Raw genomic sequence first — 117,094 nt, forward strand, 5'->3', positions numbered from 1 at the left:
AACTGAAGACAATTTAGCTTTGAGTTTTGTCTTATCCATATCACTTTGCACACTTTTTCTTTTGTTGAGAAGACAAAATTCTGTTAGTTCACCAAGCTTAAAGCTTATGGAGGTTATTTGATGACTCAACTCTTCAACCTTATTTTCTAGATTCTTTTCCTTACATGCATATTTTCTTTTTTCCTTCTTTTTCCTGAATTTTTCTCAAGTTAAAGCAATATGGTCTTATATAATCAAGAATACCACAATGATGACAAATAGGAACAAACTAACATTCAAAATTACCCCGATTAAGCTTTTTTGACATTGATCTTTCATGAGAAACTGTCGAAATGTTAGATTTTGACATGGCTTTCTTTGGAGCATCCTTACCTTGGCTTCCTTTAACAAAGATAATACCTTTTGATGAAACGACAGCGGATGATGAGGCTTGAAGTTCTTTGTTCTGGGAAGTCATGTACCCTAAACTCATGAGATCACAGCTAGATTTTTGAAAGCTCAACATCTCATCTAATTTCTGAGTTGCAGTTTTTTTCTTGCATTCTTGAAATTTTTCTAATTCCTTCTCAAGTACTCCTCTTTGAGTGTTCAATCTTGACACTTCAACTTCAAAAATTTTTAATGTCTTGGACAGAATATTGTTTTTATTCTCCACAGCTGTGAGCTTGTTGTACATCTTCTTATTTAGTTTTTTCAGCTTGACCACCTCTTTACATAAATCATTATAGGCTTCCTGTAAACTCAGATCATGATCAACGTCTACAAGAGTTACATTCGAGTCACTGTCATCGTCATCACTTTAACATTTTGTTAGCACAATTTCAAGAAAATCATCAACAGTAGTGGTAAAAGCCATAAAAGGGTTTTAATCATCAAACGATGAACTAAAATTTTTAGATTCTGAACTGTCACTAAGTGTGACATTCAGTGTTTCTCCCTTATTTTTCTTAAAGTTGGGCAGTCTTCTCTAATGAGACCATAGCTGCAGCACTCATGACATTGTACCTTGTATTTTTTTTTTTCAAATTCTTCTTTATTCCATTTTTCTTTATAACTTTTCTTTGGAGGAAATTCTTTATCTCGTTTATGCTTTCCACTAGCTTTCTTGTTAAACAAAAATTTTCTGAATTTCCTTACAATGAGATCTATATCCTCATCGTTCAGATTTTCTTCATCAGAAAAATTATCTCAATCTTCTTTCACAGTTTTGAAAGTAATGGACTTACATTTTCTTGTTTGAGGAAGAGATGACTCATATGTTTGTAAGACGCCGACTAGTTCTTCAACCTTAATAGGATCCAAATCCTTGTTTTTTCTCAATAGCTGTAACTTTTGGGCGAAATCTTTTAGGCAAGGATTTAAAATCTTTCTCACGACTCTTGAATCTTTGGCCTTCTCGCCGAGATTAAACCTGAAATTCACAATGTCATTAACTTTAGCATATAAGTCATTAAAACTCTCATTTTCCTGCATCTTAATCTCTTCAAATTTTTAGGTTAGCAACTGTGATTTTGAATTTTTACAATCCTTGTTCTCTCATGTGTAACCTCCAAGATATCTCACGCTTCTTTAACAATCTCACACATTGAGATTCTTTTAAATTTGTTGGGAGATACAGACATGAAAATAGCGTTAAGTCTTTTGTTATTCCAATTGCAGTTAATGATCTCATCTCTTATCCATGCAGCAATGACGGTCTCGGGTTTAGTCCATCCTCGCTCAACTACATACCACACACGCTCATCCAACGACTTGACGAAAGACGTCATACAAACTTTCTAATATGCATAGGTTTTCCAATCAAAATGTGGCGGGACATATAATGACATGGTCAATTGGGGAACCGATCATTTTCGAATGAGTGAACTACTCTCTGATGCCATTTGAAATTATCTAAGTACCCCTATATTGTATTATCATGTTCTCCCAATTCAATCAACAAATTGGTTAGTGAACAAATAATGAAATAATTTGATAATCAATGAAATACATAAAGTAAATAAAGTGCGTAACATCAAATTTGGTTATGAAGGGAAACCCTTTGAAAAACTCCTCAAAGGTAAAACCCTACGGGACAGCAAAATCTAGAAAAGTCAATTTTATTCATTTGAAAATCATGTACAAGTAAATCTCAATTGCAAAACCTTTCCTAATTGACTCTCTTACTTGACAAGACAAACGATTCATTTGTCTCTACCGCAGTAGCAGTCAGAACCTCTGACGATTTATAAAAATTAACTTTTCTCCTAGAACTCCAGTGACTGAATTACGATCAGTCAATCTCCAACACGGAGTACAATCACAGTTTTTGAACCAAGAAATTTTCTCACTAAAATATGCACTGGAAAGTGATCTAGAAAATATTCAGAACTAAATCTCTACAGATCCTAACCAGTAGGATCCCTTAAATAAACAATCTAAAAATCAATTTGAATTGCAGTAGGATTTTGCTAACGGAACAAATCTAATAGGAGTTTGAGTCACAGTAGAACTCTGTTGACGGATTCTGCTAACACCTGATAGCTATCTTCTCAGCATTGGAAGCTTCACATTCATACTCTTCTCTGGATAAGATTTATCTCTTGAAAAATGACTTCTACACTTTTGACCTATCTAAAACACTTCCTAACAACCTCTAGATAAAATCAAAATAACCATAGATAAAGTTAAAGTGTTATACATTCATCGCAATTACAAAACCAAAAATAAGATAAACCCTATCATCTTATTCACTTAGTAATATTCAAACTTATCAACTTAGTCACTTAGTTCTAGCCAAACTTTTGCATCTATAAAAATACAATACAATTTGTTAAGTACCCATAAAAGTAGTCTCATAAGTGCAAACTAAATAAATAAAACAATCGTACTAGCATTCTTTGTACAGAAATAGATCCAAAAATATATATGTATAATGTAAATCAATTGCTTGGAGGCCTGAACTGTTGCATAAGTATCTGCATTTAGAGTTACATTTCTCTCCTGAACTATTTTTGTTGTTGTTCTTCTGTTTCATGTGCATCTCCATGTCTACTTGTTTCGTCAATTGAGCTTCTAAATTATGCTGCCTTGTACTCAATTTCTCGATCTTAGAATTCGCTTACTCTAACACTCTAAAGGTGTTGGAGGTATACCCAAATGATGAAAAAGAATTAGAAGGCTTTATATAGTGACCCAAACCCCTCAAATATCTTGAATGTGGACCCATAACTTGTGTAAAAATTTTAACATCACTTGTTGAGGAATTTTGATCCAACGCAGATTCAGGACGTAAGGCAACCATTTTTTCCTACACACAAAAGAAATAATTAATATCAGCACAAATATTCAAATATTTTTAATTAAAACAGATAATAATACTTATATAATTTTCATGGACATCGGGATGAGTCAACTCTCCATTACGATCAGTATATGATGCATTATATTATAAAAGACATTTGTTGAGATATAAAGTCATTATAATACATCTAAATAACAAATTAGTTACAATAAAAAAATATAAAATAGCATTACCAAACTCTTAGGCCTCGTTTGTTTTCAGAAAACATCTCATCTCATCTCTCTCATTTCACCTAATCATTACAACTTTCCCAACTTCCAATACAAAATAAAATAAACAATTTAACTTTTTCAAATCCCAAAACAAAAATAATATTAAAACATATATTCTAACAATATTTTATTCAACTTTTTAACTTTAATCTCATCTCATCTCATCTCATCTCCGAAAACAAACGAGCCCTTAGAGAGGCGATGAAAAGATCTTGGCCCTACATGATAATGAATCTTCAACTTCAATCTGTTTATTTTGTTTATAGAACTTCACTTCTACATAAAAGTTGTAAATATTAGGAAGCGAAAATTATAAATAGAACATGTAAAACAATTCATTTAATTTATATGATGGATTCTCAAATATGTCACAAAGTTTTTCTCAATCAAAAGGTCGGACATCCTTAAAGGGATGTTAGCATATCTCTTCCTAGTTCTTGAACTTATTACAATGGTCATACCACATCGCCTTATATTTACAGAATGCATTACACATAAACTCATCGACAGTCTTACTCTTCTCTCTCCGGCCAAAATTTAATTCGAAATCATCCTTGAAAAAATATTTACACAAAGAAATTATCACTTGCATATTCTATATTTTGCATACATATTAAATAATATTATAAATTAATTATTTAAACATTACCAAACAACACTTCTTGATAAGTTCTTTCACATCTTGGGAGGCTTTTTGCCATGAACTCGTAGCCAAGTATTCATAAATTCGTGTAAGAACACATACATGTGATGCCAAGCCGATGGTTGTCCTTCACTTTCGGTATGTTCGTTAGGAATGTTAACCTTAATCTTACTTACTTTATAATATTTTTCTAACATTACGCCTCTAGTAGTGCCTCGATCTTTATGAGATTGTACTGTTAACTCTAAATAATATAATATTCGTTGTAGAAACAAAATACATGATGGTTAGAAATGATGTAAAATGATGTAATATGTATGAATTACCTTAATTGAAACAAAATAACTATAAGATTTTTACCTTCTTCTGTAGAGTTAATCTCTAGTAGTGAGTCAGAATGAGAGCTAGGAACAGATAGAGATGGGACGTGAACTTTCTTCTTCTTTGGTGACATAATTTCAAAGTACTGATACATTCATTACATAAAAGATTTGTCATAAAGTGTCATGTGAACACAAAACTGATCAATCATCTGTATCAGTTTCATTTGACCATTCACCATCATCATCTATAGATACTTCAGATGACTCACGTTGACTAGTCCTGCAAGTCGAGCCAAACGTGGTAAATGAATGGCTAAATAAATTATGACGTCGAAAAATGACGGTGAGTAAATACTCTCCAGCTTACACAATATTTTAGCAATTTTTCATTACATACGATCCAAAGTATCTACATTCAACGTTCTAGCACATAAGTTTTTAAAAAATGCATCAAACTCAATCAAAGCCATGCGCGCATCTTTCGTCAAGTACCAATGGATACCATAGGTAAGATACGTTGTAAAAATACATGACAATAATGACTTTTTAATCCAAATAATTTTCCAGTCATTTGTTCGCACACACCTTGTTAGATTCGAGGCATAACCTTCCGGTAATTAATCTTCATTAACCACTCACAAAATGTAGCCATTTTGTTTCTTGACAATGTATACCACCCAATTGGCATGTAGACAGACGAACCACTTTGTTGCAAGTGCATTTCTGGTCTTATTCTCAACTGTTTCAGATTCTTCTGAGTTTAATGTATTTTTTCCAACGTGGACTCGCATATATTTTTTTCAATATGCATAACATCGAGACTATGCTGCAATTTTAAGTCGATTAGTATGTGAATTCGAAAAATGTACTCTTCTTTGTCCAATTCAACTCATTCGCAGTTCGTTTTCTCTTCCGTTATTTTTTACCAAATTCATTACAATCAATATCTACTAATTGTACAAATACATATTGGCCAAACAAATATGGTGGAAAGTGCCCCCATTCAATAGTGCCATCAAACGTCCCAAAATTTTCATGACATCTATGGTCACAGGTAAGTATCAACAATGACCCATAAAGTATAGTTTCCTTACATACATAAGACATTCAGAGTGGGTATATTTGTTACAAGTCAGACATGTCATTTCCCCCTTAGTACTCCAACTTGACAAATTTCTATAAGTGAAAAAATCATTTATTGTCCATAACACAGCAACATGCATCTTGAACGACTTTTCTGTTAATGAATCAAATTTTAAGACCTCATTTTCCCACAAATCTTTCAATTCTGTAATCAATAATCAATGGATGTAAGTATAAGTTTATATCATTTTTTAGTAATCTCAAACCTGGAATGAGCAAACTTGTGAGATCCCAAGTTTGCTTTTGTGTGTGTTTATTTGGTGAAGTTAGAGCCCAAATTGTGTGAAGTGGGTTCTTTTATTTTGTGTGAGTTTGGCTGATTTTAGTGTGATATGGGTGCACAATTTGGGCCCAGCCTTTACCCCACAAAACTATGTCGTTTTGGTATGAGAAAACCCTAGAAAATTTATCTCCATCTTTTCTTCCCTAGGCACCGCACACTCTCCCTTTCTTTCATTTTTCTTCTTCTTCTTCTTCCTCCTCCCTCCTACAACGCATGAGTTATCGCCGCCCATGCCGCTTTTATGCCATCGACATGCGTCTTTCGAACTCTAGCCACCACCCTTGTTTGCCGCCACCTCCCCTTCTACCAATCTGCACCTCCCACTCTGCCAACTCGTGTGCCACTCGGCCTTGTCACTTGCTTGCCACCACTGCACACCAACCGTTGCATGCCACGCGTGCAATGCTTGGCTTCCTCCCACCCTCCCACACAACCAATTGCAGCCATGATTGCATTCCCCGAGCCCCACTCCACGACCTATAAATAGGCAAGGCCCCTTCCTCTTCGAAGCACATGCCCTTCCTCCTCCTCTCAATTTCGTCCCTCCTCGTCGGATCTCTCAAACCATACCTCTCTAGCTCTCTTTTCCTTCAATTAGAGAATTTTTCTCCAAGCTCCACCATGCACCATTGTGAATCACCACTCTCAGTCGTGTTCTAGTGGTCGTTCGACCACCCCCTTACCTTCCCCTTCCCATTTTCGACCTTTTCCTCCCTTGATTTCACCCAACTCGAGAGCTAAGGCTCACTTTAGGCACTGCTTCGTCGTGCTCCACCGCCCTTTACCAGCAAAAATTACCTCCTACACCCTCTGTCACCTTTTAATTTTTTTTTTCTAGTCGTAAATCCCCTTTAATCTGTCCAAATCCCCCCAATGATCATACACCACCACTGCCACTGCCATGCTCCGCCCCTCTAGATGCTACAATAGTAAGCATGTTTGCCACTTACCTTGTATATTATTTTTGGGATGCATGCAGATTTGACTAACAGTTTTTCATCTATACAGCGACACGCGCAGACTCGCGGGATACTTTAAGTTAGCGCGCTTGATCATCCAGAAATTGTTCTTCCGTATTGTAAGTAAAACCATAGACTGACCTTTGAAATATTGACATTGGAAAATAGTTAAACTGTGTTTTATTGCAGTCTAGTTGGGATTGGTTAAGCGGTTGAGGGCCTTGTGGAGCAATGGGATATAATACTGTTGTTGGTGTTGGAATCGATGGCTAAGGGCTGGGTGAAATGTTGGGAATCGCGTGTAGTTGTGACCTTGTGATTCTGTGTATTATTCTATCATTGGTTGATGTATATATTGTCATGCCATCCAATAATTGTTTGTTCACGCATCTACATTTTTTAATTGTCATTGTTTCTCTTCATCATATTAACTGTGCTCTGCTCTATGTATGTGTTGTAAAATTTGGAAACTGTGTTTTTGGTGTCAAAAGATTAAAAACATGTTTTGTGGGTGTATGTCGTATCACGATCCCAAGCCGAGATGAGAATTATCTTAGTGGAGCTCCTCTGGTTACTCAGGAGCGTGTAAAACTGAGTGATGTCTACTAGGTTGTCGTCGGACAATAATGGGCTTGGACGAGACGATAACGCGCTTGTACCGACTTTGTAGCCTCTCTACTGGTAACGTTCGTGCTGGGCACTGAGTTGGGCATCACTCGTTATGAAGTCACACGCACGGTTGTTACCCGTGATGTGACAAAAGGAGCTAGAGTGTGCGGATGGTCCCTAAGGGAGACCGTGGTGCACACCGTAATAAATGAATGGCAACTATGTACAAGTGTGATTTTGGCGCGAGTGGCTATAATTGAAACAATGTTGGTAAATGTTACAAAAAGGGAGTATTTTGGGATAATCTCTCATGGTTATTGTGCGTGTTTGTTTGATATGTTTCTATATTGAAAATTCCTGGTTGTTAATCTGTGGATTTACTTGCTGAGATTGCAAGATCTCATTGTGGTCACCGTGTTCTCACCAATGGTTATGGAACCGTAGACTTTGATGTAAAGGACGTGTTTGAGCATGAGGGACCAATCCCACCTGAAGAGTGATGACCTAGGGTTTATTTCCGTTGTGGTTGATGGGCTTTTATTTTATTTTTACTCAATATGATAACTATAATAACCTTATGGAGGACTTCTTGTTGGTTGTATTTTAATTTTTTCTAGTACTTAGATTTTGGAGTGCCTTATTATTCTTTCACTGTGTTTATAAACTATACACATATTGCATGTCTGCACACACTTGCACTTGGTGTTAGGGTGTGTGACCCAAGTGGCCATCACCCCGGTGTTGCGACTCTTACCAAATCACATATGGGGTCGAGGGCACCACAGTTGGATTTCCGACACCTAATGTAAAACCCCATTAGAAGCTCGAAGTTGACCTGGTAGCAGATAATCTAGGGGTGTGGGCTCCCTTACCATGTCAATCTCATCCGTACTTGCCCCTGCAACTCCACCGACTCTCCCATCTACTCCTCAGCAAAGAAGGACCTGCAATCATCCTGAAGGAAGCCCTGTGTCGGCACTAAAGATCTGCAATCCTCCTAAAGGCCCTACATTGTCACCCCCAACCTCTGTACATAGCTCTCAAGTCTATTTCTCCTATGGAAAATTCTTTGTCAGAAACCCACTGTCAGCATTGTTTGTCCATGCTATGTTGGAGATCCTCGCTTAGTGGTGAGGGGACGTTGGATAACATTTCTAGTTCAGCTACTATCAATCTTTATCCACACCTCGACACACAGAATGCGTGAGAATCCCCTTGAGAGCCCTTCGCTAGTGAGGGAACCACCTGAGAATTCACCATCGGTGTTGTCTGTCTGTTCTATGCCAGAGATCCGGCACTCAGCGGTGAGGGAACATCGGAAACCATTTTTGGTTCCACTGCCTTCGACGCCTTCACTATCGACTTCGCCATCGAAGCCTCCATCGGGGGTTTCTCTATCAGACTTAAGTCTGTCGGAGCCTTCTCTGATGAGGTTGCTTGGTTCCTGCCAGTGGAGAGCCTTGCATCACACGGGTTAGGCTTGGTCCCAACCTTTTTTTTCTCCGCACAGGTGGGTCCCAAGTGTCTTCTTGACGCTGTATTACCCCATGGGTTGAGGCCTAAATGGGCGGCCCAGTCTTTGTTCAGCCTTCAGCTACCCTTCGACTTACAGCAGCCCTACGGATCCATTTGCCTCCAAGCCCATACGATTAACACTATATGTATTAGGACTAGGGGTGTAATTTCGAACCTGAAAACCGGTCCTGACCGGACTGGACCGGTTCTATCATATGCATACATGTTAGTTGCACTAATATGTTTTTATCTCGTGGTTGTTTGGTTTATACTTACCTGCGGTACCGTTCTATGGTAACGCAGATTTTGATACAGAGGAGGATGAGGGTGAGGCTGAGGAGTCGGCTCTGCCCGAGGAGTGATTGGGATCACTCGTATTCTGGTTTAAGACTTGTATATATTTTTATTTGGGATGACTGTATAACTTTTTTTAAAGATAATTTGTTTTGAATATTTGTATTTAAAATTCTGGTACTTAGTAGACTTATGTATATTATCCGCTGCGTTGTTTATTGTACACTGTTGCATATGCACATACTTGACACTATCTTTGAGATGTGTGACCGTGTTGTCACCATCCTGGCATCTCGATTCCCGTGTCTCCTTACATAGGGGTCGGGGACACCACAGGTGGTCTCAAAACCGGTCCGGACCGGACCGGTTTTACCGGTTTTGAACCGATCCAGTCCGGGACCGATTCTTATAATGTAAAAACCGGCCGGTTCCGGTTTTGAAATTTTCCGGACTAGACCGGTCCGGTTTATTAAAAATATATATAAAAATAATAATAATTATATTATTGTATATATAAGTTTTATACAAAATATTATATATATATATATTAATAATTAATATATATATAGGTTTTATATATTATGTAGAATTATAAATTTTTATGTCAAATTTTTATATATATAATATATAAAATTATATATGTGAAATAATATCATATATGAAATAATTTGTTATTATAATTTATAAATTATTACATAAAATGTTAATACTAAATCACTAAAAGTTTACAACTAATACTAATAATCTAATATAGACTAATGACTATAGTTATACTTATAATTAATACTAAAAGTTTATAACTAATACTAATATTAAATATATAGTTTATAACTAATACTTATATATAACTTATAACTTATAACTATACCAATAGTCTAATATTAATACTATTATATAGTCTAATACATTATTTAGCTATACTAATATATAAGTCTATAACTAATAGTTATAGACTATTTAACTAATACAATAATACTAATAGTCTAATATAAAGTATAAATTATAGTTATACTTATAATTAATACTAAAAGTTTTTACTAAAAGTTTATAACTAATACTAATATATAACTATACTAATTGGCTAATATTAATACTATTATATAGTCTAATATATTATATAGCTATATTAATATACAAGTCTATAACTATTTAACTAATAGTCTAATACTAATAGTTTAATATAGACTATAGACTAAGACTATAGTTATACTTATACTAATATAGTTATACTAAATCACTATAACTAGTACTAATATATAACTATACTAATATGCTAATATTAATATTATTATATTTTCTAATATATTATATAGCTATACTAATATATAAGTCTATAACTATTTAACTAATATTGATAGTTTAATATAGACTATAGTTATAGTTATACTAATATAGTTATACTAAATCACCATAACTAATACTAATATATAACTATACTAATAGGCTAATATTAATACTATTAGACTAGTCTAGTATATTATATAGCTATACTAATATATAAGTCTATAGCTATTTAACTAATACTAATAGTTTAATGTAGACTATAGTTATAGTTATACTAATATAGTTATACTAAATCGTTATAACTAATACTATTATACTAATATATAACCTATAACTATACCAATAGTCTAATATTAATACTATTATATAGTCTAATATATTATTTAGCTATGCTAATATATAAGTATATAACTAGTAGTTATAGACTATTTAACTATTTAACTAATAGTAATAGTCTAATGTAGACTATAAATTATAGTTATACTTATTATTAATACTAAAAGTTTTTACTAAAAGTTTATAACTAATACTAATATTAAATATATATTTTATAACTAATATAAATATATAACTATACTAATAGTCTGATATAGACTATAATTATATTTATACTAATATATTATATAGCTTTACTAATATACAAGTCTATAACTATGTAACTAATATTAATAGTTTAATATATTATATAGTTATAATTATACTAATATATAAGTCTATAACTATTTAATTAATACTAATAGTTTAATATAGACTATAGACTATAGTTATAGTTATACTAATATAGTTATACTAAATCACTATAACTAATACTAATATATAACTATAGTAATATGCTAATTTTAATACTATTAGACTATGGTATAATTTTAATACTATTAGACTATGGTATATTAAATGTATTATTAACTCTTTAAAGAAAATTTCATTAACTAGAGAAATTAATTTCTTAACAAAAAATAGAATTAGAAGAAAGGAAAACCAAATAAATTTCTTAAAACAAGAATTAAAATATAAAAGAATTCGAGAACAGTTAAAAGAACCATTATTAACCCAAAAAATTGATAATTTCAAAATTACAATTGAAAATGAAATATGTGCTAACCTACCCAATGCCTTCTGGAATAGAAAACAATACATAGTAGAATTACCCTATGAAAAAGAATTTTCTGAGAAAAACATTCCAACCAAGGCTAGACCTATCCAAATGAATAACGAATTACTAGAATATTGTAAAAAAAAAAAATTAATGATTTAAAAACAAAAGGATTAATAAGGAAAAATAAATCATCATGGAGTTGTGCTGCCTTTTATGTCCAAAAACAGGCAGAATTAGAAAGAGTAGTTCCTCGTTTAGTAATAAATTATAAACCTTTAAATAAGGTATTACAATGGATTAGATACCCAATTCCTAATAAAAAAGATTTATTATCCCGATTATATAATGCTACAATATTTTCAAAATTCGACATGAAAAACGGGTTTTGGCAAATCCAAATCGCTGAAAAAGATCGATATAAAACAGCTTTCACAGTCTCCTTTGAACATTTTGAATGGAATGTTATGCCCTTTGGATTAAAAAATGCCCCTAGTGAATTTCAAAATAATATGAACGAAATCTTTACTCCATTCACTTATTTTTCAATAGTGTATATAGATGATGTATTAATATTTTCTTCATCTATTGAACAACATTGGAAACATTTAAATATTTTTGTTCAAGTTATCAAACAAAATGGATTAGTTGTCTCCTCATAAAAAATAAAACTATTCCAAGAAAAAATTAGATTCCTTGGACATGAAATTTATCAAGGAACTATTACACTAATTAGTAGAGCAATAGAATTTGCTGATAAATTTCCAGATGAAATAAAAGAAAAAAATCAATTACAGAGATTTCTAGGAAGTCTCAACTATGTTGCAGATTTTTACCAATCTCTCAGACCATTATGTAAACCATTATTTAAAAGATTAAAAAAGAATCCACCTCCTTGGACAGAAAAACATACTAGTATTATAAAACAGATTAAAGCTCATATTAAGAAATTACCATGCTTAGGGCTTCCATCTCCTCATACTTTTAAAATTGTTGAAACAGATGCCTCTGATATAGGATACGGAGGAATTATGAAACAAAAATTATCATCCAACTCAGAACAGATAGTTCGATTCCATTCAGGATGTTGGAATCCTACTCAAAAGAATTATAGTACTATTAGAAAAGAAATTTTAGCTATTGTATTATGTATTTCTAAGTTTCAAGATGATTTGTTGAATCCAAAATTTTTGCTTAGAATAGATTGCAAATCAGCCAAGGAAGTTTTAATTAAAGATGTGAAAAACCTGGCTGCCAAGCAAATATTTGCCAGATGGCAAGCTATATTAAGTATTTTTTATTTTGATATTGAGCATATTAAAGGAGAATCTAATTCTCTTCCTGATTTTCTATCCCGAGAATTCTTACAGGGAAAATCATGTCATCTTCAAAGTCCAAATCCTCATACGCACGGCCGCTATCTCCTCCCTATCCTTCACCTTATCCTTCTGCAACTCCAAGACCTTATACGGTATTGGGGTCATTACCACAAAATATTAGACCCTCTTACAATCCATTTTCACCATTAGCCTCTCCAAAATTACCCACCTATTCCAAAGCTGTTTCTCCTCCTTCTCCTTCCCAAATTATTAATCCTTCATTATTATCTCAACCTTCTTCATCTCCTATTATTATCAAATCTCATTGGCATCCAGTCTTTCCTATTGAATCTGAAATTCAACATCTGTCTGACCCTCATAAATTACTTGATGCCTTTCTCCTACCAGACTGGCATTATGTTCCACAAAACATTAAGAAAACCCAGCATTTTTATGAATTTATATTAGTAGATACTGACTCAATTATTCTCTCAGAAATTCCTTGTTCCCTTCAAACTCAACCTTCTCTACCAGCGTCTCTAATTATTGCTTTTCATAAAGTCACTATCAAGCAAGTTCTCGCCCTGGAACAATGGGGAAAAAATCCCTACTTAACAAGAAAATTCTCTCATCCCTATGATCTTCCTTATTATGATTATTACGATTACCAGCAAGCATGGACAAAAATGTTTTTAAAACAAAACAAAAATTTGCGTCATTCATGGTTCCTTCATTTTGATAAACTACAAGAAATTAAAACATTCCAGAAATGGTTCTCACTATAGTGGGAATATTATGGACCCGAACCTCTTCTCCTTCCTCTTCCCCTTCAGGAAAGTCTCCAAAATTTCATTTCACAGAATGACAGCCCACCAGCATTAAACCATTGCTCACCCCTCTTGCTCTTCTTTCTCAAAACAAAATTAAATTGGATTATGAAATGAGAATACGTTATCAAACCTCATCCCTCTCTCAAAACCATTATGTTCCTAGCCCGTCAAGTTTCCATCAAATGGTGAGAAAAATACAATTATGATCATGTACTGAAGATGTTTTCAAAAGTTACCAAAGCTCCGGAAGTCCTAGTCCAGCGAAGCAGATTTCAAGCACAATTGGCATCCATTACAAACAAAAAGGATTTGAAAAAATTAGCTGAAGTAATGTCACAAATATCAAATAGTGACGATGAAGAAGAAGCACAACCCAGATTAACTCCACCACAGCAATCCGCATTATCACCAGCCCATCAGGCCTCTCCTTCTCAACAGGCCCCTTAATTTCAAGGTAACCAAGCTGCATCTCCTTATCAAGATTATTCACCTTACCATCCGGTACAACTGATGGATTCTCAAGACCCGTTTGAACTGGAATTAGCAAATTATGATCCTCAGAATTTGTGACTCCATAAAATTATTATCTGACTAACCAGCATGACATGAAAATATTATCCCTCTAAAAAGTTATTCGTGACATATTATTGCCCAGCAAAGCGATAAATAATTCTATACAAGATTACGTGTTCTGTACTATGTTTGTTTTTAGCGTCGGCTGACACTGTTCTTGTCTTTAATGTCGGCCAGTACTGTGTTTATCTTTAGCGTCGGCTAATACTGTTCTTATAATGGCCGGTACTGTTCATGTATTATTAAAGTTACTGTTTTAGTGTCTATATAAAGAAGTTCACGAGGCAAGAAGGGCATTCAGAATTCTAATCTGATATCCCTTCCTCTCTCGCCCAAACCTCTGCAGTCCAAGTCCTGTCCTCCTCTCTTTGTAAATCTTCAATCGTCCTCCCTCATGTCTTCAGCTCCCAACTCCTTTGAGAATTAATCTCCTTGTAAGTATTATATTCTTAATGAAGAAGTTTATTTCATATCTCTTTTCTTTAATTTTTATTTCCTCATGCATATGGTCGGTCATACCGCCTGCCTACTTTGCTATCAAGCATATGGCCTGTCTTACCGCCTTTAATTCTTATTAATACATTATTATTTTGATACCTTATTATTCTACCTGGGTTATACGCCTTTGGTATCAGAGCCATTGGTGATAGTATTGTTATCACTATTTTATTTTGTTGCTATTGATGTTTTTATCTTATTTTTCTTGATATTTACGATGGATTTTTATTATGCTCATAGTACTGGATTTCGCGATTTGTATGAGTTAAAATGCACAGAATATAATTTAAGAATGGAACTACAAATCTTGATGGATAATATAAAAGATCTTAAAAGACAACAACAATTAATGAGGCAAAATTATACATTAATGATGACTAAATATCATGTATATCAAAGTAGGCAGTCTGCGATAGAATACTATGAAGCTGATTGCACTTTCCTTAGAAAAGAAATTAATGCCATAAGAAACCATCTGAAGATACTTGCTTTATAAAAATAAAAAAAATAAAAAAATAAAAAAAAATAAGGGAATCATTGATACAAATTTTACAAAGATAACCCATAACTAGAGAAAAAAATGTATATTGGGAAGCTTGTGTTGGTAAGCCAAGAAAAACCAATGGTCAGCCCATTCAAGCCAAAGGGCTCTAAGAGTGGTCCCGGTGGTGTTCCCTCAAGTTCTTAATCTACTTATTTCTCTTTGGAAATAGGAAATTTTTGTTGAAAATCTGTATCAATGAATTCTTTATTCAAACCTAATGAATCTACCACTAGCATCCCTATAGAATCTGATAATATTAATCAAGAAGACTATAGTATATTAGATATAGAAAGAAATCTACAAGATTAGACAATTCCCGATGTTCCAAAAAACCAAATATACAAAATATCTACTTTTTCTTCTAAATTTTCATTCCTTACAAATTATACAATTAAAACAGTAGAGAAAACTATTAGTTTAAATAATGATTATGAATCATTACAACTCTTAACAAAAAATGTTATTGATCAACACAAAAAGCAAAATTATTCTTTTATTCATATTGGACTAGTACAAGTAGCTATAAAGCCACTCACTCGAAACGGCTTAAATACCTCAGTATTGCTTTGTTTAAGAGACGGAAGACATTATAACTTTCATGATTCATTACTTGGAATGGTAGAATCCAGCTTGTTCCAAGGACCGGTCTATTTTAACTGTTATCTCAATTATTCTTTATCATTATTTGATGGTAACATTTTACACGCCTTAATACTAAATATTAAAATAAACGGCTATCAAATGATGAAAGGGTCACATGCTTTAACAATCGTTTACAGGATCCATTATAAATTAATGAAAACAACATTAGAACCACAAGCTCTAATTACTAGCCCTAAAGGATATACATTATTATTACAATCTAGCACACAAAATTCTAGTATACATATTCCTAAACAAATCAATTGGAATCAAGTCACACTTCCTAATGAATGGCAATTAGAAAATATCACCCCAACACCCAAGATAGAAAATAATTCTAAAGATAATCTCGAATATATAGATCAAAAAACGGATGGGACGGTTCAAATAGCTTTTCAGCCTTTCAGAAGATCTTTCTCACATTATTCCTCTCCAGCACCCTCCAGTTATCATACACCCAGATTTATTCTTACATCAATTTCTAGAAATAAATCCCAAAATTGTGACACCAGATCTTTTGATACTAGATCCCAAAATCTTGACACCCAGATTCGAGGGATCATTCCTGAAAACATTATTGATACACCAGTATATGCTATTAGCCATCCTGATAGAGCATCTACCTCCCATAATCCTGAAAAAGAACCCTCTTCTCCGACGTATTCTCAAGTAGTTGGAGATGATGCCCAAATATATACCCTGAATAAAGAAGAATTTAAAATTAACAAAAAATATCTCAAACAAGATTATATGAAAAAAGAAAATAATCACAAAAGAATAACATTTTTCTCAACCTTTACAAAAATAGAAAGAGATTATATTCAAGAAAAATATTACGAAGAGTTAGAAAAAATACAGACCAATATTCATTTATTTACATGGTTTGAGATATATAAATCAAACCAATTATCTACCATAAACAGGACTACGAATCAATGGATTAAAGGAGAAAATAACCAAATTATTTATGAAGAATATCCCCATTTTGAAGCCATCAAGTACAATCAAAGGAATACTCAAATTCTGGCTACACCAATAAAAAAACATAATATTGCAAATATTGAAAAGAACCTTGATAATATAATACAACAAAACAATTATACTAATTTATATTTAAAAATCATGGGTAAGCAATTAGAAAGGATTGAAATCCAAATATCTCCTATAAAACCCACTATTAAAGAAATAGAAGAAACTCCCTTATTTGTTCCCCACGAAATTCCATCCCATTTAAAATCTATCTTTTCCAAAAACAAAAGTGATTTATTGGAACAGATCTCTAGTAAATTAGAAAAATTAACTATTAATAACACTGCTACCACCTCAAAACAACCACATATTAATGTATTAAGCAAAATAGACTCACCCGTAATATCTGACTCTGAAATTAGTAATATTGAAAACCAATTTAAAAATCTAGATTTACAGATAAACAAGATTAGAGGAGATCATGTTAATAACTTTTCAGCTAGAGATTCAAAACAACATGTCTCTATTACTCGTAATTGGTATCCCAGACCTACTCCACCAGATATGCAATTCGAGGAAAGAGAACATATAGTAAGATCAGCCTTCGCACCAGATGTATTATACGAATGGAATATAGACGGATTATCTGAATATGAAATACTAAATCATTTTCAAGAAATGATTATGGTAGCCAACGTTTATAAAAGTAACAGAAAAACTGATCATCAGGTAGCACACATTATTGTTACAGGATTTACTGGCCAACTAAAGGGTTGGTGGGATCATTATCTTTCATATGATGAAAGGTCACGTATATTAACAGCCTATAAAAATGATGAAAATATGCAAATAATTAAAACAGAAAATGATTTACCCCTAGAAGATGCTGTCAATACATTAATATATGCACTAACTAAACACTTTGTTAGTGATCCCGTTCAATTTAAAGAAAGAACTAGTGATTTATTGATTAATCTTAAATGCCCTCAATTATCTGATTTTCGTTGGTATAAAGATGTATTTCTAACTAAAGTTATGATCAGAAATGATTGTCAACAGCCATACTGGAAGGAAAAGTTCATAGCCGGACTTCCATATTACTTCGTCCAAAAGGTACGAGAATCATTATTAAGATCAGACGGTACTATTGATTTTCATAATGTTACATATGGTGATATAATAAGTAAGATTAACAGAACTGGATTAACTATGTGCAATGATTTAAGATTAAAAAAGCAAATGGAGAAAGAAAAGAAGTTTGCTAGAAAAGAATTAGGTACTTTTTGTGAACAATTTAGTTATACTCCTTTATTAGCCCCCTCAAGAAGACACAAAAAGGAAAAAAGAGTTTATAACAATTATTTCAATAAAAAATAAAAATACAGAAAACCTTATAAAAAGACAAAAGACAAACAAATATATAATAAGCCACTAAAAAATCATAAAAAGACTAATAAAAAGAAAAAATAGATTGTTTGTTATAAATGCGGAAAAATAGGACATTACAAATCAAACTGTAAAGTCAAACAACAAATTAATGAATTAGATATATCCGAAACACTAAAAGACAAATTAATGGACATTTTTATAATAAATTCAAGTGAAGATGAGGTTAGTTCTTCAGAAGAAGAAGAAATTTATCAATTAAAAGAATCAAGCTTTTCAGAACAATCTTCCGATAGTGAATTAGAAGAAGATGAAGTACATATTTGTAATTGTCTAAGTAAGGATAATTGTATTTGTAACAAAACCATTAATGTACTTTCAAAACAAGAAGACATTATACTAGAATTAATAGACAAAATCAACAACACTCAAGAAAGAAAAGATTATTTAGAAAAATTAAAAGATACATTTAATAATCAAAATACTACAATAACTTCATCATCAACACCTTACAATTTTTCAGAAATAATAAGTAGATTTAAAACTGACAAACAGAAAATTACGATTCAAGATATACAACAGAAAATCAATGAGATAAAACAGGAAATTAAAAATTTAAAAACATCCAATCTTAAATTAGAAGTTTCAAACGAACAACTATTACAAGAAATTATATTATTAAAAATAGAGAAAAATGGGAAAAACCTTCATGAAGAAAAACATAATATTGAACAGGAAGAATGTTCAACATTAGATGAAACGGACAATTTCATTAATATTCTTAATAAGATAAATTTTCAAAAATGGTATGTTGAAGTAACAGTTTCAATTAATCAAAAATTCTCTTTTACTACAATTGCCCTATTAGATACAGGAGCAGACTTAAATTGTATACAAGAGGGATTAATACCTTCTAAATATTTTGAAAAAACAAGAGAAACATTATCCCAAGCCAATGGAACAAAATTGAATATAAATTATAAATTATCCAATACACATATATGTAATAATAGACTTTGCTTTAAAACAACGTTCATCTTAGTAAAAAATATTAATACCAAAGTAATCTTAGGAAATCCCTTTCTTGCACTACTTTACTATTTCTCTGTAACAGAAGAAGGAATTTCTACTAAAATACTTGGACAAGAGATACAATTTAAATTCATATTTCCCCCGGTACCAAAAGAAATTAACTCTTTAAAGAAAATTTCATTAACCAGAGGGCTCGAATGGGCTGACCATCGGTTTTTCTTGGCTTACCAACACAAGTTTCCCAATATACATTTTTCTCTCTAGTTATGGGTTATCTTTGTAAAATTTGTATCAATGATTCCCTTACCTTTTTTTTTTTTTTTTTTTTATAAAGCAAGTATCTTCAGATGGATTCTTATGGTATTAATTTCTTTTCTAAGGAAAGTGCAGTCAGCTTCATAGTATTCTATCGCAGACTGCCTACTTTGATATACATGATATTTAGTCATCATTAATGTATAATTTTACCTCATTAATTGTTGTTGTCTTTTAAGATCTTTTATATTATCCATCAAGATTTGTAGTTCCATTCTTAAATTATATTCTGTGCATTTTAACTCATACAAATCGGGAAATCCAGTACTATGAGCATAATAAAAATCCATCGTAAATATCAGGAAAAATAAGATAGAAATATCAATAGCAACAAAATAAAATAGTGATAACAATATTTTAATACTATTAGACTATGGTATATTAAATGTATTACAAATATATATATATATGATATAGTCTAATATATAAAATATTTGACTATAGTATATTAAATGTATTACAAATATATATATATAGTTATATTAAATCAGTATAATCTATTAAATGTATTACAAATATGAAATATATATAAATTTTAATTATCATTTAAAATAAAAACACATTGAAAAGAATTAAATTTGAATTAAATAGGAAAGGGCCAAAGGAAACGGCGCCGTTTTCATCTATTTGAAAACCCTAAATGTGTCTATCTGAAAACTTCATCTCCTTCCGCCTTCGTGAATCCGTGATTCACTGATTTCACTTTCCCCTGCAGCCCCGCTCGTCTCTCACTTCACTAATTTCACTTTCCCCCGCAGCTCTCTTCGTCTCTCTACTCGTCTCTCACTCTCAACTCTTCCGCCTCTCAGCCGCTCGTCTCTCACTTCTCAACCCTCTGCTCTCGCAGCCTCGCCCCTCGCCTCTCGCAGCTCGCCCTCTCCGTCTCTCATCCCGTCTCTCACTCTCAACTCTCCCGCCTCTCACTCTCTCGTCTCTCAACTCTTTCGTTGTCGCTCTCAATCTCTCCTCTCTTCTCTCAACTCTCTTGGCCCCTATCTCAGTCTCTTTGGCGATCTGCCCCCGGCCCCCCACGGTAAGTATTTTTTTTTTTTTGAAATTACATACTAGCCTACTATGATTTTTGTGATTGGGTTTTGTGATTTCATCTATTTGTGATTGGGTTTTGTGATATTGAGATTTTTGTGAATATGTGATTGCCGATTGGATTGATTGGGTTTTGTGATTGGGTTTTGTGAATCCATAATTGTCAATATGGCTGCTGCTAAGATCACTATTTTCATTTCTAAATTTGCCTTTACATCTATCATCCAGGTCTAGCTCTTTTTGTGAATCCGTAATGCTTGATGCATAAGAGATGCAAGCAGCTAGGCTATACGAGAGGTGAATGTGTGTGTGTGTGTGCGTGCGTGTGTGTGTATATATATAACTGGTTCTTCATCTAGTTTTTACCACAGAAATAACTTATCTTATTTTTTTCGATTAGGTTATGGCCTCTTAGCTGATGTTTTGGTAATACTTCTCTTATCCAAGCATGCATGCAATTATAATTTGTATAGAGTTAGTGATTAACTAATTGCCATAGACAAATTTTTTTTATAAACAATTTTTTAATGACAAACTGTGAAACTTACATTTAAAAAACACTGAAAAATCTGACCGAAAACTGGTAAAACCAGAAGTACCGGTTTAGGAGGGTAACCGGTGCGTAATCGGTTTTGGAAAATACAAAACCGGTACATACTGGTTCGGTCCTAGATTTTGTCTAAAACCGGACCGGTTACACCTCTAATTAGGACCAATTGCCTCCAAGCCCAGGCCTAAGTAATAATGCTCCTCAACGCACCGTATTAGTAAATCTACCTTCTCCTGTAGTGCATTTAGGTGGGATTTTACATTTGAAAGTGTTCTGTGCACGTCATCCTCTGCCAGACCAGCATGGTGCCTGCCACCACCTCTTTTCCGTTGTGTACTTGTTGTACCAACTATATGAGGAAGTTTTCTAGTCCCGTAGCCGTTGCAAGGTCTTACGATGACTCCTTTTTTAGCTACCATCGCACCCTTAACTACATCCTTGTTCCGCTCATAGAACTGCAACGGTGCCACTGTCTGCCCCAAGGCCTCCCTATATGATCGAGTTTGCAGTTGATCCATCACTGCCACTAGCCCCAAAGCTACCCCATCTTTGGGACACCACTTTATTTCTTCCATGTTCTGCAAATTCCCACATTGCCTCCGCCATCTTCCTCCATCCTCGACCCTCCCTCTCTTCTGGTATAAAAATAAAGTTGCGTCTACCACCACCATCGTACTCCACTAAAGCCATGTAGCGGCCACTAGCATTGGAACACCTCTGCACAATGAAGCTTCTATTCCCCTCCCTTGTTGTAGTGTAAAAATCATTCTTTTCACGCTTCAAACAGTCCTCCATTGTTTTGGCAAGCCACTGCACTGTGGTCATCCCCACCCTTATCTCTTGCACTACCTTCTAGCTCATCTTAGTGACAAACATGGAGCTTCCATCCTTCGACAACAAAAAAAAAATTGATTCTATGACTAAATGTTTTAGGGAACCCATTGTCACTCAACTAAATGTTTTAGGGAACCCATTGTCACTCAAATCACACCTAAATCTCTAATATTCAAACCTTAATCTCGCCATTAATACCTCCATCCATCGTTGAAATGTATCTCGATTGTATGGAAAGAGAAAAAACTTTTGACTAGCAAGTTCGAAATATAATACCAAAATGCACCATTCCAAACAAAATCAACCAATTCTTTTAGCAAAAACATATTAAAGAGCCACTTACCTCGATTACTAATAAAAAAAATCACACGATATACTTTCGTCAACGGTCACCCAGAACTTATTTCAAGATCATTACAATATGATAACTTCTACACTAAAAATGATCTCGTTTAACTCTAAAATTTTACCTATTAATTCTTAATAATATGAATTTAGACTTGTCCTAAAAGATTATCCTCCAAAATTAACAAACTCCAAATTTCTAGATTGCAAATATGCTTTTGGACAGCACATATACCAGCATCTATTCCCCTATTATTTCAACGTAATTAAGGTCTAACTTAACCATATAACACTGACATAAACATGGATTAATTCTAGCTAACATCCATCCATAATACTTGAATATCAAATTCATCTTCAACACACCTTAATAACATAATAAGTATATTCTCAATAATTCAAAACACCAAAACTTAAATAAATATTATACTCAAAATTCATTAAATATACTACTTATGAGGCAAAAGAATATACCTAATATTGTCGTCGGTAGTGATAAAACAGCAAAGAGCAATAACTATGGGCCTAATGGAGGTTATTACGTTGCAAGGACAAAAATTGAGAGGAAAACAGAGAATATGGATAGAAATAAATTACCAGAGAGAGAGAGTAGAAGGGGGGAATTTAGGTCACGGGAAGAGAAGGGGGGAAGAAAAGGGAAAGGGGCTGGCCTTTTGGGTGGTCTAGGCAGTTATTACAATTATATCTCAAACTATCAAAACTAGAACATTTTATTCATAAATTAGCAAAAACATCACAATACTCCTGATTCATTAAGATTTGACTATTAAAATTATAAAATCTTACCTATCTTTCATTCATCTTAATGTCCATTTTTTTATAAAATACTATTTTGTTAAGTTTGTAGTCTAATGGAAAAATTACTTGTTGATTTTTATAAATAGAGATTGAAATGTAAATCTTCCCATGTTATTGGAAGGTACAAATTTTATTTATTCTTTATTTTTTCTTAATGATTTAAGAACATGAATCTTTTTTTTAATTGTCATTGCAAAATATTTTTGAACATCCTAATCCTCTTTCTTTCTTCCATGGAAGTTTCCACCTCTAACTAAGCAAACGAAATGAAATCTTGGATTTTATATATATCTACTTTATTATAATAAGTGGATATCTAACTAAAAATAGTAACTTTTGTTATTTTTTCGTTATTTTTTCTTATTTTTCTGTTAAGTCCGTTAAGTCTTGTTTTACTAAAAGACTTTTAAAACCTTGACCATTTGACGTTTAGTTCCCTTGTAGAATTTAATGAAAGATCTTATTTTACTAAAAGGTCTTTAAAATCGTTGACCATTTGACGTGTAGCTCCCTTGTAGAATTTAATGAAATATCATGTTTTACCAAAAGACCCTTAATATTAAATTAATAATATTTTATTATTATATAGAGAGTAAATATATAATCTAATATAGATGCAGACCAATGCTCATACTTTACTGAAATTTAGATTTTTTTTTAATCTTTATTTTTTGTCTTTTTTTAACCTTATATTTTCTTTTCTCAGACAAATACGCTACTGATTTTTTCATTTTTTTTATTTAAATCATTATGTCAGGTGCACCTTGGGGCTAAAGCACTCGGGGCCGTTCCCTAGTGTGTGTGTGTGTATATATATATATATATATATATATATGAGTGGGGCTAGGGCCACAAATATTTCTACACATTTTTTTTATAAGTACCAACATGGACCTAGTCTTAAAGATCTTTTGTAAGTTCCAAATTGACCAATTACAAGATCAAGAGTTAAGAAGATCAAGGAAACAATGCAATGATTGGTGCAATCCACTTGAAATGAAGCTAGCAAGAGCCCAACACACAAGATGGGCTTTAAAGAAGAAGAACCAGTTTTGATCCACTTGATACAAGCTGTGGAAGATATGACTTAAAGTTATTGTTCGGGCCTATTATTATTGAAAGCTTTCAATTTGTTTAAATCATTTAAATGATTTCTTTTATTAGTTTAAAATAATTATGCTTGAGGATTTTTGGCCCATATATGTTTTATGAACTAGGGTTTCAAGAGAAGCTTTTAAGGATAGTTTATAGATTGTTTTAATTTGCAGCTAGAGTTTCTATGGGAATGTCTTATATTTCGCCCAAGGGTATTTTGGAAAATAATTTTATGTTAACCAAGTATTTTTTGGGGATTGAGATATGTAAGTTAGCCACGATACTATTCACTTATGGATATTTTTGAAATATGGAGATTTATTTTGTCTAGGTTTTTAATTAGGTTTTGGTTTAAATAATCTTTGTAGCCTCATTTTATGAGTTGATGAAATTTGATTAATTTTTTCATTATTAGTTGAGTTTATCTTCTCTTGTTCTTAAATGAACTTTTGAACTTATCAAAGACAAATCACAACATTTGTGGTGTTCATCCTTATAATTTAGGTTCTTAAGACAAGTTTTTCAACGGGTCTAGATTTTCATATAATCAATGGGTCTAAATTTTTTAGTGGCTTGATTTTGGCTTTCTTAGGTGAATTTTCAAGTTGATTGACGATTCAATGGATTCTATTCTCACGGGTTCATATCATTTTTTCTACCGAATAGTGTAATTTTTTTTTCTATCTTTTTCGAACATTTTTTAAACCCATTTAAATATTTTTAAAAATAAAAAAAATACAAAATCATTAAAAAATTCTTTTTTAATCATTAAGTAAAAAAACAATTAAAAAAATATCGGTTCAAAAGAGGTGTACACTTTTTGGGTGATACTATCATTTTTCTCTATATATATAGACATACATAAAGACTATACGTTGTAATCAAGGACAATTATTAGATAAGATGCATAATATATTATATTCTTATCTTATCATGATGTCATATTATTAAAATTAGAAAAATAATAATATGACTCCTAAATATGCCCGATAAATGTTCTTACTCATATATTTTTATTTATTTATTTATTTATTTTTAATGGTTAATGATATTTAAAAAATGCTTAAAAAGGAAAAGGAAAATAAATAAAAATCATTTGCATTAGTTAGCATATCCAAATGTGCACCTTAACACTGTCCTTACAATTCAAGATGCCACATAATAAGGGGAAGTATAATTTAATGTTAGTCTTTGGCTTATTGTTAGTGTATCTTGCATGCTTGGATTTTTGTCTCAAGTATTGGATTGTTACCACAGTTTTCCTCCGTCATAAGTGAGGATTTTTAATAAAATTGAGATGAGGTTACTCGTAGATATGTGACCTTTCTCTTTTTGAATAAAAAAGGAAAGTACCGTATATTCCTACCCTAAAACTACCTAATAATTACTTGCTCAAGAACAACATAAAGATTATCTTTTCCTCGAATATTATGGAAAAATACAATTCTATTATAATTTTATTTTAAATGAATATTATTTTAAAAGAGATAGAGCCGACTCTTTTAAAGATAGAGACTCCTCATTCTCTCTAGAAATCACCACCAAATCAAAATATGTGCAGAGGAGGATGCCCTCCTCCCTTATCCCACCTCTCTCCTTCATCTCTCATTCGTCCCTCCTTCATCTCCTATTTAGTTTTCTTCTTTCTTTTTCTTTTTTTGGTTGTTTTTTCAGGACTAAGTATGGCGGAAGGCTGATCTACTGCTCTCCGGTGCCCCACGACATCACGTGCGGTTTTTCTAGATCCAGGGTCACCAGTTACTTCAGACCTGACTGACTGCCATACTCCTAGGGTGGTGCGTGGCTCTCGCGTGCCATCACAGTCACTTTGTTTATTTTTTTCCTCTAAGGGTGAAAATGTGGTTCTATATATTTCCAAGATGTAATTCGTTTTTTCTCATATATCTTTAATTTCTGTTATGTCTTTTGTTTTAGAAAAATAAAAATAAAAAACACAGTCTCTTGGACTTTCATCCATAGAGTGTGTCTCTTGGACTTTTATTCATAGAGTGTGTCATTTATTCCGTCTTGGACAGAGTATGTAGTTTGTAAACTCTGTCTTGAACAGAGTTTGTGCTGTCTCTCAGACAGTAGTCTGTAGAGGTTTGCAGCATGGACTAGACCATGTCAGTCATAGTTGTGTACTGAGAGCTATTAATGTTGTAGTTGACTTGTTATATATGTTTCAGGTCAAATTTATAATGTCCGTTATTAATGAATGCAATATGTTTTATAAACAAAATTATTATTTTAAAAATATCATTAAAATATTATTATTTTATAGATAAAACAAAATTTAAAAATATTTGCAAAAAAAAAAAAGTTATATTAACTAGGGGCGTAAAAAAAAAGGGTGAACCGGACCGGATCGGGCCTAACCGGTGGGTTTGGTCTGGTACCAAGTTTAGTTCGGTTCGATACCAGTTTTCTTAAAATTGATCAAAATCGATCCGATTCTAATTTTTCTTTTTTTAAAATCGGATTGGACCGAACCGGACCGGTTCATATATATATTATAATTTTTTATATAGTATATAATTTTTATATATAATTATATATAAAATAATTTTATATTATATGATAAATTACTAATTAATATAATATTAAATTTTAAAATCTTATATCACTATAGTCTATTATATTAATAATTATACTAATACTATATAATACGTATTAATAGTTATACTAATATTATATCACTATATATTGTAATATATTATAAAATATCACTATAATTTATAATATAATTATAATATAAAATAGTAATAACAATACTATCACCAATGGCTCTGATACCAAAGGCGTGTCCCAGGTATAAAATAATAAGGTATTAGTAGAATATAATGTATTATTAAGAAGAATTAAAGGCGGTAAGACCGGCCATATGCATGATAGCAAAGTAGGCAGGCGGTATAACCGACCATATGCATGAGGAAAATTAAAGAAAAGAGATATGAAATAAACTTCTTCATTAAAAATATAATACTTACAAGGAGATTAATTCTCAAAGGAGTTGGGAGCTGAAGACATGAGGGAAGGATGATTGAAGATTTACAAAGAGAGGAGGACAGGACTTGGACTGGAGAGGTTTGGGCGAGAGAGGAAGGGATATCAGACTAGAATTCTGAATGCCCTTCTTGCCTCGTGAACCCCCCTTATATAGACACTAAAACAGTAACTTTAATAATACATGAATAGTACCGACCGTTATAATAACAGTATTAGCCGACGCTAAAGACAAACACAGTACCAGCCGACATTAAAGACAAGAACAGTGTCAGCCGACGCTAAAAACAAACATAGTACATAACACGTAATCTAGTACAGAATTATTTGTCGCTTTGCTGGGCAATAATCTGTCGCGAATAACTTTTTAGAGGGATAATATCTGCATGTCATGCTGGTTAGTCAGATAATAATTTTTTTTGTAGTCACAAATTCTGAGGATCATAATTTGCTAATTCCAGTTCAAACGGGTCTTGAGAATCCATCAGTTGTACCGGATGGTAAGGTGAATAATTTTGAGAAGGAGATGCAGCTTGGTTGCCTTGAAATTGAGAGGCCTGTTGAGAAGGAGAGGCCTGATGGGCTAGTGATAATGCGGGTTGCTGTGGTGGAGTTAATCTGGGTTGTGCTTCTTCTTCATCGTCACTGTCTGATATTTGTGACATTACTTCAGCTAATTTTTTCAAATCCTTTTTGTTTGTAATGGATGCCAATTGTGCTTGGAATCTGCTTCGCTGGACTAGGACTTCCGGAGCTTTGGTAACTTTTGAAAACATCTTCAGTACATGATCATAATTGTATTTTTCCCACCATTTGATGGAAACTTGACGGGCTAGGAACATAATGGTTTTGAGAGAGGGATGAGGTTTGATAACATATTCTCATTTCATAATCCAATTTAATTTTGTTTTGAGAAAGAAGAGCAAGAGGGGTGAGCAATGGTTTAATGCTGGCTGTCATTCTGTGAGATGAAATTTTGGAGACTTTCCTGAAGGGGAAGAGGAAGGAGAAGAGGTTCAGGTCCATAGTATTCCCACCATAGTGAGAACCATTTCGGGAGTGTTTTAATTTCCTGTAGTTTATCAAAATGAAGGAACCATGAATGACGCAAATTTTTGTTTTGTTTTAAAAACATTTTTGTCCATGCTTGCTGGTAATCGTAATAATCATAATAAGGAGGATCATAGGGATGAGAGAATTTTCTTGTCAAGTAGGGATTTTTTCCCCATTGTTCCAGGGTGAGAACTTGCTTAATAGTGACTTTATGAAAGGCAATAATTGGAGACGCTGGTGGAGAAGGTTGAGTTTGAAGGGAACAAGGAATTTCTGAGAGAATAATTGAGTCAGTATCTACTAATATAAATTCATAAAAATGCTGGGTTTTCTTAATGTTTTGTGGAACATAATGCCAGTCAGGTAGGAGAAAGGCATCAAGTAATTTCTGAGGGTCAGACAGATGTTGTATTTCAGATTCAATAGGAAAGACCGGATGCCAATGAGATTTGATAATAATAGGAGATGAAGAAGGTTGAGATAATAATGGAGGATTAATAATTTGGGAATGAGAAGGAGGAGAAACAGCTTTAGAATAGGTTGGTAATTTTGGAGAGGCTAATGGTGAAAATGGATTGTAAGAGGGTCTAATATTTTATGGTAATGATCCCAATACCGTATAAGGTCTTGGAGTTGCAGAAGGACAAGGTGAAGGATAGGGAGGAGATGGTGGCCGTGCGTATGAAGATTTGGACTTTATTTTGGACTTTGAAGATGACATGATTTTCCCTGTAAGAATTCTCGGGATAGAAAATCAGGAAGAGAATTAGATTCTCCTTTAATATGCTCAATATCAAAATCAAAAATACTTAATATAGCTTGCCATCTGGTAAATATTTGTTTGGCAGCCAGGTTTTTCACATCTTTAATTAAAACTTCCTTGGCTGATTTGCAATCTATTCTAAGCAAAAACTTTTGATTCAACAAATCATCTTGAAATTTAGAAATACATAATACAATAGCTAAAATTTCTTTTTTAATAGTACTATAATTCTTTTGAGTAGGATTCCAACATCCTGAATGAAATCGAACTATTTGTTCCGAGTTGGATGATAATTTTTGTTTCATAATTCCTCCGTAACCTATATCAGAGGCATCTGTTTCAACAATTTTAAAAGTATGAGGAGATGGAAGCCCTAAGCATGGTAATTTCTTAATATGAGCTTTAATCTGTTTTATAATACTAGTATGTTTTTCTGTCCAAGGAGGTGGATTCTTTTTTAATCTTTTAAATAATGGTTTGCATAATGGTCTGAGAGATTGGTAAAAATCTGCAACATAGTTGAGACTTCCTAGAAATCTCTGTAATTGATTTTTATCTTTTATTTCATCTGGAAATTTATCAGCAAATTCTATTGCTCTACTAATTGGTGTAATAGTTCCTTAATAAATTTCATGTCCAAGGAATCTAATTTTCTCTTGGAATAGTTTTATTTTTGATGAGGAGACAACTAATCCATTTTGTTTGATAACTTGAACAAAGATATTTAAATGTTTCCAATGTTGTTCAATAGATGAAGAAAATATTAATACATCATCTATATATACTATTGAAAAATAAGTGAATGGAGTAAAGATTTCGTTCATAATATTTTCAAATTCACTAGGGGCGTTTTTTAATCCAAAGGGCATAACATTCCATTCAAAATGTCCAAAGGGGACTGTGAAAGCTGTTTTATACCGATCTTTTTTAGCGATTTGGATTTGCCAAAACCCACTTTTCATGTCGAATTTTGAAAATATTGTAGCATTATATAATCGGGATAATAAATCTTTTTTATTAGGAATTGGGTATCTAATCCATTGTAATACCTTATTTAAAGGTTTATAATTTATTACTAAACGAGGAACTCCTCTTTCTAATTCTGCCTGTTTTTGGACATAAAAGGCAGCACAACTCCATGGTGATTTTCTTTTCCTTATTAATCCTTTTGTTTTTAAATCATTAATTTCTTTTTTACAATATTCTAGTAATTCGTTATTCATTTGGATAGGTCTAGCCTTAGTTGGAATGTTTTTCTCAGAAAATTCTTTTTCATAGGGTAATTCAACTATGTGTTGTTTTCTATTCCAGAAGGCATTGGGTAGGTTAGCACATATTTCATTTTCAATTGTAATTTTGAAATTATCAATTTTTTGGGTTAATAATGGGTCTTTTAACTGTTCTCGAATTCTTTTATATTTTAATTCTTGTTTTAAGAAGTTTATTTGGTTTTCCTTTCTTCTAATTTTATTTTTTGTTAAGAAATTAATTTCTCTGGTTAATGAAATTTTCTTTAAAGAGTTAATTTCTTTTGGTACTGGGGGAAATATGAACTTAAATTGTATTTCTTGTCCAAGTATTTTAGTAGAGATTCCTTCTTCTGTTACAGAGAAAGGGTAAAGTAGTGCAAGAAAGGGATTTCCTAAGATTATTTTGGTATTAATATTTTTTACTAAGATGAATGTTGTTTTAAAGCAAAGTCCATTATTACATATATGTGCATTGAATAATTTATAATTTATATTTAATTTTGTTCCATTGGCTTGGGATAATGTTTCTCTTGTTTTTTCAAAATATTTAGAAGGTATTAATCCCTCTTGTATACAATTTAAGTCTGCTCCTGTATCTAATAGAGCAATTGTAGTAAAAGAGAATTCTTGATTAATTGAAACTGTTACTTCAACATACCATTTTTGAAAATTTATCTTATTAAGAATATTAATGAAATTGTCCGTTTCATCTATTGTTGAACATTCTCCTTGTTCAATATTATGTTTTTCTTCATGGAAGTTTTTCCCATTTTTCTCTATTTTTAATAATATAATTTCTTGTAATAGTTGTTCGTTTGAAACTTCTAATTTAAGATTGGATGTTTTTTAAATTTCTAATTTCCTGTTTTATCTCATTGATTTCTTGTTGTATATCTTGAATCGTAATTTTCTGTTTGTCAGTTTTAAATCTACTTATTATTTCTGAAAAATTGTAAGGTGTTGAGGATGAAGTTATTGCAGTATTTTGATTATTAAATGTATCTTTTAATTTTTCTAAATAATCTTTTCTTTCTTGAGGGTTGTTGATTTTGTCTATTAATTCTAATATAATGTCTTCTTGTTTTGAAAGTACATTAATTTTTTTGTTACAAATACAATTATCCTTACTTAGACAATTACAGATATGTACTTCATCTTCTTCTAATTCACTATCGGAAGATTGTTCTGAAAATCTTGATTCTTTTAATTGATAAATTTCTTATTCTTCTGAAGAACTAACCTCATCTTCACTTGATTTTATTATAAAAATGTCTATTAATTTATCTTTTAATGTTTCGGGTATATCTAATTCATTAATTTGTTGTTTAACTTTACAGTTTGATTTGTAATGTCCTATTTTTCTGCATTTATAACAAACAATCTGCTTTTTCTTTTTATTAGTCTTTTTAGGATTTTTTAGTGGCTTATTATATATTTGTTTTTCTTTTGTCTTTTTATAAGGTTTTCTGTATTTTCGTTTTTTATTGGAATAATTGTTATAAACTCTTTTTCCCTTTTTGTGTCTTCTTGAGGGGGCTAATAAAGGAGTGTAACCAAATTGTTCACAAAAAGTACCTAATTCTTTTCTAGCAAACTTCTTTTCTTTCTCCATTTGCTTTTTTAATCTTAAATCATTGCACATAGTTAATCCAGTTTTATTAATCTTACTTATTATATCACCATATGTAAGATTATGAAAATCAATAGTACCGTCTGATCTTAATAATGATTCTCGTACCTTTTGGACGAAGTAATATGGAAGTCCGGCTATGAACTTTTCCTTCCAGTATGGCTGTTGACAATCATTTCTGATCATAACTTTAGTTAGAAATACATCTTTATACCAAAGGAAATCAGATAATTGAGGGCATTTAAGATTAATCAATAAATCACTAGTTCTTTCTTTAAATTGAATGGGATCACCTACAAAGTGTTTAGTTAATGCATATATTAATGTATTGACAGCATCTTCTAGGGGTAAATCATTTTCCGTTTTAATTATTTTCATATTTTCATCATATTTATAGGCTGTTAATATACGTGACCTTTCATCATATGAAAGATAATGATCCCACCAACCCTTTAGTTGGCCAGTAAATCCTGTAACAATAATGTGTGCTACCTGATGATCAGTTTTTCTGTTACTTTTATAGACGTTGGCTACCATAATCATTTCTTGAAAATGATTTAGTATTTCGTATTCAGATAATCCGTCTATATTCCATTCGTATAATACATCTGGTGCGAAGGCTGATCTTACTATATGTTCTCTTTCCTCGAATTGCATATCCGGTGGAGTAGGTCTGGGATACCAATTACGAGTAATAGAGACATGATGTTTTGAATCTCTAGCCGAAAAGTTATTAACATGATCTCCTCTAATCTTGTTTATCTGTAAATCTAGATTTTTAAATTGGTTTTCAATATTACTAATTTCAGAGTCAGATATTACGGGTGAGTCTATTTTGCTTAATACATTAATATGTGGTTGTTTTGAGGTGGTGGCAGTGTTGCTAATAGTTAATTTTTCTAATTTACTAGATATCTGTTCCAATAAATCATTTTTGTTTTTGGAAAATATTGATTTTAAATGGGATGGAATTTCGTGGGGAACAAATAAGGGAGTTTCTTCTATTTCTTTAATAGTGGGTTTTATAGGAGATATTTGGGTTTCAATCCTTTCTAATTGCTTACCCATGATTTTTAAATATAAATTAGTATAATTGTTTTGTTGTATTATATTATCAAGGTTTTTTTCAGTATTTGCAATATTATGTTTTTTTATTGGTGTAGCCAGAATTTGAGTATTCCTTTGATTGTACTTGATGGCTTCAAAATGGGGATATTCTTCATAAATAATTTGGTTATTTTCTCCTTTAATCCATTGATTAGTAGTCCTGTTTATGGTAGATAATTGGTTTGATTTATATATCTCAAACCATGTAAAGAAAGGAATATTGATCTGTATTTTCTCTAAATCTTCGTAATATCTTTCTTGAATATAATCTCTTTCTATTTTTGTAAAGGTTGAGAAAAATATTATTCTTTTGTGACTATTTTCTTTTTTCATATAATCTTGTTTGAGATATTCTTTGTTAATTTTAAATTCTTCTTTATTCAGGGTATATATTTGGGCATCATCTCCAACTACTTGAGAATACGTTGGAGAATAGGGTTCTTTTTCAGGATTTTGGGAGGTAGATGCTCTATCAGGATTCCTAATAGCATATACTGGTGTATCAATAATGTTTCCAGGAATGATCCCTCTAATCTGGGTGTCAAGATTTTGGGATCTAGTATCAAAAGATCTGGTGTCAAAATTTTGAGATTTATTTCTAGAAATTGATGTAAGAATAGATCTGGGTGTATGATAACTGGAAGGTGCTGGAGAGGAATAATGTGAGAAAGATCTTCTGAAAGGCTGAAAAGCTATTTGAACCGTCCCATCCGTTTTTTGATCTATATATTCGAGATTATCTTTAGAATTATTTTCTATTTTGGGTGTTGGAGTGATATTTTCTAATTGCCATTCATTAGGAAGTGTGACTTGATTCCAATTGATTTGTTTAGGAATATGTATACTAGAATTTTGTGTGCTAGATTGTAATAATAATGTATATCCTTTAGGGCTAGTAATTAAAGCTTGTGGTTCTAATGTTGTTTTCATTAATTTATAATGAATCCTGTAAACTACTGTTAAAGCATGTGACCCTTTCATCATTTGATAGCCATTTGTTTTAATATTTAGTATTAAGGCGTGTAAAATGTTACCATCAAATAATGATAAAGAATAATTGGGATAACAGTTAAAATAGAGCGGTCCTTGGAACAAGCTGGATTCTACCATTCCAAGTAATGAATCATGAAAGTTATAATGTCTTCCGTCTCTTAGACAAAGCAATACTGAGGTATTTAAGCCGTTTCGAGTGAGTAGTTTTATAGCTACTTGTACTAATCCAATATGAATAAAAGAATAATTTTGCTTTTTGTGTTGATCAATAGCCTTTTTTGTTAAGAGATGTAATGATTCATAGTCATTATTTAAACTAATAGTTTTCTCTACTGTTTTAATTGTGTAATTTGTAAGGAATGAAAATTTAGAAGAAAAAGTTGAGATTTTATATATTTGATTGTTTGGAACATCGGGAATTGTCCAATCTTGTAGATTTCTTTCTATATCTAATATACTATAGTCTTCTTGATTAATATTATCAGATTCTATAGGGATGCTAGTGGTAGATTCATTAGGTTTGAATAAAGAATTCATTGATTCAGATTTTCAACAAAAATTTCTTATTTCCAAAGAGAAATAAGTAGATTAAGAACTTGAGGGAACACCACCGGGACCACCCTGAGAGCCCTCTGGCTTAAATGGGCTGACCATCGGTTTTTCTTGGCTTACCAACACAAGCTTCCCAATATACATTTTTCTCTCTAGTTATGGGTTATATTTGTAAAATTTGTATCAATGATTCCTTTACTCTTTTTTTTTTTTTTTTTTTTTTTTTTTTTTTTTTTATAAAGCAAGTATTTTTAGATGGTTTCTTATGGCATTAATTTCTTTTCTAAGGAAAGTACAGTCAGCTTCATAGTATTCTATTGCAGACTGCCTACTTTGATATACATGGTATTTAGTCATCATTAATGTATAATTTTGCTTCATTAATTGTTGTTGTCTTTTAAAATCTTTTATATTATCCATCAGGATTTGTAGATCCATTCTTAAATTATATAATACGTATTAATAGTTATACTAATATTATATCACTATATATTGTAATATATTATAAAATATCACTATAATTTATAATATAATTATAATATATATTATAATATACTATAATATACTAATATAGTATATTAAAATTAAAAAATTGGATCAGAAGTGATAAAATTAGAAGTATTGATTTAAAGAAGTAACTGATGAGAATTAATTCTTAAAAATATAAAACCGGTGTGCAGAAATTCGGTCTCAAATTTTATTCAAAACCAAATCCATTACTCAAATTTGTTTGGACCATTTAAATGATAATTATAGTTGGAAGTCAAATGGTCGCAGTCTTCTCTGCACAACACGCGGTCTTGGATGCCGCCTCCTCAGGTCTCCTTCCTGTCCCCTCTGCCCACTCCTGCTCCTACTTTTTCTTGCCTGCAACTTCGCCGGCGAATCTTTCTTTCTACTCTCCGAACCCATTCTTCTTCTTCCTCTTCTTCGTCTCCGGCTTCTGTTTGGACTTCCGCTTCGAATCCGAGCCCAAAAGTCGTGGTGACCAGAGAACGTGGGAAGAACGGCAAGCTCATCCAAGCTCTGGTATTTTTTTCCCTCTCTCGCGCATTCTAAATTTATCTCCGATTTTCTTGTGCTTTCTTGATTATTCGTTTCTCTTTGATTTCTGGGTTTCGGAATGGCTCCTCTTTTGGCTTCTATAGCTTTTTCTTTTCGATCATATGAATTAATGTGGTAGTCTCGTTCGCTTTTTCTTTAGCTCTCCGGATCCATTTTCAATATTTTTGTACTTTTTTTTAATGTGTCTTGAGGTTTGATTTGTCACGTTAGTTGTTTGATTGTTTGTGGAAAAGAACACGGCATTTTCGGCCTTGTACTCGTTTTATCTATCTAAAACGTTCTTGCCTTGCTCATGAACATCATTAATAAAGAATGTGAACATCATTAATAAAGAATGTGACTTTCATGAGTTCCTTGTATCGCACATAGACGATGCTCTTATATATATCCCTATTCTCGGGCCTTTGTCTATTTCATGCTTAATAAAATTTTGTTTATCGATAAAAAAAATAAAGAATGTGACGTTCTTGGTGAGGCTCCACATATTTTGATGAAATAAAGAACGCAAGAAACGAGATGCGTTGAAGCTCTTGCACAAGCTGGATGTACAATTTAAACCGATATTAAATTCCAAAAGAACCATTTTTTATCATTTTAAAATAATATTCCCCACCCTACTTTATTCCACTGCATGACTACGGGGAGAAAGCAAAGGGAAGATTTATAGGATGTATCAAAATTTTGCGTCTTATTATCGCTACTAATCTATTCTCTATAAATCTGAATTATTTGGAATGGTGGGAAATTTTCGTATTTTATCCACACTTTCTTTCCATTTGCATTTACTAATATGCTGATGTGATTGAAAGTTACCATTCCAAATAGATAATATCATACTGATTCCCTGCTAAATAAATCGAATATTTACATAAAACTAGGCGTTTTTGATAATGGCTCTATGATTTTTGGTGATGAAGTGGAAAATGATTTGACTAGTTGATAGTTATCAAAGAAAAAAAATATTACACTATCTGAAAATAATGAAGCAAGTGAAAACTACTCCTCCCCTTCAAAAAACAGTGAAGAAGACAACTGATTTTCCACTTTATTAATCTTCCATATTTTAAATTCAATAGAATCCAAACCATACTGTTGCATCCGTACAACTACTAATGCTGGTATTTTTTTTTAGTCTTCAAATGCCACTCATTAACAAACGTTAATCTGTTGCATATGTCAAGCCACCAAGTCGAAATGAATGCAGCTCCTGGTATTTCATCTCTCTCCATTAATGCATTGGATACTATCATTGCATGCATATCTCGTCTTTGGTCCACTAAACTATCACTTTTCTCCGGAACTCTAAATACTAGTTATCAGAACTACAAGGATAATTTTGGATATACGATATCTAAATCTTCCCATTACCATGAATTTAATATATACCAGCATGATGTTCCCTAGTTAATTCTCTCATGTTGTGTTTACCATGTTCTTTGCAAAAGATTACCTCCAATGTTTTTGTGTGCTCACTCATCTGTTTTCAGTGCACACATTCCTTGGATTGTCCAGAATGAAAAAAAAAAAAAAAAAAAAAAGTAATGGTGGGATCCTCAATGCATGGGTGGCCAAATTTATTTTGGAAACAGTCTTAAATATATTTTAGAATTAAGACTTCATATATTATGTTGGGTGCAGGCTGAACATGGGATTGACTGTCTAGAACTTCCCCTTATTCAGCATACACGGGGTCCTGATATGGATATGCTATGTTCTGCCAAATTTATTTTGGAAACAGTCTCAAATATATTTTAGAATTAAGACTTCATATATTATGTTGGGTGCAGGCTGAACATGGGATTGACTGTCTAGAACTTCCCCTTATTCAGCATACACGGGGTCCTGATATGGATATGCTATGTTCTGTATTAAGTGGTAAGTTCATGATCTTTGTGGTTTAACTCATGCTGGTGTGGGATGATTTTTATAGTGTCAAGTGTTAGGGATTCCATCCTACTAGGGATATTATATATATATATATATATATTAGATTATAATTAAGGCAATCTTATTCGAGAAGTGTTAGGTACACAAAGAGATCTCAGAAAAGTAAAGTTCACAATATATATGTGGTTAGATGTGATATGTTAGATCTTCTTTACAAGAAAAAAAGCTTTACAATCTAATCTACAACAAAAAGTTGCATTAGTTATCAACCATCATCATAATTGTGCGTCGTATTATTGCTATTATTAATCAACATTTTCTTTGTCCTGCTTACACATATAACAATCAATCCACTATTAAAATATTTCTGTTCCTCAGAGGAGATTTTTCTAGTTGTGTTAGAGTTAAGATGGGTGATAGATCTAAGCCAAAATTTTGGCACAATAAATTGTGTGGCGATCAGCCTCTAAAGAAAACTTTCCCAACATTGTCCAGCATCTCTCGTGGCAAGTGTCAGTAGCAAAACCTTTGCAGATCTTTGATAATGGACTCCAATGAAATGTTACTTTTTTATTAGATCGGCACATGATTGGGAGGTGAAGTTGATGTCTTCATTCTCCATTATTTTGTACTCTTATCAGGTTGATAGGAGGTGGTTCAGACAATTTGTTGGATCCCTTCTAAAAGCCAGACCTTCAAGGTCAAGTCTTTCTATCATGCTCTCTTCCCCCAAGCTGGCGCTCCTTTCCCTTGGGGAGCATTTGGAGAAATAAGGCGCCATCAAGGGTAGAATTCTTTGTACGTATGGCAGCCTTAGGAGTTAGTAAAAAGCTCGACTTGAGCTTTTTACACTGCTCAAGCTCAAACCAAGTAGTATATTGTTACTAAATTCTGGCTGAGACTCAACTTGAGTAAAGTGCTCACTTTTTGAAATTTCTAGTTTATAATAATTAAAAATTAAAATAATGTTTTAAAACATAAAAATAGAAATATTTGATTAATTAATCATAATGGACAATCATTTTTTTTTTTTTTTTATCCGTAAACAAATTTTTATTGATCAACAGAGAGACAAAAATGCCCAAGTATACGGGACATATACATGAGCAAGTTTATGTCTAGTTTAGAGATACAAGGAAATCATGAAGACCTGCCTTGAAAATCAATTACAATCGACCAATGGAGGAAAGTACTGAAATAATGTACAATCAACTATGAAATTGAAAAATAAACACACTTTTTATAATCACAATTATGGTTCATCACTTACTAGCAATGCATCCTGTGTAATTGGGCTATGCCTATTTCAATGCATAAAATCTTTTACTTGTGAAAAGAAAAAAAAAACGATGCATAGGGGATATAGTACTTAATAACTACTATATGTACTTTTAAAAAAAAATACTATATGTAAGCATAAATACATGTATTAGAAATTAGTATATTTATAAAAACTATACTTATACAAGATTATATGATAAGCTGTAAGTTAGAAATAATATAATATCTATATATATATCATACATACATATCATACGTATTGAAAATACCATATATTTTTATGCATTGTTAACACACACACACACACACACACACAATATTAACGTTTCAGAAAAAATTAACCAGTCAAGCCTAACTTTGTACGAGCTTATTCACGAACATCCTAACTTTGTACGAGCTTATTCATGAACATTAATTGAATCAAGTGAGTTTTATATGAGTTTGTATCGCTTAATAATCAAACCTAATTTTCTGTTCACAAGTGGATTATTTAGTAATTGAATCGAGACCAATTCGAGCTTAACTGAGGCAAATTTGAGTTGATTGTCTAGTAGCCTTGTTTACTTCAATCCCCTTCCCACATACCGCCGTATTTGACTACCGCACTGATCTCCACAAAAATCTCTCTGTGGCATAGCACCACATTTACCCAAAAAAGCTTGGTTAAACAATAACAAGTTTCCAGCCGCCAAACCATCTGAGGAAATCAGTGCAAGTCCTAAACCACTTGACTAGGTGGTACTTAAACTCATCCTAACTATGCCTCATTAGAAATCCTGTTGAAGTTTCTCGAGACAATGTCCTATAGGTGTGGGGAAGAGAGCAGTAGTATGTGGGCTAATTAGATATAATACTTTTAATTAGAGTGATCCACTTGCCCTTAGATAAAGAAATGTCTCCATCCCATCAAATGACACTCCATCTTCTCTGTGACATCCTCCCAAAGGGGATGCCCTTGTAAGGCACCCCAAAGATAAGGGAGACCTAGCTATTTCAGAGGTAAAGGAGACACTTGCAGCCAAAGATATGGGCCAACCCTTCAACATCACCCATTATTCCAACCAGCAATAACTTGAACTTGACCAAATTAATTTTAATTCTTGAGGCGGCTTCAAAAATTAGAAAGGAGATTGGACATCACAAACTTCTCATTATTCCTACACCTCATTGAGAAACTCGATAAGAGCCTCCTATTGACAAATATCATTTATATTCAGTGCCTCCATCACCAGCACAAAAAGTAGAATCGTGTTTTTTCTAGGGTAGGAATTAGCCACCCGATAGAAAAACTTTTTTGGGAGGGATCATAACATGGATCGTAGCTTTTTTAACAGTCACACTACGGTTTTGATCAGTGGAATGCTCTGTTTGTGCCCATCATATGCTAAAGAGATACAGTTAGTCAAAGATTTGGTGTAGGTCAATACTTCAACTACCTTGGTCTACTTTGTTCTTTCATTTCGTATTAACCATACTTTTTTTATGGCAGCAGATACAACCTTTGACTGGATTGTCATAACTTCCCCTGAGTCAGCGCTGGTCTTTTTGGAGGCATGGAAGTAAGGGTTAGAACTTGTTAACTGTACTCGAGTACCTTTTATATAAGTATTTTTTTGTACAAAATGTTTTGTAAGATTACTTATCAAAAAATGTTTTGTAAGATTGCTTGAGTTGTTGTCTATGCTTTAAAATTTAAGCATGTCTCTTCTATACTTAATAAAATGAATGCCTTTTCTGCCTTCTCAATTTGCTTGTCATCCTTAATCCTTGGACGCATATGTCATATTTGTTTACTAAATTTTTATCTCTTATATTTATATATGCAGTGATTGGTTTTCTGTAGTCTTTAACTTAATTTGCTCGATGTGTCAAAACTCTTTTTGGTGTCTTTGAGTGGAAAGTACACTTTCCTAGTTTTTCTCAGAAGGGGCTGGCTAGATTTTGCTCTAATTGCTTCCTTATTCTTCTAGATTTTGAGGAGATTCAGGATGGTAAGTGATATTTCAAGTTTGAAAATACCTAGCTGAAATCAAAAGACTTTTGAGTTTTACTTTAGTGCAAAAATTCAAAGCTTTGAAATTTATTTATGAGTTTGGAGTGATGCGGTGTTTGGGGATTTTGGAAAACAAAAGAGAAGAATATTCTTTTTGAACACTTAAAGGGCCTTGATGTGATTGTGGAAGATAGACCATTGCACGATGAAGCAAGATTGAGGAAGAGAATGCTTATCAGTGACCTTGTAAGGACTCTTGTGGGGGAGATATGTTTTGACATGACCCAGATCCCGAAATGCAATGATAAGGTTAGGGTGGGGTATAATCGGGTTTGGGTCAATTCGGAGAAACCTGAACCCAAATGGGTCAACATGACTTGACCTGATTGATAGCCCTATGATAAATGCATGAAGTACTTTCATCGGGTAAGTAATTCAATTAGAAATAATAATTCCCTTAGTTCCAATACCTCAACAATTAGGGATCACATGTTATAGTTCTATTAGAATTAATATATTTAACAAATTGTTTCTTCCAATACTTTCTTTTTTGCCCCTTGAGGAGGCTAAGGCTTTATGGTTGGAAAGACCCTTAGAGAAGAGTGAGGTGTGGGAGGTAGTAAAAACACTACAATCGATAGATTGAATTTCTGGTCAAATTTTGTGTAATTAATAGTAAGAAGGATGCCAGGAATTTTATTTCCAAATTGCCTCTATGTAATGTTTTAGAGAAGTTTTTATGATTGAGAGTAATATAGTTTTTTTTTATTTGTTTGCATTAGGGTTCGTTCAATAAAGGATCATATATTTTAGTTAATTATTATTGTTTAGTATTATTATACAATCTCATTCTTTTTCTGATGATATATTGAGGAAGGACTCTCTTATCTAGAATTTTGATTATTGGAAATAGATGGTTTTTCCTTGGCTTTTTTCCAAGCTTGTTGGGATGTGCTAAAGGAAGACATCACATGGGTGTTTCATGAGTTCCATTTGAAAGACTATTTTGGGAAGAGCCTTAATGCAAGAGTCATTACTCTTTCTAGTCGCATACCCTTATGATGCATGGGAAAAATTGTGAAGTTTTTAATTGTATCCTATTTTTAATTTTTTTTATAACTTGATTGTATGAAGTTGTTTAAACATGATTTCACATCATTTTGATTACTTATTTCAACGAAATAGATATAAATGAAAGATGACAAACTATTATAGACAAAAGAAGACAATGTTACAAATAAAAGAAGATTTTTTACCTTTAAATTTCCATGACATTTCCGGCTGAGGTCAAGCTGTTGGCACAAGGAGGTATGGTAGAGTAAGTTCTTTCTTCGTCTTTTGAATTGTTTTTAACTTATGGTCATTTAACATGTGAATGAATGACATGGCTCAACCAAAAGAGGACGAAATGTTATGAATCAAAGAATAAAAAGCATTTATAACTTTTAAAATTCCATGTCCTTTTAAATTATTTAAATTTATGATTGATGATTTTGGAAAGTAGAAACTGAGGGGACTTTTGTGAGAATGGTCTTTTATGTATTGCAGGGTCATTACTTATAAAAAACAAAATGTATTGAAGGGTCATCTAAATAAAAATTAAATTAGAATTTTTTTTTTCAGAAATTAAGATTGTTTGAATGATAGAAATTAAAATTATTCAATAATTATGACAGAATTGGTTAAAAATGTGAGGTGGCACAATAAAAACAAAAGATATTGCTTTGAAAAAGACTTTGGGGTATGTATGCATTAAGCTCCTTTTCATATTCACTCATAGGGTGAGTTAAATACCTGCTTTCATTAACTGAACATGGTGGATATGGGAAGATTTTGACATTGAATGGGCTGGAGAATGGTGATTGAAGAGGGTAAAAAATTAAAATATTAAAATGGTAAAAAAATTAAAAAAAGAGGATGGTGAGGTGGCACAATATATTACAAAGATAATGCCTCAGCGTTTAGATATGTAATAGATTCCAGTGAAGCAAGGACTAGTTGATATAAAGGATTTCTGACCTAATATTCGGGTGGGCAAGGTTTGCAAAATTATGGCGAAAGTTCTAGCAAACATATTAAAACCGATGTTGTTAAAGGCCATATATAACACTTGGAATGCCGGTATCAATGGAAGGCAAATTCTTGACCTAGATCTTATTGCCAGTAAGTGCCTTGATAATAAATTGCATTTGATGGTGTGCCTATAGCAAATGATGGAATAGGTACTCTATTCATGATAAGTTAATGTAAAATTCCTCGGAGTCAAATACTACCTTAACAAATACTAGTATATTATTGAGAAAGCGAGAGGTTGAGAGCGCCGAGTCTTCATCTTTGGTGCTTTGCTTGCTCTTCTTCGTCCTCGATTGATCTACTTCTTCGTCGTTTCCTTAAATCTAAGGTAAAAGTGGAGTAGTGTTTGTTTGTGTACAGAAGATGAAATCTCCATAGATTTGATTTCAAGAAAGAGTGTTTTGAGGAGACCTCCTGCCATTGTCATAGACAAGGCCGACGAGCTTCAGTGACTCCTCTAAGGGCACTCTGGCATTGGTCCTCCCTCTAGCGACCGGGATTTTCTCAGGAAACCTTCCTTTGTTTTCGTCGGCGCAGATCTGGTACTTTCTTTACTTTGGGACCCCCGCCACCGTCATAGACAAGATTGACGGGATCCGACGACTCCTCTGAGGGCACTCTGGCGTCGGTCCTCCCACCGACCATTGTGATTCCCTTAGGAAACCTTCTTTTGGTTTCATCGGCACATATCTGGTACCTTCCTTACATTGGGACCCCTGCCACCACTGCATACAAGATCGACGGGCTCCAGCAACTCCTCTAAGGGCACTCCGGCATCGGTCCTCCCTCTGGTGTATCAAAAACATCAACTCTACAATTTATTCCCATATAATGATGCAAGACGTGGAATCATCTCAAATGGAAGGTGAAATGGTGTTTAAGGTTGAATAGAAAACTTTCTTTTTTTACGAAAGAGGAAGGAAATAGCTTTCGCATGTCTGAATGTAGCAAAAGGATGGCTAAGTTGCTAAGGGGATAGAGGATTGCTTAGAAATCCTCTATAGGAGACAAAGGGTGTTAGGTGACATTGGGAGAAGTGGAGGGTAAGCACGCTCATGTGTTGCATGGTGGAATGGGTGCCTCTACCGAATGTTTGAGTGTGGGAGAGGTGGAGGGGTTTTGTGGGCTGTTAGAGCTCAATTGACGGGAGTTATGGAGAATGTGAGAGATCTGATGATTAAAGTGGATAAGGGGCTGGACCTGGTCATGATGGGTTTGGGTGGTGGGCCAAAAACGGACCGGGGTGGGGGGGGGGGGTTTGAAGGCCTCAAGTTCGCAGGCACAGGACACCTTGACACCGTAACAGATAGGGTTGTCAGACGCTGGCACCACTGTTTACGGCGATTTCACTTAGGTTATCACAAGTTGCTGTATGACTGCCCTTAATCACCAGTTTCAAATGGGGTTGGTATTGTTTTCCAGGAATCACTTTCAATTGAAGATGGGGTCCTTCCAAGGTTTTGAGTACTTTGGAAGAAGCGGACGAGTCTGTTTCAAAAGATGAAAAATGGGGGGTTTGAAGGCCTCAAGTTCGCCGGCACAAGACACCTTGACACCGTAAGAGATAGGGTCCTCAGACGCTGGCACCACTGTTTACGTCGATTTCACTTAGGTTATCACAAGTTGCTGTATGACTGCCCTTAATCACCAATTTCAAATGGGGTTGGTATTGTTTTCCAGGATTCACTTTCAATTGAAGATGGGGTCCTTCCAAGGTTTTGAGTACTTTGGAAGAAGCGGACGAGTTTGTTTCAAAAGATGAAAAATGTGTAATAGAAGGTAGTGCTTCACCACTTGTTTTGAAAGGTGGGGATGAGCCTAGCCTTATCTATTCTATGCCTCTTGAGGGAGCAGTAGGGTTTGTGTTCTCGTCAATGGAACAATGGCACCTATGCCGGAGGTGAAGGATCCTTCAATGGTGACAGCAACAATGGACAATAACGATATAGCTGCTGAGGAGATTTGGGATTTGAATGCAGGAGATGGTAGGGAGGAAATCATTGGTTTGTCGTTGGTGCCTTGTGAGGAAGACTGTTTAGGGTCGAGAGTGCAGTTGGGAGCTGTGTCTGGGGAAAATATTGTTCTCTTGGTATCTCTTCCTCTGATAAACAATATACCAGTTCATCATTGGATTTGATTCTGCATAAGGTTAACGAAATTCAACAGTGTGTGGGGCTTTCATATGAGGGATGTGACGACCAATTTGCATCACTACTCACTGCGATTGAGGCGGGCCACTCGCTTGAAACCAAATCAAGATTTAAGAAAAGTAGGGAGTTAAAATGTCTTTCTTGGACAATCAAGTACAACACTAAGGGTGGTAGTTCGAGTCGAGGGAAGACTAAAGGAAGGGCATTATGAAGCCGTCCTCGTAGAGGGAGTTTCGGGTTGGGGTTGCAGAGGTGTGTTTTGTTCCCATTCAGGCTTGGTGTATTTTGGATAGATTTCTAATTTTCACTGGCTTATCAGTCATTAGGGGCTCTCTTGTGTGGACTAGGTGTTTCTTGTATACGCCTAGTGTACTTGTTTACTCCTATTGATATTAATATATATAATATTTTTACTTACAAAAAAAAGTGCCTTGATAATAGACTGAAAATGGGAGAACGTGAAGCGCTTTGTAAATTGGACATTGAAAAGGCTTATGATAATGTGACATGGGGATTCTTGATATTTTCTAGAAAGGTGCAGAGAGAAATGGTGTGCTTGAATCGCTTTGTGAATCTTTTCTTTCTGTCCTTGGTTTTGGTGAATGTGCCCTTATGGGTTTCTTCAGCAGCAGTTGAGAGTTGCGACAAGGGGATCCCTTATCCCTTTTGCTCTTTGTTATTGTCATGGAGGCATTGAGTGGATGATCCCTGCTACGGTAGTACAGGACTTAGCATCTCTTATCTGCTGTTTGTAGATGACACTTAAGTATTTTGTGAGGCCAAACAAGACCATCTCAACTACTTGCGCTACTTATTTCTATGTTTGTTTGTTGCAGAAGGCGAGTTAGAGATATGAAACTTAATTCTCTTTAACTGAGTCCTTTTGGAAAAATGGATGGGGCATTATGACTGTAAAAGAGAGAGCTTCTGGCAGGTGTTGGTAGATGTGAAGTGTGGAAGTTTGAATGGTGTTAACCAACCCCTTTCCCTGGGAAGCTCATTTGGAAAAATAGGGCTCCCCTTAAATTTTTCACTTGGACAGCAGCTTTAGGGGTAGTTCATTATCTTGGACAATGTGAGGAAGAAGGATGTTGTAGAGGTCAGTTGGTACTGCATAAGCATGTTGGGTATGGTTGGGGAGGGGGGGGGGGGGGATGGTCAGTGAATCATCTTTTTTTGTACCGTATGGTTGCTAGCCTTCTATGGAACGTGTTATTTGGTCTCTTTTGGTTTGATTGGGCTATGTTTTTTCGCTTGGCAGATCTCTTAGCGTGTAGCAAGCACAGTTTTTAGCCTTTATTGCTAATTTGGATGATAAACCTGTCATGCTTATTGTGGTGTCTTTAGAGAGAGAGAAATGAACGCAGTTTCAATATTTATCAAAAAAATAAATGAACGCAGTTTCAAGGATTGTTAGAATTCCCCCAATACTGTTGTTTTTTGGTATTTCTACTTTTCAAGACTTTTTAGTATTTTTTCCTTTTGCTAGATAGGTAGATCTCTTGTATAGGTCTTGTATATGGGGGCATCACTCTCTCATCTCATTAAAATTTACTTACAAGAAAAAATCTTTATTACGCTATTGTTGCTTTTCCATGCACACATGCACCTTTGCACACCCCCACAGACATATTTTTTGGTAACTAGATGGAATGCTCAAGACTTTACATTATGAATCCCGTCCATAGGATGCTGGATGCAATATAGCTTTTCATAAAGTAGGGTGTGTGTCTCACAAAATAAGGGTGTCTCAAAGATATCTTCTGTGAGCTACAATTTTCCTTCTTCTTCTTCTTTCCTTTTCTTCCTCAAAACTTCACAAAATTGATAGACTTGATCTTAATTTAAAATCTTAGGGCAGCTGGGAACCCAAATGTCAATGTTGGTGTTGTGGGAGCTGGTACGGAGAGCATTTTTGAGGATGTAATGCAGTTCTCCAAGCGATCACTGAATGTTGCGTTTGTACCGTCACAAGGTATTTATTCATGTCGTATATGCAGGCTTGCACCTAAATTTAAACATACATTTTGTTGCCTGGTTTTCCTCATTTGGTGACTCGAGCCAGGAATAATTAGAATGAGGGAACACATAAGAATCCCATTGGTGAACGGTAGGGGGTATTATTGTATATTAATATTAATAATCAGCCAATTGATTCCACTTACTCTTAGTGGGGTATGCTTAGTTACGTTTACCATTAGTTCTTGACTTCATCCCCTCCCCCTGCCCCATCCAAAAAAAAAAAAGATATATTAGAGTAACGAGTTTCTTTTGGGTCTGCATCAATAGGTAGTACTAACTTGATTTACTGTTGATAATATTTTTGCCATTGGTAATTAATTGTTCAATAAAATGATTACTGTGGGGTTTGCTTTGTTACATTTAGCTTTAGTTCTTCACTCCATCCTCCCCCCCCCGCTGAAAAAAAAAAGAAATCCCATATTTTTTAATAAGTAAGAAGAAATTTTATTGATACAGAGATAGGCATAGCCCAAGTATACATGAGGTAGGTGATTTCTATAAGACAGTTTCTTTTGACTCTACATCAACGGTTAGTACTAACTTGATTTAGGGGTTGTTTGGGAATAGAGATGGTTTCATCTCATCTCATCTCAAAATTTCTCATCTCATTTCCTTCCCAAACGTCAATCAAATATAAAAATTTTTCAATTTCAAATCTTCAACCTTTTCATCTAATCATTGCGTAATCATTATAACTTTCTCAAACGTCCAAACAAAACATAAAAAACAATTGAACTTTTTCAAATTCGAAAACAAAAATAATATTAAAAATTATATTCTAACAATATTTTATCTTTATAATATTTTTATTCAATTTTTTCTCTCATTTTCCAAAACCCAATAAAACATCTTAACACAAACCATTTTACTACTATTCACAGATTTCTCATCTCATCTCATTCCCTAAGCATCCACTTACTCTTTATAATATTTTTTTGAGAAGTAAAAATATTATATAGATCAAAAGGAGTAACCAAGTACACTGAATGTATACAAGAAAACACCTTGCCCATATTAGAAGCCCCTAATGACCCAAAAAGCCCTTGAAAAGCAACTCAAAATACACCAAGACCGATCCCAACCCCTTGTTTCCTGTAGAACTAAGGCTTCGTTTGGTTACACAGTTAAGATGAGATGTTTTGTTGAAAGTTGAACAAAATATTGTTAAAATATAATTTTTTTTAATATAATTTTTATTTTAGGATTTGAAAAAGTTGAATTATTTATTATATTTTGTGTGGGAGTTTGGGAAAGTTGTAACAATGAAATGAGATGAGATATTTTGTATATCCAAACCGGGCCTAAAACTCTACCCAAAAACCCAACCCCAACCCCTTGTTTCCTGTCCAATGCCATCCCTTTATACTTCCCTCTAGTTGAGTTATTACCCTTAGCGTCGTAGTTGATTTTGCCCAAGAAAGATGTTGTAACTCCCTGATTTTCTTAAAACTTGATTTGGTTTCAAGCGCGCGACTTGCCTCAATTGCAGTGATTAGTTCTTTAAATTGGTCTTCACATCCTCCATATGAAATTCCCATGAACTGCTAAATTTCGTTAATTTTAGGCAGAATCCAATCCTCTATTGGAGGAAGAGAGACCGGGGGAGCAACATTATCCGCAGACATAGTATCCAACTACACTCCCGACTCTAGACATTCATCTACACAAAGCACCAATGCCAAACCCATTGGTTCTCCAGTAACTCCATTGGTTCTTTCCAATTGTATCAGGGTCCCCATTGGAGATTCTGGGGTGACAACAAGTCCCTTAACCTCTAGGGTGATAGCGGATCCTACATCTCTTTCAGATCTCGGTAGTACACCATTTTCCTTCAACTCCGATGAGGGAGACAGATTTTTCGGGAACCAAGGGTGTATTATCGACTATCAGTCTATTCTGTGTTACATGAGGCGATTCCGTTCTTGATGTCTCTACGCCGATAGCTGATGTAGATCTCGCTTCAAATAACCCAAATTTCCTTTTGACTCGCCGTACTCTCTTGAATCTGAATATAGGGATAGGGCCGAATTCGATTTTCCGTTTTCTTTTATCTGAGTTTAAAGGATTCGGGCCTATCTTGTTTCTTACAACCCTGTTGCTTCCAGCTGAAAGCAGTTCTATTTTCATAGACAAGAAAGTTATCGCTGCCTTCAACTCGACAAGTTGGGTTTCCATCTCTTTTAAAGAAATGTGCATCTCGACAAGCTGGTTCTGCGGCGTGATTTGCAGACCCCCCTCACTCTGAACCCCCGAAGCATGACCCATCTTTAGAGTTGCCACATAAGATCGCCTTGCCACAGAGGATGTACTTGCATCTTTATGATTCACCTCCAAGTTCTCCCTCTTTGCTACGCCACCTACATGTCTGCTACAGCCCCCCTGCCACTGAGTTGGACGCGACTCCTTGACAGAGCCATGTCTGGCAGCACCTCTTTGTCCTTCCAAGCCGTCACTCTCAAAGGAAAAATCATGCAGCACCTCCCTGCCCCCCCCCCCCCCAAGTAATGAAAATAAAATTATTCCTCCTACCACCACCATGCCCCTCCACTGCCATATAACGTCCTTGAGCATTTGAGCAGCGCCAAAATGAACAAACAACACGTTCAATAAAAAAATATTGATTCTTTTTTTTCTTATGATACAACAATCAAAATCTGGATTCGCGAATTTTTCGAACAAAACATCAATCCGCCTTTGAGTTCGATGAAACTGCGACGACCTTCCTGGACAGTGGAGAAAAAATCCTGTTTCTCATCCTTTGTGCACACAGCCATGGCCTTAGCCAGCCACTGTACTGTTGTTGAACCTAGAACCAACTTAGAAATCACCCTTCGACTCCTTTCAGTAATGACCAACATGCTCCCCTCCTTCACTAGTGTAAAGGATTTAGATTCTATGACTAACTTCATAGGAGAACCCATACTGGGCATGACAATTGTGACACAATCAGAAAAACAGATCAGAACCCAGTCGTCATCTCAGGGATATAAAAGACACCACAGGAGGGCCCTCACAAAGTTGTCGGAGCCCTCGACCTTGTCTGGGCCTGTGGAGTCACTCGCTGATTGTCGACGTCGTCTCCGAGAAACAGAGTGAAAACTTGAGAAAAAACTAGGTCGCTGTGCCAAGACCTACGCCGGACGGCCCTCAGCGAGTTCGTCGGGGCTTGTCAACCTTGTCTGAGCCGGTGGTGAGGTGTCACTCGCTGGTAGTAGACGTCGTCTCTGAGAATGAACTTGCGAAAAAAAATAAGGTCTTCGGTGCCAGGACCTATGCCGGATGGCCCTTAGCAAGGTCGCTGAGGCCCTGGCAACCTTGTCTATGCCGGTGGTGATGGGTCACTTGCTGGTCTTAGGTGGTTGCACGGTGGCAGCTTGTCTTCTCTCTCGTAGGAACCTAGGGTTTTCTCTCTATTTTCTTGTTGGCCGTATCTGCAACTAATCTGTTTATAATATTTTGGCCATTGGTAATTAATTGTTTGGTAAAATAACCCCTACGGATTGGCTCAAGTGGTAAAGCCTTTGGGCTTGGGGGTATGCTCCCCCTAGGTCTAAGGTTCAAATCCCCTTGGATGCAAACAATCTCTAGGGGCCATCGGATTGGAGGATTTTTCCCCTTGAATTACCCGAGATGCACTTGCGGAAAATTTCTTGCCGAGGGCCTGTGCACTCCTGGGATTAGTCGAGACCTGTTCTTGACACCCGGTGCCAATAAAAAAAAATAAAAAATTGTTTGGTAAAATGATTATTTGCCTCCTTTACTATGCTGAATTTTAATTTGTAAATGATATCACTCCAGCAACGGGTAAGGTTCTGGCTTCTGAGCTTCCAAAGAATGGGATAAAGTGCAGTGTGTTATATCCTGCTTCTGCAAAAGCTAGCAATGACATTGGTATGTAAATATTTTATATGCTTTTCTTTACATTAAGCACTTATTAGCACTTACCTGTCAAAAAATAATTGTGCACTTATTATCACTGAAAGTTGTCCATTAAATATCATTATCTATTAGATATTTTCTTGGACTGCTTGCATAATCAATCTGGCTGGTTTTATGGTATACATGTAAAGTATTAAGTTAGCTGGGATGTAGCATTTGATCAAGCTGCTGATGGGTGCAATGAGTTAGATGTGGCTTTTAGTAATTTACATTAAAGTGGCTGGGATTGGATAATGCTAAACAGAAATTGGTATCCAAAATTGAGCATGAACTAAAAACTCAGAACCTGCTGAATACTGTTAACAAGACATAAATGCTGTTAAGATATTTGATGAGGAGTTGTGGGAATGCTTGAGCTGTTTGCAAAAGCTATTTCAGGTCAAATTGTGAAGAAAATATGCATTCAACTGTGAAAGGTTCTGTTAAGAGTAAAGGGTAGAAACATAGGCAGCAATTGGAAAAACAAATTAACAGTTTAAAGCCTGTGGTTGCAGCTGAATGTATTTAGAATTAACATCTTCAGAAAAGCATACATGCTGATTCAATTGGTGTTACTTTTAAAAACCTTCGTTACATCCTCAATAAGCTAAATTTTTTTAGTAATCTTTAACCTTCTTGTTGATGATGTATTTCATGATTTATTGGCAACATTGGGGGTATTTTTCTCTCTTTTCGACCATTCTCACTCAGCCTAATATGTATTTGAACTAACAATAGTCAAATTGGTGAGTTCATGTATTTGAATGCTTAATTGATCCTTATGATCAGATCTCAACTATCAAATAATTTCTACATGAAGTTTGATTTTCTGCAGTTTGGTAATTGTGACCTTCTCATATTGGGGAAGACTTTTCTGTCTCATATGGGAGGAACATGTATTTTCCCAAGCTTGGTAATTTGTAGTCTCACAAATCATAATTTAGTAGCCAGCATCATTCTTGAATTGATCATCCTTGACTTTATATTTGACTAGGGGTGTGCCAATTAATAACTATTATGCTGTTTTACAGAGGAAGGCTTGTCTAATCGTGGATTTGAGGTCACAAGGCTAAATACATATACAACGGTAAGGTATTTACTAGTGCAGTTAGTCGGTCTTTGATTTGATCTGGTCATGCAGTAAATTTTATATTGGCATCTTGCATCCAAAAGAAAATTCTATTGACATATAAAAACAGACTTGCGTCTTATCATCAGCTTCTTGTGATTACTTGTCCACAAAATCCTTTTTGTCTATTGATGCTTTCTGATAATATATGCTTACTGTAGAGTATAATGCTCAAAATCTGCTTCATATGTGTTGCCAGCATTGAACCTGTATTTGCCTATATCCTGTTACACATGCTAAAATGGACTTGTCATATATCAGCCTTTACTCGTGGGAGTCCTAATTTGCTTCTGATTGCTGATCATTTAACTATATGGGACACTGGGACTGCAGTTTGATGGATAACAATTGTTGCATTGTTCTCTTACATTCACCTGTATTAGCCTTGAGTTAATGAATTTGGACCTGGTTATGTCTTTTCTGCCACTGCAGAAACTTCATATTGTCATCATTATTTGTCATGAATCTGGTTTATTAATTATCCCATTAGCCTGAAACACTGGCCTCGGCTCCTTTATGTGTTGTTTGGAGGATATCCTTTTACCAGTTGTACTTATTTTCTTGTGATTCTTGAGGAATCCATGGGAAGATTACATTTTAAGGGATTTAGTGCCTTATGATTTGAAGACTTAGCTCATTTCCCAATCTAAAGGAGCTAGTGTGGCCATAAACGAAATTTACTTTTTCTATGGTTAGTCTTCATGCTAGTATAATTGAATAAATGGGCCCTGCCTCCCTTATCATACCCATTTCTTGTCAAGTGTGAAACTGTAAATTTTGATGTTACCTGTGGACTGTAGTTCTGTGTAGTTGGTTGCAATTTGGGGTAACTGAGAACTAATTCAATTGCAAGAATTATGATAGCCATTGGGCTAATTATTTCGGTTAGCCCCTGATTTGAAATGATTTCATCCAGGTACCAGTCCGGCACATCGACCAAATGCTTTTAATGCAGGCACTTTCTACTCCTATTGTTGCAGTTGCTTCACCTTCTGCCATTCGGTGTGTAATTGTCTGGCTTTGATTTTTATATAACATTTTTGTTAGTTTCCTTAATAATTTGGAGAGGTCTGACATTTATTTGACTTGTGTTGCTTGTCATTGGTGCTCTGTTTTTTTAACCTCCAATTAGGAGGTTTTGGTTTACAGTTTTCTGCACTTGCCAAATTAACCATTGCAGTTTAAGTCAACTTTACGGTTATTCTGAGTGTCAATGGAGCACCTTTTACCACCTAAATGCAGTTTAAGTCAACTTTATGGTTATACATAGTGTCAATGGAGCACCTTACTTTTTTTCTTTCTTTCTTCTTTGGGCTACTTGATTGACCCACAGTTTAATGAAGAAGTTTTAACTTCATTCATAAATCTACAATGCAACAGTGCCTGGGTCAAACTTATTTCTAAGTCGATGTGGTGCAACCATTCAGTTGCCTGTATTGGAGAGACAACTGCTTTGGCTGCAAAAAGATTAGGCCTGCAAAATGTGTACTACCCCGCACAACCAGGCCTTGAAGGGTTTGTTTTCTTTACCTACTTTTTGGAAGATCTACATTAATGTCAGGATCTCTTTGATTCTAAAGTTACTGTGTTACAAAACTTTTATGCTTCGAGTATTGCTGAACTAGCTTGTGTCATGGTTGCATTATATGAACCTGGAGAAGTCACGATTTTGTATATGTTACTTGTTACAAACTATTGTTTCTTTTGTATGTCACATCAAATATGCTTAATTGGAACTATTAAGACAGAATATCTTTCATAAGATTATACTGCTGTTTGTGCCTATTTTTTTTTTTTTTCACAAAACTTTTATGCTCGAGTATTGCTGAACTAGCTTGCTGGTTCTATTATATGAACCTGGAGAAGTCACGATTTTGTATATGTTACTTGTTACAAACTATTGTTTCTTTTGAATGTCACATCAAAGATGCTTTATTGGAACTATTAAGACAGAATATCTATCACAAGATTATACTGCTGTTTGTGCCTATTTTTATTTATTTATTTATTTAATGGCTATTTTTCCTTCAATTGTGATTTGGCTGTTAAGGCTAGTGTTTCTGTAACTTAGACATTTAGAGTTTCTTTAGCCAATTATATCAAAATAGTGGCTATTTGTAAAGCTATTGACGAGGAAGATAATCTATTATGTGATGAAGGTTTGAGGATGGATTCTGGATTTTTTCTGCTATTAAGTAGAAGAAAATTGCCTTGAAAATATAAACCGACAACAGTGGAGATTACACATGCTGCCGAATATGGGAACACTGTATTAGTTCTTCCTGTTAAAAATCGAAGGACGATAGCATGTGAAAAACTTTAATAAATATGGAGATGTAACACGATATTTGTGACATGTATTTATGGTATTAGTTTATTAGATTTCTGCAACAACTTTTGAGAAAACTGTAGCTAGGAATTTGAAGCAACCTCTTCTTGCTGAATGGGATTTTCTGTTTGGCTTTATGCAAGCTATTATTTATGTTCTAGGTTGGACAGTTAATTGAGAATCTGTTTTGATGAATATAAATATTCCGATTGAGTTAGTTTCACAGGTCTGAGTTAGTGAGGTGACTCGCAGGTGGGTTGATGGCATCCTTGAAGCCTTGGGTGCACATAATCATTTCTAGAAGGCCATTTTATCAAGGTTTTTTTTTTATTATTATTGTTCTTTTATATATTTTTAGATGTAAGTATAGTCTTTTCCTCCCTTTTTCCTCTCTTATTTTCCTTAAAAAATCAATTGACTCGTTTCTTTCTAGTTCCCCGCCAGAGCTTAGCAAGCTGAAGAGTAATCAACAAGTTGAGATAATGGCAGCAACCCATTGGTGCAAAAGTCTGTAGCTTATTCAAACTTTTGCAAGCAGCATAGCAGATGGTACAAGATCTTTGACATGCTGAAGACACTGTATCTCATTGGCAAAGCTTTCTTTTGAATTTAATCAAGAGGATATCTGGATGATCTCCCAATGAAGAAAGCTTTCCATTTTCATTTTAAAGCGAACACCAGGTGCACAACTCTCTCGACAATGAATTTGTTTCTATACTGCACAAAACTTTAACCGAGTTTATATTGTCTTAGGATAAAGTGGTAACTATTATCTTTGTCCACAAATTGTGCTGTATCATACCTTTCTGCATTTAAATTTTTGGACACAAGCTATCAGAAAAGAAGCCTTTTATGCTCACGATCATATGCTTTATTCTGTGACTGGCTTTAGTTTTGCTGTCCACAAACTTGAATGTCAATTGTGGTCCCATAGATGGCCTTTCTTTACAAGAACTCAACTGGAATCTTTCTAGGTTTTTCTGGATTACTTAAAAGAAAAAGAAAATCGCTCTACATGGTTGGATCTTGGTAGATTTTGGCTGGAATTGAAGAAAAACAAATGCCTAAACACTGGCAATATTTTTGACATTTCTTGTTATGCAAGGACAAAAGAATATTTGATTGATACAATAACCTTTGGGTTAAATTGCAGCTTCATCCTCCCATAAGAATGTGGTAGTGAGTGAGCTCACAGTTCCATGTCTCATATACTAATTTAAAAAATAAAAATAAAAATAAAAATAATAAATCTACATAAGGTGGTATCTGAAAATGAAGTTTGATCTTTTTAATAAATCTGATTGCAGGGGTGGGGTATATAATTGGTCTTTCTTCCATTATTTTTAATGAAGTATTGTTTAATTGTTTAAGAGGCCTTATAAGTTGTTGCTGAACGTTTGGAATATGGAAAACTTTACTTGCATAAGTACCTAAAGATGCTGCTGCAGAAAAGATGCATCATTAAGAATTAGTTTATAGTTGAAAGAACTAGTCGTTGCTCATCTAATTTTGATAGGTTTGAGCATTTAGGCTTTACATTTTGAGATGTTGGTGATATATCTTGGTGGCTTGTAGAGTGAGGTTGAATGCAGTTTTGGTGTTGCAATTGCATACCTGTTTTACACGCTAAAATATCAGAGGTTGATGGGGAGTGGTTTACATTATTTTTGTAAGAGGTCTTGGCTGAGTTTGATTCCGAAGAAATGGTTTTTCTTAATTTTTGGGAGCCAACAGCTAATTTAGTGCAGTAGAATCTACAAAGCATATACTTTGAAATCATCCCCATACCAGCAGTCAAGAAATGAGAGGTGTCTCGGTAATTTAGCTGATTCTATGTGTAAGAGAAGCTCAATTGTCTGCAGTTGCTGATGTAGTCTTGCTTTGCTTATTTTTGTAAATGTTTTGTTTAGAAAAACTCCTTATTCTCGAACATTTCTGGTGTTTTTTGGTTTTATATGAATGGTATATAAAGAAAATCCTATGCTCCGCTCCTTTGCCCCCAAAGATAAAAAGAAACATAGTATTCTATGAATAGTATCTTATTTTGAGATTCTATTCTCTGGTAGGAAATGATGGGTGTTGCAGAGACCCTTTTAGCTAGCTTATGTTACATAAAAATGGATATTTGTGCTATAAGACAATTACTGTATTTTGGAGGACCGCTTTCTCAGGAGGGAGGAGGGAGTTTCCCTTGAAGGAAAGATGAGATCATGGTTAGTGCTCGTCCTGGTTGGTAGCTTGGAACTGTATGCCCAGCTCCCCTGACGGTAGTGAATGTCACTCCTTTGTACCCAATAACATATCCTCCAACCTGCCATAATCACCATGTGCAAAATCTTTAGCCTTTTTATATGGTGTGTGATATAGAGTTGCAAATGACCAAGACATATTTACCTCACCACCAGAATACCACGGGCGCCAGTCGGTGTCGACCCTTAGCTTTAGTTTGTTTATTGCATACCTAGAGGAGGTTACTGGAACTCGTGCATCTGTGTCCCCACTGCAGGTTCATTTAACAGAATGTTTAAGGTGCTAGCTTTGCAGTTAGGGCTGTAAATGAACCAATCCGTACCATTGCTCGTCCGATACTCGCTCGGTTAAACTAGAACCGAGCTCGACTTGTGAAGAAAAAGCTCGATCGTAAAAGCAGAAATCCGCTCGATTAATAAATGATACATACTCGATTAAACTCAACTCGACTCTGCTAAAGCTTGTTAGAGCTCGCTCGTTCATGCTCGACTTGGCTTGTTAGCGCAACTCAATTACAGCTCGTCCATAAATCATTGAATATATATAATTTATTTCTATATATTAGTATTCTTAAAGCATATTAAATTTAATAACACAAGCATAGTTGCCTTTATGATTAAATATGTAGTATGTAACCCAATTACTTATGCCTAGTCATTTATACCTATATATTGAATAGAGTTCATAATTATATGTTAGTTAATTAAGTACTTAAGTAAGTAATTATAGTATTTTTTTTATAATGTGCAATAGTTAGTATATAGGACTTGGTAGTTTCATTATATACTATAATGTATAACTGTATAAGAAATGTATTCATAAAGATGTTATAATTTTATAGTTCAATATAGTTTATATATTAATTGTAAAAAATTCATTTAATATTTTGTTTTGTAATTTGGTATTTTTAATTATTCAATTCATTCAAAAAATAAATATAAGAGTACAAACAAAACTTGAGTAATAACTCAACTCGGCTCAGACTCGTTAAAGAGTACAAATAAAGATCGATAAATAACTCGACTCGGCTCGAGTTCATGTTTGATTAGCTCGAACTTGGCTCGGCGAGCTCTTAGCTCGAGCTCGAACTCGAACTCGAGTTATTTGAGTCTAGCTCGACTCGGCTCAGATCAATTACAGCCTTATTAGCAGTTGGTTGCTTTATTTTCTTTGGTACAATACATGAGAATATTATTTGCTCTATATTTTTAACTTGCCTACTGCTTTGGTTCATTTATGAATAGAGAAATTCTAAGTGGGTTTTCTTTGGAATAAGAATTCGTAGAGGGATTTACTAGAAAGCTCATTTAAAGATGAGGGCTTACCTGTATATCAATAAACTAACTCCACTTGATATGAGCCGCTTGATAATGGGTAGAATTGTGGTCGGCCTGTCCTTCCATCCAAGGAAACTGCAGGTAGTGCAGAAGCAAAATTTTTTAGGTTACACCGGGTGATACTTTTAGTCCAAGACAGTTTGTTTCTTTTATTTGCATTCATGCCTTGAAACAGAACCATCATTGCCAATGTTTACATTCAATAGGTAAAAATACTTGTATAGATAAAGTCACGCATACCTGCAAGCTGCCCATTTTGTAGTTTTTGCATGAAGAGCTGTTTGCACCTTGGCAAGATTTAGGTATGTTTTGACATATTGGTCGGAGCAAGGATCAAAATTCTTGACCTATTTTGCAAAGATCAAATATCATGGTATGCAGAAACCACTTTATTTCTCATGTTTTTAAAATGTTGTGAACCAATTTTATTTCCTTTGGACCCTCCTTTGGTTAGTAATGCAACTCTAGATGCACAACCCCATCCACTAGAACTGGTAAATATGAGTAACTCAGTGCGGACTCGAATCTGTAACTCATTCTAAGCCCCTTCTTTTTGACAACCCTGAGGGGTAATTATTTTAAATTAACTCAATAGGTAGTGTCAATTGTGACCAAACTTAGTGATATTATTCTATTGAGATATGATGTTAGTTGTAAGAAACTACTAGTTTTATGAGACTTACACTTGATCCGGAGTTGGGTGCAGATCCATTGCATAAAGGAGCATATATGTTATATATATCGAGCCCACCGACCTCTTGGTCTCCTAGGCTTTGATATTGCTCACACTTGCTGGAAAAATCACCAGTATCGAAATCGCAATATCTGTGAATTCCGGCATTGGTGTCGTCGGAGTTCAAAGCATGTGTCCAGAAATAATCATATATGCCCAATGTACCTGTGTTATCATCTATCCAAGCGTTCCCAATCTGCAATCCATTCAAATATTGCAGAGAAGCCTTGGTGAGTCTTTTATGCTTGGACTACGACATTCGATGCTAGATAGACATACAAACTGACGTGATATTGTCATGTGAGTATCAAGTTATATATCCTTGTAGTACTAATGTAGTAGATGTAACAAAACTAACTCTATATGCATCGAGTCAATCATCTTGACATATGTCATAAACCCAAGGTAAAACTTCACAAGTTACTCACTGCAATCCCTTTGAGGTTGATTAGTGTTTGATTTGTGATCTTATTCTTTGAGAGAATGGTATAAGCAAGCTGAGGCACGTAATGACCAGCATAGCTTTCTCCAGCTATAAAGAAGTCTCTGTTCTTATACTGGGGAAATCTCTCAAGCCAGTTTAGAAGAAAAGTGTAGGAGTCCTTTGCGGTGCTTTTGTCGCCGGCATTGCTGTAGTCGGCGGAAGTGTTTGAATATGAAAACCCAACTCCAGCTGGGGATTCCAGAAAGATAACATTTGCCACTGCTAATTCAGAGGGGGCATTAGTCGTAATTCCTAGTTCAGAATCCTATGAATGAAGATTTGAGAGAGAATAGTGTGTGCTTTTAGGTGGAAAGTGGAAACAGAATGAATTTGCTCACCTTTGTTCCATGCATAAGGATTTTGGTAAAGTGTGTTCCCATTTCTATGGACTCTGAAAGGTCCCAGTTCTTCCATGGCTCCATATCCGAGAGAAGAGCATCCTGGGCCTGCATATATTGATTTTCTCGTAACTACTGCATGTGAATTATAAATGAAAATGGCAGCTAGATGCTGGTAATTTTGGCTTTCTCTAGTTAATTGCAAAATTGGTTTCTGGCTTTCAAGTTTTGGATAAGAGGAAAGAAAAAGCTTTATGAATTCTTGATTTTTGCATTAAATTAATCTCCTCATCCATCTCATGTTAAAATTTTATTATGAGAAAATTCTCTTGACATTTCACTTTCATTGTTATTTCATTACAAACATTAATAAAATTCATAAATTGACCTGACTACATGGTTGGCTACCAATATGAGTGAGGCTATCTTAGGAGTGACCAATCAAAGCTATCCACGGGGCGGCCACCGGTAGGACAGCTCGATTTGGACTGCCCAAGCGGATCCTAGTGGTGGCAACCAATGGTCGACTTTCTTTCTTTTTTTTTTTGTTTTTTTTTTTCATGAAAATTGAGACAAATGATTTGATGGATTTTTTTATTATTATTATTATAGTCAAAATTATGTTAATGTTTAAAATATAAATACGTTTAAATTGAAGATAAAATGTTTTCAAAACAATCGCATAAATCATCATAAAGCAAGCCAAATTTAATCTTAAAAAATATTGGACAGTGGCCAAATCCATCAAAGAGCATTTATAATAAACATTTATAATAAGTTATACAATTATATATTAAATATGAGACATTTATTTAAATAATAATTGTTAAAAAATTAATAAAAAAAAAGGTTATATGATGAATGTCACATCATTTGGGTAAGAGAATAATAAACATTTAATAATAAGTTATACAATTATATATTAAATATGAGACATTTATTTAAATAATAATTGTTAAAAAATTAATAAAAAAAAAGGTTATATGATGAATGTCACATCATTTGGGTAAGAGAATAATAGCACTCAATGTGACATTTATCGCAGTAGTAATCATTTGTTTGGGAGCTTTCGGTGAAAAGCATTAATATTGGTGACAAAAAGAGAATATGTTGGAAGTGAAATCCTTCTCCACTTTTTTTGCATTTTCTGGCTATAATTGCTTGGTGATTGAAGGAAGATTCTGATAACCAAATGAGTGAGAGTTCTATTCATTCCACTTTACTTTCTCTCTCTGCAGAGGCTGATTTCGGTGGGGATCATCTTTGCGGGTGGCTGTTTGTGTCATTTTTTAAAGTACATGGATAATGTCATAGTCTTCGTTGCAATGAAATAATTTTGAAGTATATATATTGAGATTGTGGGGAATGATGGGATAAGGCGATTATGACTTATGAATATTCTTTTACCATTTTAGAATGAGTGGTTTGGATTCAAAGATAAGTTGAGATGATTTGTGAATTGTATTATATTTTGTATAAGAATTTAGAAAAGTTGTAATGATGAGATGAGATGAGTCGAGGTAAGTTTTGAATTCAAACGAGTTAAAATAAAAAAAAAAATCAATTTACGTCATTTTTTGTACTATTTTTTTTTTATCTTAAACTATATAATCTCCCGTCATACATGCTATCATAGTATATTTTAAGTAATTCTATATGGCTATCACTTAAATAGATAATCACCTAAAATTTATCATATCATCTTGCCTCAATTGGGATGATAAAAAATAAGATACAGAACATTTCTCTTTTATATTTTGCATCTAAACTTTTTCTATTTTTCATTTTAAAGCTCAAAATTAGAAGATAATGTTATTTATTTTTAGCAATTGCATGGTAGAATGTTCTATATGGTTCAACGGCTGTATTTAGTGATGCAAAGGGTTCTATTTCTATCCTATTTCTATCTTAATAAAATCATTTTCTGCTTTAGACTGATGATCAGGACTAAAATTGATCAGAAAAGTTGTAAAGAGGGAAAAGGTCTGGAGAATTAATTACTGCATATACAGATTGCTCGTCCGAGAGAATATCCAGCAATAGCATCTAATATCATTTCCTAAGGTCCTTTTCCTTCAATACATCATGTACAGATCATGATGATATATCACACGTAACATATTTGCAGAGACCATGTATTGTGGTTTGTTTTCGATATTTGCTCTGTATATAGGCTATGACGTTTCAGGAAAACGATATAATTTACTATTTTAAATAAAAATTAGTTTTGAAAATTTGGTATTCATGATCTTTGATGAATTACCGTACTTATATATCAGTTTATTGCAAAATCGATTGTAAAAGAGTTGTAAGCGTATCGCTATCGGGTGATCTATACACAGTAGTTGATAAGAAATGATGCATCTGGATATGTATAAGCTTACCTCCATTTAACCATAGGACGAGAGGTTTTGTTGCAGAGTTTTGAGAGGACTCCACAAAGTAATAGAACAGTGCTCTCCCAGCTTTAGGATCCACCGTTACATAGCCTGCATACTGATCAAAATCTACTCCTCCTGGTTGTCCTGGCAAGGCCTCAATCTTGTCAGCTTGCATCAACCCGTCTTGGAGTCCAACGCACTCCGGCGAAAAATTTCCGGCATCATCATCATCTAATCCATCCCAGAAGTCAGTATGAGGATTTTGGGATTTCCGAGCTTTGATCAACTTGTAAAGGTTGTCTACCTGGCTGCTGCCATTGCTGGAGATGGGAAAAACTAAATGGTGGAAGGAAAGGAGCAGAAGAGAGCTGCAGAGAAGTGAAAGCCTCATCTTCTGATCTTGTTGCTTGAATACAATTACTTGGATCTTTAAAGGGTTTATTTTCTTTATATATATAGGCAAAGTGAAAGACTATGGAAGCTGAGAATATGGACAAGATACCATTCTTTAGGGCAGGGGGGCCATTAATTTCTTGGCAACATATTGGCTTCTAAATCGCACATTTAATGTGAATTAGGCAAAGCTTTGATTTGACTTTCGCTTGAACTTTGAGGAACAATATCCATAGCTTGAGCATTTTGTGTTCAAGCTTCGTACTCGTGAGATTGTCTTTTTTCTAATTCTTTTGACTCATTATAAGAAATGAGTATTGAAGTATTAATGGGAAGTATATATACATTAATGTTGGTATCCCTTTATTGCATCTATCTAGTTTTAATTGTGCAAATTAAGCTGAATTTTCATGACAATTAACCCATAAAAAAAAAAAGACCAAAAGCCTGTGACCTGATTGACATAACCTCTAACCTCCAAAATTGAAATCTAGAGTTTGAAACCCCCCTCCCCCAACTCAAAAAAAAAAAAAAAACAAAAAATAAAAAAAAATCATGTATTATATGAAGGAAATGAGAGTCATTTAGATTATAGAAGAATCATATATACTAATGATTAATGAATCGAAAGAAATGAATAACATTTTTTTAGTTAATCTAAAAGTAGAAATGATTCGAGGTTATGAAACAGAAGATCAAATCTATTTGCAAATCTGATCATTGATAAATCCAACATATAACTGATATTTTGATTTTTTTTTTTTTTTTTTCTACAAGTGTATTGTATCTCAAAATAAGTGATTAATTGAAACAAACACTATCCCTTCAAATCCCTAAATAATATTATTTTTATGGGCCTCCTATATATATAGGTGTTTTATTTATTTGTCTTGTTACATTTTGATAATGCATGTACTGTTACATATGCTTGGAAGTCAACATGAATTTGTGAAACACTAACAGTCTTCAATTGGTATTTACAGTTTAGAATAGCCATATATATATAAAAGAGAAATTGATTCAACTCATGAGATCTTAACAAATTTTTCCAGTTTTCATGGGTAGAAGAGTGAGTTCATTTTCATTTTCTACATATTAATTACCTCATGTAAAACCCTGCATGTTCGATCACCACAAAATTAAAATCGAAATCCCCACAAAAGCAAACAAGAAATCTAAGCCCATGGACTTCAAAAAATCAAATCTTTTAGCTCAGCTCAGCTCCGTTGTGGATTAACAATTTGGGAAGTACCATATATAGATTCAAGGTCCTAGCCCAAAAGCTACATACACCAAGAATATGGCCGGCACATCACTGGTTCTCCATGATAGATAATGACATGTTTTTACAATAAAAAAATTTAATTGTAAACGATTCTGCGTACTAATATGTACATATATTTAATATGATTGGTCAGAAAATATATTTTATTGAAAACAGTACTAATTTGAATTTAGAATACGAAGGCAAAAACATTAGTACGCAGATTGGTACGTAAACTTACTTGTACATTAGCAAAACTCTTTTACAATTGAATGCATGATCGATGTTTTTACAGTATTTTTGAGAAATAGTACTGCAGATTAATCTAAGGGCTCATTTGGACGATGAGATGAGATGAGATAGTTTTATATAAATTGAATAAAATATTATTAGAATATTATTTATTATTACTATTGTTTTGAGATTTGAAAAAGTTGAATTGTTTATTATATTTTGTGTGAGAATTTAGAAAAGTTATAATGATGAGATGAGATGAGATCGTTTCTCCATCTAAACAAGCCCTAAAAGATAGGAAAATAAAGAGAATTTAGTGTACTATATACACATGCATGGATGTCACGCATTATAAAAAATATTGGCCAATAACGAGTTAATTTAGAAAAAAACTACAGCCCAGGACATGCTTAAAAAAAAAAAAAAAAAAAAGAGGGTTTCTAGCTCATGGTTATAAGTTTAACTGTAATATTTACTCATGTGATTGCATGTTTAGAGAAGAGATGGATCCAGTAAAAACTAAAAGCACTTCCGAAGGAATTAATACTACGTGCGTTGAACACAAAGATACGATCGATCGAAGACGATTTTCTGGCCGGTGGGAAAAGCTAGCTGGCAAAAACAAAGATACAAGAATCGACAACGATTTTCTGTCGGCTTGTCGATCGATCTAAGCTTAATTTGTAATTGTTCTTTTCTGTGGACGTGTCTCATTGCCTGTCTTTACTAAAGGAGTTTTTGGACTGATCTTCTCCATCCCCCACCTTTTTGAGAAGCCAAATCATCATCTTGGTAGATCTGTAATTCTTCGAGAATCATCATGTCATGATCATCTATCTGTAAGTGGTAGATTTCAGTATTGTTATATGTGTATGGAATAGGTTAATTTGACACTACACGGTCAAGTACTTGATTTTTTAATTAGCTATTTTTTTGTTACTAATAACTCTTTTTTACTTATGCATGGTCCCCTCTTTTTTTTTCAGTGTCATGTATATGTAAATGCATGGTTAATCTAAACTCGACTTCGGGCCCGTTCAGATACAAAGGTGAGATGAAATCGCCATCAATTTCACCTCATCTCATCTAATTTTAACTAATAATCTCATTACTATTCTGCTATTTACAAATCATCTCTACTCATTTCATCTCACTATCTAAACGGACGCAAGCGCGGTGCTCGAATGATGGCGGTTTGTAAGTCTATATATATATATATATAAACACACCAATTATTATATAATCTATTACAATTACATTAAGAGTAATGCTACATACAGTCATAGAGTGCGCAAGCGCCTTGCAATCTTTTTGAAAAAAAACTGGGGTCCACTATTAAAAATTTATTTATTTATGTGGATCTCATATTTATTTATTTCAAAAGGATTATGCAATACTTACATATTCTACAACTATAAATATAATTTCTCTTTTTTTTAACTGTAAAGAGTCGTACGTACATGAATGTAAAAATGTATTAGTGGGTTCCGCTATATATTATGGTATAAATCAATAACACATATATATATTGCAAGTGGGTAACTCTTGACAAAAGTTTGGTCAAAGATTAATGCTGCTTGTATTGATCAACAAATTATTTATTTTGGAGTCATTAATTAGAAAAGGTATAGAGCTATATAGCTGGCGAACTTATTGTCATTGTCTTATGGTCAGCTAACCAGGGACACAAAAATATTCTGCCCTACTCAAAAAATATTGTACCCAAAAAGGTTCTTGCTTTCCTTTTTTTCATTGTACCAACCATTTACTTTTTAAAATTTCTTCTCATAAGTCACTATTTATTACTTTATATCTCATATCCTATAAAAAATACCCACATATTTTATGAAAAAAAAACTATAAATATCAGATATATGAGTGAATAGTAGCCGATCCATTCCTCTTTACTTTTACATACCTATAAAAAAGAGTGAATATTTTAAGTAGAGAAGTCGTATTTACAATGTTAAGATTTGTACTCTTAGGTATATTTACTTCGAAAAATGTGATAAATTTGATATTCACGTGAAAAATTTATTTTTTAATAGTAGATATTATTTTTTTAAAGAAGTAGTGCGTAAAACTTGTAAGTTCTAAAACTATATATTGGCTATAGCATTCCTCTTCTACATATATCCAACCATTATTCTCATTTCAGTGTATTTTCGGGTAGTGCTACTCAGCATATCAAAAGTGAAAAAAAATGTATCGAATCTTTTTTTTTCTTTCATTCTTTCATTAATTATTATTGATTTAAAATCCAAAAAAAAAAACTTTAAGGTAACATTTGTAATTATCATGCTAAGTAGACTTTAATTAATTTTGTGTATTTCTACAAATTAATGACCCAAAAGGGTACTGAATGATCAAGCTTCAGGATCGACTAATTGGAACCTGCTGATCAATGCATGCACATCATGTGCAGCTGCTTTTTTAATTTTTACCAGCTCTAAGTGTAAAAGCGAGAGACTTTTCAGGACGTAGTTGCTTTTGCCCTTTTTTCAGGTTTGCATGCACCAAAGTTGCAATGTTTCCATTTTCTATTTTGGCCAGAGACCCCCCACATGATAAAGTGATGCAGTAGGCATCAGAAACCCGTGTTCCATCATCTTTGACGTACAATGCATCATTATTTGTTTAAATTGTTGGAATTTTTATAGATTTTTTGGACGTGATCATATACATGTTGTGTGTATATATACATATATATATATATATATATGTTAGCATGCTGATCGATGCATTGATGTAGGATCTACGTTCATTAATTCTAGTTCTTTTTATCCTTTTACTACTTCTATTGTTTATCGCATTCATTAACCAGAATAAAGAGATTATCAGTGTCTATTATGAGGATCGAGGTCTTCTGAAGTTCTTGTTCCGATTTGAAGATCTCAAGTGTTAGAAATATATAGACACACAAAGTGTGCCATACAACGTCTCTCTTCTATATGTTTAGAATTCTAATTTCAAAGTTCCCAATTAGGTTGATAAATGAGATATCAATCTACCCCAAACACACACACACACATATTTTATATATATATATATATATATATATATATATACACATACTGTCTCCCAACTCTCATCATTTACTTCACCATGCATGGGACTTTTCATTGCTATTTGATCATCATGCTAGGGTCTGTTAGACGAAGCATAAATGGATGTGATTCATCTCGTTGATTTCATTGTATTGATGTATCAATATATATACAAAAGAAAGGGAATAAAAAATGAATAAGTTTGTTACATATAACCGTAGAGAATAACAGAATTTACAATACTCTACGGTTCCTTTCTAGTTTGCACACCATGTGTTTGTGATAAATTTTCCTCATGTGTAGCTAAGTCCGAAACAGAGTTATGTATCTTAATACGCCCCTTCGAGTCCAACGGTGTATCTACAACATTGAGACTCGACTTGAACCGAAGAAATTTGTCAGAAACCAGTGGTTTTGTTAAGACATCCGTAATTTGATCTTTGGAGCTAATGAATGAAACTTTAAGTGTGCTAGCAGCCACCCAATCTCTAACAAAATGAAAGTCAATATCCATAAGTTTTGTTCTTGAGTGATAGATAGGGTTAGCTGAGAGGTATGTCGCCCTTAGATTGTCACACCATAAAGTAGAAGCTTGAGAAAGCTTGATGCCAAGTTCACACAACACAGTCTGTAACCAAATTAGTTCAGCTGCTGAGGAAGCTATCGACTTGTACTCAGCTTTCGTTGAAGACCTAGCAACAGTTTATTTTTATTTTTTTTTTAGCTCCAAGAGATGACGTGTTTGCTGAGGTAGATGCAAAACCCTCCCGTGGAATGGCGATCATCTAGACAACCCCCCCAATCGGCATCCAAGTAACCTTGGAGGGTAAGACTTGATTTGGATGCAAAGAACAGACCATCATTTATGGTGGCTTTCAAATATCTGAGGATGCGCTTCATGGCACTCCAATGAGGGGCTTTGGGGAATGCATGAATTGGCAAACTTTGTTGACAAAGTAAGAGATGTCTAGTCTTGTCACCGAGAGGAATTACAAACCTCCCACAATGCTGCGATATATTATATCATCCTCAAAATCTGGAGTATCAGATTTGGACAATTTTAGGGAAGCAGCCATTGGTGAGGACATGGGTTTAGCATGAAGCATATTGCTTCGGTTGAGGAGATGTCTGATGTATTTTCTTTGGGATAAAACAAGTACATCAGTGGTGTAATCAACTTCAATACCCAAAAAGAAAGACAGAAAGCCTAGATCCTTTACTGGAAAGATAAGTCCTAAATTATGAATGAGATCAGTGATAGCTGGCTGTTTTGAAAATGTTATGACTATATCATCCACATATATACGCAAATACATGAGTGTCATTGCAATTGATAATAAACAAAGATGGGTCTGCTTTAGAGACAATAAAACCATAATCAAGGAGCCAGGAACTTAACTGAGCAAACCACGCTCGTGGTGCTTACTTAAGCCCATAGATAGCTTTCTCAAGCTTGCAGACGTGGGAAGGCGGAGAAGGATCCATAAATCCTTGCGGTTGCTGCATATTGACAACAATAGTGAGCACACCATGTAAAAAGACATTTTCAATGTTAATTTGATGCAAAGACCAGCCACGGGAGACAGTGATGGATAGAATTAACCGAATGGTGGAAGGTTTCACTACTGGGTTGAAGGTGTCAAGGAAATCAACACCTGGTTGTTGATGAAAACCTTTGGCAACGAGACGTGCGTTCCATCTCTCAAAAGAACCAATGGCTAGGGTTTTAGTGTGAAAAACCCAACGGCATCCTAGCACATTCGTGTGAGGTACAAGAGATACCAGAGTTCATGTTTGATTTCAGATGAAAGCCTCGTATTCCTTAGTCATGGGCTCCTTCCATTTTGTGTGTTTGACAGCCTTGGAAAAGCTTGATAGATCATCCAGTACACCTGCAGAGATAGTGAGACAATTTCGAGTAGGATACAGCATAGTTCCATCAATAAAACTTTGGGGAAGAAAGGAATTGGTGTGAGATCGAGTGATGATAAGGGAGCAAGGTGGGATAAGACACGGGTTGGGGACATTCGAAATAGGGGAAGGAGAAGATTCGGGAAAAGGGTCAGAGGAAGGGGATGATGTTTGTGAGAGTATTGGGTTGGAAGGAGATTGAGTTGGGTCGTGGTTGATGGAAGAGAGTGGTCTACGGGTGCTTGGATGTGGGCCTAAGATGGAGCAAGGAAAAATGGGTAAGTAGGCCGTCTGGGAGGGAGATGAATCAGATTGTGGTTTGGCCGAGTTTTGGACAGAGGGAATGAATTGTCGTTGAATATTACATCACGAGAAATGTACATGCGATTAGTGTTTAGGTCAAGACACTTGTAGCCTTTATGGGCTGGGCTATAACCTAAGAAGAGACATGACATGGACCGAAAATTCAATTTGTGAGAGGAATATGGTCAGAGATTGGGCCAACATTCATACCCAAAGACTTAGGCCTGGTTTGTATTCGCAAGTCATCTCAACTCATTTCAACTCATCTCAACTCATCTCACTACTATTCATTATTATTCATCAACTTTAACTCACAAATCTCACTACTATTCATAACTCATCTCACTACTATTCACAACCCATCTCAACTTATCTTCGAATCCAAAGGATACCTTAAAGAAATTTGTAATCGAGTTCTTGATGATAGACTAAAAAGTAGGGTGATTTGTTATTTAGGACCGGAGTGGGTAAGAGATTAATTAGGAAAACCATAGTTTCAAAGGCCTCAGCCAAGTAAGAAAATGGAAGTGATGAGTGGGCTAGGAGGGCAAGGCTTGTTTCTACAATATGGTGATGCTTTCGTTCTATGAGACAGTTTTGTTGGTGAGTATGAGGGCATGAAAACCTATGAGTAATGCCGAGTTGTTTGCACAGGGGGGGTTAGAGGTTGAAATTCACCTCCCCCATCAGTTTATAAGGTGATGAGCTTGGTATTAAATAGTCTTTCAATGAATGGTAAAAACGTTGAGAAAATTTGGAAAACATCTTATTTTAACTTGATAGGAAAGATCAAAGTAAAACGTGTAAAAGAGTCTATAAATGAAAGATAGTATTTATAGCCATTTATTGAGACATGGTGGGCTGGACCCCATAGGTCAGTGCATAACAGTTGTAATGGCCGAGTATAATGGGCCTGTTTTGAAGGAAAGGGAAACTGATGACATTTTGCTAAGGGACATTCGGAGCACTAGAAAACAAAGTCTGTGGGAGATATTGGCAAACACTTGGACCACAGAACACAAGAGACCTAGCTTATGGAAAGGTGCCCACGTCTTCAGTGCCATTGATCCATGGAGGTTCGTTCACCAATATGAGTTGATGGAGACGATGAAATGGTTGTAGCAGAAGGAAAATGGTAGAGTCCATCACGGGTTGGACTGGTGAGGAGGATTTTCCCGATGACCTTGTCCTTCACATAGAAATGAGTGGAGTGAAATTCAAAATAACATGAGTTATCGACATAGAATTGAAGAACTGATACAAAATTTTTCATGATGGACGGAACATGCAAGATATTCTTGAGAAGAAAGGTAGATGAGTTTAAGGAGAGGGAGGTATCACCGGATTTTTCGATTGGAAGACCATTGTTGTCACCTACTCTTATGGTCTCACCACCTGCATATGCTTCAGATGATAGATTCAAGTTAGAGAAATCATTAGTCAGATGATGTGTGGCTGCAAAATCGGGGTACCAAAACGATTCAGAAGGCTAAGTCTGAGCTGTATGGTTTGCAAAGAAGTTGTTGGGAGCTTCATATTGGTACGAGTGGTTTAATCGATGTCGACATTGAAGTGCGACGTGTCCAACCCTGTTGCAAACTTGACAAGTTGGGCATTGAGCATTGTATTGCTGAGATGAATTTAAGGGATAGAGAAGTCTGCCACAGCGACCATTATAAGGGTAACATCCCCTACTACGCCCTTGTCGTCCTCCTAGATTGGGTCCACAACCACGCTAATCTCTTGTAGAAGATGTATAGTTTGCAGATGGTTTTAGAGAAGAATTAATGGGTTGGTTTGTATGAATAAGTCGAGATTCATGGATAAGAAGGAGTTGATAGAATTCATGGAAGGAAACAGGGTTGGTTCTAGTAGTGATGGAGGTAATGAACAGCTTGTAAGAGGGACCAAGTCCATTTAATAGATAGATAACAAGGTCCTTATTTGATAAAGGACTACCAGTAGTAGCAAGGGAGTCTGCAAGGAAACGAACCTTGCCAAAATAATCAGATATTGACTGGTCATCTCGGGAAATATTAGTGAGTTGAAAATGAATTTGAAAATCGTTGGCATGAGACTGAGATGAGAACATGGACGAGAGGGAGGTCCATAGTTGGTGAGCAGTTTAGGAGGAGAGGCCATGACCTAGAATAGAGTACGAAAGGGGCGAAAAGAGGATGCTAAGATCTATACGCCTCCAAGAATGAAAATCAGGGTTGGGTTTTGGGTTAGACTGGGAAGAATCGAGAAGGAACTCTGATGGAGGTTTGGACGAAGGATAAGAGATCCTGCCCACGTAGGTAGGCAGAGATTTGAACGTTCCATAAGAGATAATTATTAGTGAAAAGTTTTGTAGTTACTATGTGAGAAAAAGAAGAAGTAGCAGAAGAGTGAAGGGAAGGAGAAGAAGACGGATTGACCGCCATTGATGTAGAATCAAAAGGACTATTGGTCTATTGGCTCTGATGCCATGTTAGACGAAGCATAAATGGATGGAATTCATCTCGTTGATTTCATTATATTGATGTATCAATAATATACAAAAGAACGGGAATAAAAAAGAAATAAGCTTGTTACATATAACCATAGAGAATAACAGAATTTATAATACTTTACGGTTCCTTTTTAGTCTATACAACATGTGTTTGTGATAAATTCTCCTCATGTATAGCTGAGTCCGAAATAGAATTATGTATCTTAATAGGGTCCACGTACAACTTTTTAACATTTTTTGAGCAATTCATCAATTATATATAGTATAATTATTTACATCAGCTTATAGCTGCAGGACATCTCATATGTTGAGTTTTAAAAAAATTAAAAATAAAATAAAAACAGAGCCGCACTTTTATATATATATATATATAAATGGCACCCTCTACTACGGCAAACACTGATTGAGAAACCATGCACGGATGTAAATCATTTCTTGATCTACTTAAAAAGTACTGAAGTTAATTGGATGTGACAAGAGGAGCATGCGAACATGTGTATATGTGGTACTATGGAAATTAGAAAGGAAGAAAAAGAAAGAGAGAGAAGATCAGAAAAGATGGCAACCGTCGACAAGCTTTAGCTTGCTAGCCTTTAGCCAACTTTAGCAAAAAGGGTAATGAAATGATTGTAGTAGACTAGTAGTGGCATGCATGATGAGATCTACTTGGCTTCCTTAGCACAAGGATCCACACTGAAAAGCAGTAGTATTAGATTATAAACGATGATATTAGGCTTTTGAAATCCTTAAAAGGTCATATAAATTTTGCACTTTACAAAAGATCACATACATGGAATATCATGAATAAATGCTTTGGAACTAATTATTTTGTATTTTAGTCGGATGTTTTAGATTTTTGATGTCTGAATTTTGACTTTTTATGATTATTTATATCTCATATATCTAGTTGTAATTTTAATTTTCGTTCGTCATAAATGAAAGTATTTAACAAAATTAGATACGTCCTCTTCTTAAAATATTAAAAAAAAAACTTTTGAAGTAATGATTAGATAATTTTTACAAAATACATTTCAAAATACAAATACATAGTATTATGATCATTCTATATATCATAATATGTAATTAATGTGATAAATTCAAATTGCATGCCCTACGTGCCAGGAATGACTCGTGGGGTATATGGTCTGTAGGCCAAGAACCCTTTTCACCATGATCAGAAGAACCTTTTGTGAGTGGTCGAGAAGTAGTACTACTTAACAATATTATCAAAGAACAAGCTGATTCCAGCCCAGCCGATTGGTTTATACATTGAGAGGGGTCACATTCATGAGTCACCACCCATTAATGATTCCTTTGGTTGCTCTACAGAGCTACAGCTTATTCAATTTTTTCTGAATTTTTGAACTCAACGTGGACCTACCTAAACTTTCTTGCATCCCTTAATACGTTTCTATTTTCGTCTGCCCTAACCCCACAAAAATGACTCTCTCTCTCTCTCTCTCTCTCTCTCTATCTCAAAATCAATACAGATTTTTATATGGGTATGGACGAGTACTACCTTGTTCTGTAGACTGTAGTGGAAAATAATTGAGTTGCATGCAGTTTGCAGATCTGGCCATAAAATAAGAAATTTATACATCTAATTATCTCATAAAATTGATTTTATAAAGAAAGATTGTTCATTCTTTATAAACATATCTAAAACGTCTTGTCTATAAATAATGTGAAATTATTCTTCAACAAAGAAGACATAATGCATGACCTTAATTTTATTGATCATGGAGTATACATATTCGGGAATATTAATACTAGAGCTGCTAAAGTTTTTACAGCATTATTATAAATTTACAAAATGATCATGTTACTCATGTATATGTTACCAATTAAAAAATCAAAATTAAAAAATTAAATTAATAATTATATTTACAGTATTGACCATGACGAGTCACGGTCGACGTTGGTAAGATTTTTTTTAGTAAAATTTGTGAAAATATGCGAGTGGTACTGCCAATTATATCTTCCCTATATCATTCATACATGTTGGAAAATCTAATCTCACACACTATATTCACAAATTGACACGTGTTGAAAGGGCAAGCTAGCATGAAAATGAGTTGTTTTTTTTTTTTTTGTTTAACAATATGCGAATATGAAGGAAAGGACAGGCCACCCACAACCGGGCGATCATGTCATGTCAAGTGATAGCTAGACAGACGGACAGATAATGACTTCATTGTATAACCTAATGCCTTGATTTTTAAGTTAATTGTTCAGCTAGCTAGATTAAGGGTATTTTTGTCCTTTGGTGATGAAAATGAAAAACATAATCAGCTAGATCATTTTATGGCAATTATGTGGAGGTTTCACAGAGTTTATTAGTCAATATATCAAGTGCATATTCACCCATACACATATATATATATATCTTCTATATATATAAGTGGCTATTTAACGGAGCTTAACGGAAATTCTTGTTTTCTGTTAAGTGACTATCAAACGGTGTTAAAACGTAGCAATCCGCGTTTTTATGGTCCATTCGAAAATGTCTTTCTCAAACCCAGCCTTCTCTAGAAAGTGCCTTCTCTGGAAACCAGACATCTCTCTCTAAAAACTCGCTCGCCCGAACGGGGGAAGGAGAGCTTCGGCTCCTTCTTCCTCTTCCTCTCCTCCTTCTTCTCACAGGCCCTTCGTCGTCTCCGGTGGTCTCGTTTGTTTGTTTTTTTTTTTTCACGTTTTTTGCCAAATAAAGGAGTAGCCGTTTCGAGCTTCTCCGGTGACCATCTTCCGACACGCGTACCACCGGGAGAAGCCTCACCTGCCGATCTTGCGGTCAATAGAATTGGGAGTCAATCGGAGCGGCGCGTTGTGCCGACGCGCTGTTAAAGGAAACTCGTGGGGTTCTCAAACCACCGCGTTTGTTGCTTCTTGATTTGAAGATCTATTTTGAAATTTTTATTCGCTTCTTCTGTTTGTTGTATTTTTCTTGCATTGTATTGTTCTTTCTCTCAACGAGACGGTGTGAATCCGAAAGCCAAGTTTGGATTTTTTTTTTCTTTTTGTTTTTCTGTTCGTTGTGGGTTCCGTTTTTTTTTCCTTGCAGTTCTTCTTGAAGGAGCTAGCAGCAGCTCTCTGTCGATTTCTGCATAGCCGCCGTGCTGTCACCGTAAGAAAGATCCATCGAGCTGCCAACCACCGTCTGCAACAGATCCAGCCTCTGGTTCCTTGCTTTTCCATTTGAGCTTCTTGTTGTTGTTGGTATCTCTTAACTTTCTCAATTTGTTTAAATATGAAGTTGCTTATATGATTTCATATTTGTCTTTTGTATTTATATTTGCATCTTTTTATTATTTGTGTTTATGATTTTCTAATATATTTGGTTTATCTAGCGGATTTTTTGTTCGTGGGATTGATATAGGGAGTTTTTAAAGTATTGTGTAAGGACTTTTTGCAGAATCCTTGAATAGGGATTACTTTTCTTGCACTCAACAGATGCACATGAAGAATTTCAATCTTAATGCTCTTATAGGAATGTGGGAAAATTTTAGCAAAGTATAGCAATCCAGATTGTTGAACCTGGAAAATTTTGAGAAAACCAATATTTCAATAATAGTGCACCTCATTATATGGTCCTGCTCATGTGTAAAGCAAAGCAAAATGAGACTAACTTTAAAGTTGGACCCACTTGATAATCAGTTTTCACTAGCAGGATTTTTTGATCTCTTGCGGTTGTGTATATTGCCTTTGTATGTTAAGAAGTTAATCTCCAAAATTGGAAGTACTTTGGTTTGTGATTCCGCAATGGGATTATGATGTTTTCTTTCCATGATATTGAATCTTTTTTACTTGCAGGAGATAGTTTCAATATACCCTATTTTATCACCACCAAATCTTCTGGTTCTCTTCATGTAACATCAAACTATTCAAAGCTGGAGTCTATTGTCCAGCTTATCTCAATGTTTACGATCTGACGTCGATTAATGGCTACGCATACTGGCTCGGCCTTGGGGTCTACCATTTCGGCGTGCAAGGTGAGATTTTTTTTATAGCATGGGCTATATTATATTTATCTGTTTATTTTCCTTTTTTAAATCATGAGTCGTTTATTTATTTTAAACGTTTTTTAGGGTTTTCGGTGCTAAGATAGTAAAGGAAGATGAATGAGAGAAACGAAAAGCTAGGTTTTTAACGGCTAATTGAACTTGGGGCTGTCATAAGATGCCTATTATTCCATGTTTTGTTGCATTTTTCTTCTTGGGTTCAAGTTCAGATCTGTAGTCTGTTTGTTTAGGAGCTGAGTGATGGAAACCCAGATTTTTTTTTCTTCTGGATGCTTAGAAATTGATGAATTTACCGTGGAGATTTTTATTAATATGCATGCGTCTTTAGTTTTTTTTTTTTTTTGTAGAATCGAGTAAGGAGTGATATATTCCAAAGAAAAGTAATTGTGTTGTATGCATGATTATTTCTTTGTTTGGAAAGTGAGGAAAAGAAAAACTTTAATTAAATAAATATATCTAACTATGTGGCTTTATTTGGGTTGGCTCGAGTTTCTTAATATTCTAGCAAACAAGAAAATTATGGATGAAACTATTTTGTGACCCTTAATTTTCGGCAGCCAAATAAATGGTAAATGAGGGAATTAAATTCTGTAGTAGATATGCTTTTTTGTTTTTTTCTAATCCTGTAGTAGATATCCTTATTTGTTAACTCCATCAAATCCTAAGCAGTTCTAGATTTTTACTTTTTCGATGGTTGTGGGATTTTCTTGTTAATTTTGGTACAGTTCATGATGTTGAATATGCATTTGGAGCACACGATCATGGAACTTCAGGGGTTTTTGAAGTGGAACCTAAGCGTTGTCCTGGTTTCACATTCAGGAAATCGATATTGATAGGAAGAACTGATCTAGGTCCCAAGGAGGTCCATGCCTTTATGGAGAAATTAGCTGAAGGGTACTGTGGAAACACTTACTATCTTATCACGAAAAACTGCAACCATTTCTACAATGACGTGTGTACCAAATTGATAAGAAAACCCATTCCTAGGTGGGTCAACAGACTAGCCCGACTTGGTAAGAAACTGACCATAAGATTGCATTTTTTTATATTTTTGTTGTTGTTGTTTTTATGTATGAACCGTTTACTTACTTGTTAGAATATTGTATAATGCTTTTTTTCTTTTTAAATCTAGAACTTTAACAATGTAGATTTTTTGTTGACAAAGGTGGCAAAACACCACATTTTTCGCCAGAATTGACGCCATTGCTCAAACTCCACCTTTCTGCAACTGCCGTTAGTGCTGCAACTGCCAAGGTGGCAAAGTCATTGATGCAACAATTGGAATAGACCCTTTGAAGTATTACTGCTGCTTGCATAACAAAAGACCTTCAAATTCATAAACACAGCTTTCTTCCTTTTGAACGTGAACATTTTTTGGATGTATATATTACTATGGTTGATGCATATATTACTTTATTTTGAGATGTATAGTTGAGATATATGATTAGCTAATTTTATTTTGGCATGTATATTACTACGATTGATGTGTGTTACTTTATTTTGGCATGTATATTATTTTATTATTAAGTTATTTTCTCTCAATTTCTTATTACATGTTTTTACAAGAAATTTCTATTTTTAAAAATATTTTTCATGTTTTTGCAACTAGGCACACGTGCATTGCACGTGTTTGCCCTTACTAGTATATATACACGTATGTATTTAGGGTCGAGCGAAATAATTGAAGAAAATTTTATAATAAAAAAAAATCAAGGATATATGGTTAAATACTCAACTGCAAATCACAAATGGTACTATCTCATATTGATTGGAAATGAAAAGTTCTTATTTTTTTATAATAATTATAATGAGAGTCTAATTATATTATTAATTAATCATTTTAGAGTATAAATTCAAATGTAATTTGAATCTCTCTTAAAACGCTACACAAATTCTCAACATGAATCTAATTGCGAAAGTAAAAACTCTCGCAAACTAACAAATAACACTCCAACATGTTTTTTGCCCCATCGACATTTATGCAACTATTTTGTTTCAATTTTGTCATTCTTATATTGATATGTTGGTTTAGGGCATCTTGTTCAACACCCTAAGAAAAATATTTATTCGTGGTTGGGTATTTGCGACGAAAATAATGAAAATTAGTCTATTTACATTGCAATTAATGCCTAGAAACGAATAAAAAAAATTTCTAGTTACCTTCAATAGACCTATAAGGACTTGGAAGGAGAATATATATTAGGTGGTCCATTTACGATGTTTAAGCTCTCTCTTATGAATATATAATAATCAATTCAGAAACCAAACAAAAGAAGAAAGTAGAACTGAACGACGTTTGACCCTTACAATATTTTTATTATAAGACTATATTTTTATTGAATTTAAGTTTGATCATCAAGATAATTGCAGTCTGTAATCTATCGATCTTGAATGGTTTTTTTTTTTCGAAAATGCTATTTGTAATACCTATAAGGATTTGTAAGTATTGCGCACTTCATTTGAAAAAGAGCAATATATATTATTAAAAAATTAATTTTTTTATGTGAATCTTATATTTATCTACTTTTTCGATAGGAGTAGTGTACGGTACTTACTTACTCTATAACTGTAAATATTATTTCTTACAAATATCATTTCTCGTGGTTATGATTTATATATACACACATAACAACACGTACTGACATATCAGCTATTTATTATTGTTAACTTTTTTTTTAGTATTATTTTATGTGTTCATCTTAATTTTATCGGTTTGCGAGTAATAGAGAATGTTAATCCAATGGTACTCATCACTTACTTATAAAAAAAAATGATCAAACACCCACTGCATGCACGTGGTTGCACCTTCTCCTATTTATGGGAGGATATGGGAGTGAAAGGAGGGCGGGAAGACTAGGAAAGCTTAAAGGGAACGTCGGGAGACAATGCAGGCCATGTGGGGTTTAAAAATACTCAGATTCCATACTTCAAAAGTTCAGCCTTTCGAAAATGCTTCTTCTATGGATATGAGTGAATGCATTAATTGCCTTTCAAAAGACATCAGTCCTTTGATTCCATTTCTCATGTAGATCATGGGTTCCATTCATTTTATCGTTTTGTATTTTGATTATTTGGAGTAATTTTCACTCCAAATATTGGGAACCCTTCGATGATCAAATTTACAAAAGAACAAAATCAATCATTTAAAATGAAAATCACTTAAAATACGACACGCCAATTAGCAAGTAGGTTGCTTTGTAGAGTTTTTTTTTTTTTTTTTTTCCTTGATACAACGAGAGTTCGGGATTTCGAATCTAAATTTTTTATTTAGAGAACTGGGTTGTATGTCATCATGCTATTATCCTTTTGACCTACTTTTTAGAGTTAGATCAAAGGAAATGAGATTCTTGATTCTATAAAAAAAATAAATAAATAAAAAAGATTTTTGGGTTTCTTAAGAATTAGAAACCTTCTTAAAAAACCTTCCATAATAAAATTTGAAAAAAAAAAAAAGATCAACCAGTTAAAATACGACACATCATCAATTTGTATGATTGGAGATAATTATAAAACGTAAAGATGAAAAAATCATAAACCACCTTCAAAAGGCCTGGCTGCAATTAAGCTTATTTTATTTCCATGAACAAAAAGTGTGTAGTTGGCAAACACGTGACTTTGCAGCTTTTGCCCTTCAAATACCAACCTAAAATTCTTCTTTATATATTGATTAATACCACAAGTTAAGTCAATAAAGCATACCAAAGCCCTTCCGGTTTTGGGGTCAACCCCCACCATATAATAACATGCCATGCATGTAAAACAAGAACAACTTTTTGTTGAAATAAAATTCCACTTTTGCCCCCCTCTTCAAACTATCATGGGTTTTAACCATTACACTTCCAATTACTATACACTCTTGAATTCCTATTGAATTATGATCAAACAAAAATAGGTAATGTGATATAATTTGAGATAAACTTTACAACCCTTGACAATTGAAGGGTACAAAGTGTAATTTTATCTAATATTTATCTTACTATTTTTTTTCATTTAATTTATATTATAATTTTCATTTCAAGAAAGAAGACAAAATCACGACAAGTAATTATTAGGTATATTCGGAATACACATATATGTAATACTTTCGTATTATTATGAATAATATTAGATACAGTTTTAAAGTATTCTAGTTTTATCACTCTCTTTTAAAAAAGTATAGTTTATTATTAAAAAAATAATTTTTTTTATATGATCAATTATAAATTTATTCACTATTTTTAAATAAAGTATGCAGACTGATATATTTTATAACTATAAATGTCATTTTTATATTATTATTATTATTAGATGTAATCTCATTAAAACTATATTCTTGCGCAAGCAATTTAGGTTATATTTAAATATTGAATTGAGTTGAGTTGAGTTGAAATAATAAAATATTATTAGAATATTATTTTTTAATAATATTATTATTTTAAAATTTGAAAAAATTAAATTATTTATTATATTTTATGTTAAAATTTAAAAAATTATATTAATAAATTTAGATGAATTTTGACGAGACAAAACATAAAATAATTGATCGAAAATACCACGCTTTTGAGTCTCTGTTGTCGTGGAGCTGATGGGGGTATCTCTCTCCCCCCCTCTGGACTTCGCCTAACCCAGACAAAGTACACTGTTGACCACCGAATAATTTTCTTGCGGACATAAAAGCTCAAGATGGAGGTTAAAGATGAAAAAGAGAAGACTCCCGTTGATTCATGATCGTCAAAAGAGGTTTTACAGCACAGTGCGTGAACATTGAGAATTGCGCACGGTACCATACCTTTCGCTTACTTGCACTTGGCCTTTTCCCAAAGCCCCATAGCCAACCGATTTTACCCATCACCGAGCCAGCTGACAGTAGCTGACACGCTCTCTCTCTCTCTCTCTCTCTCTCTCTCTCTCTCTCCTTGATTTCCTTGAAATGACGATGCGGTGGAAAATACAGTCATGGTCCCAATTAGTTCTTATGTAGCTGTACACACGTACAATTCCCTCTGTTTCGCATCTTCCAAGGTCGTATAGCTCGAAATCTTGGCCATTTATTATCCGGGGTATGCTCTGCTTGCTTTACTTCGCTGTAAACGAGGAATGCAGGGATCAGGGTGATCGTTGCCAGTTACTACATTTCTTTAGGATGGCACTCAGCTCGAACTCGTTCAAGTTTCTTGGTTTAGTTATGGGAATTGATTCTTTGATAAAGTTCTGATTTTCTTTCCTTTTAAGCGGTTCAATCCGGGGTACTTTCTTGGAATGGCGTGCTTTGAATTTGTTTTCTTGCCGAGTATTGCTGTTCTTTTAAGGTATTGAATTGGTTTGGGGGGATGGTCTTGCAGATTTGGCAGAATTCAGAAATGAATGCCAGAGTCAGAACAAGGCTTCAGTCCATGAGATCTCCTCTCAATTATGAAAAAGTAATCAGCTAAACATCTTTAATCGTTCATAGTCTGAACTGTGCAATTCGTACCTTTGGTAATCAATTCTATATTATATGTATTTTTTTTTTCGAAAAACGGTTTCTACAGTAGAAGTTTCAACCTCTAAGCTATGAACTCTGTAATTATTCACACATGGGGGAAACTGTTTCCCCCTCAAAATAGGGCTTCAGTTTCAGTAACGACGCTCCTAGCTCCCAGAAATTTCGCAAAAGCAGAAATCTTTGATGGGAATCCGAGAAGGGTGTTCTTGGAAGTAATTCAAGTTTGTCTTTTTCAAAGTTATATGAATTGGATTTTGAATCCTCTTCCCTCAAAACACTTTCCCGAGAAAATAGATCATTCCCTTTGTTTGGGTGTCTCCTATTTATCCACCACGAGCGGTAAAAGCTGGCTTCTTGATCAGTGTCCTAGATTTCGATATATGTCCCTTTGCTTTCTTTTCTTTCCGTTTTTTGCTAGGAAAAAGTTTGTTTATTGCAATTCTATCTGCATCTTGTACTCTTCTCTTGCGGAAGCTGATTGATGTCTCTCTCTGTAATTTTTTTTTTTTTTCTTTTTAGCTGGATATGCAGGGGAACAAGGTAAACGATGCTGTAAAAGCAACCGCGAGTCAACGACCCTCCAGCAAAGAGAGAAAATTTGCTTTGAAGCAAGACGTATGGCTACAATTTTCTCACAGGCAGCCTCCCATTTATGTGGATTTCATTTCTTTTTCTCTATTGCGAAAAATTCAGTTTGAAGTTGACTTTCAGATTGATAAACTCAAGAAAAAGCTCAGACACGAAGAGAACATTCACAGAGCTTTGGAGAGGGCTTTCAATAGACCTTTGGGAGCTCTACCTCGTCTTCCCCCCTATCTCCCTGCTTATGTTAGTAAACTCCGTACCGCTGTGAATTATCTTTTTTATTTTTGAAAGACTACTTTACAATGCTCATAACATAGAGTTCAATTCAAGTCAACCAGTTCACTAATAGTTAGAATCTATGCTTGTAATGGCAACACTATAGTTCAAGAAAGTAGTGCACACGGTTTGAATTAGAGATGAGATGAGATGGTTTTAAATGGAAGATGAAAGTTGAAATAAATATTATTAGAATATTATTATTATTTTAAGATTTGAAAAAATTGAATTGTTTATTATATTTTATGTTAAATTTGGAAAAGTTGTAATGATAAGATGAAATGAAATCAAACACTTTCTAAATCCAAACATGGATTGATAGATTTGAAGGTAGAAAACATAAAATGCAACCCAATTTTTACACGATATTTCAACTGTTTATCTCAACTTCTCTATACTTTCCAAGTGGAAGTTATATTCCTTAACGTTGGATTTTGATTTCATAGACATTGGAGCTTCTTGCCGAGGTGGCTGTTCTGGAAGAGGAAGTGGTTCGGCTCGAACAGCAAATTGTGCATTTTAGACAGGATCTGTATCATGAAGCTGTCTATATATCATCCTCCAAAAGGGGCGCAGAAAATTCAGCTGATTCATATGCCCCATACCCGGTTAAGAATCACAAACTAGAGCGACGCAAATTTTCAGCTCTAAATGGGTGTGATTCATCAGTGTCCACAAGGAGGCATAAACCTTCTCTTTCTGGTAAAACTTTGCAGCTCAATTAGGAATGTGTATCATGTATGGAATAGGCTTTGAAACATTGTTTTCATCTTTGATTAACAGATGATGGTCGGGGACACGAGGATCAATCATGTACAAATTCAGTAAAGAATGTAAAGGGATCCTCGATCCATAAACCCCAAACAATAAAAACTCCAGTTAAGGGACCTCTCATAAGCCAAAGATCAGCAGAGAAGCGTTTAGATCATCAGAATTTACAGGTACCTACTAATATCAATTATTTATTTTGCATTATGTACAGTCGTTCTTATTCTAAAATGAGTATGAGTTTTCAAATTTCCAGGTAGAATGCAGATTGAAAGACCAAGCAAGTCTAGACACAAGAACCCCTGATGAAGGGCCAGGAGATGATGGCCCAAACAGAATTTCTGAAAATATAGTGGAATGCTTATCTAGCATTCTCCTAAGAATGAGTTTGAAGAAGAATCAAAGTAGTGCTGAAAATTTACCCTCCATATTGACCTCTTCAACTCGAGAAAGCAGTGAAGAAACAAATTATTGGGATCCTTATGGTGTTTGTTCAGTATATGGAATGAGAGATATTGGTCCATATAAGAAATTATGTCACATTGAAGCTGGCTCAATCAATCCAAACCGAACAGCAAATTCTGTGTTTCTACTTCGTAGATTAAAGTAAGTTTGAGAAAGATTAGGATAGTTTCTTGCTTTATCCATTATGGTATTTATAAATACACTAGAAAGTCACAGCAATTTGTTTTTCTGAATTCTCAGACTCCTCCTGGGGAAACTTGCCTCTGTCAACTTAGAAAGCCTCATCCATCAGGAGAAGCTAGCATTCTGGATAAACATTTACAATTCCTGCATGATGAATGTATGTACACAAAAGTTTGCTAAAATTAGTGATGGGTCTTGTTTTGTACTCTCATTTCCTGTTCCCTTGCCAAGTGCAAAGAAAGAGCCATTCACAATCTCGTATTCTACAGGCATTCCTAGAACACGGAATACCAGAGAGCCCTGAGATGGTTGTTGCTTTGATGCAGAAGGTATGTAATATCCAGAAACTCCTCTTTCTTGCTAGGATAAGGATATATTGTAATTTCATTTGCAATGCTTATATCAAATGCTTGAAGGCCTCTATTTAAAATATGACTTTGCTGCAAACCAACTTGTAGCTTTTAACATGAAATGGATATAGGCAGTCATTTATGCATTTCCATTACTTGTTACTCAGGCAACAATAAATGTTGGGGGACACTTGCTAAATGCAATAACTATAGAACATTTCATCTTGAGATTGCCTTACCGCTCAAAATATGTAAGTAGTGCCCATCTCATGTGATCTACCACAAGAATGTTTCACCTTTAAGATAAAAATCCTTTCTTCAAATCTCTTACTTTTAGTTGCACCAGACATTTGTAAAGGGTGCGAAAAACGATGAGAAGACTAGGAGAAGCATATTTGGATTGGAGTTTTCTGAACCCTTGGTGACATTTGCCCTATGCTGTGGAAGCTGGTCCTCCCCTGCTGTAAGTTAACCCAGCCTAGTAAACTTTGCTTCAATTATCAGCCATTGTCCCACATCCATGATGAGCAAAATTAAGTGAAGCTCTTCAGTGTAGTCCCGCGTTCATCGAAACATTATAATTAAAAAGATATTCCCAAATACACTAGATTATATTCAGTGGCACAGTTTTTCTTGACAGCTTAATGTGCTTTCACATATTACTTAATATATGATTTCTCCTGGGATTTATCTAGATACTTTCTGTGAGAATTATAGTTTGTTCTCGGAACTCATTCAGGTCTAAATCAAGACTCTTTTAAGTGCTCACAGTTGTTAGTGTCTTAGGGATGATTCCATGCAGTTATGCCATTGCTGATTTATTAACTCTTCCATATGAAAGGTGAGGGTGTACACAGCATCTCAGGTTGAGAAAGAACTGGAAGTGGCTAAAAGGGAGTACTTACAGGCTGCAGTTGGAATTTCAACTACCAAGTTTGCTATCCCAAAGCTTTTGGATTGGTATTTGCTCGACTTTGCAAAGGATTTGGAATCGTTGCTTGATTGGATCTGTCTTCAGTTACCAAGTGAACTTGCCAAAGAAGCAATTGGGTGTGTTGAGAGAGGCAAAAAGGAAACTCTTTCACAGTTTGTCCAAATTATTCCATACGAGTTTAGTTTTAGGTACCTTTTATACTCTCAATAAACTTTGCAATTTCCTTGTATACACAGCTATAGAATGCATAAGAAAGGCAGTTTGTATATGATACCTTGTAAGTAGTATTCGTGAGATGAATGGTCTCTTCACCTTTTGGTTCAGCATGTACTATGCTTTGAAAAGAGTTTCAAATAAAAGGAAATTTATTGAGTCCTAAGCTTTTGCAGTACTTCATGTTTGTGTGAAGTCTTGTTATATGGAACAAGTTCCCATAAATGAACACCACAACAAACAATTCTGTCAAACCTTGCCATTACTTACCAAAAACAACTCTACTTACATGGATTTGTAATTCAGAAGTACTTATGCTGCATCAAGTTGTGTTGTGCCAAGTGCGGCAGTTACGATGAAAAGTACATAAAAAAAAAGGAGAAAACAAGACAAACGTACAGATTTAACGTGATTCGGCAATATGCCTATATCCACAGGAGCAGAGTTAAATTCACTAATTGTCCAAAGTAAGGTTACAACATATGTATTTATACTAACCCTAGCAATACAGAGCGTATTTATTCTACACTCCCCTCACTCCACTTTTTTTCCAGCATCAGTCTATTTTCTCTGTATACATGTTCCACTTTTTTTGTATACATGTTCCACTCGATATGAGCTACATACTACAAGAAGTTGAGTATGGCCAAGTTAGGTGAGACTAACATTGAGCTCCCTCAGTATTGATTCTGATTAGTTTCTAAGCAATTGAGGAATGAATGTCCAACTATATCCACAATTCAAACAAAAGCTAGTGATGAAAGTTCCATTAAAGAGCGTAAGCTTAAAACAATGACAGACCATTACTCCATCTTGCATGTTGATGGAATCTGAGCATTCCGTACTAATAATAATTAAGATGGGAAAAGGATAAGACTTCTATATGTGAAGTTATCAACTCCAACAATCAAAGAATATCATTGATGTCATGGTTCATATTCTGAATTATGGCCTGTGGTCCTCGTATCTTGAGCTATTTTATCTCCAGTAAAATGAAATCAATGTACAGTATAGTTTCGTGTCATTTTTTTATTAATTTTTCAATCATTTGATATCATATTAAAAAAATTATAAAACAACGATAAATACAATTATCATATTCATACCGAGATTCTCAGATCGGTTATCTTAAATAATAATTATAATATCGCTAAACTTAAACTGAAATGTGCCTAACAAGTGCAATCCAAGACAAAAGTCCCTTATTGAGAGATTAAAAATAGCCAAGCATACACAGGAAATGGAATAGAAGGGAAAGCTTTTGGTAGCTTGGAATCTAAACTTGTCTTTGCTTAAAGAGCTTGCTTGTAGAAGTGTCCTTAACTTTGTGCCTTGGTGAAATGGGCTATCTACAAGGTACATGAATCAATGGGAGCTAAACTCCTAGAGTGATGTTTCACATTCTTCACTGCTTAAATGCAGCTTTATAGGTATTTTTGAACCACCAGCAGTAATGAAGGTTTTTAGTGACGAGTTCTAATAACCGCCACAATAAATTGCTATAGGTAGTTTGTATTGGCACATAGCTCTTTCAGATAAAACAGAGTATCAACCTTAAATTTTTAGGGTTTTAATGACGGTGGTGATACCCTCTGTTTTTGCCTGTCGTATTAATTTGAAGTTTGATTTTGTAATATTTTTGTATAGACCAAACATATATTTATTCTTCTTAATTAAACGTATAAATAGTAATTAAATACTTCGCCAAGAGTGAGTTTATGCGAATATCATGTGTAATACAATTATTAGTACCTTTATGAAACTCAACATCAAAGTAATAAAATTATTCATATTGAGCATGTTTGGATATTCGGAGTATTTCAGAATTTTTTGAATAGTAGTAAAATGGTTTGAATGAAAATGTTTGATTGGATTTTAGAAAATGAGAGAAAAATTTGAATATAAATATTATGAAGTTAAAAAAATATTTAAATATTAATTTTTAATATTATTTGAATATAAATATTAAAAAAGTTTTATTAATTTTTATGTTTTGTTTTAATGTTTGATTTTTATATTTGAATAATGATTAGGTAATTATTAGATGAGAAAGTTAAAAATTCAAATTTAAAAAATATTTTGTATTTAAGTAAAGTTTGAGAATGAGATTACGATAATTAGTTTTGAGAATTCTCATAGTATCCAAATATGTCCTAAACTATTTGACCAATGGATTCCACTGTTTTGAATTTCGTACCGTACTGGCCGGTATCGTCTAAATTTCCGTTACCCTAAACGTTTCATACCAGTCCCACCGGCCTGTACCGATCGTACCAGCCTCAATTTCGGTTTGTACCGGCCTATATTTCGACCTTCAATATTTTTTTTTCATTTTTTCAAACTACAAGTTTATTTTTTGACTTCTAATTTAGATTAGACTATTTATAATTTATATATATATTTATATATAATTTATTCATATATAGACTATTATTTTAGAATATAATTTATATATATATTTATATATATAATTTATTCATATATCGACTATCTCAAAACAGTACGCAAAATAGTATCAATATTAAAATATTTTATTTTAGTGTCTTGACCAGTATAACTTCTGGTACAATATTCAAAACTTTGATGGATTCTCGTATCCAACTCCTCTGTGCCTTTGCACTCGAGAGTCAATCCCTACCCGGTATAAGAAAACATTTACACACATCCATTAGACCAGCTTGTGGTTGATGTGCTGATATCTGACCATGCCACAGCAATTTGTCAACGACAATAAGTGCTTGAATTATACGCAATGACCCAACCTGGGTGCCGTTTTGTTGTTTCTACATGGGATAAAAACGCATCGTGCCCATCATTTTCACAAATAAATATATAATTTCAAAATCTTTAAAGTATAGGCATCTATTCATATTTTAGATTACATATTATTTTCAAATTTGAATCTTACGTTTTTTTTTTTTTTTTTTTATCAATTACAGGAAAGTTTTTGTTTATCATTTTTTAAACCATCATTATTTAAACATTCTTTAACTTGATATTAAATGATTGGTAAATGAGTAAAACATTACAAATAATTTTCGATAATTCAACGCCATATTATGAGATGATAAGAAAATTATTCTATCTATGGACTCTTATTTTGTAGAAGGGTCCAAATTTATTCTCTTTAAATGGGACTTAACCGATCACCAAAATGCAACTAAAAGGGAAAAGATTGCTTTCAATCCCTCATAAGGAAGTCCAATATAATTTAGTGCAAAATAAAATGTGGAAGTATCATCTCAAGGAAATAAAAACTATAGATAGATCATTAAGATTGACTGTCAAGATAAATAAAAGAAATATAGATAATTTAGACTACAAATTAAAAAGTATTAATAGTTTGATGAGAAGTGTTACAATTAAAAAGAGATCTACAAACTGACATGACTTTATATGATATATTATATTTATTTTATAGTAAAAATAATTTTAAAATCTAACGTATCACATTAAGGTATTAATTTATTTTTGTATAATCTTTTTGTGAGTAATATATTTCTCTAGTTTGATATATAAAATAAGAATTTGAAGTAATTTGTTGGTGAAAAGTATAATTCTATGTCCCAATTAGATCAAATAAAGAGACGCAAAGTTGTTGTTGTTTGATAATGGGGCTTGATGCATGACCAAAGGTTGAGTTTGGTTAGTGGGGTATTTTCATGTATTTTGTAAATAATAGTAAAAAAATAATAAAAAAATATTAAATAGTAATGAAAATTAATAATAAAATGTTTTATCATTATTCAAGCGAAATACCTGTGTAACACCAAAGACAGTCATTGATGTGATAAGGTCGCATCAGCCATAAAAATATGATTGGTTTGACTGCCTGTCATGTCAGCGGATTTTATGCAGAGTGTTATCCTTAAAAGTGTTGCAAGTAGACGTTTGGAGTTCTTAACATTTCCCATGTGAAGGAACTGCCTGAAAATATTGTATGAATGCATGCAGCTTAAAAGAGTTGAAGTCAAAGAATCTAGAAGTAATATTGAATTAATAAAAATATTATTTTATCTTTTTAACTTGTCTCTCATCTTGCTATTTTATATATTTTAATTTTTTTTATTTAATAGTTAAGAAATTAGTTATTTGTGTATTGATATTTTTTTATATTTTTAAAAATGATAAAAAAAAATATGAATAAAAAATTTAACAAAAAATAAAAAGATCAATTTGGCACTTGGACCGCTCTTGAATTAGAGTTAGGTTGCGTTTGGATGTTGAACTGAGTTGAGTTGAGTTGAGATGAGATGATAAAATATTGTTAGAATATTATTTTTTAATATTATTATTATTTTGAGATTTGAAAAAGTTGAATTGTTTATTATATTTTGTATTGAAATTTGAAAAAGTTATAATGATGAGTTGAGATAAGTTAAGGTGAGTTGAGTAACCAAACGAAGCCTTAAGTTACTCTGCCGTCCAGAGTAACCTGCTCAATTTAACCGCTTTTGACTTTTGGTTTTTTTTTTCATTTTTTTTACATTTTTTTAATATAAATATTTTAAAAAAATAAAGAATATTTCAATACACTTAAAATTACTTCTTAATCATTAAATAAAAAGAAAAAAAATTCGGTCCAGCGGTCAAGTGGGAGGTAAAGTAGTTTTTTCGGTTGAATTAATATTAGGTCAGTTCTTAGTTTAAGCACATGCATGGCTCTAATTTTCACGATGATCAGTGCCATCATCGACCCATACGTGAGAGGCAACTACGTACGCATTTTTGGGAATTATCTAAGATTTATTTATACAAGTCCCGTGTAATTAATCTTTTTTATAAAATTGGATTTCATCATAAAAGTATTAAAAAAAAACCTCTTTTTTTTAAGTGAGATTCATAATTTTATAAAATGCTTGCACATGATTTGTCTATTAAGGACTTCTTCATGATATTACTCTATTTAAGAACTTTTTTTTATTATTATATAGTAATATATTAAGGTGAAATAAACACGATAAATTATGAATTATTTTGATTGTTAATACAATTTAAGAGACATTTCTAAAACTTTTTGTGGCTTGAAGTCGACAAATTTTGGAAAAATTACCCTTTATTTATCTCTTCATTTTTATCACTCATTTTTTAATATGACCACCAAAATTATCAAAGGAAAATGATTTCTAGAGTCTTAAAGTATACAAGTTTTCACGCACTTTTTTTAAAAAAATTGACAAATATAATATCTATATAAAAAATCTATTTTTTTTAACAATAAATCTTATTTTTTTTAAAAAAAGTGTACAGAATTTACAAATCCAGAAATTGTATCTAGCATTACTCATTATCGTAATTGTCATTTTATCCTTTGAGATTATTACTTCCATTGTATTCTTCTCCTCTTTTAATATATATATCCAACAATTAATTTTTCTATCATTCATCTAATAATTAATAAATGAATAAATCATATATTAATAGTGATAATTTAGTAATTTGACGAGCAAAATATAAAAAGAGTGGTAGCTAGCTAGAGAGGGTACGTAAAGTTGTGGTTTTCCCCTAGCTAATGCTTTTTTTTTCCAGAACTTTTTCATAAATTATTTCAAACGCTAGCTGTTTGAGAGGTCTCATTTTCAAATTGAAGGATGTAGAGTCACGTATGGCGGCGGGAAAGAATTATTAGTATACTACCGTCATTAGGATTCATCGTTTTCATTTTTAAAATTTGATAAAAAAATATATATTTTTCATAAATTTAAGACTTTCTTATCTATAATTTCATATTAAATTAATTATTAGATTTATCAAAATAATAATATAATATTATTTTTTTAATAAAAATATTTTTAATTTATTTTTTTTTTATATTTTACAATATAATAATAAAATGAGATTATATAAAAATTTTATATTTCATCCCACTCCCAATCCTGTCCAAATGGATGGGTCTGAGTCTGACACATAAAAAAACAAAAATCAATTTAAATAAATGGCACTCTCGGCAAAAATCACGCGGACGGGAACTAGCGGAATCAATGTGTTCCAATTTCTGCCGGGAAGGACTATATCCATATGAATTTTTTTAATTCTCATCGAGCTCTCTCTCTCTCATCGAATTTTTATAAATTCTCGGACCCTCGGACCCCCATGCACTGTCTCCTCGCTCTCTTTCTCTCTCCCTCTCTCTAGCATGCTCTGGTTTTCTCTTCCTCTAACCTTTTGCAAAGCACTGCAACGTTATCAATAATTTTTTCTTTTTTTTTTTTACCATTGATGAGTACGATCTCATTTTTTGTTTCGTAGTTGTTTGTTTTGTCGCGTGTCTAATGGTGAAACCTTTCTCGAGAAACACCAGACTCGAGAACCATTCTGACGAACCACTGAAGGTTCATGTGACAGAGGATGGCATATTTCAATGCGATGACAGATTTCTAATAATCCAACCGGGTGAGCACAGGTACATGTGCTACGCCGATTTGAGGATTGAATACAAAGGTGGACGCCTAGTAGAAGTGCTTTTTTACGTCGGAGACCGGCAGACGAGACGTATATTGACATCGCAGATAAGGGATCATGAGAAAATCATATTCTTCAAACGCGAGGATGGAACCATCGCCCACAGTCTTATCAGGGGGAGTATGATCCAGATGAACGGGTAATTCCCTTTATTTTATAACTTGTTCAGATGGGACACCTAATAAAATTATCGGAGATGGAATTTTGATTGAACGAGATGCGTAATTTGTCTCCATTTTCGTTTCATTGGTTTACTTGCTCTGTTATGTTTCGAGTTACAGGATAGTTATCTCGATGAAAGACGCGGTGAGAAAGATCAAGTCATGGCTGAATTAGATTGGTTTCAAATACCCGTCGGTGTGATTGAAGTTGAACATGACGATGTCAGGGACTTGTGAGAAGGGTGATGGAACCGTAAAGGTAGAAGCTTGAATCTGGACAGAAGTGAGAAGAGTTGGGGAAAGTGAAGGAAGAGGGCAGCAACTGAGGGTCTTTTCTGGGATAAAACGACGCAGCCTTAGTTGGGGAATAAACGGGGTCGTTTCTTATGTAAGCCTTAAACGGCGTAGTATAGTTTTAAGTGTTGGGTTTTCTGTTTTACGAAGCTCTGGAGTTATGTATTAGTGTTTACCTAATATTCTGTTGCTTACAGGTCAATTTGGATTCTAAATTCATCTCAATTCAGTTTATCTAATCATTACAATTTTTTTAAAATTTCATCACAAAATATAATAAAAAATTTAAAAATTTTAAATCTCAGAATAATAATAATATTAAAAAATAATATTTTTTTAACTTTAAACTTCGCTTAATTCAACATTCAAACATAATTTTAGAGACACACAGATATTTAAGGTGGGAGGAAAAAGAAGAAAATTCATCCTGAATATTCATTCAGATCGATGTGATGCCTAATAAAATTATCAGAGATGGAATTGTGATTGAGAGATGAGATGTTTTATTTTGATCCTTTTCATTGGTTACTTGCTCTGTTATGTTTGGAGTTACAGGATAGTTATATGGATTGAAGCCGCGATGAAAAAGATCAGTCATTGCTTTTGTAGATTGGTTTCCAGTACCCTTGGGTGCCATTGAACATGACGACAAGCTGCATTCGACATGAGTCCTTTGGCTTCGAGAGGGAGTAACAAAAGCTCCGTTTGAACGAAGCGAAATTAATTAAGAAAATCCGACTCCATATATCCGTTCAAGATCCCTTGGCCCCACTTACGGCTTTTTTTATTTTTTGAAAAGCACTGCTTTTATGTACAAGCTAGGCTGCTAGCCAGCTTGTTCAAAATTCTAGAAGTTGAAATTTATGTTAATGAATAATATTTTTATTTATTTTAAAGTTTTATTATTTTATTAACCTTGTATTATTTTTAGAATATTTGAATGTATTAGGCATGTGCCATCCTTGGACTGTCGGAGAAGCAGGATCCGTAGTAGGAATGTTATCACGTACGTACGTGCACATTTTCTTTTTCCATTCGAGGCAACGGAGTTGGAGAAAAAAATGACAAAAGAACACTCAACTAAGGTGAGCCTCGCTAAGTATAAACAATTTGACACATAAAATTGGTTTGAAAAAGTCTTCTCGTACGTAAGTTTGTACACCAAACTACGCAATGATATTGATATGTAAGGTATCTATTTAATAAGTTTGTGCGAATTAAAAATGAAAATGATTTTCGTGTAATAGAAAATATTTTATTCTCTTAAAAGTTTTCTTCTTTTATTTTTCATTTCAATAAAAAAAAATCATGTCAGCGTTGGTATGCAGTTTGGTGCACCAAACTGCTTGTACCTAGCAAGACTCGATTTGGATGTTGAGATGGTTTCATCTCATCCTATCTCATATCATTTTATCTAATAATATTTTAACATTCAAATATACATTTTTCAATTTCAAATTTTCAGATTTTTTTATCTAATCCTTACAGTTTTTCCAAATTTTCAAACAAAATATAAAAAATAATTCAACTTTTTCCAAACATAATATTAAAATAATATTAAACAAATTATATTATAATAATATTTTAACTTTATAATATTTTTATTCATCTTTTTCTCTCTAATTTTTTAAAACCACATAAAACATCATAACTCAAACTATTTCACTATTATTCACAAATTATTTCATTACTATTCACATATTTATCATCTCATCCTCAATCATCCCCTAAAAATCCTGATGATCAACACTTCTAACAAGATTCATAGTGTAAAATTCTAATAGAGTCTTACTATTAGATCTAACCAATTTTTGATACAAAAACCCTCCATTTGAACTCACAACTTTCGCAACTTATTTAGAATTACAAATATTTATTAATAATGTGTGGACGGGATATTTAGATCCCCCTAGCTGTCCAAGCCCATGACTGGGAAGTAGGCCCAAAGCTTTAGCCTAGGGTTAAAATGGCTATGTCTGGAAAGCCCAGAAGCGTAACTGCATGGCAGATAACTATTACAAGATCGGAATATTGATCCACAAGTGGAGGTTATTATCCTGAGGAAGATGGCCCTTATGAAACAGGAGTTATCTTCCCTCCCGATTAGTAAGGGATCATAATCAGTGACCATCCCGACACGTCCAAGTCCTTCTATAAATAACCAAAGAGAGATAACAAACATTTTCATCTTCATTATATAAGCACTTATCTCTATATTGTTACTGATTTAAGCATCCGAGTCTACTCAAGGCAACCAGTGCCATCCCTTTGTTGCTGTAGGTCATCCTTACAGTTGGTGGTGTGAAACACGTCATTTACAATGGCACCGTCTGTGATATCTTCTAGTAGATGTTAAATGTGATTTTTATATGCCAATCGTTACGAGATCACACGTAAACTAGGATCCAGAAACAAGCATGACAGAAGTGGAGATAAGGTTAGCGAAAATAGAAGAAAGGCTGAAGCAAATGATGACAGTTGTTGAACAACTGCAGAAGGAGAACGAAGATCTAAAATGGCAAAAGGATAACCCCCATCCCAAAACGGGCAAGCTGATGGAGACGCACACAATGCGGAGAGGGTCAACAACGAATAGATGGACAAGAAAAAGATGCACGACGAGTTACGGAGTTTGGTCGAGAAATATGAGGAGATGGCGAAAAAGATGAGTGGTTCCTTTTCCGTGGAGCAACTCCTTACACGTACAAACCTCTTTTACAGCAATGAGGTCATGGCAGTTCCATTGCCGACGAAATTTAAGGTACCGCAGATCAACCTATATGATGGATCCAAGGATCCTGTTGATCACCTCAAAAATTTTAAAGCACACATGACCCTCCACAGCTTCCCCGAGGAGGTAGCCTGTCGTGCTTTTCCATTAACATTGAAGAGAATAGCACAAGGATGGTTCGGGACCCTACGCCCCGGATCCATTGGCAATTTTGAGGAGCTAGCAAAGCAGTTCCTCACACGGTTCATGGTAAGTAGAAGGCGCCGTAAGCCAGCCGCCTATCTACTAACCATAAAACAGAAGGAGGGGAAGAATCTGAAAACTTACCCGATGTGCTTCAATAAGGAAAGGCTCACCACAGACGACCAAGACGAAAAGATCACCTTGGCCGACCAATAAAGAATGGCTGAACTGGCTAGACAAACTTTGTCTACCTAAGGGAGTTCATAGACCGAGCGAACGCCTTTGTTAATGCAGAAGACATACTACAGGCTCTCCTGGAGCCACAGAAGCAGGAAGTAAAGCCAGAGAACAAGAACCAAAACAATTCAAAAGACAATGACAAACGAACAAACGGCCGAGGCCACTAAGATGATAAACGTGATCGTTACACCAACCACGAGGACCAGGGGCGCTGACTGATCCATAACAACCATAATGTACAAGAGAACAGTAGGATAGCAAGGAAGGAAGAACACTCGCCAGGCAGAGGCCAACACCACTGCACATATCACCAAAGCAAATCCTACTAGACTGAAGGTTGAATTACCTTGAAGAAGCGAGTCGAAGAGATGTCTAGATGTGGGGAGCTGGAAAGGATGCTGGTTGATTACATCAAGCCACGGAGGGAGGAGAATCGCGAACGAAAGCACATACAAGGCAGAAGCCCTAAGCGCCAGAAATAAGAAAGGCAAGGGAGGAATAACTCTCCACGACCCAGGAGAGACCAGGAACAGGTCCTCCCTAGAGAAATCCGCACGATGGCAGGCGGCTTCACTGGAGGCAGGGCCATGGCATCTGGCAGAAAAGCCCACGCCCGCAGGGCAAGGTATCATGAAGTATACATGGCAGACAAGCCATTTAAATACACAAGAACTGGGGAAACCCCACCATCTCGTTCGAGGATGAGGACTGCAAGGGGGTCATGTACCCCCATGATGACGCCTTGGTAGTTATGCTGCTGATAGCCAACTACACTACCAGACGGGTCTTGGTCGACAATGGAAGCTCCACCGACATCCTGTTCGGAGACTCATTCACTAGAATGGGTATCAATCCTGACAGGCTGCGACCATCACCTTCTCAACTCAAAGGGTTCTCAGGAGAAGTCATTCAACCCATCAGCGCCATCACACTCCTAGTTATGGCGGGCCAAGACGGCTCACACGATCACCAACATGACAGACTTCCTAGTGGTAAAGGCTCCATCATCTTACAACATCATATTGGGACGCCCGACCCTCAATAACTTAAAGATGGTAACCTCCACTCACCACCTTAAAATGAAATTTCCGACAGAAGTGGGAGTCGGAGAGGTCCAAGGCTAGCAGACAGTGGCTTGGGGGTGTTACGTCCAGGAGTTGAAGACAAGAGTGCCGCCAGTATGTTCAGTGGGTAACTGAAGGGAACGCCCGCCACCACCGCCTCCTGTAAAAGAGGAACAAGACATGGAAGCCAGGAATGAAAGTAATCTACTCCAGCCCCAAGCCAACGAATCCTTAAAGATAGTACAACTACACCGGGAATGCCCAGCCGCCACCACAAGGGTTGGTACGAAACTCCCACCAGAGTACCGAGAGGCCCTAAAACAATTACTAATCAAACACAAAAACATATTTGCTTGGAGTCATGAAGACATGCCGATGATTGATAATTTAGTCATAGAGCACTACTTTTGCGTCAACCTAGAGGCCAAGAAAGGGTGGTAGGAAAGGAGATCATCCAGTACAGAGAAGTGCGCAGCCATAGCTAGCCATAGCTGAGGAGATTGATAGACTTTTAGCGGTGGGCTTCATACGTGAAGCCTACTATCCTGAAAGGCTTTCCAATGTAGTGCTCGTAAAAAAAAATCAAAGGTAAATGGAGGATATGCGTGGACTTCACTGACCTCAACAAAACTTGTCCCAAGGACAGTTTCGCACTTCGCTAGATTGACATCATCGTGAACGCCACAGCTGGGCATAAATTTTTAAACTTCATGGACGTTTACTCTGGGTACAATCAAATCAGGATGAATAAGGTGGATGAGGAGAAGACGACGTTCATAACTGATAGAGGACTCTACTGCTATCGAGTGATGCTTTTCGGGCTGAAGAATGCTAGGGCAACATATCAAAGGCTGGCCAATCGGATGTTCAAGCACCAAATTGGGAAGACTATAGAGGTGTACGTAGACAACCTATTAGTGAAGAGTAAGGAAGTCGCCTAACACTTAATAGACCTCAAGGAATCCTTCGAAGTATTATGAAAATACAAGATGAAGCTGAACCCGGCCAAATATGCGTTCGGAGTGAACTAGGGCAAATTCCTGAGGTTCATAGTCTCAGAGAGAGGAGTAGAAGCGAACACTGAGAAGATAGAAGCAATCTTGAACATGGCGCCGCCACGAACTATCAACGACACCCAACACCTAGCAAGAAAGGTGGCAGCGTTGAATAGGTTTATGTCGAGGTACACGGACAAATGCCTCCCTTTTTCTTGAGTTCTAAAGAAGGTACACCCTTGGAACGGAAAGCATGACCAAGCCTTCCAAGAACTGAAGCAGTACCTGATCAATCCACCCATGTTGAAGCAGCCTAATCAAGGGGACATTTTGTACGTGTACTTGGTTGTATCCACCCAAGTAGGGCTGTGCAAACTTCCTAAAATTTTGACTTTCGCCCTACTTCCGCTCCGATTCTTGATCGAAAATCAGAGTCAGAATCGGAGTAGCTCTGAATAAGGAGTCGGAGTCGGAGTTCGGAGCTACTTGGATCTTCGAACTCTGACTCTGATTTAAAAAAAAAATCTAGATGTCGTTTTACATCTGGATTTAAAAAAAAATATTAAACGACGCCATTCCACTTAACGCAGTACCCCATTCCCTTCTTCCTTCTTCCTTTTCATTTTTCTTTTCTTTGAACCAGTGAACCTCTCTGATCTCGCCACCTTGTTCCCTCTCTGTTGTCACCGTTCCTCTTTAAGCCTCCGTAGTGCGCAACACTCCGTTCCCCTTCACTTCTCAGGCCAGCCTCTGTAGCCTCAGGTAAGTTTCCGATTCCGAACCCTAAAATTGATTTAATTTTATGTTTTATTTTTTTCCATGTTGTTGGGTTGCCTAGAATTAGTTGTTTTGGGATTAATTGTTGTGATTCTTGTAAAGTTTTGTTATAGTAAGGAAATGTAGCAAAAATTGAATATGGAAATGTAGCAAAAATTGAATATGGTTGATGGCAATGGACTGTGCAAACTAGTATGCATGCAATGTGTTTGATAAAATGTGTATGAGATTTTATGGATGATTTGTGTTTTATTGCTTTGTTTTTGCTGTCGCTCGTGGTGATGTTTTTGGTTTTGTTGTGATCATTTTTCTTGCAAAAATTGTAAAAGGTCTAAGTGAACCATTGAATTGATGAAGTGATGAACTAGTACTGTGTCTAATGAGAACCATTGAATTCTTACCACTAAGGACATGATCATGAGTCTTGCAGCAATATATCACTTAACAGTAGTGTTCACACTCCACCAAAGAAATATTCATAAAATAATTTAATCCCATATTCTATTTTAAGAAATCGAACCAAATTAATTGGTCATGCATTTAATGGTATTAATCTTCTGGTACCTGGGTACTTGCTAATTTATTTTTGTGTTTCACAGCAATTAATATATATTTTGTAGCCGATATTCATTCAGCTAAAGCAAGATTATAAAATATTGGGATATTGGTTTATGGCTACCGCATGCATATATATGTGTGTGTAGTAGCAGCATATATACTGTTGATCATTTAGTTTTAAAACCTGTAAAATGAGTCATATTCAATGAACTGTGGCATCTTAAAACGGCATGTATCATGAATTATATTAATGCAAATGCATGATCTTTTCCGAAGAATATGTGATTACGTACATGATCATCATAATTATTTGTATATATTAATTGGATTTTGGATTTTTGTCCATCTTAAATGAGTTGATACCTTTTAATATAGCCTAGGCATTTTTAAACTAATTTTTTGCTTCTAATTTATTTTTTCAGCTTCTTTGATTGTGATATGGATTCTAGACCTAGTGGAAACGATTGTCCACAAGGGGATGTGGCGGATGCCAATGCTACAACTCTTACACCGATGGGTACTTCCACCCCTAGAGCCACATCTAAGGCAGTTACATCTTGTGCGAGTAGTTGACTCCCACTCCTATTAGATATAAAGGATGAGGATATGTTCAACAAAGAGGAGGAGATGCCCATTGAGCACGATCAACCACCATGGCTTTCTAAAAAAAGGTCGTGGTCATGGGAGCATTTCACCAAAATTCCTAGTAATATTGCGAACCCACTAGCAAGATGCCACCACTGTGCGCAGCTTTGTGGATGTCATTCGAATAAGCAAGGCACCAGTGTGTTAATAGTATATCTAAATGGTTGCCAACGATATAAGATCGCAAAGCGATTGGCGACCACTGATTAGACCAACTTCAGTTACGCAACTTCTACGGCCACTGATGGTACATAGGCTAAGAAACTGGTCATCCCTCAATACAGTGAAAAGATGTTGAAGGACATGCTTGTAGAGATGATAATTACTGATGAGATGCCCTTTACCACAGTCGACAAAAGAGGCTTTCGAAAGTTTCTAAACTTTGTTGAGCCACGATTTCCCATTCCATCACAGTATACGGTGATGCGAGATTGTATGAAGAGGCATGTGAAGGACAAGGCGGAGATGAGGAAGATGTTTATTACCACTAACCAGAGAGTGTCATTTACTATCGACACATGGACGTCCATACAGAACATCTACTACATGTGTATCACAGCACACTACATTAACATTGAGTAGATTTTGCATAAAATAATTATTGGTTTCAAAAAAATTGTAGATCATAAAGGTGCATCCATTGAGGTGAAGATGAATGATTGTATAAAGGACTGGAGAATTTGAAAAGTGATGTGTATTACAGTTGACAATGCCAAGACCAATGAAACACCAATTGATTGGTTTAAGCGGAACACGACGGTGAAAGATGATGTCATTCGAGCCCATGAGTTTATTCATGTTCGATGATGTGCTCATATCATCAACCTCATAGTTGTTGAGGGGTTAAAAGAGGTTGATGATTCCATTACCCAAGTCCGCAATATTGTGCGATATGTGAGGGGTTCCCCCAAAGGCTTGCCAAGTTTAAGGCAATAGCAGAAGATCTTCAAATTGGATGTTCTAGTATGTAATACTTGGACGTTCCGACTCGATGGAACTTTACATACATGATGTTGGATGTGGCACAGAACTACCAAAGAGCTTTCGAGCTGATGGAGGTCGAGGATGGGGGTCTGAGGTATGCTTTGTTGGAGCCAGCAAGACAAGGGCTCGGTGTGCCGGACCCACATGATTGGACTAGTGTGAGGTACTTTGTTCAATTTTTAAAAAAAATTTATGAAATAACTATGCGGATATCTGAATCCAAATATACGACTACGAACTTATACTTCAGCGAGCTCTCGGAGCTTCACTTCCACTTGCAAAATAGTTGTGCTGACTCTAAAGAATTGTTATCTGCTATGGCTACGAGGACGAAGACCAAATATGATAAATATTGAGGGAATATTGAGAAGATAAATAGATTACTATTTGTGACTGTGATCCTTGACCCTCGATATAAGTTGGTTGTTCTAGAATTTTGGGTAAATTCTGTTCTCGGGGCAGTGAAAGCTGCAAAGTTTATTAGAGTGCTAAAAAATGATATTGATAACCTATATAGTCACTACAACAATAGTTGTCAACCTTCATCCGCAGCTGGTAGCTCCTCACATTCAAGGCCGACAGGGTCAACAACTTCCTTATATGATATTGACCCATTCGTAGGGGTTACAAGCCATTGTATTATGCAGCAGTATCATCAACTCATTGCAACGAGGAATATTATGCAGTGTAGATCTGAGGTTGAACGATATTTTATGGAAGCTGTCGAGGTATCTAGTGGTGAATTCCAGTTATTAACTTGGTGGAAGGTTAATTCCACCGAGTATCCAGTCCTTTCCTGTATAGCCCGAGATGTGCTAGCCATTTTTGTCACTACGGTTGCCTCAAAGTCGGCATTTAGCATTGGAGGTCGCATGTTGGATGCTTATCGGAGTTTATTGTTACCGTCAACTGTGGAGGCCCTCGTTTGCACACAAAATTGGATAAGTGAAACGCTCATTGGACTAGATACCGTTGGTGTTGAGGCCGAGAGCTATAAGCTTGAATCGGATAACTTTATATGCTTTTAAATGATTATTTAATTATTTTTAATGTTTCTAACTTCTACTTTTTATGATTTTATAGACCTAATTGTAAACCCTAACATAATTGCCGATGGCTGAGAGTTTGAGACGGACGCCCCTTGATAGTTGGGATGGAGTTGAGAGACTATGGACTATGGAGAACCCCCTTTCATGGTAAGAATCAAATTCAACTTTTATTGTGTTCAATTTTTATTATCACTTTTTTTCATTTAATGGTTGCAACTTTGTATCTTCATTTTAGGCGTGACCAATGGACTATTGAAGTTTGAGTGAAATCCGTGTTTAATATTTATGTTGTTATCTTTCAAGGCTAAGTCAATGTTGTTGTTATGTTATAAATGTGACTATTATAACTTATGGCCACATCATAGATGTTATTTAGTTTTTAAACTATTGTATTTAAGTTTTTTTTGTTTTCAAACTATTGTATTTAAGTTTTTTTTTTTTTATCTTTTCAGTATTTTTTTTACAGGTTCGGACTTGGGCTTTGGTAAGCCCAAAAGTCGAAAAAGGGCATTCATTTAGCCCAATAGATGGTCGGAGCTCCGATCGATCGGAGTCAAACTCCGATTCTGTTCGGAGTCAGAGTAAAAATTTTACTCCGACTTCGTCGAAGCTCAGTCCTACCCCCAAGCCATGTCCACCGTCCTAGTAAAAGAAGAAGACGGTAATCAAGTGCCAATCTACTTCACAAGTCGCGACCTGAGGGGCGCTGAAGTCAGATACCTGCGAATAGTGTGATAATTGGGCTTTAGGCCCAGCCCCTTTGAAGTCAGGACGAAGCCCAGTCCATGAGCTTAAGTGGAGGGACGGACGGCGTCGTTTAGGTGAGTTTCCCTCTGCTGCACTGTTTTTCTTCCCCACGATTTTTCCCCTCTGCACCTCATTTTCTGCACATCACACTAACCGTGCGCACCAACCCCCTATAATCCTAGTAGTTGATCTTCATCTCTTACCACACTCAAGAATCGGTTTGGCTCACTTCGGCAGACATTGCAACCGGATCCTCTCATCCAATTTTTTTTTCTTCTCATCTTCTCCATATCTTCACCGTCCACTCGACTCAAGGGTTTCAAATTTCAAACTGTTTCTCCACTGCAATTTCATTCAATTTTTGAACATAACTTGGTATTTTCTTCTTCTATTATGGCTTTTCTTTTTCCTTTTTGGTTACTCTTCTTTCTTTTCTCTGTTCTGCTGGTTCTTACTCGTGCGGGTCTCCTTCCATTTTCGGTTTCTGCCATGTTTTGATCACACGCACACACACTCTACTTTACTTGATGTTACGCGCACACACACTGCTTGGCTTGCTGAGCCGCACATCAGAAGTGTAGTCTTGATCTTCTCCCACCATTCATTTCCAGTCTCACTTTTATTTTTTTTTCGTTGCTTAATTTTCGCACACATCCCCGTTCCATCTGAATGCATAGTGTTCATGCTTGGAACACTAAATCATGTTCAGAGTACTCAAATTTTTCCCTTTGTGCAGAAGCATTTTTCTGTCACTAGGAAGTGCTGTGAATTTTTCTGAGCGTAGACTACAGCGGATTGTTTTGGTTCGGGGTGGATTTGAAGCTTTCGTGACTTGGTTAGGTAATCTCACCCGAAGCTTGTGGTAGTGTTTGGATTTTGTGATTGGGTTGTGAATTGTAAAAGTGTTACTGATTTGATTATGGCGTGGATAAGATTTTGCATTCCTGCAGTTACTTTTGGCAAACTGTTACAATTATATATTTATTTTCGTGTGGGTGTTTCATATGTTGGATTGCGGTGAGGTGATGGAATTATTGAAGTTGAGGAGTATGATTTTTGGATGGATTTGTGAGACTGTTTTGGACTATTAATTAAGACTATTTGGTGTAAATTTATGGGTATTTTGAGCTAGTTGTATTGAACTTTTATGCAAGTCTTAAATTGTTGAATGAATTAATTATTGATGCGGACACTGAAGTTGTTTTATTCGAAGGTTGGAAATGAAGTTTGAGTTGGGTTATGTTTTTAATTATTGAAGTTGCGGTTGTTGGTTTTGGAAATAATTATGATTGGTTTGGTGTTATAGAAGGTGGTTGTTTTGAGTTTTAAATGCGAATGGGTGAAGAGAGTTGTTCAAGTTTAATTATTAGGATAGTTATTGAGTTCTGAAGGGACTATTTTGATTTATTACTCAATAAATAGCAGTCTACTAGATTGATTATTAAATGTTGGATATATGTTCTTTTTGTTTAGGTGGTGTTACTATTAGAGTTCAAGCTCAAGGTGTTGATAATACGAAGAAGTCAGGTAAGCGGGGTTCATATACTAGTTTTGCATAAAACAAATAATATGAGGTTGACTTTGAGAATAAATGTGTTTATTTTTTTGAAAAGAGATGATCTGAAAATAACCTCAGATGTTTATTCTGCATATGCATAAATTCTACATAAGAGAAAGTGTTTTTCTGTCATGACTGGTGTAGACATGAGCTAGTTTTGTGCACTTCATTTCTGAACTATGTAAAGAGCAAATAAGGAATTCTAAAGGTTTTGTTATGAACAAATGAGAATATTTTGTTTATGTTTATCTCGGACATGTGAAATGATCTAAAGCTTTTCAGTGTTTTATTTTGATGTGATGTGTCATCTGAAAACCTTGGCATGAAGTTCTGATTCTGTATATGATTGTAATCGAATTTTCGATGAAATCCGTTCTGTTTCTGTTAAGGCCCAGCCACGGGTATAATGGTGGTTTATAACCCTACCACGGGGGTGAAACATGGTATACGGCCCAGCCACGGGTATAATGGTGGTTTATAACCCTACCACGGGGGTGAAACATGAAAAATGGCCCAGCCACGGGTATAATGGTGGTTTATGACCCTACCAGGGGGGTGAAACATGTAAAATGGCCCAGCCACGAGTATAATAGTAGTTTATAACCCTACCACGGGGGTTAAATATGGTATTGTCCCGATGTGATATTAAACGATGATAAGATTATAATGTTTCAGTTTAGAAATGCCAACGGATTCTCTTTTTGGAATAAGTATATTTTTCTGAAAATTTCACTCTAATGTTTTTGTACAAGTTTTGTTTCTGCATTCTGAAAGTAAATGTTTTGTTCGGCTTATCAAATGTTATAAATGCTCATGTTTACATGCTAGTATATGCTCTCTGCTTGCTGAGTTGTTGATAACTCACCCCGTTAATCTTCATAATATTTCAGATGACATCGATGGCTCAGCTGAAGATCAGTATTAGAGTCTATGGAGAAGATTAGCATTGATTTGTTGTTGGGTATCTCATGATATTAGTGTTGGTGTTGGAGGTTAATTATCTTTCTTAAGTTTGCTTCAATGGATTTAGACGGTTTATGGAGACTATGTTAATGTTTTATTATTTCTAGTTGTTATTTGAGACATGAAGAAGAGTTGATTTTATTTGGGTTGTTGGATTGAATATTGGATAAATGAGTTTATTTGATTTATTTAATTGAAGTATTTACGTTCGATTTGAGGTTTGGAAAATGGATATATTATTGAATTTGGAAGTACTCTAGTCTTGTTAGAGCTGATTATCAGGTTTTATGAGTTAACTCTCCGGACCCTCGGGATCGGGGCGTTACAAATAGAGATGCTAGCGTTTGCACTAGCTAGTGGTAGCCGGCAGAAGGCTGCGACCATACTTCCAGGCCCACCCAATAAATATATTTATAGAAAATCCTCTCAGGAGAGTGCTAAAAACCGGACTCCTCAGGGTGGCTGGTAGTGTGGTCAATGGAGCTCAATGAGTTTGAAATCAACTATGCACCCAGAAACACAGTTTAGGGCCAAGCCCTTGCAAATTTTGTAGCCAAGTTCAACGGGTCTCCGGCAAAGATCGCGATGCCCCCCCCCCCCCCCCCGCCCCAGGTCTACCCTGGACAATCTTTGTCGATGGGTCTACATGTCGAGTAGGGGGCAGCATAGGGATCCATATCATTATAGAAGTAGGTCAAGAACACTACTACATGGCAACCCTCACCTTCAAGACCACCAATAACGAGGCCGAGTATGAGTCCTTAATAGAAGGATTATCAGCCGCCAAGGCGTTAGGCGCCAAATAGGTTGAAGTAAAAGCTGATTCCCAGATAATGGTGAACCAAGTAACAGGGGCCCGCGCCATGAAAGGGGAAAAACTGAAGAAGTACCTCTAGCAAATACTGGCACTCTACGACTAGTTCGAATACTTCTCTCTAGTACAAATTCCAAGGGCGGACAACTCAGTGGCGGACGGGTTAGCGAGGGTGGTGTCGGCAAAGGACGACGCAAAATTACCATGAGAGGTACAGAGGAGGCGAATCGAAGTACCAGCCATCGGGATCCTAGTAGTGCAGGTGGGACCTGGGACTCCATAATGGGTCATCGAGATAGAAAACTACTTGGAGACAAGGAAGCTCTTCAAAGGGAAAGAGGCAGGAAGGAAGATTAAGAGGAAGGCGACGCGACTTGTCAAAATCAGCGGTGTCTTGTACAAAAAAGGTTTCGCAACACTCTTACTAAGGTGCATCTCACCCGAAGAACCACAATATGTCCTCACATAGATACACAAAGGCATCTGCGGTAACCATTCGGGCAGAAAAGCTTTAGTAAGGAAAGCCCTAAGGACAGGGTACTATTGTCCCAATGCCCTTAGAGAGACGCCAAACAATTTACCAGGAGATGCACTCAGTGCCAGACATACGCCCCAGTCCCACACAGCCCACCAGAAAAATTATCCTCCATTACCTCTCCATGGCTCTTTGCCCAGTGGGGGGTCAACTTGGTCAGATCATTCCCTCTGGAAAAGGGCAGGGTGAAACAGATGATAGTAACAGTAGACTACTTCACAAAGTGGGCGGAAGCAGAAGCTGGTTCTACTAGTAAACTTTACTTCAATTATCGGCCATTATCCCACATCCATGATGAGCAAATTAAGTGAAGCTCTTCAGTGTAGTCCCACGTTCAACGAAATATTATAATTAAAAAGATATTCCCAAATGCACTAGATTATATTCAGTGGCATAATTTTTCTTGATAGCTTAATGTGCTGCATGTTTTCTTAATATATGATTGCTCCTGGGATTTATCTTGATACTCTCTGTGAGAATTATAGTTTGCTCCTGGAACTCATTCAGGTCTAAATCAAGATTCTTTTAAGTGCTCACAGTTGCTAGTGCCTTAGGGATTCCATGCAATTACGACATTGCTGATTTATTAAAAGGAGAGGATGTACACAACATCTCAGGTTGAGAAAGAACTGGAAGTGGCTAAAAGGGAGTACTTATAGGCTGCAGTTGGAATTAATTTCAACTACCAGGTTCAGCATTGTTTGATTTAAAAAGAAAGCAATGCAAGTAAGTTGTTTGAGGAAAGTTCATACACATCACAAACAATCAATGCATAGGAAAATCTCCTTTCTTTTCATGTATTTCTATGTACATCAGAGTGTCTATTTATAGAGTACATTATGTAACAACCTTTACAATGTGTGCCACTCAAATATTGACAGGTGGCTGTGAAGAATCATTCGACTATATGTGCAGGACGTGGTAGTGCCCTCTATTGTGCAGAGCATGGAATGGTACTCTACTGGTGCACAACTACGTGAGCTAGGTATGTGCAACGGACTGCTCAGAGGCTGGTGCAGTGAGCTAAGATGCCTTAATGCCTTCCCACAAGTCAAGTGGCACTGATGTCAAAGTGAGGCTTGATCGTAACAAATGGAACCGTGCTGATGACAGGAGCTTAGTCATGACATCTGCTATTTGATCTTTACTAGAGATGAAGGATACCTGGAGTGTGTTTGCTGCAACTCTTTCTTAAATAAAATGAAAGTCAAGCTCCACATGTTTGGTTCAAGAGTGAAGCACGGGATTCACAGACAAATAGGTGGCTCCTAGGTTATCACACCACAATGTAGGAGGGTGAGTTAAAAACAGGCCAAGTTCTTTTATTAGATTCTGTAACTACAGTATTTCACAAGTTGTATTTGCTACTGATTTGTACTCAATTTCAGTAGAAGACTGAGCAATAGTGACCTTTTTTTTACCCCCAAGAAACAAGATGACTGTCAAAATAAATATAGAAATCACCAGTAGACTTGCGATCATCAAGGTATCCTGCTCAGTCAACATCGAAGAAGGCTGAAATTTTAAAGGATGAGGAGGAAGAAAAATGTAAGCCAAGATGAGGTGTTTGACGAAGGTAGCAAAGGATCCTTTTTATAGCTTGCCAGTGAGGCACCCTAGGGCAGTGCATAAACTGGCAGACTTTGTTTACATTGAAATAGATATCAGGTCTGGTGAAGGAGAGGCATTGTAGACTATCTACAACACTTTGATAAAGTTGTGGATCTTCGAATGTACTACCAGCAAGGAATGTAAGCTTGATTGATGAGGACATAGGGGTAGTGACTGGTTTAGACAAGTGCATGTTAGTGCAATGCAACAAGTCAGTGATGTCTTTAGACTGAGAGAGATATAACCCAGAAGAATCCCTAGTGACTTCAATGCCTAGAAAGTAATGAAGTATACCCAAGTCCTTAACAGGGAAATGAACACTTAAGGAATGAATAAAATTAGAGATGAGTTTCGGACTTGAACCAATGACTATCAAATCATCAACATAAATTAGAATGTAAATGCAGTTAGAGGCAGTGTTCAACATAAACAAAGAAGAATCAGACCAAGAGGCAACAAACCCTAGAGAAATTAACTTATCAGATAATTTTGCAAACCAAGCCTTATGGGCTTGTTTCAAGTCATAAAAGGATTTTTTTTAACTTACACACGTGTGAAGAAAAATCAGGATTCACGAAGCCTAGCGGTTGTTGCATGAACACTGCTCCATCGAGGTTCTCGTGTAAGAACGCATTATGCACATCGAGTTGGTGAAGTGGCCAGTTTGAAGTTACTGAAATGGAGAGAAGAAGACGGATAGTGACTAGCTTAATGACGGGACTATAGGTTTCGGTGTAATCCAAGCCCAGTTGCTGATGGAATCCCTTGGCCATGAGCCGTGCTTTACGACGTTCAAGGGTTCCATCAGCTTTCCTCTTGGTTTTGAGAACCCATTTTGATCCTAGAATGTTGAGTTTGGGATTAAAAGGGACCAGTTCTCAAGTTTGATTAAGGAGAAGGGCACGAAATTCCTCAGCCATGGCAGTTCGCCATTCTGAGTATTTGTTGGCCTCGGAGAATGATGATGGTTCTTCTGGGATAAAGGCCGTGAGAGATGGAGAGGAGGAGGCCTGGGAGGTGGTGAGTGACACAGAGGGGTGTTTTGAAGGCCACGGAACTGTGCCATCGGTTCGCACACGAGGGCATAGAGTATTGGTGCCAGACCGTGTGGTCATGAGGTGACACTAAACAGGGTGAGGGGAGGGGAAAGATGAAGTTAGAGATACAGGAATCAAAGGATTACTTGATAGAGGTGTAGAAGAGAGGAGACAGCTAACGTCGGCAGAAGTGGGAGATGAGGAATTAGGGTTTGAAACAGGAGAGGAGGGGGCAGTGGGCTGGGGTACATTGGTTGAGTTAGAGGTAGTGTGAGGTAGGCCGAGGTGTTGGGCTGTGGGTATAGAAATAGCGAGAAGGTAGAGGTTGGTGGTTGTTGGGACGGTGAGGGAGATGGGCCAGTGGGGTTAGGTTCAAAGGGAAAATACTGTTCATTAAAAATAACATCTCTTGAGATATAAACCCGACCCGAGGGAAGATGGAGACACTTATAACCTTTGTGGTCTGGGCTATAGCCCATGAAGACACATTTGAGAGCGAAAATCCAATTTGTGTCGATTGAATGGTCTTAAGTTGGGCCAACAAGAGACCCAAAAACCTGAAAAAAGAGATAATCGAGTGCATGGCCCATTGAAACTTCAAAGGGAGATTTGTTATTTAGGACAGAGGTGGGCATTCGATTAATTAAATATGTGGCAGTTAAAAAGGATTCGGCCCAATATTTAAAAGGCATGGAAGCATGAGAAAGAAGTGACAATCCGGTTTCGACAATGTGTCTATGTGGTCTCTCTATACTTCCATTTTGAGGGTGGGAATGAGGACAAGTAAGACGATGAGTGATTTCATATTTTTGAAAAATAGACTAAAGAGGGCGAAATTCTCCATCTCCATCAGTTTGTACTAAAATAACATTGTATGAAAAGGAATTACGAACAAACTGAAGAAAGGTAATGACAATCATAGAAACATCTAATTTAACATTCATGGGAAAAAGTCAAAGATATTTGGAGAAGTCATCTAATATTGAAAGATAATAGCGACAACCCTTTGTAGATAAAATGGGGGTTGGGCCCCAATCATCTAAAAAAAGAAGTTTAAAAGGCCCAGTTGACCGTGAGGGGGATAAGGGATGGGGAAGGGCACAAGTCTTGGCCTAAAAGCATGCTGAAAAAGGAGGAACTGTTGTGCTGGATGTAGTAGGAAAATAAAAATGTTGGACAGTAAGTTGAGTGATGCGAGATGATGGGTGTTCTAATCGCTGGTGCCAAAGCAGAGGAGAGGTTCGTGCATCGAGATGAGCTTGAGGAGTGTTATGAGGCCAGGGAGAGAGAGCGGTATGGCAGGAGGTTAGGGTTACATGGCACGAAGACAGCTGAGGAGATCGGGTAGAAGAGAAGTGAAGTGAAGTGAGTCGATGGAAGTCAAGTGAAGTAAAGTACCTGGGAATAAAACGCACAGCAGCAGCCAAGAAGCGCACCGTTTCATGATGTCCAAGGCGCACCGTTTTGGGGAGATTAAAACTCACCGTTTGCTTTAGTCCAGATTATGCATTTCATATTTGTATTTCTTTTAAGTGTTCTAGAATGTAGTATTTCATTTTCTGCTTTATTTCTGTTATGAGTCAGGACACGTGTCCATATGTTAGTGCTTGGGTTAGTTACTCCTGCGTGGGTATTAGGAGGAGTCCGTGGCACAAGAAAGACATCTGACAATTATTTGAAGAATATTGAATCAAGCTTTTGGGAGGTTAAGGGGCCCTCGAAGAACCCTATATCCATTTCGTCTTCATTTCCAGTTTTCCTGAACATTCTTACAAACACATCATCTGCTTGCATTTTTCCACCAATTTATCAACCCAGATCACTATCTTCACCATCCATTTACAACCGGTATAACGCAGGATCCTTCCAAGTGGTATCTAGAGCCTAACGTCCTAATGGCTGAAAATATCCGCACCAAGCAGCAACAGCAAGATATGCTCCTTCAACATGATCAAGCTATTCATAATATAAGCGAACAGATGCACCAAATTTCTGAGATGCTAAGAATAGTTTTAGCAAATCAGGCCCAGACCACCAACTGTGATCATCAAGAGAGACATGAGGTAGAAACTGAGGGGGAACAACGTCGGTAAGTGCCCAGGGGAGTCAAGTTAGATTTTCCCCATTTTCGGGGAGAGGACCCAGCATGATGGGTTTTCAAGATGAACCACTACTTTACATTTTATCAAACACCCACTGCTCAAAAGCTTTTAATGGCTTCATACCACATGGAGGGGGAGGCTCTCACGTGGTACCAAGATGCGATTGATACGGGGCAGTTTACGGACTGGCAAACCTTCACTAAAGCACTTCAACTACGATTTGGCCCGGCAGCGTATGACGATCCAATGGAGTCCCTCACCAGGCTGAAACAAACGTCGACGGTGGCTGTGTATAAGGCTCAGTTTGAGTCTCTCTCAAACCGACTTAAAGGGCTCTCAGACAACCATAAGTTGAGCTGCTTCCTTAGCGGCCTCAAAGATGAAATCCGTCTTCCTCTTTGTTTGCTCAAACCAGCGAACCTCAACATAGCATTTAGCCTCGCAAAAATACAAGAAGAATTTTGGGTTAGTACAAGAAGAAATGTTAAACCATGGGGAGACCGAAATACTGCTCAGCACACCACGGGAAATCAGTGGTCACCTTCTAACACAAGTATCACTCAAACTCCAAAGTCACCAGCCCCCATGAGGAGGGTGTTACCAAGCCATATAGATGATAAACGGAAGCGTGGATTATGTTTTCATTGTGAAGAAAAATGGCATGTGGGTCATGTGTGTAAATCTCCAAAGATTTACTTTCTACAAGCTGCTGACCAGAACAGTGAAGAGAAGGGTGATGAAGTGTTTTATGACTCCACGGATATGACAGAAACAGTACCACCAACTACAACAGATGGCCCAACAATTACACTGAATGCATTGACAGGTACTCCTTGCCCTAAAACTATGAGATTACATGGCCGTATTGGTATTGTATCTGTGCTCATTTTAGTGGATACTGGAAGTACTCATAACTTCCTGGACCCATCTATTGTTACAAAAGCTAACCTGCCAGTTAATAGTGAGCTAAAGTTAAAAGTGCAAGTGGCTAATGGTGAAGTGGTAGAAACCTTGGGATCTTGTGATGAAATAGCTACGAGAATTCAAGGGGCTTGTTTTCACCCCTCTTATTTTGTATTATCTCTAGCTGGTTGTGATGGAGTCTTGGGAATTCAGTGGCTCGAGTCCCTTAGTTCCATTAATTGGAATTTTTCTGCCCTACAAATGCAGTTTCAGTGGGGGGGTAAACCAGTTATGTTTAAGGGCCTTCAACTACAACAAACTTCATTTTCTAATTGTCACAAAATGTTTCTGAACTCATGTTATAAAGGGAAGGGGTTGATTCTACAGTTACAAGCCACACCTGCATTGTTGGATAATGAGGTAAACCACCCAGAAATCAAGCAAGTGTTATCAGATTTTGCCCAGATTTTTGATGAACCTTGGGGGTTGCCACCCATTAGGTCTCATGACCATCGTATTGTACTCAAGGAGGGTACTAGTCCCATTTCTACACGGCCTTATCGCTACCCTTTCTACCAGAAGTCAGAAATCGAGAAAATAGTGGATGAATTACTCAAAACAGGTGTCATTAGACCAAGCTCTAGTCCCTTTTCTTCACCTGTTTTATTGGTCCGTAAGGCTGATGGGAGTTGGCGTCTATGTGTCGACTATAGGGCAATAAACCAGGAAACGGTTAAGGACAAGTTTCCCATCCCAATGATTGATGAACTCCTAGACGAACTACATGGGGCAGCAGTGTTCTCAAAGCTAGATCTTAGATCTGGCTATCATCAAATAAGGGTAGTACCAGAGGATATCCCAAAAACGGCTTTCCGAACTCATGAGGGGCATTATGAGTTCTTAGTCATGCCCTTTGGACTTACCAATGCGCCCTCCACCTTTCAAGGGCTCATGAACACAATTTTTAGGCCGTATTTACGAAGATTTGTCTTAGTATTTTTTGACGATATATTGGTGTACAGCCACACCCTGGAACAACACATTGGGCATCTCAAAGTGGTCTTACAAACCTTATCTACACACTGCCTATTTGCTAAATTATCCAAGTGTCAATTTGGAGTGGCCGAGGTGGAATATTTGGGGCATATAGTTTCTGGTAAGGGTGTTAAAGCTGACCCAAAGAAAGTACAAGCAATGGTGGAGTGGCCAACTCCAGTAAACACTAAAGCCTTAAGAGGCTTCCTCGGCTTGACGGGGTATTATAGGAAATTTATAAGGAGTTATGGCCTTATTGCAGCCCCACTTAATGCTCTGCTGCGAAAGAACTCTTTTCATTGGGATGATAAGGCTAATGAGGCCTTTTTGAAACTTAAGGCAGCAGTCTCAACTCCACCCGCGTTAAGGTTGCCTGACTTTTCATAAAAATTTGTTATTGAATGTGATGCAAGTGGATGTGGGGTGGGGGCTGTATTAATGCAAGACGGCCAGCCTATTGCCTATTTAAGCAAGGCATTGAAAGGGAAGGCGTTGACCCTGTCTACTTATGAAAAAGAGCTCCTAGCTCTAGTCACTGCAGTTCACAAATGGAGACCCTATTTATTGGGCCAGACTTTCATTGTTAAAACCGATCAACAGTCACTTAAGTACCTCTTGGAACAAAAGGTGGGCACGGTTAAACAGCAAAAATGGATCACAAAATTACTGGGCTATGATTTTACAATTCAGTACAAGCAAGGGAAGGAAAACAAAGTGGCTGATGCCCTCTCTCGAAGGCATGAACCAGATCTGATTCAAGGGGGATTCCTAGGTCTCCTTACATTTCCCACTCCCATGTGGATTGATGAACTAAAAACTACCTATGCAGCCTCGCCTGAGTTAAATAAGATTATACAGCTGCTTATTACAGGTCAGCAAGGGCCTAAAAGTTATGTTCTAAAGCAAGGGTTACTCTTCAAAAAAGGCAGGTTGGTAATTGACCCTCAGTCTTTGTTTAAGGCTAAGGTCCTCAATTATATTCACTCAGATCCACAAGCAGGCCACTCAGGCTACTTGAAGACATACCAGAGAGCGAAAAGAGACTTTTATTGGCAAGGGATGAAGAAGGACATCAAGCGTATGATACGAGAATGTGACACATGCCAGGTAAATAAAAGTGAGACCATTTTACCCCCTGGTCTGCTCCAACCCCTCCCAATTCCCTCACAAGCTTGGGAGGAAATCTCATTAGACTTTGTGGAAGGTTTACCTAAATCCCAAGGGTTCAATGTCATCTTGGTAGTTATTGATAGACTGACCAAATATGGCCATTTTGTAGCTTTGGCACACCCATATACAGCCGCTGGGGTTGCACAGGCATTCTTTAAGGAAATTTTTAAACTACATGGGTTGCCAAAGGTTATCCTCTCGGATCGTGATCCTATTTTTTTGAGTACTTTTTGGAAGACATTATTTCAGTTGCAAGGAACGGTGTTACACTACAGTTCAGCCTACCACCCACAGACCGATGGTCAGACTGAAGCCCTCAATAAGTCCTTGGAAGGTTACTTACGTTGCTATGCTGGTGATAAACCTAGGAGCTGGGCACAATGGTTACTGATGGCTGAATGGTGGTATAATTCATCATACCACACTTCGACCAAAATTTCCCTATTTGAGGCTTTATATGGGTACTGTCCACCTCGGCTCAACTCTTATATTCCCGGGACAGCCCTTACGGACGCAGTGGATCAACATCTGATGACCAGAGACCAGATCAGAATTCTACTCCAACACAATTTACAGCAATCCCAACAAAGAATGAAATACTATGCGGATAAAAAAAGATCAGATCGTGAGTTTAAGGAGGGAGATTGGGTTTACCTCCGCTTGCAGCCCTATCGACAGAGTTCCATTGCAACACGCCACAATCTCAAGCTATCTCCTCGGTTTTATGGCCCTTTCCAAGTGATGCACAGGGTGGGGAAAGTGGCTTACAAACTGGATTTACCCGAGACCTCACGAATCCACCCCGTGTTCCACGTTTCTTGCTTGAAACCCAAGTTAGGGAACCAGATCTGTCCTCTTCCCAAACTTCCTCCAGTCAATAATGAGGGGGAAATACAGCCAGAGCCCGAGAAAGTCATCGAGCACCGTCTCAAACGGCAAGGCAACCGAGCCATCACGGAGATCCTCATCAAATGGGTTGGGGCTTCCTCGGAAAACAACTCATGGGAGCCACTGTCAAAGATGATGGACCTCTACCCGCACCTTGTGGGCAAGGTCTTTTAACAGGGGAGGATTGTTATGAGGCCAGAGAGAGAGAGAGCGGTATGGCAGGAGGTTAGGGTTACATGGCACGAAGACAGCTGAGGAGATCGGGTAGAAGAGAAGTGAAGTGAAGTGAGTCGATGGAAGTCAAGTGAAGTAAAGTACCTGGGAATAAAACGCACAGCAGCAGCCAAGAAGCGCACCGTTTCATGATGTCCAAGGCGCACCGTTTTGGGGAGATTAAAACTCACCATTTGCTTTAGTCCGGATTATGCATTTCATATTTGTATTTCTTTTAAGTGTTCTAGAATGTAGTATTTCATTTTCTGCTTTATTTCTGTTATGAGTCAGGACACGTGTCCATATGTTAGTGCTTGGGTTAGTTACTCCTGCGTGGGTATTAGGAGGAGTCCGTGGCACAAGAAAGACATCTGACAATTATTTGAAGAATATTGAATCAAGCTTTTGGGAGGTTAAGGGGCCCTCGAAGAACCCTATATCCATTTCGTCTTCATTTCCAGTTTTCCTGAACATTCTTACAAACACATCATCTGCTTGCATTTTTCCACCAATTTATCAACCCAGATCACTATCTTCACCATCCATTTACAACCGGTATAACGCAGGATCCTTCCAAGGAGGCAGTGAGCTGGAAACAGGTGCAGTAGGTTCGGATGGTAGAGTGTAGAGTCCGTTCTCAACTGGACCTCGAAGAAGCATCGCCTAGGAATGGGAATCCTTCACAAGAAAAAATTCAGAGTGAAACTCAAAGAAAACTTTGTTATCAAGACAAAACTGTCTAACAAAGAGTAAATTTCGAGAAATCAATGGGACATGAAGAAGATTAGTTAAGAGAAAATTGCCGGAATGAGAAGTCCACTGAGCCGAACCAACATTCTGTATTGGGAGAGAAGATCCATCTCCGATGCTCACTTGGTCAAAACATTGATAGGACATAGAGTCTAAATTGAGAGCTGACAAGTCAGGGGTGAAATGGTTGGTTGCAGCCATGTCAGGAAACCAAGTCGATGGAGGAGATGAGGGAGTGGGGAGATGGGTGTAGTTGGCAGTCAACGAAACTGATGCAGGAGACTGGAAGGCATGGTTGAACCAATGATTGCAAGAGATAACTTTGTGGCCTGGCTTTTGACAGAGTTGGAAAATGGGGCGAGTGTCATTGCGATTGTGGAAATAGTTGGAGGAGAAGCCACCACGACTATTGTTACAACCCCCATTTCGCCCACGACGTCCTTTCGACCACCATTTCGTCCACCACGAGGGGGATGACCAAGTAAAGAAGGTGCCCGAGTGACAGTGTTATTTGCAGAGAAGGAAGAACCCATGAGTAAAGATTGATTCTGATGAGATAGGCGGGATTCGTGATTAAGTAGATAGCTGTAGATCTGATGGGGAGAGAGGGTCAGGCCGTGTAGTGAGAGAGGTGACCATGGACTCATAATCAGTTCCAAGTCTCGCAACGAGATAGACATAGAATTCGTGATTAGTGAGGGTATGACCCGCTGCAGTGAGGGAAGGGGCAAGAGTTTTTGCTTTGTTGTAGTAATCCGAAATGGACTCAGTTCCTTTTGTAAGGGTAGCAAGCTGATATTGGGTGTGAAAAACATGAGCACAAGATTGAGCTTGGAAGATATTTTGAAGGGTTGTCTAGACTTCATGTGATGTAGTGCAGTCCAAAACTTGGGCAAGAACAGACTCGGAGAGAGAAGAGTTAATGGCAGAGATGAGGAGCTGGTCTTGTAATACCCATTGGGTATGTTCTGGATTGATTTTGCTGTCAATAAAGGCAGTGGGAGAGGGGATAGAGCCAACAACATAACCAAACAGTTGATGCCCTTGAGCAAAGGCACAATCTGTGCCTTCCACAGTGAAAAATTTTGAATGGTAAGTTTAACAATAACACAGTGTGTAGCAGAGTTGAGAATGGAAGATGGTTTAGGAGGGGGGGAGAAATTTTCAGAGGAGGCCATGGGAAAGAAGTGGACGTGAGTCTCAGTCTCTGGATACCATGTTTGAACTAAAAAGAAAGCAACCAAGCAAGTTGTTTGAGGAAAGTTCATACACATCACAGACAATCAATGCATAGGAAAATCTCATTTCTTTTCATGTATTTCTGTGTACATCAGAGTGTCTATTTATAGAGTATATTCTGTAACAACCTTTACAATGTGTGCCACTCAAATATTGACAGGTGGCTGTGAAGAATCATTCGGCTATATGTGCAGGGCGTGGTAGTGCCCTCTGTTGTGCAGAGCATGGAATGGTACACTAGGTGCACAGCTACGTGAGTTGGG

At 35.4% G+C, this 117,094-nt stretch overlaps 5 protein-coding genes across 11 annotated transcripts; 4 read left to right on the forward strand and 1 right to left on the reverse strand.

The window, feature by feature from the left end:
* The first annotated feature begins 35,612 nt into the window (after window positions 1–35,612).
* LOC121243020 (uroporphyrinogen-III synthase, chloroplastic-like) lies at window positions 35,613–55,556 on the forward strand. 3 transcript variants are annotated; one of them, XM_041141067.1, is made up of 10 exons: window positions 35,613–35,879; window positions 37,703–37,790; window positions 40,573–40,642; window positions 47,156–47,274; window positions 51,120–51,212; window positions 52,271–52,326; window positions 53,285–53,370; window positions 53,749–53,883; window positions 54,950–55,015; window positions 55,131–55,556. In XM_041141067.1, exons 1-9 carry the CDS (start codon window positions 35,655–35,657, stop codon window positions 54,996–54,998), a joined length of 921 nt encoding a protein of 306 aa, XP_040997001.1. In that variant the 5' UTR covers window positions 35,613–35,654; the 3' UTR covers window positions 54,999–55,015; window positions 55,131–55,556. The 3 variants fall into 3 exon arrangements, with proteins under 3 accessions (XP_040997001.1, XP_040997002.1, XP_040997003.1); XM_041141068.1 differs by having other exon boundaries at window positions 55,142–55,556; XM_041141069.1 differs by having other exon boundaries at window positions 40,576–40,642.
* Window positions 55,557–56,720: 1,164 nt separating this feature from the next.
* Window positions 56,721–62,663, reverse strand: LOC121243019 (serine carboxypeptidase 1-like). The gene is made up of 8 exons (XM_041141065.1): window positions 62,224–62,663; window positions 59,840–59,947; window positions 59,446–59,720; window positions 58,968–59,213; window positions 58,525–58,631; window positions 58,273–58,359; window positions 57,092–57,197; window positions 56,721–57,008 (listed from the first exon to the last, which is right to left on the reverse strand). The coding sequence occupies exons 1-8, from the start codon at window positions 62,609–62,611 to the stop codon at window positions 56,865–56,867; spliced, it is 1,461 nt and encodes a 486-aa protein (XP_040996999.1). The 5' UTR covers window positions 62,612–62,663; the 3' UTR covers window positions 56,721–56,864.
* An 8,528-nt stretch (window positions 62,664–71,191) lies between these two features.
* Window positions 71,192–77,254, forward strand: LOC121242190 (deSI-like protein At4g17486). Its single transcript, XM_041140084.1, has 6 exons — window positions 71,192–71,255; window positions 74,577–74,656; window positions 74,928–75,021; window positions 75,772–75,855; window positions 76,611–76,872; window positions 77,051–77,254. Exons 1-6 carry the CDS (start codon window positions 71,192–71,194, stop codon window positions 77,121–77,123), a joined length of 657 nt encoding a protein of 218 aa, XP_040996018.1. The 3' UTR covers window positions 77,124–77,254.
* A 3,300-nt stretch (window positions 77,255–80,554) lies between these two features.
* Window positions 80,555–85,289, forward strand: LOC121243021. Of its 5 annotated transcripts, none has more exons than XM_041141073.1 (12): window positions 80,555–81,110; window positions 81,207–81,274; window positions 81,869–81,964; window positions 82,061–82,177; window positions 82,657–82,912; window positions 82,994–83,151; window positions 83,235–83,584; window positions 83,684–83,783; window positions 83,896–83,955; window positions 84,144–84,227; window positions 84,323–84,439; window positions 84,818–85,289. In XM_041141073.1, exons 3-12 carry the CDS (start codon window positions 81,875–81,877, stop codon window positions 85,118–85,120), a joined length of 1,635 nt encoding a protein of 544 aa, XP_040997007.1. In that variant the 5' UTR covers window positions 80,555–81,110; window positions 81,207–81,274; window positions 81,869–81,874; the 3' UTR covers window positions 85,121–85,289. The 5 variants fall into 5 exon arrangements, with proteins under 5 accessions (XP_040997007.1, XP_040997006.1, XP_040997005.1 ...); XM_041141072.1 differs by having other exon boundaries at window positions 80,555–80,924; window positions 81,207–81,284; XM_041141071.1 differs by having other exon boundaries at window positions 80,556–81,110; window positions 81,207–81,284.
* Window positions 85,290–91,352: 6,063 nt separating this feature from the next.
* On the forward strand, window positions 91,353–91,921 carry LOC121242191. The gene is made up of 2 exons (XM_041140085.1): window positions 91,353–91,724; window positions 91,867–91,921. The coding sequence occupies exons 1-2, from the start codon at window positions 91,396–91,398 to the stop codon at window positions 91,919–91,921; spliced, it is 384 nt and encodes a 127-aa protein (XP_040996019.1). The 5' UTR covers window positions 91,353–91,395.
* Window positions 91,922–117,094: the final 25,173 nt, after the last annotated feature.

This window comes from Juglans microcarpa x Juglans regia, chromosome 8D (assembly GCF_004785595.1).
Source record: "Juglans microcarpa x Juglans regia isolate MS1-56 chromosome 8D, Jm3101_v1.0, whole genome shotgun sequence".
Taxonomy (NCBI): Eukaryota; Viridiplantae; Streptophyta; class Magnoliopsida; order Fagales; family Juglandaceae; genus Juglans; species Juglans microcarpa x Juglans regia.

Coding starts and splice junctions, on each gene's coding strand:
- LOC121243020 (XM_041141067.1), top strand. CDS start 35,655: ATGCCGCCTCCTCAGGTCTCCTTCCTGTCCCCTCTGCCCACTCCTGCT. Junction 40,643..47,155: donor GTCTTTTTGGAGGCATGGAA/GTAAGGGTTAGA, acceptor TTAAAATCTTAG/GGCAGCTGGGAACCCAAATG. Junction 51,213..52,270: donor AAAAGCTAGCAATGACATTG/GTATGTAAATAT, acceptor GCTGTTTTACAG/AGGAAGGCTTGTCTAATCGT.
- LOC121243019 (XM_041141065.1), bottom strand. CDS start 62,611: ATGAGGCTTTCACTTCTCTGCAGCTCTCTTCTGCTCCTTTCCTTCCAC. Junction 59,948..62,223: donor CGTCCTATGGTTAAATGGAG/GTAAGCTTATAC, acceptor CAATATATGCAG/GCCCAGGATGCTCTTCTCTC. Junction 59,721..59,839: donor TCCTTATGCATGGAACAAAG/GTGAGCAAATTC, acceptor CTGAATTAGCAG/TGGCAAATGTTATCTTTCTG.
- LOC121242190 (XM_041140084.1), top strand. CDS start 71,192: ATGGATAAGAAGGAGTTGATAGAATTCATGGAAGGAAACAGGGTTGGT. Junction 75,022..75,771: donor CCATCGAGCTGCCAACCACC/GTCTGCAACAGA, acceptor TCTATTGTCCAG/CTTATCTCAATGTTTACGAT. Junction 76,873..77,050: donor ATAAGAAAACCCATTCCTAG/GTGGGTCAACAG, acceptor TTGTTGACAAAG/GTGGCAAAACACCACATTTT.
- LOC121243021 (XM_041141070.1), top strand. CDS start 81,418: ATGAACTCTGTAATTATTCACACATGGGGGAAACTGTTTCCCCCTCAA. Junction 81,965..82,049: donor AATTTGCTTTGAAGCAAGAC/GTATGGCTACAA, acceptor TTCAGTTTGAAG/TTGACTTTCAGATTGATAAA. Junction 82,913..82,993: donor GCATAAACCTTCTCTTTCTG/GTAAAACTTTGC, acceptor TTTGATTAACAG/ATGATGGTCGGGGACACGAG.
- LOC121242191 (XM_041140085.1), top strand. CDS start 91,396: ATGGTGAAACCTTTCTCGAGAAACACCAGACTCGAGAACCATTCTGAC. Junction 91,725..91,866: donor AGTATGATCCAGATGAACGG/GTAATTCCCTTT, acceptor TTCGAGTTACAG/GATAGTTATCTCGATGAAAG.